This window comes from Thalassophryne amazonica, chromosome 7 (genome assembly GCF_902500255.1).
Source record: "Thalassophryne amazonica chromosome 7, fThaAma1.1, whole genome shotgun sequence".
Taxonomy (NCBI): Eukaryota; Metazoa; Chordata; class Actinopteri; order Batrachoidiformes; family Batrachoididae; genus Thalassophryne; species Thalassophryne amazonica.
In genome coordinates, this window is record NC_047109.1 from 111,726,439 (window position 1) to 111,870,617 (window position 144,179).

The 144,179-nt window shown below is 40.9% G+C and overlaps 3 protein-coding genes across 5 annotated transcripts; 2 read left to right on the forward strand and 1 right to left on the reverse strand.

Annotated features, from left to right (window-relative positions):
• The first annotated feature begins 1,111 nt into the window (after window positions 1-1,111).
• Window positions 1,112-15,467, forward strand: ebag9 (estrogen receptor binding site associated antigen 9). The gene is made up of 7 exons (XM_034175366.1): window positions 1,112-1,396; window positions 7,952-8,046; window positions 8,377-8,458; window positions 8,827-8,982; window positions 10,224-10,334; window positions 10,795-10,886; window positions 15,012-15,467. Exons 2-7 carry the CDS (start codon window positions 7,964-7,966, stop codon window positions 15,127-15,129), a joined length of 642 nt encoding a protein of 213 aa, XP_034031257.1. The 5' UTR covers window positions 1,112-1,396; window positions 7,952-7,963; the 3' UTR covers window positions 15,130-15,467.
• Window positions 15,468-19,804: 4,337 nt separating this feature from the next.
• On the reverse strand, window positions 19,805-41,874 carry sybu (syntabulin (syntaxin-interacting)). 3 transcript variants are annotated; one of them, XM_034175367.1, is made up of 8 exons: window positions 41,792-41,871; window positions 30,096-30,142; window positions 29,689-29,875; window positions 28,010-28,213; window positions 25,505-25,607; window positions 25,252-25,410; window positions 21,623-21,778; window positions 19,805-20,970 (listed from the first exon to the last, which is right to left on the reverse strand). In XM_034175367.1, exons 2-8 carry the CDS (start codon window positions 30,117-30,119, stop codon window positions 19,812-19,814), a joined length of 1,992 nt encoding a protein of 663 aa, XP_034031258.1. In that variant the 5' UTR covers window positions 30,120-30,142; window positions 41,792-41,871; the 3' UTR covers window positions 19,805-19,811. The 3 variants fall into 3 exon arrangements, with proteins under 3 accessions (XP_034031258.1, XP_034031259.1, XP_034031260.1); XM_034175368.1 differs by lacking the exon at window positions 41,792-41,871 and adding an exon at window positions 41,704-41,748; XM_034175369.1 differs by lacking the exon at window positions 28,010-28,213 and having other exon boundaries at window positions 41,792-41,874.
• Window positions 41,875-59,168: 17,294 nt separating this feature from the next.
• Window positions 59,169-64,867, forward strand: gdf6a (growth differentiation factor 6a). The gene is made up of 2 exons (XM_034175371.1): window positions 59,169-59,571; window positions 62,867-64,867. Exons 1-2 carry the CDS (start codon window positions 59,226-59,228, stop codon window positions 63,790-63,792), a joined length of 1,272 nt encoding a protein of 423 aa, XP_034031262.1. The 5' UTR covers window positions 59,169-59,225; the 3' UTR covers window positions 63,793-64,867.
• The last annotated feature ends 79,312 nt before the right edge of the window (window positions 64,868-144,179 follow it).

Below are 144,179 nucleotides of genomic sequence, written 5' to 3' on the forward strand. Positions count from 1 at the left end.
GGGGGCTTCGCATAAGTCAGCGGAGACTTCCTGCCCCTGTATTGACTGCCGTACGAGATGATAACTTCATAGATGAGGTGTAGTGTCGACGGTGGATTCAAGGTAAATTCAAGGTAAATCTTCCTTGTCAGCTGATGTCAGTCAAGTCTGTCTAAGAGATTTGGCGGTTTCAATTTAAAATTGATATCAGGCATGCACTGCATACTATCTGTCTTGCAAGAACAAATTGCATATATGTGTATTTATTTATACAAATGGTTCTGCCAGTGTGGCATTTACCATTACTATATATGCAGACGGGAGGAAAAAAAAATGATATCAGGTGGAGAACTTTGCTGCTGCTTGCATTTGTTTCTGTTTTGTTTTTTGTTTTTTTTTGCAGCGTTTGTCCTCTGCATGTCATTTATTTTTCTGCTGTTGTCCGAATGTTCATCTGGCTTTCTGATTGGTCGAAAGTCCAGTTTTGGACTCTTCTGCAGTGATGGAGCGCCTTGGGGCAACTGTTTGTCGTGATTTGGCGCTATATAAGAAAAAAGTTGATTGATTGATTGATTGATGTCACCTGCAGATGGCTCAAAAACATTTCAAAACTTTTAAAACACCAACGTTGTTCTGGCCTGGTTTGCCATTGTTGATGTTGCCACCACTTACTAAAATGCCAAGGCAAAGCAACATCAAAGTAAATGTAAATTTTCTGTGACTATTTCTTGATGTTACGGCTGCATGCGTGGAGAGAATTTCATGTGCTAAATTAAAATAAAAGTCTACAGGAAAGATTGTGGCGTTGCTATAAGGTATCAGTAGGGACATCGACACTGCCAAGCAGAGATCACATGGAAAAGGAACACATCCCTGCATTGCTGCCATCTGCTGGGCAATTCAGGAATGTACATCCATATCAAATTAGGAATTTCATATTGAAAGGCTGCAGTAGCACGAATGTTACTCTTTTGGTAAATAATTCAGTTACATTTTTACTGAGAAATCAGTGTTAATGTACGTTGCTTGTTTGATAAATAATTTATCAGATTTTCCCGAGAAATCAGCGTTTTATATATATACAAAACGATTTCAAATTTCCGACCGTACGTGAAGGCAGCAGGTTCACGCTGGTACTTCCTCCTTGCAGCTCAAAGATGGCAGCTGTGGCTCAGCGTTTAGCGACGACGCAAATTTATTTAGTTTTATTATGAGCCTGCGGTGCAGTGTGCAGTTGTTCCACACCACCTTTTCACATGACAGCGATCTAGTTCGATGCTGTCAATGTCACGTTTTACCGATATAATTACGTAATTCAAAAATATTGTTTGATCGTGGTCTAAGCTAGCAAGCTGCGATTAGCCAAATAAATGAATGTGTATACCGAAGCAGCCAAAAAGAACGCAGCTGCTTCGAGGTGAGTAGGATATAATTCATTTAGTGTTTTAACCTTATTTGTTGTATGCTGCATGCTGACAAGCTACAGTGCAGTAGAGGTGTAAATGACATTAAAAAACAACATATCTGATTCATTGGTCGTGATGAAAGCTGTCATATTTGAAATTTTGTTTAGATAATGTTCTGATTTTGTGATAGCCATGTCACTTTTCAGAGCATGGAATACATGGAGTGATTGACGAGGGTGGAAAACTCCCATAATGCACTGTGTGCCATAGCAACCAGTGCAAAGGGTAAAACAAAATATTCTTCAGTACGTCTCTGAAGGCAGGTTTGAGGTATTTCTGTAGTTTAATCATCGAGTGGCTTTGCATTTTGAAATATTGCAAATACTCAAGGTGCGAGATTTCGTCAGATCCGTGAGGTGCAATTTCCGTTTTGCTGGGAGAATTGTTGTAATCTTTGTATGGGAATTTGTAGTATGATCTCTTGATCCCAAGCACCTTATCCTTCCGAAATGAGTTGCTGCACAATGGAGCATCGCAAAAACTACCTGTACGAACCACTTTCCTTCTTTTTGGACCATTGTTTTGTGCAATCGCTCATTACTGGGCACTTCTGTGTCTGCTGTTGCTCTAGTCTTAAGTGGAAATTGACGTGCCGATTTTTATGGCACAAATCACAGTGCATTGTGGGGAAATTGCAGTACATTTCTGGAAATGAGAAGTCACTGGATGGCAATAACCGATTCTGTTGTTAGTTGCTTGAACTAAAGCTAAAATAGTAGATCTCTAATATATGTACTTTAATCCCAAGTGACACAACTGAGTCAGAAAGATGTGGGGAATGGCTTCTGGCAATAAAGAGAGGTATTGCCCAAGTGAGCACTAAATTATGGCAGTGCAAATTAGGGTGGACTCTTTAGGCACCTCACTATTTGATTCAGTTCAGATTCAGAGGGTTGCAGTTCAGTTATAGAATGCTTATCGTGAATCCTGATGCATCTTTTATACACAGGATTTCTTTTTCTTGCTGTGGGACTAATTGGTAGTTTTGAAATGACAGTATTTGTATGATCTAGAATGAATTAATTTCTAATATATCAGATATCAGACATTAAGCATTTCAGGGACTTGTCCTATAGGAAAAGTAGAATGAGAGAACTGCTTGTCCTATTGCTGTCCTGACTTATCGGCGGTTTGGCAACGAGGTGCAGCAAAGTCGACCGATTACCACTGGCGAGGAAAAAAAGACCAGTTTGTGTAGGATTTCCCCTCTCTATGCATCTTTAATTTATACCGTCATTTTTAAAATAATATACTACATACTTGAGGTATTTAGTGACTGAAGCACCTTGGTTTTAGGCAAAGTTTCTTAATTTTTAAATATTACAAATTAGTAAGTCAGTGTTGATAATAATAATGGCTGTTCTTATCAACTCAGCGCTATGAAACAGCAAGACATGTGATCTTGAATAGACTTATTGTGTATTTAAAGTGAAGCAATGCATTCATGTATTAAAAAAACATACGGCACTGTGTGTTTACACTCTAGAGTGAGAGGATGCACTCTTTTTTTTAAATGGTTAATCTTAAAACACCTTTATCGGACAGCTTCTTATCAGATTTGATCAGAGCTTTCATCTATTCATCAACAGGGTGGACAGTGGATGAATGAATGCGGCTTTTGTGGGAAGCTGCATTCTACACACACGCGAGGAAGTTTTTCACAGGCTGCGTTCACAACAGTATCATTCTGCCCCTTCACTGAATGCGATTTCACAGTGAATGCACCAAAATAAATTCAAGTAATCTGCGGTTCACCTGCATGCCAGTCAGTGGAAGGTGGTGCATACGGTGCATGGGTCAGCTAGGAAACCTCAGAAACTCATAATGACATGAAAATATAAATAATTTCACCACTTTAGAAAGAAAAATTGGACTTGTGTGAGTCAGGCAAAGTTATAGGGAATTTGTGTCTGATCTTTTTTTTTTTTTTTTTTTTTTTTAGTTGCTCCTGACAATTTAATGTCAAGGGCTTATATTCTTTCACACCTCACCCATTTTTGCACCTGATTCTAAACTCTAAAATACAGGAGGGCTCTTTCTGCCAGACCAGTACCACTGCAGTAGAAAAAGATCAGACTCACATCTGCAGCTTCTGTCGGCCTCTGTGTTCACCTCATTGTGATGTATGTGCACACAGACTGTGCTGCACTAATGCACTTTGTATCAGTATCATAGAAACAAAAAAGGGCACTGTGATAATGGTGAAAGTTTAGTGGTCTGTTGATTTACTGACACTCTGAACTGCAGAAAACAGCAGGCGGCATCTGCTCTCATCTTGTGCATGTGTGTTTTCCTCTTAATTGCACTTTAGTTTAAGAGGAACAAACTGTGCACACGTATCCACCACAATGCACCACACAGTGCATATTAAAATGAAAATACCAGCAGAGACAATTTTAGGTGTTTAGCCATGATACTAGACAAGTAATCAATTTGTCTAGTATCAAATTGGACTCTTTCTTAGCTCTTTATCAATGCTCACAATCAACGACCTTACAAAATTTGTTTTGATAAGCCGCCAGCCACCCTGTCAGACCTGCGGTCCATCTTTATTTCTGGAGTAAATATAGGTCTGCCATAGCATATGTTTTACCTGTATCTCCTTACAGTGGGGTAAAAAAGTATTTAGTCAGTCCCTGATTGTGCAAGTTCTCCTACTTAGAAAGATGAGAGAGGTCTATAGTTTTCAACATAGGTACACTTCAACTGTGAGAGACACAATGAGGAAATCACATTGTAGGATTTTTAAAGAATTTATTTGTAAATTATGGTGGAAAATAAGTATTTGGTCAATAACAAAAGTTCAGCTCAATACTTTGTAACATAATCCTTGTTGGCAATGACAGAGGTCAAACATTTCCTGTAAGTCTTCACCAGGTTTGTACACACTGTAGCTGGTATTTTGGCCCATTCCTCCATGCAGATCTCCTCTAGAGCAGTGATGTTTTGGGGCTGTCGCTGGACGACATGGACTTTCAACTCCCTCAACAAATTTTCTATGGGGTTGAGATCTGGAGACTGGCTTGGCCACTCCAGGACCTTGAAATGCTTTTTAATGGAGCCACTCCTTCATTGCCCGAGCGGTGTGTTTGGGATCATTGTCATGCTGGAAGACCCAGACACGTTGCATCTTCAATGCTCTCAACTGATGGAAAGAGGTTTTGGCTTAAAGTCTCACGATACATGGCCCCGTTCATTCTTCCCTTAACACAGATCAGTTGTCCTGTCCCCTTTGCAGAAAACCAGCCCCAAAGCATGATGTTTTCTCCCCCATGCTTCACAGTAGGTATGGTGTTCTTGGAATGCAACTCGGCATTCTTCTTCCTCCAAACATGACGAGTTGAGTTTTTACCAAAATGTTCTATTTTGGTTTCATCTGACCACATGATATTCTCCCAATTCTCTTCTGGATCATCCATATGCTCTCTGGCAAACTTCAGACGGGCCTGGACATGTACTGTCTTAAGCAGGGGGACATACCTGGCACTGTAGGATTTGAGTCCCTCTCTGCATAGTGTGTAGCCTTTGTTACTTTGGTCTCAGCTCTCTGCAGGTCATTCATCAGGTCCCTCTGTGTAGTTCTGGGATATTTGTTCACCGTTCTCATGATCATTTTGACCCCACGAGATGGCATCTTGCATGGAGCCCTAGATCGAGGGAGATTATCAATGATCTTGTATGTATTCCATTTTCTTTCAGTTGCTCCCACAGTTGATTTATTCACACCAACCTGCTTGACTATTGTAGATTCACTCTTCCTAGCCTGGTGCACATCTACAATTTTATTCCTGGTGTCCTTCGACAGCTCTTTGGCCATGGCCATGGTTGAGGTTGAGGTCTGACTGTTTGGGGCTGTGGACAGGTGTCTTTTATACAGATAACGAGTTCCAACAGGTGCCATTAATACAGGTAACAGGTGGAGGACAGAAGAGCTTCTTAAAGAAGTTACAGGTCTGTGAGAGCCGGAAATCTTGCTTGTTTGTGGGTTCCCAAATACTTATTTTCCCCAGTAATTTACAAATAAATTCTTTAAAAATCCTACAATGTGATTTTCTGGACTTTTTTCTCATTTTGTCTTTGTGTTTTGAAGTGTACCTATGATGAAAATTACAGACCTCTCTCATCTTTCTAAGTAGGAGAACTTGCACAATCAGGGGCTGACTAAATACTTTTTTACCCCAGTGTATGTGACTGCTCATTTTAATGCCTGGTTCACACGGCAAGATAATTAGGCCGATATCGCACCCAATCTTCCCCTTTCGACAATCTTAAGGACACCCCGATTATCATGATGACACTAAAGATAATCTTACTAGATATTCCTGCCGTGTGTGGTACGCTCTGAACTGCTCGGAAGGACATGAGTGCTACAATCGCAAATCGGGGATATCCAACATGTTGGATTGTCTTGGCCTGATATCGGAGCGTGTATGGTGTCCCCCCAGCACAAACAAGCACACAGCCTGCTGAATGTGACGTACAGCCAATCAGAAAGTGAGATGACAGATGCAGGCAGCGAAATGTAAAATCTGGTATGATTTACCAGAAAGTCTGTTGGTCGCGGTGTCTCCACTCTAAAGAACGCCTTTTTTTTTTGTATAGTTTTTTCTTCTTTGTTATAAATAGTCCACAAACTGTCTGTTAGTTTACTCTCAAGTCACGTTTAATCTCAAGAGATTTTGCGAGATTTCCTGTCTGACCTGGAAATGTTTGTGTGTGAAATCTGTTTGCGTGTGGTGGTGTTGTCCTTACCGTGTGGCTGCACACCACACACTGCACGACCAAACCTGTTAGATCTATGATTTTTTTTTTATCTCCAGGTGTATGGTCTCTCAGGTTTTGGAAACCTACAGATAATTTTAAAATCTTGCCGTGTGAACCAGGTTTAACATAGTCACTCCAGGAGACTTCCAATCATGTTGTTACTTCCGACACTTTATATACAAGTATTTGCTGTACCATTCTAGTCCTGTGCATGAGGTTAAACTGCACCCAGGAGTGCAGGTGGACCTCTATCCTGCTGACCTGTTTGGGGTTTGGTGGCAGGATTAGTGCTCTACTTATACAAAAACATTCACACAGCTCACAGCTAAAACAGAAGGTCTGCTTCCACCCCCTTTTTTTTTTTGACTAAATTAAGTTGTTAGGGAGGGCAAGAGTCACATCCTTTGACAGTAGCAGCTGGTGTGGTGCTTGAGTCCCAACCCAAGGAAGCACACGGGTTGAGCGCCTGGAACGTCTGTCAGATATTTGATATTGCCAGTGTTTTTGCCTTAGAGCGCTACACTAGTTTGCTGACTGCCAACTAAAAAAGTTAAATCCTCCTGTTTTATGAGGCACTGAACTGTTTTTTCTGGACTGCTTGTTGTTCCCAGAAGTAGTAGTACATCCTGTACCGTGCCCAAGGCCGATTGGTGCCAGTGGTTATGGTGCATTCCATTTACATCGGACACCATGAGTTGCAATTGGGAATGATGTCACACCTGAGATAAATGTGTTCCATTTTTGATACAGCTCCACAAGTCAAAAATTAAGCTGAACACTTTCAAGATTTTGGAGTGTAGAGTGCAACAAAATATACTTAGTCCACCAATGAGACAGTTAGTGTTTTAATTTACTCTTCAGGCGTTTGTCTTTAGCAACTTTTACCGGCTTAGCCAATATTGTTCGTACCACCTGACAAACAACACATTATGCAGTATTTTATGCATACAAAATATTGCAGCAACTTGCCCATGGACTGCAATAGAAGAGTATTATGTGCACAATTTATTAAATTAGATACAAAAAGACAGAAGTGAAAAAAAAAAAATTAAAATTAAACAACTGCATCTTTCACCACTGTTGGTGCAGTCATGTTGGCTTGTGAACTTTGAGTGTGTGAGGGGCCAAATGAGTTAGAATTTTGACTTCAGGGTTTGTTCCTGATGGGTATAACTGGAAAATTCCAACCTCCTGATATTATACCCAGATTCCATAGTGTGAAGTGAATGACAGTCTATGACCCCCTTGAATGGGATGCCAGTCCATCACCTGTTACTTGCCCAATCAAGGCTCACACCCATTTACAGCTGGGTGGGCTAGGACAATGCAGAGGACACGGACAGGTAGCATGACCAGGAATGGAACCAAGGATAAATATTGTTAATGCAGCTCCTATCCCACTGTTCTCAGTGCAGAGTAATAATTGCAGAAGCAGCCTTAAATTTCTCTGAGCCAGGTATTTGAAATAAATGTGTATAAAGCATAAGATTTGTTTCATCACTCGGCTCTAAGATTTTAGTTTATCAGTGCTGCTGCTGAATAAATGTCAAAATATATTTGTACATAACACTTTTATATTCACATTTTGCTGGATTTTTTTTTTCTTTTGTAACTAATATTTTGGGTTTTGTTTATTGTTCATTGTGTCTTTGTCTTTTATCTATTTGTAAAGCATTTTGAGTTACTTTTGTGTCTGAATGGTGCTATATTAATAAACTTTATCTCCCTCCCACCCCCAACAGCTTAGCTTCATTATGGCCATCAGTCAATTTCGTCTTTTCAAGATTTGCACGTGTCTAGCCAGCTTGCTTTCTTTCATTAAAAGGTTAATATGCAGGTAAGCACGGCTATACTGTCAGTCAGTAACATTCTTGTAACGGTGTGAAATGTTCTGGGCAGATATTGTTGTTATTAGAGCAAACACTGGTTGTTACAAACCTGACATTGCAAATTCAGAACTTTTGTAGCTTTATATAGTTGAATACAGCTCCATCTAGTGGTATAATCTGTGGCCATTTCCACTTCGAAAATGGTTTCCACAATTTGGAAAATAATGTAAACACCACTGTACTTCACAATAACCCAGACCAGGTTTTGTTCTAAAGGGCACATGCTCGAACCCTACTGAATTCTCATTTGTTTGTTTATTTATTTCCTGGTCTTACAGGAGTGGGAGGGGCCGAAAGCTCAGTGGTGATCAAATAACGCTCCCAACATCAGTGGATTTTTCATCTTCTGTACTAAAACAGGTCAGTCAACAACAGGGTGCCATGAGGACCTGTCTGTGTGTCTAGCTTTGGTGGACTCGATCATTATGAAAAGCAAATTCAGTATTTAATCATGTGATAATTGTTGGTGAAGGTTCTCAGTCATCCAGGTAAGCGATACCAAAACATTTCCACTCCACCAACTGGACAACTTGCTGAGTTTCAAGTTTTGGCTGCGTTCATCCAGTAAGCTATGTCAATGAGTGGTGAAAACCAGGTCTTAAAAACAAAGAAGAACCACAGTTGCTGGAGTGTAAATGTTTCAAAATTGCTTGATCAAAATTAGAAATAGCCTCCAATGCAAACTGCTGCAAAACAGTTTTCACATTTTTATTGCCTCATCCGCACAGGCAGAGATTGAAGAATGGAGCTCTTGGGATGAAGATGCCCCAACGAGTATTAAGATTGAAGGTGGAAATGGAAACGTTGCTTCGCCCCCAAATGATATAGATGAGGAGCCAGACTACTTCAGAGACATGGCTCCAACAATCAGGAAAATGCAGAAGGTAAACCTGCAGAAAAGGTAGTCCAGATCCAGGATCATCAACTGATGGTGACCAACTAAATGGTGTGAATGTTTTTGTTTTTTGCAGTCTGTGTTTACGTGCATGGCTTTTGTGTTGTAAGTGAAGTCAGATCATATAATTAATTTCAAAGAATGATCCAATGGCATATTTCCTTTAGATTTACTATTAATTATTTCCAACCCTCGGATACAGTAATTCATTTTTAAGAAACAATGCCAAAGTTTGACTAGATTCAGTGAGAGAAGGTTTACACTTTGGCCTCATTCTATAGATGAATCAAGTAAACACCCATTATTGAGCTTGGCCAGTACTAAACAAATCACAAGGTCCATTCTGAATGTCAGGTGTTTGATAACTCCTGTACCACGTAATTGCGTCATTAAAATAAAATATTGAATTTATTTATTCAATTTAAACAATCACTGCACTATTTGTGCAACCTTATAAAGCTTTCAGTTGTCTCCAGTTTCTCATAAATAGCACTATGTAACAAATTTTTATTTTTGTTTTGTTCCTGGGTACACAGTGTGTTTTCCTAACCTGTTATGCCTTAAATAAATAGAAAATAGCTGTTATTCCACAGAAACCTTGCTTCTGTGATCAGGACAATGATATTTTGAAATTTGTCTGTTTTCAAGAATATTCTCGATTCGCCTTCACTACTACCGAGGAGTCTTCTAGAATATTCTTAACTGCTAGAACTGTCCAGAATTTTCTACAAGTTTCCAGAATTATCTAGAAATTTCAAGAAACTTTTAGAACTTTCTAGAACGTAAAAAAAAAAATACAATCAAAGTTTGTGCTGAATGTAGTCATTTTTCCATAGACTTTAGACATAAGCAGTTGAAATATAACACTTAGAAGCCAGGAACAAAAATTGTGTTACATAGTGTAGTTTATAAGATTATAATGGTAAAGAAATGACAAAAACCTAAATATATACAGGGTGACTTTCTTGCAGATACTGTATTACAACTTATTTCTTTAAAACAACTTGAACAAATTCATACTTTTTAGAAACCAGTTATTTAAATTTGTACTTGCGTGACCTTTAATCTGATGAATATGCCTATAAAATGAGTAATTACTGCTAAATTGTTAACATAAATAATGAGGTTATTACAAAAAGCATTAAATCTTTGTATCCAAGCAGACCGTTATCTGTAAGACTTTCTCAAGTTTCAGTGTTGGCTCTGTTTTCTGTGGTTTCCGTGGTGCAGATAGTGCTGAAGAAGAGAGAGCCTTTAAACTTCCTGGTCCCTGATGGCTCAGCAGGTTTCTCCAGCAGACTGGCTGCCTCTCAAGATATGATATCATTCACTCCACCCTCAGTGAGTTTCAGTTTTGCTCTGATGTCTCATATGTGTACTTCCCCCCTCCGACAGCACACAGTATTGTTGGAATATCTGGAAAATGTTGATAACCATTCAGTCATGGTGAAACATGTTGGACTACACACAAATTATAGGATTGTTTAAAATGATGGCTCAGCTTGGTCTAAACTCAAAATAATGACACAATAATAATGTCAAAGGACAGATGGTATTTACTGGATTGTCACGACGTGTAACTTTGCTAATAAAACTCAGATTGATGTGTTTCACAAAATTTTCTCAATCTTCTCACGAAAGCCTCTGTGAAATTTCTTCAATTTATTGTTGTAAAATGCAGGAGAATGCATTTTAGAACATGTAGAACCCTTCAGCTAGGCGGGCCCTGGAACCCCCAGCCTCAGGTGTGGCTTCTCCTCAGATTTGTCTGTTGCTGATTCACATCCCTGCTTCTTGTCAGGCTGAGCTGGGAGAAATGGAAACCTGGCAGGAGGACACAAACGCGTGGGAGGATGAGTCTGATGCTGCTTGGGAGGCAGAAGAGGTGCTCAGGTAATTTACCAAGAATCTATTCATGTCTGAGCAATGCGTCGAAGGATCACTTTAATAGCAATTTGTCCAGGAAATTGTTGTTTTGTATGGAAAGGGAGTGCTGTCACACCAGTTAAAAAAAAAAAAAAAAATCTGCTTAAATATGAACAATATTTGTTGCAGCCTCTCTGTGTGCACACACAATTACGCACGCTAAGTAGGGCTGCCACAAACGGTTATTTTGCTAATTGACTAGTCACAGATTATTTTTGCAATTAGTTGACTAATCAGATTTTAAGTAAATTGCGGCTTATTGCACCAGCATGCAGCTGTTATTTGTCTTTGAATGTTGCTATTGTTTATTATATCATTTAATGAATTGTTTATTTTACTATGTGTCATTGTTGGCAATATGTTTGAGAGAGAGAGGGAGAGAGAGGGGGAGAGAGAGAGAGGGAGAGAGATTCTCAAGGGTTGTATGAAATTAATTTTTTTCTTTTGTTGAAGTGAGATCAGTCACCAACATGTTGAGGATTGCTTCAGTCAGAATATTTGCTTGCAGAGGTGTGCATGTTGTTGCCTTGGTAACAGTCATCCATTGAAGAGGAACACATTTTTTAGCGCTGTAACGTAGCATTATTAAACATTAGTGTTATCACATTTCCTATTCAAACATGACATCACTGTTATAACGTTACAGCAAACGTGTAACATATGTATGCTAAGGCTAATGAAATTGTCATCGCTAATGTTAACATTGACAGCTATCAATATAAGTAAGTAGCTGTGTGCTTGCTCTAGAGGTTGGTAAGGTTAGACCTTACTTATGTGAAGAACCTTGAGGGCAGCTTTGTTGTGATTCGGCGCTATATAAATGTAATTAATTAAAGGAGCTCACTATAGGCGTTAATGTTATCAAATCAATTTTATTTATATAATGCCAAATCACAACAAACAGTTGCCCCAAGGCGCTTTATATTGTAAGGCAAGGCCATACAATAATTACGGAAAAACCCCAACGGTCAAAACGACCCCCTTTGAGCAAGCACTTGGCAACAGTGGGAAGGAAAAATTCCCTTTTAACAGGAAGAAACCTCCAGCAGAACCAGGCTCAGGGAGGGGCAGTCTTCTGCTGGGACTGGTTGGGGCTGAGGGAGAGAACCAGGAAAAAGACATGCTGTGGAGGGGAGCAGAGATCAATCACTAATGATTAAATGTAGAGTGGTGCATACAGAGCAAAAAGAGAAAGAAACACTCAGTGCATCATGGGAACCCCCCAGCAGTCTAAGTGTATAGCAGCATAACTAAGGGATGGTTCAGGGTCACCTGATCCAGCCCTAACTATAAGCTTTAGCAAAAAGGAAAGTTTTAAGCCTAATCTTAAAAGTAGAGAGGGTGTCTGTCTCCCTGATCTGAATTGGGAGCTGGTTCCACAGGAGAGGAGCCTGAAAGCTGAAGGCTCTGCCTCCCATTCTACTCTTACAAACCCTAGGAACTACAAGTAAGCCTGCAGTCTGAGAGCGAAGCGCTCTATTGGGGTGATATGGTACTATGAGGTCCGTAAGATAAGATGGGACCTGATTATTCAAAACCTTATAAGTAAGAAGAAGAATTTTAAATTCTATTCTAGAATTAACAGGAAGTCAATGAAGAGAGGCCAATATGGGTGAGATATGCTCTCTCCTTCTAGTCCCCGTCAGCACTCTAGCTGCAGCATTTTGAATTAACTGAAGGCTTTTCAGGGAACTTTTAGGACAACCTGATAATAATGAATTACAATAGTCCAGCCTAGAGGAAATAAATGCATGAATTAGTTTTTCAGCATCACTCTGAGACAAGACCTTTCTGATTTTAGAGATATTGCGCAAATGCAAAAAAGCAGTCCTACATATTTGTTTAATATGCGCATTGAATGACATATCCTGATCAAAAATGACTCCAAGATTTCTCACAGTATTACTAGAGGTCAGGGTAATGCCATCCAGAGTAAGGATCTGGTTAGACACCATGTTTCTAAGATTTGTGGGGCCAAGTACAATAACTTCAGTTTTATCTGAGTTTAAAAGCAGGAAATTAGAGGTCATCCATGTCTTTATGTCTGTAAGACAATCCTGCAGTTTAGCTAAGTGGTGTGTGTCCTCTGGCTTCATGGATAGATAAAGCTGGGTATCATCTGCGTAACAATGAAAATTTAAGCAATGCCGTCTAATAATACTGCCTAAGGGAAACATGTATAAAGTGAATAAAATTGGTCCTAGCACAGAACCTTGTGGAACTCCATAATTAACCTTAGTCTGTGAAGAAGATTCCCCATTTACATGAACAAATTGTAATCTATTAGATAAATATGATTCAAACCATCGCAGTGCAGTGCCTTTAATACCTATGGCATGCTCTAATCTCTGATGCTGTTTCTGTACTATGATGAATACTAAAACCTGACTGAAACTCTTCAAATAGACCATTCCTCTGCAGATGATCAGTTAGCTGTTTTACAACTACCCTTTCAATAATTTTTGAGAGAAAAGGAAGGTTGGAGATTGGCCTATAATTAGCTAAGATAGCTGGGTCAAGTGATGGCTTTTTAAGTAATCGTTTAATTACTGCCACCTTAAAAGCCTGTGGTACATAGCCAACTAATAAAGATAGATTGATCATATTTAAGATCAAAGCATTAATTAATGGTAGGGCTTCCTTGAGCAGCCTGGTAGGAATGGGGTCTAATAGACATGTTGATGGTTTGGATGAAGTAACTAATGAAAATAACTCAGAACAATCGGAGAGAAAGAGTCTAACCAAATACTGGCATCACTGAAAGCAGCCAAAGATAACGATACGTCTTTGGGATGGTTATGAGTAATTTTTTCTCTAATAGATAAAATTTTATTAGCAGAGAAAGTCATGAAGTCATTACTAGTTAAAGTTAAAGGAATTCTCGGCTCAATAGAGCTCTGACTCTTTGTCAGCCTGGCTACAGTGCTGAAAAGAAAGCTGGGGTTGTTCTTATTTTCTTCAATTAGTGATGAGTAGTAAGATGTCCTAGCTTTACGGAGGGCTTTTTTATAGAGCCACAGACTCTTTTTCCAGGCTAAGTGAAGATCTTCTAAATTAGTGAGACGCCATTTCCTCTCCAACTTACGGGTTATCTGTTTTAAGCTGCGAGTTTGTGACTTTTGATGTTAGTGGCTCACAAGCCAATTAGCTGACAGAGACAACCGTTGTACTGCCGTGGAAGGCAAGTTCTGCCTTACAGAGTTTACATTGCACATTTTTCTCTTTAATTTAGTTAAAATGTTCCCAGACTTTTGAGTTCTGTTGCCGGCTAGCCATGATACTGTTTGGGCATAACTTTTCCAGTGACATCACGGCTGACCCCAGTTACCACGACTGCACATGTACCTCAAGGACAGAAAGGCAGCAGAAGGTACAGCAGCATCTTTGAGAGAAAAGCGAAGCTTAAAAAAATAAACAGTGATGTCGATTCTTAAATTAGTCACAGACAGTTTTGGTAATTGATGTAATCCTGACTGGTCGGCTAATGGTGGCAGCCCTAATGGTAAGCTTTTTTGACAAATTTATTCTTGCAGTTGCACATGATAATAGAGAAAGAAAATACAGATAGGTGTCTTTATTAATATTAACACAGCGCTCGTGTGTGTACACAAAAACTCCAAGCCGACTCATTTCATCATAACGTGATACTGATCTTTTTATCCCCCCGTTATGAAATATAGGGGCTATAGCGATCAGCATCCGTCCGTCCATTTTAGCTTGTTAGCGCGATATCTCAAGAACCAGTTGACCAGTTTCATTCATATTTAGCATAAGAGTGTACTTGGGTGATCCCCCGACACCAGTTGATTCTGGAGATCTTGGAGTCAATTTCAAGGTCATAGCGAGCTATTCAAGATATCATTGCCACGCCTGTGTACTTCAACTTCAGACCGCTCCTACTTATTTTGTCGCCTTTTGGGGGGGGAGTGGTTACATTGTATTAAATACATTTTCTATTTGATGTGTATGTTTTATTTTTTGACTGCTGTAAATCACTTCCTTGCCAGTAGGTGGCAGAACACACTGCAAGTGTTACAGCTCACAGGCATCTATGCACTGAACACATACACATTTTTGCTTTGCCTTTAACAGGCAACAGAAGCTGGTGGAGAGAGAAAAGCGGTCATTGGAGCAGCAGAGGAAGAAGATGGAGAAAGAGGTCCAGAGGATGATGAAGAAAGAGCAGAAGATCGCTGTCAAGCTTTCGTAACACTTTAGAAATGCTCGGTTTAGAGCAAAAGGGATGAGAGGAAAGACACTGAATCAGATGTTACTCTGTCTTCAACGACCTCAAACCAATCAGGATTACCTGCTGGGACATCATGTGTTCACACACTGTCCACGTCCTCTGCCACGTGTCCACCAGCAGCCATTTATTGTTTCCCACCTGCAGCAGTGTAAAGACGTCCGTCTTGTCAGGCTGGGTTTGTGTCCATGGTGTTTTTGATCTACAAAGAGAGTAGTATTTGTACAATCCACTTAATTTTAGTCTTGACCACAGATGAGATGAATATTTTAAAATCTGTAGTAAAATGTTCTGGTGCAGTTTTTTCTCTCTCACAAGTCACATTTGTAAATAAACTGGTATCTGTACTTCTTTTTGAAAGTCAGGCAGCTACTACAAAGTGTCTTCCTTGTCTTATTTACCATCAAAGGACAAAGGAGTGCAATTAATTTTAAGCCTCACTGTATACTAGTGACATTTTTTGGTGTCTATTTTTATGTTTGCCTCTTTTTTTTTTTTTTTTTTTTGACAAGATTTTTTCTTTGTTTGTAGCTTGATATTTCTCTTTGCTGTACAGCCATTATTACACTGGAATTGTGTGTTAATTAAAGTGATAAAGACTTAAATAAGTGGGACACACGACCCTCTAGCTGTGGGTTCCTATGGCAACCTTGTGGCTACTGATCTGCCATTCTCTTTTCCCACTGATTTTAGATTAATATTGCGCTGCTTTGTTGGGGGGCTTCTTAACATAGTTGGTGTTGACATGAGACAGAAGTCACACATCTGTTATTTTGGCCAATAAGCGGATGAATAAACTTTTATGTTTTCCAAGCTCATAAAACTGAAGGCTACTTGTTGAAGTAGAGTTTGTTGTTTTTTTTTAATGAGTCATTGTAATGCAGTCACAGAAATGCCAATCACCAAAACTCTTGTCATAATATCAGCTGAACTGAAATGTGGAGCTTTGGTGTGTAAATTTTGATTGATGCAATTTTCCATCTTAAATGTTACAAGTAGAAAAGCTTTGCAAGCTTGTACTTGAGTGTTCATGTGTCAGTAATAACTGATGCTTGGAGATGTGATGAGTTACGTAAAATAACAATGGTAATAACCTACAAGTGTACCATATAAGCAGATTTGATCATTAAGATTGGAGGGTTTTTTTTTGGAGGAATTGAGTGAACTTGATGGATTTACTCTTGTCACTTTGGGTGACTGCATGTTTTATTTTTGCCACTAAAAAAAAAAAATTGTTTTAAGATTGCACATTTAATTTTTCCAAAAATGGGTCATCAACGGATTATACTGCATCTCTGCTGTATTACCTCTTTGCAGGATTCTAATAAAAAGATTTAAAGTTCTGGAGGTTATGACTCTGCAACAGCCTAATGTGAAAAAAGTATCATTATGGATTCTTGTGTTTTGCATCTTTTTATTGGTATAAAAGAAAGTAGAAGGTACTGTTGTTTGGTTCATGTAAATTATTTTGTGGTTCCATATGTTTTATTATAAGAAGTGATCTGAAGTAGAAATTAATTTTTTTTTTCTTGTTTAAATTCATGCTATTGTAAACAGAATAAAATGTGTATTTTATGATATATTTAATTATACATGTTTAAGGTGCAGTTTAGATTTTATTTTTTCCTTAAAGCACTTTCTATCTTAAATTTGAACATTTAAAGTAGGGCATGACAGAAAGGTGATATAACTTCATACTATAGTGTTTAGTAGTAATCAGGTGTATCTGTGATTTTTAGATATCCCAAAATAGAATGGGACCTTACCCTTGAACAGATTTTTTTTCTCAAAATCAAATCACTTTGTCCTTGGATGGCCCTCGATTGTTCCACCCAGTTTGGTCCAATTCGGATAAAACTTTGCAAATAAGACCAAAAACATTACCACGTGCACTTATACCCATCTTTGCTAAAGGCAAATTTTGGTATTGACCTGGCTATGTATCCACTAGTTAATTTACTTTTATTTGTGAGGAGATGTACCAGTACTCAGTACTGCTCTGGTTACTTTATATTGGGCTCTGGTATTGTGGTAGTATCTGTTCATTAATATAAGCTCAAGGTCATACTGCTCTCTTCTTATGACATGTCACAAAGGACAATTTAACTGAGTTGACAAAGAAAAATAAAATTAAGCCAGGCTTTTTAAAATTGACTATGAAATGACTCCTAATGAGATATGTAGAAGCGATATGATGCATGGGTGAAGCTCAAGGTGCCACTGTAACCCTCCAAACAACTAATTATCTCCAGTATAATTCTGCATTCACAGAATGTGATCTTGTGACTAATGTGGCCTGTAGCTGAGCTGATTTATTCCCCCCCAGCCAATCTCACAGAGGACTCAGCCTTCCTGTCAAAATCTCCAAAAAGGACTCACTTTTAAAGACAAGTGATACAGCAGAATACCGAACCTTTGCCATGACCTCCACCCACTTCCAAAAATACTGTTATATAAAGTCATTAATGTCCACTTATTTTTAGGATGCCTTCCACAGACTAGCACAAGATGTCAGAGTCTGTGATGACTCAGTGTCCCAGAAGCATCGTGACACTAGACATCATGATGTTGCAACATGAGAGCCCATCTGGCAGACTTTGAGTCATTCTTAAAAAAAAAAAAAGTGGCATTTTTATACTTATGTAAAATTATGGTAAGTCAAGTAGCTCAGTGGCAAGAGCTAGAGCTGGACTGACACCTAAACAAAGGGTTTCTTTGCCTTTTGTCCTTTGAGGAGACACTTCAGGGAAAGGGTCAAGGAAGAGTATTGGGATTAGGCTTTCATCTGCACCCAACTGTAAATGGGTACTGGCTTTAGCTGGGGTCAGTAAGTAGCATGCAACGGACTAGTGGTTCATCTGTGGGGAGCCTTAGACTGTCATCTTCTTCATGCCATAGCACTGGGGATAAACACTGCCCCAATAAGGTTATATATTCAAATCAGTTTATTTGTATGAATGAACTGAAATTGAATATTTGTGTAGCTCCAAATCACAACATAGGTCTCCCCCCCCCAAAAAAATGCTTCATAAGGGTAAGGTCTAAGCTTACCCACCCTCATTTGAGCATGTATGGAGGCAACTGTGGTAAGGGAAAACATCAGATATTTGTAAGAAGAAACCTGAAGCAGCCCAGACTCAGAGGAGTGACCATCTGCTTTGGCCAGATTATTAAAAAATTTTTAAACATGCAAAACAGAGATGGAACTCACCATCCCGGTAATTATGGAGCACAGTGGACATCATGACCCACAGTCCATCACTGGTGAAGTTCATACAGGATGAATTTTAGTCAGACTATATCCAGACTGCAAGAGATAAACTTGTAATAGCCGCACAGCAGCTCTGGCAGTGACCTAGTTTGTATCTGTGCAGGCACCAGTCACTCCCTCATTCCAGCTTTGGAGAGGTTCCACTACCATGGAGCTAATGCATTGTTACCAGGCTTATAACGCAAGAGACATGTCAGTGCAGCTTGGGAAAGCTTTTGCAGAAAGTGTGCACTTAAAATGCAAGTTAGTTGCACTGGAGTTTATGCTTTAAAGCAAAGGTGGGAGGGGAAAAAAAAAAACTTGATGTTCCCTTCTTTAGCAGTTTCAGCTCCACATGTACTCTAAAAGTTACAATGTAGGATTTAGGGATGTTGCAGTAAAAATTGACTTGTATTCAATCACACTGTTGATTTCAGGCGTGAGGGAGACATCTTATTCTGGAGCCCACTGTAAGAGCTCCTGGGTTTTAAGCAAAACAAAACCATTTAAGCTTTATTTTGACAGTCAAGCAGACTCTAGAAAATTCTCACATTGGGTGTATAATTACTTGCAAGAACAAATCCGCTCCCTCTTGTGAGCATAGCACAAACTCTCCATAGATGAGTGGGTCACTTGAATGTTGCCATGTTGGAGTCACAAAATTTACTGTGTACTTGACACACTGACCAGATGAGTTGATATCAAAGAAGCAACTAGAAACAAAAATTGCAACTAATGCAATCTGCAACCTCACCTCTACATGACAAAAGACACTGCGGTTGCAGTTTAAAAAAAACCCCAGAAGTATGCTACTGAATTAAAACAGACCATGACGTTTCTCATGCTTTAATAACAGACAAAGACATTGATGGAAACCACCAGTATTGCACATAGCTCAGGCACGTAACAAGTCAACTGCATTGAAGCTTCAACTTCTATGAACAATACACAGGCTGCACCACATAAAGATCTATTCCCAGCAAAAAAAAAAAAAAAAAAAAGAAAAGGATGGGGGGGGGGGGGTAATTGCCATAAAACACTGAATTCACATTAAAGCTTTGGCTGAAGGTTTAAGGTTTCTTTTTGAACAGTAACCAAAAAAAAAACACCAAACTCAATCTTTTAACAGCATTCCAGTGGAACAGATTTCTCTAAACAGACTCCACAAGATAACAGGAACAACCATCTGCCAAGATGATCAGCTTATGCACAGAATAAATTAACTATAAATAACTTTCATGTCAACATTTAGTTTTTACTTAACTATACAGTGCAGAGTAACAATGGACAAGACAGCTGCTTTGATATCAAGTGCTTCAACAAATCCCAAATACTCTTGAAGTGAAACCAAGTGCTTTTATTTTGTTAGGCGCGTGCATGCAGGGGTCAGACACCATTACACATCTGGCCTGTGACTGATGTGGCGAAGTGAGTGCAATCCCATGATGCAACAGCCCCTGATGAGAGCAGCGATGTTGTAGACTGGAGCGCATCTGTCCACGCCATGCTGAGAGTACAACCAGGCCAATGTAGGCAGCACAGGTACCACGACTGCAACCAGGTCAATCAGGAAGCTGTTGCTCCAATAACTCTTGCTGACCACACCCAGTCCTGGTGGCAAAATAGGTTTCTCCTCACAACCACCGAAATCTAGTTCCTCCATGAACCGCTGTCTGTCCCCAGGCTCAGAACAGCAGATTCCAGAATCTAAGGTGGAGCTGTGGCTCTCTGGGAGAACAAGGTTGGGTGTGCTGGGTAGCGGGGGTGTTATGTTGTCCACAGTAGCAGGAACAGGTGGGTATGTGGGTTCCAGGAGAGCCCTGGAAACTGGTACAGCAGCGTCACCCACTGCTGCATTTTGGATCTTTAGAAGTTGGAGGAGCAGAACCTGTAGGTCTGGACACATGGCCATGTCAGTCTGAACCCCTTTATCTTCTGTGCTGCAGAAAACAGGGATGGTGTTAGTGATGACTTGTGGTAGAGCTTGTGCCAGTGTGTTTGGGTCATCATTCAGCCCCTCTTCTGTGAGAGTGGAGACCCCTGGCCCACACGCCGTCCCCATCCTCAACATAGAGTCTTGACTGAAATCCGTTGCAGTGGACATGAAAACCTGCTCTAAAATGTCTGCTCTGTTGGCCATTTCATCGTTGACCAGCAGCCCACTGTCTGCCAGTGCCTCCGCTCCTTGCTCCTCCAGCTCCAACCCTCCATCTTCCTCACCAATCACCTTTTTTCCACAGCTGTTGAGGTTGTCACATAGGAAGTCCAAGGAGTGCTCCTCTTGGAGGTTTATGCCACTTTGGGCCAGCTCCATGCTTTGCAGAAGAGACTCCAACTTTCTGTTTTGGATGTTTATGTCAATGAAGTACTTCTGGATTCCCTTGTCCTTCTCCATTAGGCTGCTCTTCATCGTTTCCACCACCTGCCGCAGCTGCTTGATCTCTTTGCGAGCCTCTTTTAGGGACAGCTGAGCCTCCACACGGTGACACTCTTCCTCGATCCAATCTTCCCTCATGCGGCTCAACTGGGCTTTGAGCTCTTCAATTTCAGACTCTCTAAAAACAAAGTAAAGTGTCCAGAGTGATTATGAAGGTCCACCTTATTTAGCATTTTAAAGAGTTACTGTAACAAACAAGATTACCTTGACAGTTTCTACCCAATTTACTATATGCATAGTAAAATACCACAACTCCAGTCCTCTTGTCATCACTTGCACATAATGATAACACTGGCTACATACACTGAAATAAAGGATACAGTCCTCAAAATGCTCCCTAGTTTGTGTGTAAAAAGTGAGGGTGGAGATCCCCGATGAGTTTTTTCCTTTCCCTTAATAAAGGCAAAGGACAGTTGTATTTCATGGTCTCTTCTGGGAGTCCAGTGGCTTAATGGTCAAAACAAGAATGTCCCACATTTGTGTCAGACCTAGTTGTTTGTGAGAGTTCCATCCAGGTACTCTGGCTTCTTCCCACTTCCAAAAATTTGCAGGTTACGCAAGTTGGTGACACCAAATTGGCTGTAGGTGTGAAATGTGTTTGTCACTACAATTCAGCCCCATGATAGACTGGTGGCCTGACCAGGGTGTACTTCGCAGCTTGCCCAGTGACTCTGGGCTAGGTTCCAGCCCCCCTGTGACCCTTAACTGGAATAAAGGGGTTTACAAGATAGATGTTCTCTTAAACCAGAAACTGGTAATGTTAAACTAACCTGTCACAAACTCTGTTCTCAGACTCCAGCAGTTTAGCTTTCAGGTGTCTGATGGAGACTTCCTTCTGCTGCAGAGGAGTGAGGTACTGCTCAGGGTTTGGGGGTCTGATACCATGGTTTTCTCCACAGGATAGGTAGCGACCCAAACTTGTTCCCCTGGTGGCCAGAAGAAAGATTTTAGTTGCTTGAAGCAAAGCTTCACCTTTTTAGAATGCATCAGTCCTCAGCTGGATGTTTTGAGGCAGCAGCAGAAAATGACCCATTCGGACTCTGCAGAATGCAATTCAAGCAAAGTGCACCATCAGGACAGACGCTCAAGCCTGGAATTACCATCTGACACTGGATTACTGGCAAAACTCCCAAAATGCTGGGTTATATAAAACAGGCAAAGTAAGCAGTTAGAAAATTAAGTGAAAATCAACTGCTTGAACATGTAAAAACACCGTCAGTTAACTCAGAATCTGTGTTTATTCTCACTGTGAGAGCGTCTGCCCTTTAAGTATTGGCAGGGGCATAGGTTTGGATAATATGCAAAACAGAAAGCATGAGAAGAGCTCTATCTCTGCCAGAAATAGAAACAACCCAGAAGGTAGCTGTGAAGACAGCAGTGTCACATGACAGCACAGCATATATGACTGTCCTCTTTGGTTACCATGGTGCACTGCTGAATACACCAATCTTCAAACAGAAAAGGAAAGAGTCCAAATCAGCAAATAGAGGGGTGGTGGGAATATTTTGTGGCAATTTAGCTGATGTGCTACAACCTTAACGGTCACGATGCCATTTGTAGAATTCCTTTTTATACATCATCATACCACAAATGCATGTTAACCCCAGACATTTGGAGCTTCAGGATCAGTTCATGCGTTTACTCCGCTCCTTTGAAATATTGATGACCTTGTCCTCCCCCTGCCTTGTGCACATGCACCGTCAGCTGTCTCTGGACAGCATATTCTGATACTTTCCTTATTAAAGCCCATTAATCCCCAACCAGACAAAGCATGACCTACAGTGCACCTGGGAAGTATTCAGTGCTTCACTTTTTGCTACATTTTGTTACAGCTTTATTCCAAAATGAGATTTTTGCAAATTTCTTAAAAATAAAAAGGATACATAAGTATTCACACCCTTTGCTCAATACTTTGTTGATGCACCTTTGGCAGCAATTACAGCTTCAAGTCTTCTTGAATATGATGCCGCAAACTTGGCACCACCATGCTTCCCTGTAGGGATAATGCCTGGCATTCATGCTAAAGAGTTCAATCTTTGTCTCAGACCAGAGAATTTTGTTTCTTATGGTCAGAGCCTTTTGACAAATTCCAGGTGGGCTGCCGTGTGCCTTTTACTAAAGAGTGGCTTCCATCTGGCCACTCTACCATACAAACCTGATTGGTGGATTGCTGCAGAGATGGTTGCCCTTCTGGAAGGTTCTCTCTCCACAGAGAAATGCTGGAGCGCTGACAGAGTGACCATCAGGTTCTTGGTCACTTCCCTGACTAAAGGTCCTTCTCCCTGGACTGCTAAGGTTAGACAGGTGGCCAGCTCTAGGAAGAGTCCTGGTGGATTTGAACTGCTTTTTACTGATGATGGAGGTCACTGTACTCATCGGGACCTTCAAAGCAGCAGAAATGTTTCTGTACCCTTCCCCAGATTTGTACCTCAAGACAGTCCTGTCTCAGACGTCTACAGACAATTCCTTTGACTTCATGCTTGGTCTGTGCTCTGACTGTTAACTGTGGGACCTTACATGTAGACAGGTGTGCGCCTTTCCAAATCATGTCCAATCTGCTGAGTTTACCCCAGGTGGACTCTAAGGTGTAGAAACATCAAGGATTATTGGTGGAAACAGGATGCACCTGAGCTCAATTTTGAGCTTCATGGTAAAGGCTGTAAATACTCATGTGCATTCTTTGTTTTTAAGAAGTTTGCAGATATCTGAAAAACACTTTTCATTAACATTATGGGGTATTGCATGTAGAATTGACAAAAAAAAAAAAAAAAAAAAATCCATTTTGGAATAAGACTAAAGATAAAATTTGGAAAAAGTGAAGTGCTGTGAATACCAGATGCATGATAGGAAGTGATAAAACTCTGAAGTTGATCCAAATCCAGCCACCCACTCATCTTTACAGTGAATGCTCCTTGAACCAGTGTCCAAATCAGCAAAAATGTGGCATCTTCTCACAGCACAGGAGGGCTGATTTGGAAGTGGGGGATTGTGGAAAATTATCAGTATAATCAGCAGGTAACTGGTTGCATTTACAAGATTTCAGGGCGTCATATTATCTATCTTTTCAGCAGAAGCCACTTGCAGCCTGCATCTTTAATATACTAGTTTGCAGTCAAAATATCTAAACTGAGCTACTGTGTCCTTGAAATCCAATTTGTAGGTCTCCATAGGGATCAGTCAGTTTGTTGGTTTAAAAGTACTGCTGCATGACACACCCACTTTCTTCAGTGAGGAGTGTGTCCTTTCCCCCACATATTGATTGAGCCAACGGATAACAGACTGGCTCAGTGGGTGTGTCCAAAAGCAAGCAGGAAATCTACATATGGTCTTCTGTTGCATATGTGGAAGGCCGCAGGTTCCAGAAGTGGACCTGCACCATAATCACAATTTCACCACAATACAAGACTTCCAGAAGTGCAGAAAGCTGTTAAGTGTTCTGGGAGAACTGGTCACACTTACAGGCTGTTTGTGCCTTTCAGAGGAATTAAAACTCATTCAAACCCATTTTTCTGGGACAAGAGTTTAGAGCCTCATTCCACTTCCAGAAGTGTGCAGCACCCTTACAGAAGGGACAGCCAATGTTAAAAAAGAAAACCCACACTGATTTGTTCTACTTTAACATATTGTGCAGAACATGTTGCAGATATCTGAAACCAGCCCGGTCAGGCCTGAGCTGTGCTTGTAGCAGGAAGACCTCTACATAGAATTAGAAATTCCAAGTAGTACCCAGTTATGCAAGGCAGATTGTCAGCAGTTTTGACATTTCAGTCCCTGTCAGATGAGCATTAGTAATATACATGTTCTGTACAATTTGCATATATTTCAGAATTGGCCCTGCACCATATGGAATGTTACCACTGTGCAAGTCACCTGGAAACAAAGTGGAAGTCAAAGTATTCTTAGAATTTCTAAAGTTTTTGTGCATTTTATTAACATTAAATCTTAATACTTAATTTAAGATGGAATTTTTAAGACTGCTAGGGAGCAGAGACAGGGTTAGAGTCTCATTCCGACACTGGCAATGTCCCAATTCAGAGGCTGTACCCTTCTAAGGCTGGGCTCTATGAAGCTCTGGCCTTCAGAGACAGCAGAGGCTGTCACCCACAGAGCATCATGATATTGCATCATTAGCTTTCATCACTCGTACCAACTACCAACTTTCAGAGCTGCGTACGACGGTGCATATGATACCCACTGTATCGGTGTTTGGGGGATAGGATTATACAAACCCTCAAAATGGGACATGCCTAGGCATGCTACTGCAGCCGCTGAACTGGGACACAACCTGTAAGAGCAGTGCCCTTCTAGAAATGGCAGTCAGATTTTGGAGTGCAAACTAAAGTAAATTTGTCCCAGTTAGACTACACAGAACACTTTCTGAAAAAGAGTTTTTGATAACCTGGAGGTGGGGCTGGAGCTGCAGCTGCCGTCTGGTGTTGTTGCTGCTGCAGCAGCTCTTGGAGGAGTCCTGTAGGAAGTGAAGGGCCCTGGAACGCGGCTGGTTGTTGGAATCCCAGCTGGTTTGAAGATTGGGAGAGGCCTGATGCGAGTGCTGGAACTTTATTAAAGAGAAGTCACCAGGAAGCATCATTTTGACACATGTTCAAGTTAAACAAATTAGGAACTTGAGAAGTGGACTTTTAAAGCGAAACCTGCGTGAAGGAGCCTTCATCTTTCCAACGGAGCTAGATCCCAGAGTCTCTCTGGTCTTCAGACTTCCTGTACTGCTGGAAGAACTGAAGTCTGTCTCACTACCTGCAGAGAAACATGGCCATATTTTAGTCTTGCCCATTTTTCTTTAGGCCCTTATAGCAGTCAGGATAAAAAAAAAAACAAAAACAATCATCTCCTACAAACTCAGCTACCACAAAGACCATCCATTTATCAGACAGATGCACTAAACTGCCTGTGCACCATCGTTCACAGCCTCTTTGTGATTTCTGCTCAGGATAGGCTTCATAAACAATCTGGCAACACAATTCTGGAGCTAAAAACATGATACAAACATTAAGCAGGTGAGTGACAGTTCATAAAACACTGTGGTGCACCTCACAACCACACCTGAGAAACATCTTCTGCCATTAAACAAAACCATATTACTTCATCCACTGATGTCCGTTAGGAGAAAAAAAACACTCTAAAACCTCATCAGTGCTCCACCACCATTTGATGAACCATCTAGGATTCACAAACACATTCAGCCTGCAAAGTAAAGTCCTGCTAATCAAGTCTAATTAGTGAGGCTCCTGCACTTCCCCCCCCTCAGAACCAATCAGGTGTCTTCCTGCTTTCAGACTCAGAGCAGATTTGGAAAGATTTAACTCTGGGATAAATACATAATTGTTTTAGTTTTACTTTTGTTTTATTTATTTGTAGTTTTGCAGGTAGAATGTCAATTGTGTCAAACCTGTTTCTCAAATCGCTGTTTGACAGTCAGTGTTTGCTTAAATCAGCATGTCCAAAAATCTACTTGATACTGATGTGTGACAAGTACACAGGATTACTAATTTGGTCTAAACCAAAGTACACACATGTTTGTGCACAATCAATGACACTAATAAAACAGACAATGTTTGCATGATGTAGGTTTGGATCATCATAATTAAGACCTAAAATACTTTTAATGACATTGAGGTGTTTCAAAGTACTTTTAAATAATAATAGTATTTCTTCTGTTCTTGTTACCTCAAGGTCACCACAGCGGATCTGGTAGAGACTTGCAACTTTTTTTGGCACGTTTTTTACCGGATGCTCTTCTGTTGCAACTCCAGATAAGTTTGTTTATGAACAAATAATGTATTTGTTCCCATATGTGTTCATCTGGTAACATCAATTCAGTAGCCTGTCCTTGTAGCTAATCATATTTGTGTATGATTAGCGACACACTGACAACAGACCATCTGCAGTGTCCACCTTCCAGCCCCTCCCATTTCAACAGACCAAGCCAATAAAATTTGCATTGCTATGATGTTAATCAAATACCAAAACACTGATGGAATGTTGCAGAAAATGAAGAAACCAAGAAAAAAAAAAAACACCTATATGGTTTAATAGATTTGCGGATGATCTCCAAATCTATCTGCCTGTGAGGACTAATGGGAGTGATGCTTTGTCATCAATATTTAATTGTATTCGTGATGTAAAGCAGTGGCTGTCCCAAAACTTCCTTTACCTGAATGATGGTAAAACTGAGATCATGCTGTTTGAGCGCTCTGGCATACCAAATGTGGTAACACCAAATTTTGGTGCCCTGGCTAATTATGTAAAAAAAGCTGTCAAGAATTTGGGAGTGATATTTGACAGCTGTTTGAGGTTCGATCAACAGATAAACTCTGCTGTCAAAGCAAGTGTTTTCCAGCTTCGTCTTTTGGCTAAAATAAAGCACTTCCTAAGTCGACGTGATCTTGAGACGGCCATTCATGCTTTCATTAGCTCCAGACTTGATTATTGTAATGCACTTTATTCGGGCATTAATCAGTCTTCTCTTGCGCATCTCCAGTTGGTGCAGAATGCTGCTGTTCATCTTTTAACAAACACTTTTAGACGTGAGCATATTACGCCCGTCCTGTACTCACTCCACTGGCTTCCAGTTCATTTTAGAATTGATTTTAAAATTTTAATGTTTGTTTTTAAAGCTATTTATGGCCTTGCACCTCCATAATTGTCTGAAATTTTAACTTTGCGCACTTACAGTAGGACATTAATGGCGTCTGGCCAGCTTTACTTAGATGTTCCGAGGTCAAGATATAAACGCTGGGGTGATCATGCTTTTGCGGTAGTCGCACTACTGCCAGTGCTTATCTCCAGATTCCATAACAACGAATGAGAGTCTATGACTCCCCTGGATGGTATGCCAGTTCATCACAGGTTACTTCTCCAGCCAAGAAAGCCCTTTACAGCTGGGTGGACAAGCAGTATGACAGGGAATCAAACCCAGGTCTACATATTGCTAGTGCAACTCCATGTCCTCACTGAGTGACCTGTGAAGTGCTGTGAATTCCAGCTGAAGATCCTTATGTGAACACTTTTACTGTAAAATGTCAATGTTTGTTGTCCTTTGGTGAAGTTGACTATGGCTCAATCCAAACTTGAACCATATTTGGTCACTAGAACTTTACAGGGTGAACTCAGTCATGTTTTTTTTTTGTTTTTTTTACCTCTAGGGTGTTTCATGGCCGACCTCACTTCCCTCTTGTGTCTTGGTGCAGTTTTTGGTGTGTCGCTCCGCTCTGCTATCACCCTCACTCTCTTCACTTTGGTCTTCCACTCAGGGAGGATTGGTGACCCATGAGCACTCTTACCTGAGCCTGATGGGATTTTGGACGGAGATGCTGACTGACTAGAGGGGCAGCCTGTGTCATCTATAGCAGACAAACACACAGATATCGTAGTAACCACCAAAAAGCACAGAGTAGCCAAAGGTTAAGATTTTAGTCTGTGGGCCAGATAGTTGGGTACCACTCAGGGGTGCAAAACGTTTGATACGGCATTTTTGAATACCTATCTAGAGAAACTTGAAAAAAGTAAAATACATCCCAAGGTGGCAGCTGTCGCCAGGTCAGGGTCAATGAAGGATTACACAAGGGTCATAATTTAGACATGCTCCATCATGGCAAAACGTACCACCCATGATTTACTAGGTATATATCAGTGGTCAATATTTTTGTATGATGGCCATCCCAGGGTGGTAAGATATATACTTCTCAATATGATTGGAGCATTATATATGTTCATCCCTATGTAATCTTTCACTGACCTCTGGATATATAGTAGCTACCATCCTTGGATGGCCAATGTACATAAATATTAACCAGGGATATATATATATATATATATATATATATATATATATATATATATATATATATATATATACCTAGAAATTATGGGTGGTACATTTTTGCCGTCCTTGGTGGTAGTGACCTACCCACTTTCAGGGGTCTGGCCCAAGATCTATTTTACAGTGTCTCTTTAATTTTAGAAGTAGTTGTGAAGCAGCTGATATGTTTGCACAGTTGATGCAGAGACATTTATTCCACTGATGTCTCTGCAGCCTCACACAGACAATACAGTTTGATAATTTTGCTTTGACACGATTTTGTTGATTGGTTAAAATGCTGCCGGGTGAGTTACACCATTTGCACTATTTTGTCACCCAACCTCTTTATATCTGTACTTTTATCTACTGTACGTAGACTGACGTGCACACAGAGGAACATAAAGTTCAGACCCAACATTATTTGGTGGGGTTGGTTAATCATGTTTCTCTCAAATCAGAATTCAAAGAGTATACTTAAAAGTAAAAGTGTGGCAGAAAGAGATGAAGGTAGGCAATTACATTTCTTACAAACAGTGAACGCCCTCATCCGCAGTACACATTCAATTTAGGTTAGCTTGATTTTAATAATCTGCAGTTTTCCATGGCAGCACAATGCCACAACGTCAATTTATTCATTCCCTGAGAGAAGCAGGGAGATTAACTAACGCAGTCATTCAGTGTCATTAATAGCAAAACACTCTAAAAAGGCCATAAGTGGCTGTCTTCCCTTAAAAGTCCAATTAATAGAACATCCACTTTTATATTTTGAGGATTTTATATTAATCTGGAGATTTGATGAGCAATTTTTGTCCCTATCTGCCGGTGCAAAGTAGCAGAATGTGCAAGTACCATTACTAGTTTCCACCTAGTGTGGGTTGACAGTAGAGTCCACTGACTCTGACAGCTAATGAACTTTGCTTCACAGAGATTGGAAAATATGCACATTTTCCCACAAGTATATGGTTTTAAAATCAGGTCCAATCCCAGATGTCTTTGGATGGCAGCTCAGCTTCTTACCAGAGCAAAAGCTGTTGGTGCTGATGGTCTGTTTGGAGTGATCTGAGCTGATGTCACACTCCTTCCCCTCCTCCTCCGATAAAGGTGAATCACACAGTGGTGCTCCTTTGATTTTGGGTTTGAAGGGGTGGAGGATCAAACGTGGGATGCGACTGCGGGTGCTTCCTTTCTCTGCCGACTTCTTTTCCTGTTCAGACTAACACCTGTCAGAGCTGAGACACGGTGCTGGAACAATCTGTCTAAACTGGTTTATTTACTGGGACTATTTGCTTTGTCACAATTTGCATAGTTTCTGTCTGTAGAATACTGTGACTGACATCCACCAGCAGGAAAAATATTTTATCCACTCAACTCGATTCAAAGCTTTTAAAACACAGCAATCTACCAGCAGTAATTGTAACACTCACCTCATATTCTTGGAACAGACCCATTGTGTTTCACTCAGCGTTTTCCTCTGGTGGATAAAAAAAGAAAAAGGGGAAAATCTGGTCATTTTTCTGTGGATTGTGAATCTTGCAGGATTTTATCATGTGCAGCTCTCAAACTCTAAAGAGACAATGTCCTTCTGTCTGAGCTCCGTTACATCACTAACACCCCGCCTGTGTATCTGCCTGGTACAGCTGGCACACACAAAAATAAATAAATAAATAAAACAGCCAACACACAATGAATTTACCACATTACAAATTCTGCATCATCACATCGAATAATATGAATTTCAGTATGTTTCTAAGTTAAAAAATTTTAAGGAAAAAAAAGAAGTAAACAAAAAATCATTTTCAAGGTCTGCAAAATATACTGACTTATTCTGAACATTTCCCCCGTTGTTTTTTGTTAGTTTTTTTCCCCCTTTGTGGCAGAGGCTGTAACTAGACGTTACAATGTGCAAGGAGTCCGTCAGTGAATCAGTCAGTCAGTCAGTAAGTCATTCACGTGACATTTCATTCTTGAGAGAAATTACTACTGATTGTCACCAAACTTGGTGTATGCATTATGCATATAGTATATTTTAGTGACCCCAAGAACCCTACTGGTTTGGGGTCAAAAGTTTAAAGGTTAAAATCACTGGAGCATACTTTTTAAAAATCTGACGAGGAGAGTAACTTCTTTTTTAATTGCCTGATTTTCACTCATCTCAGTATGGGTGTTAGGCAGTGTAACCCCAAGAAGACAAGTGATTTTTAGGATCAAAAGGCCAAAATTCAAAATCATTGAACTGCACTTTGTAAAAGCCTTCTGCAGAAAAGTGTCACTTCAGTGGTACACTTATCAATGTTTGCACAGAGCATCATGTGTTAGTTCAGACTATACACTTGTTTGTCAGTTATTGCTACAGTTAGCCATACAAACTCAGGTGATGACAAACAACAAACAAACAAACAACAAACAAACAAATATTAATTATTAACTATTTTGACCATTTTTTACCTATTTTGGCCTTGAACTTCAAAACTAAGAGTAGCATCCACCCACATTATTTTCTTCATTGTATTACTAAGTGATCTGGCATTGATGCCTAGTATTAACATTTAAACACTATCAAAAAATGTTTTAGCACATGTTGGCTGGTGCACTACTGAGGGAGAGAGGGTCAAAACAGATTAATTAGAGTTGCAACTGATCTGCAAAAGTGATGCATAATGAAACTGCATGGACGTTCATAAACACATCTCTGCACCAAGCTTCAAACCACTACTGCCACTGAGGTATAACACATAGAAAAATATTCTGAAATCTTTTTTCTTAAAACAAAACTTCAAACAGAGATCAAAGAGTGGGAATGAATTATGATTGCACACTGTACTTGAAACTCTATAGACATTTTAGCAGCAGAGATATTTTATTGATGCGAGTGGGTTAAATAATGCAGAATTTCTCTCACAGCTCACTGAACGTCACAGCGTGACTTCTCTCAGTTGTTCTGCCACGTCATGTCATCCTCAAAGGAGGGCAGTTGCATAAGCGATATGTGTGCTTTTTAATGAATTACACTGATGTAATTGACCACAAGGTCAGCTACCCCTCCATTATAATTTCACAATCTAATTACTGAAACAAACAGCAGATACCCTGGGTGGGCTGTCTACACTTCCACTATTGTCTTTTTTTTTCCAAACTGCTGAGGACCAGAGAGGATCGGCATAAATAGTGCAGAGAGTGCTGGGAATCAAACTCACTCTGACACTGTGCGGAAACCTGAAAATAGAACTGATGGTCTACAGACTCCACTGCACGGCCTTTTTCCTGTAATGTCATTATCTGAATTCCCTCCATGAATCAATACAGCAATGCAAAGCTGCTGGCACTCTGGCACAGCATAGTCAGATCAGGCAGAAGCAAGCAGGGTACAGCATCCACCAGCATGCCCTAGCAACAGTCTTAGCAACAGAGGAAAAACACTGCATGAACGGCTCCAGCTTGATGAGGCCAGTTATGTGTAAATCTGTGCACCTACACAAACTCAAAATCCTCCCAAGCATCTTTTTCTCATTTCTACTCAAAATGTCTCATCACATTTAATGTAAGACGTAATCACCTAAACAGTAACATTCAAGTGAGATATAGGAGCTAGTTTTTAGACAGTACATCTTTAATATCTTGTTACTGTGCATCTAGAAAGTATTCATGGCACTTCACTTTTTCCACATTTTGTTATGTTACAGCCTTATTACAAAATGGAGTAAATTGATTTTTCCATCAAAATACTACTCACAACACCCCATAATGACAATATGATTTTTTTTTATTTTTTATTTTGCAAATTTATAAAAACAAAAAACAAAACAAACAAGAAATCACGTTTACATAGGTATTCACACCCTATGCTCAATACAGTATGTCTATATACTGAAAACAGTCGCCCTTACTGAAAGAGCTTGTGGTAGACATCTGTGACATATGTCAGAGAGACATACCAGAGAGATACAGAAATTCCCTGTCTCAAAAGGTAAAGTGCACATAGCAACCTGTAGCTCTTTTCCATTTAAAGCAACAGGCACAGGAAAGGGTTTTACTAAAAGCTCTAAAAATAGGTATTATTGGCTACAAATTTTAATATCTATCTTTAAGGTGCATGATAACTGATATTAGCTGGCATAAAAAGTGCATAGATCTGCAAGGATTTTACTAGACTTTTTTTAAAACATTTTAATTTTCAATCAATCAATCAATTTTATTTATATAGCGCCAAATCACAACAAACAGTTGCTGGACGGATTGAATTTAATGAGCGCTACCAAATCTTGAGCAGTGTTAGTCAAAATAACATGAAATCCCTCTCCGATGTTGACGCACAGGGAGGCTGCCAGGGATTTTGGGCCCCATGAAAAGAAATCTGTCTGCCCCCCCACTCCATATTATTTTGTCAGTATTAAAATTACATTAGGGGCCTTTCTGGGCCCCTAGGATCCTTCTCCTTATTCTCCCCTTGTCAGCATCCCCGTTTATGGATGAAGCTGCTTGTTCACCCTCATCAGACCATATTATGCTAAATTTGAATTATGGGGACTTCCTGCCAAGTTGAGCTGCATTTTCTCGTTTTTGTCCGAAGCAGATTCCAGGATTATTCACCAGTTTGATCCCCCACCCCAAATCCTCTGCTTGACTCCAGACAGTGTTGTTTGGCTACCTGCTGGTTGAGATTCTCAGCATTATCTGAGCCCCAAACACAGGATCTTTGGTATAATGAAATCTCAAACTGCATGTGTGAGTCTCTGAAAGTGGAAAAAGCATAAACCCAGAGGGAGCGCACAGATTTAGAAAGAAGGTTGGATAATGAGAGGTGACCCTGTTATTGAAGATGGGTTAACAAAAAAAGCAGTGACGTGACAACCACTGAGAGAATGTGAACATGGCTGCTAAAAAAAGTCTTTAAATCTCCATTTTGAAGTTATTTCCCTTATCCAGATGGGCTACTTTCAAAGCAGCATGATGTCATCATGAGCGATAAATTCCCTTAATCGACAATATTCATATTCATCAAGGACTAATATAAAGCTGTTGATGTTAAATCCCAGGACTCACTCAGTCCATGTCCTCTACTAATGTGCTTGTCAATGACCTCTAATGTTACATAATTTCTCCGAGGACGCATGTGGCTTTTAAAGCCACAAACGGTTCTGAAGACTACAGAGCTTAAAGAGACATCCATATGTCCTCATATTTTAAAATCTGCCAAATTAAAAAAAACATCACAAGAGAAGTTTGCATAGATGCATTATATATCTATATCTATATCTACAACCCCTGGCAAAAATTATGGAATCACCGGCCTCGGAGGATGTTCATTCAGTTGTTTAATTTTGTAGAAAAAAAGCAGATCACAGACATGACACAAAACTAAAGTAATTTCAAATGGCAACTTTCTGGCTTTAAGAAACATTATAAGAAATGAAGAAAAAAAGATTGTGGCAGTCAGTAATGGTTACTTTTTTAGACCAAGCAGAGGAAAAAAATATGGACTCACTCAATTCTGAGGAATAAATTATGGAATCACCCTGTAAATTTTCATCCCCAAAACTAACACCTGCATCAAATCACATCTGCTTGTTAGTCTGCATCTAAAAAGGAGTGAACACACCTTGGAGAGCTGTTGCACCAAGTGGACTGACATGAATCATGGCTCCAACACGAGAGATGTCAGTTGAAACAAAGGAGAGGATTATCAAACTCTTAAAAGAGGGTAAATCATCATGCAATGTTGCAAAAGATGTTGGTTGTTCACAGTCAGCTGTGTCTAAACTCTGGACCAAATACAAACAACATGGGAAGGTTGTTAAAGGCAAACATACTGGTAGACCAAGGAAGACATCAAAGCGTCAAGACAGAAAACTTAAAGCAATATGTCTCAAAAATCGAAAATGCACAACAAAACAAATGAGGAACAAATGGGAGGAAACTGTAGTCAACGTCTGTGACCGAACTGTAAGAAACCGCCTAAAGGAAATGGGATTTACATACAGAAAAGCTAAACAAAAGCCATCATTAACACCTAAACAGAAAAAAACAAGGTTACAATGGGCTAAATACCCTCTCTACTTTTAAGATTAGGCTTAAAACTTTCCTTTTCGCTAAGGCTTATAGTTAGGGCTGGATCGGGTGACCCTGGACCATCCCTTGGTTATGTTGCTTTAGACGTAGACTGTGTTTCATAATTATTGTATGGCCTTGCCTTGCAATGTGGAGCGCCTTGGGGCAACTGTTTGTTGTGATTTGGCGCTATACAAGAAAAAAGTTGATTGATTGATTAAAGAAAAGCAATCGTGGACTGTGGATGACTGGATGAAAGTCATATTCAGTGATGAATCTCGAATCTGCATTGGGCAAGGTGATGATGCTGGAACTTTTGTTTGGTGCCGTTCCAATGAGATTTATAAAGATGACTGCCTGAAGACAACATGTAAATTTCCACAGTCATTGATGATATGGGGCTGCATGTCAGGTAAAGGCACTGGGGAGATGGCTGTCATTACATCATCAATAAATGCACAAGTTTACGTTGATATTTTGAACACTTTTCTGATGTTTAAGGATGATGAAATCATTTTTCAAGAAGATAATGCATCTTGCCATAGAGCAAAAACTGAAAACATTCCTAGCCAAAAGACACATAGGGTCAATGTCAATGAGCAGATGTGATTTGATGCAGGTGTTAGTTTTGGGGATGGAAATTTACAGGGTGGTTCCATAATTTATTCCTCAGAATTGAGTGAGTCCATATTTTTTTCCTCTGCTTGGTCTAAAAAAGTAACCGTTACTGACTGCCACAATCTTTTTTTCTTGATTTCTTATAGTGTTTCTTAAAGCCAGAAAGTTTCCATTTGAAATGACGTTTTGTGTCATGTCTGTGATCTGCTTTTTTTCTACAAAATTAAACAACTGAATGAACATCCTCTGAGGCCGGTGATTCCATAATTTTTGCCAGGGGTTGTATATAGTTCAGGTTAATGAGGGTTAAACAACAAATTTTACTCTGTAACCTCATACAATATGATCAAACCTAGACAATGTAATGTGATTATTTTTGTTAGCTTTTGGCAATGTCAGTGCAAAAAGCACATGAAGAAAAGCAAAATTAAGGACCAACAACATAATATTTTAAGGGTGTTCTGCAAAACAGAGCAATATAATAGAATACAATTATGAGATAACCTTATGAAATAAAATGAAAAGCTACAATGGTAGTTTTTTCTTGGCCAAACCAGTGCACTAAAAGCATGTTCCTCCTCACTGCTTTCCGCACAAGCCCCACTGACAGAAACAGATGTTCTGTTACTTTGCTTTCCATTATTTCTTCAATTTGAACAATTATTTTGTGTGTTATTATAGATGTTCATCCAGTGCAAACACTGTTGATTACTTGCATACATGTTTATTGTATTGGATTATGTCTCATTAGTAAAAATGTTTCCAAAGTTTCAATGCAGTCAAATCAAAATCAAATCAAATCAATTTTATTTATATAGCGCCAAATCACAACAAACAGTTGCCCCAAGGCTCTTTATATTGTAAGACAAGGCCATACAATAATTACGGAAAAACCCCAACGGTCAAAACGACCCCCTGTGAGCAAGCACTTGGCGACAGTGGGAAGGAAAAACTCCCTTTTAACAGGAAGAAACCTCCAGCAGAACCAGGCTCAGGGAGGGGCAGTCTTCTGCTGGGACTGTTTGGGGCTGAGGGAGAGAACCAGGAAAAAGACATGCTGTGGAAGAGAGCAGAGATCAATCACTAATGATTAAATGCAGAGTGGTGCATACAGAGCAAAAAGAGAAAGAAACACTCAGTGCATCATGGGAACCCCCCAGCAGTCTAAGTCTATAGCAGCATAACTAAGGGATGGTTCAGGGTCACCTGATCCAGCCCTAACTATAAGCTTTAGCAAAAAGGAAAGTTTTAAGCCTAATCTTAAAAGTAGAGAGGGTGTCTGTCTCCCTGATCTGAATTGGGAGCTGGTTCCAGAGGAGAGGAGCCTGAAAGCTGAAGGCTCTGCCTCCCATTCTACTCTTACAAACCCTAGGAACTACAAGTAAGCCTGCAGTCTGAGAGCGAAACGCTCTATTGGGGTGATATAGTACTATGAGGTCCGTAAGATAAGATGGGACCTGATTATTAAGAAGTAAGTAAGAAGAAGAATTTTAAATTCTATTCTAGAATTAACAGGAAGCCAATGAAGAGAGGCCAATATGGGTGAGATATGCTCTCTCCTTCTAGTCCCTGTTAGCACTCTAGCTGCAGCATTTTGAATTAACTGAAGGCTTTTCAGGGAACTTTTAGGACAACCTGATAATAATGAATTGCAATAGTCCAGCCTAGAGGAAATAAATGCATGAATTAGTTTTTCAGCATCACTCTGAGACAAGACCTTTCTAATTTTAGAGATATTGCGCAAATGCAAAAAAGCAGTCCTACATATTTGTTTAATATGCGCATTGAATGACATATCCTGATCAAAAATTACTCCAAGATTTCTCACAGTATTACTAGAGGTCAGGGTAATGCCATCCAGAGTAAGGATCTGACATAAGACATGTTGATGGTTTGGAGGAAGTAACTAATGAAAATAACTCAGACAGAACAATTGGAGAGAAAGAGTCTAACCAAATACCGGCATCACTGAAAGCAGCCAAAGATAATGATACGTCTTTGGGATGGTTATGAGTAATTTTTTCTCTAATAGTTAAAATTTTATTAGCAAAGAAAGTCATAAAGTCATTACTAGTTAAAGTTAAAGGAATACTCAGCTCAATAGAGCTCTGACTCTTTGTCAGCCTGGCTACAGTGCTGAAAAGAAACCTGGGGTTGTTCTTATTTTCTTCAATTAGTGATGAGTAGAAAGATGTCCTAGCTTTACGGAGGGCTTTTTTATAGAGCAACAGACTCTTTTTCCAGGCTAAGTGAAGATCTTCTAAATTAGTGAGACGCCATTTCCTCTCCAACTTACGGGTTATCTGCTTTAAGCTGCGAGTTTGTGAGTTATACCACGGAGTCAGGCACTTCTGATTTAAAGCTCTCTTTTTCAGAGGAGCTACAGCATCCAAAGTTGTCTTCAATGAGGATGTAAAACTATTGACGAGATACTCTAGCTCACTTACAGAGTTTAGGTAGCTACTCTGCACTGTGTTGGTATATGGCATTAGAGAACATAAAGAAGGAATCATATCCTTAAACCTAGTTACAACGCTTTCTGAAAGACTTCTAGTGTAATGAAACTTATTCCCCACTGCTGGGTAGTCCATCAGAGTAAATGTAAATGTTATTAAGAAATGATCAGACAGAAGGGAGTTTTCAGGGAATACTGTTAAGTCTTCAATTTCCATACCATAAGTCAGAACAAGATCTAAGATATGATTAAAGTGGTGGGTGGACTCATTTACATTTTGAGCAAAGCCAATTGAGTCTAATAATAGATTAAATGCAGTGTTGAGGCTGTCATTCTCAGCATCTGTGTGGATGTTAAAATCACCCACTATAATTATCTTATCTGAGCTAAGCACTAAGTCAGACAAAAGGTCTGAAAATTCACAGAGAAACTCACAGTAACGACCAGGTGGACGATAGATAATAACAAATAAAACTGTTTTTTGGGACTTCCAATTTGGATGGACAAGACTAAGAGTCAAGCTTTCAAATGAATTAAAGCTCTGTCTGGGTTTTTGATTAATTAATAAGCTGGAATGGAAGATTGCTGCTAATCCTCCGCCTCGGCCCGTGCTACGAGCATTCTGGCAGTTAGTGTGACTCGGGGTGTTGACTCATTTAAACTAACATATTCATCCTGCTGTAACCAGGTTTCTGTAAGGCAGAATAAATCAATATGTTGATCAATTATTATATCATTTACTAACAGGGACTTAGAAGAGAGAGACCTAATGTTTAATAGACCACATTTAACTGTTTTAGTCTGTGGTGCAGTTGAAGGTGCTATATTATTTTTTCTTTTTGAATTTTTATGCTTAAATAGATTTTTACTCGTTATTGGTGGTCTGGGAGCAGGCACCGTCTCTACGGGGATGGGGTAATGAGGGGATGGCAGGGGGAGAGAAGCTGCAGAGAGGTGTGTAAGACTACAACTCTGCTTCCTGGTCCCAACCCTGGATAGTCACAGTTTGGAGGATTTAAGAAAATTGGCCAGATTTCTAGAAATGAGAGCTGCTCCATCCAAAGTGGGATGGATGCTGTCTCTCCTAACAAGACCAGGTTTTCCCCAGAAGCTTTGCCAATTATCTATGAAGCCCACCTCATTTTTTGGACACCACTCAGACAGCCAGCAATTCAAGGAGAACATGCGGCTAAACATGTCACTCCCGGTCCGATTGGGGAGGGGCCCAGAGAAAACTACAGAGTCCGACATTGTTTTTGCAAAGTTACACATCGATTCAATGTTCATTTTAGTGACCTCTAATTGGCGTAACCGGGTGTCATTACTGCCGACGTGAATTACAATCTTACCAAATTTATGCTTAGCCTTAGCCAGCAGTTTCAAATTTCCTTCAGTGTCACCTGCTCTGGCCCCTGGAAGACAGTTGACTATGGTTGCTGGTGTCGCTAACTTCACATTTCTCAAAACAGAGTTGCCAATAACCAGAGTTTGATCCTCGGTGGGTGTGTCACAGAGTGGGGAAAAATGGTTAGAAATGTGAACGGGTTGGCGGTGTACATGGGGCTTCTGTTTAGGGCTACGCTTCCTCCTCACAGTCACCCAGTCGGCCTGCTTTCCCGGCTGCTCGGGATCTGCTGGAAGGGAACTAACGGCGGCTAAGCTACCTTGGTCCGCACCAACTACAGGGGCCTAGCTAGCTATAGAATTTTCCACGGTGCGGAGCCGAGTCTCCAATTCGCCCAGCCTGGCCTCCAAAGCTACGAATAAGCTACACTTATTACAAGTACCATTACTGCTAAAGGAGGCCGAGGAATAACTAAACATTTCACACCCAGAGCAGAAAAGTGCAGGAGAGACAGGAGAAGCCGCCATGCTAAATCGGCTAAGAGCTAGTAGCTGCACTAAGCTAGCGGATTCCTAAAAACACACAAAGTGAATAATGTGTAAATAATTTAGAGGTGATTCAGCAGAGGGAGTGCTTTAGTTAAGGCACGTGAAGATTACACTGTGAAAGAAATCGTTATCTAGTTAACTAGATCAATCTAACTGAGCAGATTAAACAGCTAACAGATACAGCAAAACACCGCTGTGCTCCGGAACAGGAAGTGATACAATACCGCAGTGAGAGCCAACCACCAGTAGCAATCAGCAGTCAGGTCCTGATGGTGCTCCATTTAGTGGCTATAACTTTGATCAGTGATTTCACGTCAACTTGACAGTTTAGCTGAAGGCACAGTACGTTATTGACCTGCATTTGTTTACTTTGTTGGAGGATAAGGCATTATTAAAGCACTTTGTCATGACTGGGGAGTTTGTTTTTACTTTATTTTGTCTCTACTGGTTTTCTGTCACTGTTATGTTTGCTGGATTTTGGTGGAGGGACTTTTCTTGTTTGCTGTCTAATGCTTGGTGATGGGCATTCCCTTCCTGTACTCTCTCCTGCTTGCCACACCCCTTTCCAGATCCTTCCACACACACCTGTCTTGCATTTCCTCCTAATTACTCTCTCTATTTAAGACACGCCTTCCACCCTACCTGTTTGTGAGATTGTTGAGTCTTGAGCCACTTTTGAGCAGTTTTTTCCTGAGCATTTTTTTCCCCCCCTTGTTGAGCCGACCTGTGTGTTTGAGTCTGTGTCTGCCTCATGCTTCAGATCCTGTTGTTTATCTCGACCTGCCTCTTGTTACATGATGTTCACAAAATTGCACCTGTCATGGTGATGTTGTTGACATTTTCTGTGTTTTTCAAGGTGATGATTATGGTGAAATGCCACACATCAGTGCATAACTACATGACCCCCTCATTACAAGGACAGCATACAATAAGTGGCGTCATTGTTCCTTATGATAGTTACGATGTTAAAAAAGGCACACGTCAAAGTGTGATGGACAGATTCATGGAATTCGTCAAACCATTAGGAAGGTTAAAGAGCTGAAGTGCCTTCAGAGAAGGAAGCGCTCCATTTTGGGATGCTCAAAGCCTGAAGGAACATATCTGCAACACCAGTATTTCACTGTAGTTCATTTGACAGCATTGTGATGAAAGATCAGCCTTGAACGCTGCGTAAAATAATGTGATCTATACCCCTCCCACCTCAACATGTATCTGTAATCACATTATATTTTTATATCTGGTACTTTGGGCTTGTTCTTGTGCTGTTTCCACTATTTTCTCCAAATGATAACTCTTTATTAGTTTTGTTTTCTTGATGTGGTTTCAGCAGCAATCACAAAATCTGAATGGAACACCATCATCACCACCAGCATCATCAGTGTATGATGTCCTTGCTGAGTAATACCACTTCAGCTATTCAGTGAATCACAACATGCATTGAATGTCACAGCAGGGATCTTAAAAAACATTTTTTCAGCCTTTCAGCTTTGTTGGGCATAAATCAGATTAATCAAATTATTTTCTGCACTGGACGAACCCTATAATTCCACATCTGGTGCGTTTCAGTTCCATGTTTTGAACAGGCACTGTCGTCATATTTCTGGGTTGTTTACATGCTTTTCTTTGTCTTCTCTTCAGAGAAATATTCTTTCTTCAGCTCCTGAAAATGTCTAAATCGTTTCCCTCCACACGGACCTCCGAAGGTTTATTATATTTTACATGTTGTCATGTTGTGTGTATCCACCACAATAATTTCGATGTTGTGGTGAACACAATCAGCTGTGAGGTTTGGTTTGGTTTTATTTGGCGCCCCCACAGTTTCTGAAAATGTTTACCTCTGCCTGCGGAGACGCCTCCAAAATAAATAAATAAATAAACAGGCGAAGTGCAGGATGTGACCAAAGGTGGTGAAAATATGAACTTCAATCATCTCATTTCAACGAAATATTCAAAAAAATCAGCATGAAGATGATCTCGGCAAAGACTCTGCTGAACTTGTAAACAGCTATTCCTCTGCGCACCTGCTGCCTTCCTGGAATTCCTGACCGCATTATTCTGGAACACAATTCCATTTCATTCCGGTGACAGTACAGTAGGTGAGTGTCTTGCCTGGATGTGTGATGGTGATTTCTCTCAGAAGGATGCACGTCACTCGGTGAAGCACAAAGGATGGTTCCGCTGTTTCCAGGCTCCGCTCCGACTGTTTGGATGTCGGCTGCAGGGAGAGCAGTGCGCACACGCAGCGCGCACACCATTGGTTAGGCAGCGAGCGAGAGCTCTGACCATGCGCGCACAATATGACCATCCCAAGAGTGTTACATAAGAGCCGTTACTTAACCACTCAGCCTACCACCCCGTGCACGGCGCACACGCACAACGCGTGGACACGCTTTGTTACTGTGTCCAGTTACTTCTGGCTCGTCAGAATAGAAGCTGTGCATAAAAATGTCTGTAATTCCTGGTCTTTGCGATGTTTTTATATCGACGTCAATCAGACCATGAATGCGTAATTGTAACTCCACTCACGCCATTTCGTGTTGGCAATCACGAAAAAATCCCTATTGGTTCATAGTAGAGAAGCTTGAATCTTCGACTGGACTGGGTTGCTTGATGCGAGGACGTTTTGCTTCAAATCGCAGAAGCTTCCTCAGCTAAAATTCTTGCTCTGGTGGTCTGACTTCTGTCTTGACTCTTGTAGAGAAGAATAATCAAGAAGTCACAAAAGCTGGAGTTTTAAATCTAACCAGACCCCTCCTACTGAGAGGCAGACTGCTATAGGCTGGTGACTAAACAATAGCTCTAATTTGCACCTATTGTGCTCTAGTTAGCACCCTCCTAATGACAGGGCAGCTGTCCCTCTCCTGATGGCTCCCTTGACGACTCTGCTGATGACGTGAATGACTCATTACCATGAACAAAAGACTGAAACTAGCGTTAGGGCAAGGGAGAAGGTTCGAAATAGTAAAACAACAACAATAATAATAATAATAAAAAAACTCGTCAAGAAAAGGCGACTCTTTTGTGACGGGAGCACAAAAAAACCCAAAACAAAACAAAACAAAAAAAAAAACTTCCAAATACTTGTGCACCCGACTGTGTATCGGGCGCACAAGTTGAACTAAATTACAATAAATGTTTTACCACAGTCCGATTGTCTCCATGACAAATACATGCGTGGGTAAAGTCTAATTGCTGCAATCAGTGTCTGCTGTCCATGGTGCTGAATTACTCAACAAAAATATAAATGCAACACTTTTGGTTTTGCTCCTATTTTGTATGAGATGAACTCAAAGATCTAAAACTTTTTCCACATACACAATATCACCATTTCCCTCAAATATTGTTCACAAACCAGTCTAAATCTGTGATAGTGAGCACTTCTCCTTTGCTGAGATAATCCATCCCACCTCACAGGTGTGCCATACCAAGATGCTGATTAGACACCATGATTAGTGCACAGGTGTGCCTTAGACTGTCCACAATAAAAGACCACTCTGAAAGGTGCAGTTTTGTTTTATGGGGGGGGGGGGGACCACCATTTGCCTCATGCAGTGCAACACATCTCCTTTGCATAGAGTTGATCAGGTTGTCAATTGTGGCCTGTGGAATGTTGGTCCACTCCTCTTCAATGGCTGTGCGAAGTTGCTGGATATTGGCAGGAACTGGTACACGCTGTCGTATACGCCAGTCCAGAGCATCCCAAACATGCTCAATGGGTGACATGTCCGGTGAGTATGTCGGCCATGCAAGAACTGGGACATTTTCAGCTTCCAAGAATTGTGTACAGATCCTTGCAACATGAGGCCGTGCATTATCCTGCTGCAACATGAGGTGATGTTCTTGGATGTATGGCACAACAATGGGCCTCAGGATCTCGTCACGGTATCTCTGTGTATTCAAAATGCCATCAATAAAATGCACCTGTGTTCTTCATCCATAACAGACGCCTGCCCATACCATAACCCCACCGCCACCATGGGCCACTCGATCCACAACACTGACATCAGAAAACCGCTCACCCACATGACGCCACACACGCTGTCTGCCATCTGCCCTGGACAGTGTGAACCGGGATTCATCCATGAAGAGAACACCTCTCCAACGTGCCAAATGCCAGCGAATGAGAGCATTTGCCCACTCAAGTCGGTTACAACGACGAACTGGAGTCAGGTCGAGACCCCGATGAGGACGACGAGCATGCAGATGAGCTTCCCTGAGACGGTTTCTGACAGTTTGTGCAGAAATTCTTTGGTTATGCAAACCGATTGTTTCAGCAGCTGTCCGAGTGGCTGGTCTCAGACGATCTTGGAGGTGAACATGCTGGATGTGGAGGTCCTGGGCTGGTGTGGTTACACGTGGTCTGCGGTTGTGAGGCTGGTTGGATGTACTGCCAAGTTCTCTGAAATGCCTTTGGAGACGGCTTATGGTAGAGAAATGAACATTCAATACACGAGCAACAGCTCTGGTTGACATTCCTGCTGTCAGCATGCCAATTGCACGCTCCCTCAAATCTTGCAACATCTGTGGCATTGTGCTGTGTGATAAAACTGCACCTTTCAGAGTGGCCTTTTATTGTGGACAGTCTAAGGCACACCTGTGCACGAATCATGGTGTCTCATCAGCATCTTGATATGGCACACCTGTGAGGTGGGATGGATTATCTCAGCAAAGGAGAAGTGCTCACTATCACAGATTTAGACTGGTTTGTGAACAATATTTGAGGGAGATGGTGATATTGTGTATGTGGAAAAAGTTTTAGATCTTTGAGTTCATCTCAAACAAAATGGGAGCAAAACCAAAAGTGTTGCGTTTATATTTTTGTTGAGTGTACATTCAATCATATATCGTCTACATATGATATACCTACAGCATATACCTTCAAAATAACACGTGTTTGTGTTAAATTTACCAGACTGACATGAACTGATACAATAAGGTCCACAAATATTTGGACATTCGTCGCAACGTTTTCAGCTCCAACATGCTGCACTTAGTGACAATACTTACTTTACTTTATTCATTCATGAACAAACATTTCCATGAAAAAGGAACACAACAAGCTAAATCTTGTAAACATTGTCGCTTATATCATAAATTCGTGAAAAAAATCCATAAACTTCCACAATTCCAAGCCCAACACCATTAATAACATTAACTTTTATAGTATGGATGTGATCCTGACGAAATCCGTGAGTAAAAATATCACAGTGGCTGTATTGCTGATTTATCAACTCATTGGCCACTTTATTAGACACACTTAAACTCTGTGCATTTAAGCAGCAAGTTGTGCAACATATGCTGTTTTGGCCTGAATATAAGACGCCCCGAGGTATATGATGATCTTGTATTTTTCAGATGTTTTTTTATGGGGGCGGGGGAAACGGGACTCTTGTCTTATTTTTATGTTAATATGGTGAGGGCATCCAGATCTTGGCAACAAAAAGCAAAAAAATCAATGAACAAATAATTAAATACATAAAATAACAATATATAATAAATAAATAAAAACACCAGAGAGCTAATGTACAAGTAAATAGTAGTATGTCTGTAATGGTATTTTTAAATCATGTATAACTTCATCATACTCCTATGTGACTTCATTTATACCAATCAACCACAAATATTTTGCCAATCAATGTACACTGTAGATCAGGGGTGGCCAAGTTCGGCCCTCGAGAGCCACCTTCCTGACACTCTTAGTTGTCTCCCTGCTCCAACACACCTGAATCCAATGAAAGGCTCATTAAAAGTCTGCTAATGAGTCGTTCAATGGATTCAGGTGTGTTGGAGCAGGGAGACAACTAAGAGTGTCAGGAGTGTGGCTCTCGAGGACCGAACTTGGCCACCCCTGCTGTAGATCATCCACCTCGGCTTCTTGGTACTTGAGATGTACAAAAAAGGTACTTTTTGGACCATATTTTCCTTGATCTTTGACCTAACTACTCAAAATTCTAATCACCTCTAAATATCTATTGAAGTACTGTAATATCCCATTTGATCCATCTAGTTTTCTTGGGTGTAAGATATACAAAAAGGTATTTTTCATGCCACATTTTCCTTCACTTCGACCTTTGACTTTGACCAAACTACTCTAAAATCTAATAATCTCTAGCTCTCCATCTGAGTCACATTCCCACCAAGTTTGAACAAAAGCTGTCCAGCTGTTTTTGAGTTAGAGCAGCATGGTGCTTTAGTGATTAGCACTGTTGGTTCACAGTAAGAAGGTCATGGGATCGATTCTCACCTGTGGGCTTTCTGTATGGAGTATGGAGTTTACATGTTCTCCCCGTGTTTGTGTGTGTTCTCTCTGCGTGCTCCGGCTTCCTCCCACATCCAAAGACACGCAGGTTAGGTGAATTGGAAACTTTAAATTGTCTGTAGGTGTGTGTGCGCGTGTGAATGTGTTTGTTTGTTCATATGTGGCCCTGTTACAGACTGGCATCCTGTCCAGGGTGTAACCTGCCTAACTCCCTATGACTGCTGGGATAGGCTTCAGCCAACCCCCCCCCCCCATGACCCTTAGTTGAAGTAAGCAGTTGATGATGAGTGAGAGTAATTTTGAATTCTCTCTCTCTCTCTCTCTCTCTCTCTCTCTCTCTCTCTCTCTCTCTCTCTCTCTCACACACACACACACACACTAGTGAAAAAATACTCTGCTATTGCTGCAAAGATTATTCAGAGCATAGATGTGACAGCTGTGCTCCCATCTGTCATCATCCCTCCAGCATCAACAGATTTGTTGCACAACCTCATAATGTTCTCGTGGAGTGTGTAAGAAACACAGTAACTAGTTTTATTTTGATTTTCATGACTGTAAAATAAAGTGCATGTGTTATGTTGCCATTATCTGCACAGATTCTCAGCACTGTGTCAGACTGAATTCTGATGAAGCACTCACTCTGCAGTGGGTGGTGCTGAAGCATGTGACCTAAGAGCAGGATCACTGGCGCCCTCTGCTGTAATAATAACGTAACACATTCATTTCATACTGGCCAAAGTTATTTTCATTGCATTCTTCTATCTCTGACGCTATCTAATACAGAATGTATTTTCTTTTTTGGTTATCAGCTCCCATGGTAACAACAATGACAATTTGGCATTTGTGCACCCTCAAGAAATGTTTCTTGCTATTTATTTGCATCTTTTTCCACAACCATGTGGTTTGATGTATCTGATAGTTCCACTAAGTCAGGTTCCTGTGCCTCTTTCCTAATCAGACACTTTTTCTTTAAGTCTTCCTTCCATCCATCCATCCATCCATCCATCCATCCATCCATCCATCCATCCATCCATCCATCCATCCATCCATCCATCCATCCATCCATCCATCCATCCATCCATCCATCCATCCATCATCCATCCATCCATCCCACTTTGGTCTTCTTTGGTGTTCTGAGCTTCAATCTGCTGGTTGTTTCAGTTTTTATATCTTTTTAAATTTTGTGTGTTTTAATGTTTGATGATGTAAAACATTTAGAACAATTGGATAATAATAGTACTACTACTACTACTACTAATAATAATATACAGTCAGTCAGACCATCATCCTCAATCACTTATTGGGGTCTAGCAGGGGAACCCAAACCAGCGTGGAAATATAATATCTCCACCTAGTCCTGGGTCTTCCCCAGGGTCTCCTCCCAGCTGGACATGCCTGGAACACTTCCCTAGGGAGGCGCCCAGGAGGCATCCTTACCAGATGCCTGAACCTCCTCAGCTGGCTCCTTTTAACCCAAAGGAGCAGCAGCTCTACTCCGAAATTCCCATGTATGACCGAGCTTCTCACCTTATCTCTAAGGGAGAGACCAGCCACCCTCCTAAGGAAGCCCATGTGTACCCACAATCTAGTTCTTTCGGTCATGACCCAACCCTCATGACCATAGGTGAGAATAGGAATAAAGACTGACCAGTAGACTGAGAGCTTCACCTTTCAGTTCAACTCCCTTTTTGTCACAACAGTACAGTAGAGCGAATGCAGTACTGTCCCTGCATTCTCAAGCCAATCTCACGCTCCATTGTCCCCTCAGTCATGAACAAGACCCAGAGGAATTTGAACTCCTTCACTTGGGACAAGACCTCATTCCCTATAGTAGGCAATCCATTAGTTTCCTGCTGAGAACCATGGTCTCAGATTTAGAGGTGCTGATCCTCATCCCAGCTGCTTCACACTCAGCTGCGAACCGATCCAGTGAGTGTTTGATGTCACCGGCTGATGCAGCCAACAGAACCACATCATCTGCAAAAAGCAGTGATGAGACCCTGAGCCAACCAAACTGAAGACCCTCCTCCCTTGACTACGCCTTGATATCCTCTCCATGAATATCACAAACAGGATTGGTGACAAGGTGTAGCCCTGGTGGAGGCCAACCCCCACCGGAAACGAGTCCGACTTACTGCAGAGCACCCGACCTGGGCAACTCCAGAGACGTACAAGGTCCAACCCCTACCAATTAGCTCGGCTCCATTGGCTGAGGCTGTGCATAGAGGCGAGGCCCACCAGATCTAACTGGTAGCGCTCCACCACCCCACAAGCTTCGGCTCCTTCCACCACAGCGAGGTGATGTTCTGTGCTCCCAGAGCTAGCTTCTGCCACCTGGGCCCTGTCCATTGAGGCCCTTGACTTTCACTGCCACCCATAGGACAGCGCACCAACCCCAGTGGCTCCCCCTGGAGGGGGTGAGCCCAAAGTGTGGAGATGGGAAGTTCACATTGCCTCTTTGGGCTGAGCCCAGCCAGAGTCTGTGGCAAGCCTGGCCATCAGATGCTCGCTGATGGGCCCTCCATCCAGACCTGGCTCCAGATGGGGCCCCCGGGTTTCCTCCTGGCCGGGGTCACATTCCTTCTGCCTCCTTTGTCTATAGAGTCTTTGTGAACCATTCTTAGTCTGGCCCCTGTGTTGGCTCCAGACAACACAGCTCTCAGGTTCACAGGGGCACACAAACCTCTCCATCACAATAAGGTGATGGTTCCTGTGGAGGTAAAATTATACAATTCAGAAAATTGGCATAATAATAATAATAATAATTATTATTATTATTATAAGCCTGAAGGCAAGACTCTCAATTTATCAGTCGATTTATGCTCATGTTCTCACCTATGGTCATGAACTTTGGGTAATGATGGAAAAAAAGATTGGGGATACAAGCAATGGAAATGAATTTCCTTTTTTGGGTATGTGGGCTGTCACTCCTGGACAGGGTGAGAAGACTGAATATCCATGAGGGACTTGGAGTAGAGCTGCTGCTTCTTTGCATTGAAAGGAGCTGACTGAGGTGGTTCGGGCATCTGGGGAGGATGCCCCCAGTCATTTCCGTAGGGAGGTCTTCCAGGAGCTTTCAACTGGGAGAAGGGCCCAGGGAAGACCCAGAATACTTTGGAGGGATTACATTTCCCATCTGGTTTGGGAATGCCCCAGGATGCCCCTGGGAAGAGTTACAGGACTTGTCTCAGGATAGGGAAGTGTGGAATGAGCTGCTTGGTCTGCTGCCACCATAATCCAGACCCGGATAAGTGGTACAAAATGAATGAATGAATGAATGAATGAATAATAATAATAATGATAAAAATAACATCCTTTTACTCTTTTCCTATGCTTCCACCCACACTGGTCTTTTACCAGTATATTCCTCATCACTTCCCATTGTGTCCAAACCACTTCAGCCTTCTTTCCAGGACTGTTTGAGAAATTTCTCATTTTACTGTTCCTCTGACTCTCTAATTTCTCATGCTGGCCATTTTTAGGCCTGCCACACTTGTCACAATTACTATATTTATAACATCAAGATCTTCTCCTGCACTCCCTTCACTGTCTGTCTGAGCCTCTGTCTGCCAAAACCATCTCCATTCTTCTAGCTCCAATCTACAGGCATGCTAGTATTTAGAGAATGAAGCAGTTTTGTCTCTGTGCACCATCATTATGGAGTAGAAATGAAAGAAGATGTGCTTGTAGTGTTCCCACTTTCATACAAGAAGAAGTAACTCATATAGGCCCAGGGGCCTCATGTACAAAGTGTGCGTATGCACAAAATGTGGCATCCATCCATCTCCATCCCAACGCTCAGATGTATCAAAAGTGAAACGACCGTGCAAATGTGCAGCGCATCACACAAAAATCATGGCTGGTGTATACACGTTTCTACAGCTATTGTTCCACTACCAACACACAGAGGTGATGCTGGGAACTGTGGCACTAACAGTGGCTGCATTAGCATTGTTAGAGAACCTTGCAAATGGTGCAATCCGACATAAGCGTGTATTCAGGGAGCGCGAGGATTTACTTGCAAATGAGGATAATTTGCTTATAAGCCCATTTCGATTACCAAGGCCACTGTTACTGGAGTTGCATGTGGAACTGCGGCCAGCCTAGAGTGCAATAGCAGGGGTTGTCTGTGCCCACACAGGTGCTGCCCACAGTGGGCATCCTGGCAACAGGGGCATTCCAGCGTGAGCTGGCTGATCAGTCAGGAGTGTGCCAGTCAATCTTGATCTGAGCTATGCCAGCTGTCCAACATTAAAGCACAATTTGCAGTGAGAGTCAGTTTCTCTAATGTAACCAGAGCTATTGACTGTACACATAAAGGTGCCATCACATGATGAATTTGTTTCTGTTAATAGGAAACAATTTCCATTCCATCAATGTTCACATCATATATTCATGTAATTGTTCTGAACGAAATCCGGCACAGCCAGATTTAGGCATGTGCGCATTTAAAATACGTTTGTTGTTTGTTATTTGTTATTATCAATGTGTTTTCTTTTTCTTAATGGTAAGACTGGAGCAGCAGAGCTTCTTAACTGATTGTCTCCCTGTGTTCAGTATTTGTCAATAAATGCATGTGTAAAGTTGTGACTGTCACACTGCCAGTGGTGGTGCACCTCATGTTTTTAACTTCAGTGTATGTGTGTTCTGAGCTGACAGCATTTACAGCCTCACACACACACACACACACACACACACACACACACACACACACACACACACACACACACACACACACACACACACACACACACACACACACACACACACACACACATGAACATTTTTCCAGTTTCATGAATATTCCATTTAACAGGGTACCAGATACTATCCCTGCATGCCTCCACATAATTTCCAGTCATCTAATAATAATAATATTAAATTTTATTTGTAATGCACTTTACATTTGACACCAAATCCCAAAGTGCTACAGTATAAAACAGAAGGACACAGAAAACTATAAATCAATATTAAAGCAATAAAACAGTAACAATAAAATCAAAATAAGAACGATAAAACAGCAGCAGTTATTTAGGTGAAGGCCAGAGTAAAAAGGTAGGTTTTGAGTCCTTTTTTAAAAGCATCCACGGTCTGTGGAGCCCTGAGGTGGTCTGGGAGGGTTTCCATAGATGGAGAGCAGCCACTGAGAAGGCCCTGTCACCCATGGTCTTGAGCCGTGTCCTGGGCACGGCTAGACAGTGCTGTTGGCCTGACCGGGTCCTAGTGGAAGTGTGTGGTGTGAGCAGTTCAGTGAGGTAAGTGGGGGCCACACCGTGAAGACAGTGATGAGTGTGCAGGAGGACTTTGTATTGAATACGGCAGTGAATGGGGAGCCAGTGGAGGGAGTAAAGAATGGGGTGATGTGCTCGTGCCTGCGCACCCTCATCAGGACCCTGGTAGCGCTGTTTTGGACATACTGGAGCTTTTGAATGCTCCTGCCAGAGATCCCGATGAGGATTGCATTACAGTAGTCCAGCCTGGAGCAGACAAAGGCATGGACGAGCTTCTCTGCAGCAGGGAGGGAAAGAGAAGAACGAAGGTTGGAGATATTACGGAGGTGAAAGAAGGCAATTTTACAGATGGAGGTGACATGATTGTCAAAGCAGAGGTGGGGGTCAAATTTGACCCCCAGGTTTATCACAGAGGGAGAGAGGGGAATGTTGTGTCCAAAAAATGAAACAGAGGTGACTGGGGAGGAGCGGAGTTGATGGGGGGGTACCATTTTGGATGGCTTCTGTTTTGGAGCCATTTAGCTGCAGGAAGTTTTGACTCATCCACGCCTCTATCTCCTCCAGGCAGGAGTTGAGGCAGGAGACTGTGACTGAGGGGGGACAAGAAGGGGAGATGGTGAGGTAGAGTTGTGTGTCGTCAGCATAGCAGTGAAAATTAATTCCATGCTTGCCGATGACACGACTGAGGGGAAGCATGTAAATGGTGAAGAGGGTTGGGCTGAGTACGGAGCCCTGGGGGACCCCACAGGTAACAGTGTGGGGTGTGGATCTTGCTTCCCCCAGAGCTATGTACTCGGTTCTGTCAGAGAAGTAGGAGTGAAACCACTGAAGGGCAGTGCCAGAGAGACCTGTATAGTGCTGGAGACGGTGTAGGATGACGTGATGGTCTACAGTGTCAAATGCAGCAGAGAGGTCGAGAAGAATGAGGAGGGATGTGGAACCGGAGTCAGAAGCCCTCATCAGGTCAGGTCTCATCTGTAGCACACACTCTGTAAAAAATCTTTTCTGCATTCATGTTGTCTGATGTGACGGCCTGGGGAATCTCAGCTCCAGGACCTATTTGCATGGATTTGCATATTTAAATAGCACGTGGCCAGGGTGGAGTTTAGTGCACGTGCAGCATGTGTGCTCAATTCCATGCTCAGTGGGATGTGCAAACGGAACTTGCTTGGATCCCTGCTTATGCACACTTTGACAGACCTGAATTTTTGTTGTGCTTACACCAGTTTCTAGTTTTTGGCATACACCATGTTTCAGTAAGAAATCCATGCAAGTCTTTGCACATAAGGCCCCAAGTTCTTAGCCAGTGAGCTACTGACTCTGCATAATGTGCAGGGTTTAACAAAAATAGCCATTTCAAAATTACAGCCATTTTTAGAAGCTGAGTGGATGAAAGGTACCAGTTTCAGAGTGTATAATTTTGCGTGATTTTAATACGAAGTACAAAATGAAAGGTACCAGATCAACCACTGAAAAACTTAACAATGTTTAATCTTACACAAATTATCACTGAACCCACTAGAGTGACCCCCACCTCTTCCACCACCATAGATCTTATCATAGTATAAGATCCCCATAAAATCTCCAATACTGGGGTGTCACATATTGTCAGTGATCATAATCTTGTACATTGTACAAGAAAGGTACAAAAAATTGTTGTTAATCACCATACTGCTAAATGCCTTAGGTCCATGAAAAACCATACCACAATTGTTGAAACATAAACTCCAAAATGTTGACTGGAATAATATGTTATATTGTGAATTGGTGGAAAATCTGGTTAATATTCAAGTGTAAGCATCTTTGTGTGATTGATGAGGTTGCCCTGGTGAGGACATTCTCCATTAAGTCCAGATTGGATCCATGGATTGAGGGCAAGATCGTCCACCTTGTAAATGAGCGGAACGGCAATCATAAATTTTTGGAAAACCAAAGATCCTGAGTGGTATAGTAAATTTATATATTAAAGAAATCAAGTACAATACAAATTGGCAAAAGTGAAATCAGAATATTATGCAAACAAGGTGGAAGAATGTAACTCACAGCCACGTAAACTATGGAAACTACTCAGTACATTAGGTACAGGTAAATTTTGTTTGACAAAACCTCAAAACTTCGGTCTGGATATTAATGGATTAATTGATTTTACTAAGTTGGGGTTGCTGACCATTTTACCAATTATTTCTGTAATGTAGCTTCAGCTTTAATTAGTAAGTTACGTTTGAGTCAAGGCAGGTTTGGAAAAAGGCGTACAGAAAGGTTTTAGAATGAAAAAGGTGGAATATCTGGTTCTTTTCTTTGCTTCAGGTGACCGAGGACAAGTTGCTTGAGCTCATAAAAACATTTAATTCAAACAAATCAACCGGTCTCAATAAAATCCCTTCTAAATTTGTAATTCATGGAGCCAACAGCCATATAACCCGCCCTTTAATTAATGCACATAATAAACCTCTCAATAACTAAAGGCACTATTCCAAAAGACCTAAAATATGCTTGAATAATTCCTCTTCACAAAAAGAACTCAAAAACAGATGCCGGACACTATAGACCTGTCTTGGTGTTGAGCATTACCCAAAATATTAGAAAAGGTTGTTTATGAACAAGTTGAGGGACAATATTTGGGACGATAAACTCCTGTAAGAGTTTCAGTCAGAATTTCACTCATCATACTCCACTAATGCCTGCTTAATTCACTTATTGGACTACATTAAACTCGAGCAAGACAAAGGGCATTACACAGGTATGGTTTTCCTTGATTTTCAAAAGACCTTTGATACAGTGGATCACACAGTCTTACTCAATAAATTAGAAGCCTTTGAATTATCAAAGCCAACTTTAACCTGGTTTGAGTCCTACCTTTATGGAAGGCTGCGGCGGGTTGAGATTGGAGGCATCCTGTCAACCCCTGCCAAAATTAAATGTGGGGTACCCCAAGGCTCTATTCTTGTCTCCTTGCTGTTCCTTATTTACTTGAATGATATGCCCTCAGCAGTGGCTTCTAAGATGCTGTTGTATGCTAATGATTCCACCTTAATTGTTGCTGGCAAAGGTATCACAGAAATTCAGCAAACCCTAAGCTCAGAACACCAAGTGGTTAATGCACTTGGTTTCAGTGCAGAAGGTTCCGGGTTCAAATCTCACCCCTGCCACATTTCTCCATGTAATGTGGAGTTGCGTCGGGATGGGCATCCGGCGTAAAACCTGTGCCAATTCAACATGCAGATCCACCTTGGATTTGCTGTGGCGACCCCGAGTGCAAAAACAAGGGAGCAGCCAAAGGGACTTACAAACTGTCTCTACACTTGGGGAAGACAGAATCAATCCTGTTTGGATCTAAAAGAAGACTTGCTATTAAGGTCACCATCAAGTTAGCATGTGATGGGGAAACCATTAATAGTAAATCCTGCATGAAATCCATTAATAGTAAATCCTGCATGAAATACATTGGTCTGGCCCTTGATCAGACAGTTAGAGGAGATCAGATAGCTGATAGTAATATATACAGTGGGGAAAATAACTATTTGATCCCTGTCATTTTTGCAGGTTTTCCCACCTACAAACAATGGAGAGCTCTGTAATTTTTATCATAGGTACACTTCAACTGTGAGAGACAGAATCTAAAAAAATTTCAGAAAATCACATTGTATGATTTTAAATAATTAATTTGCATTTTGTTACATAAAATAAGTATTTGATCCCCTACCAACCAACAAGAATTTTGGCTCTCACAGACCTGTTAATTTTTCTTTAAGAAGCCCTCTTATTCTGCACTCTTTACCTGTATTAATTGCACCTGTTTGAACTTGTTACCTGTATAAAAGACACCTGTTCACACACTCAATCAGTCACACTCCAACCTGTCCACCATAGCCAAGACCAAAGAGCTGTCTAAGGACACCAGGGACAAAACTGTAGACCTGCACAAGGCTGGGATGGACTACAGGACAACAGGCAAGCAGCTTGGTGAGAAGACAACAACTGTGATTATTTATTAGAAAGTGGAAGAAACACAAGATGACTGTCAGTCTCCCTCGGTCTGGGATTCCATGCAAGATCTCACTTTGTGGGGTAAGAATGATTCTGAGAAAGCTCAGAACTACACAGGAGGACCTGGTCAATGACCTGAAGAGAGCTGGGACCACAGTCAGTAAGATTACATTAGTAACACATGATGCTGTCATGGTTTAAAATCCTGCAGGGCAGCAAGGTCCCCTTGCTTAAGCCAGCACATGTCCAGGCCTGTTTGAAGTTCACCAGTGACCATCTGGATGATCCAGAGGAAGCATGGGAGAAGGTCAGGTGGACAGATGAGACCAGAATAGAGCTTTTTGGAGTCAACTCCACTTACCATGTTTAGAGGATGAGAACAACCCCAAGAAAACCATCCCAACCATGAAGCATGGAGGTTGAAACATCATACTCTGGGGTGCTCTTCTGCAAAGGGGACAGGACGACTGCACCGTATTGAAGGGAGGATGGATGGGGTCATGTATTGCGAGATTTTGGCAAACAATCTCCTTCCCTCAGTAAGAGCATTGAAGATGGGTCATGGCTGGGTCTTCCAGCATGACAATGACCCCAAACACACAGCCAGGGCAACTAAGGAGGGGCTCCGTAAGAAGCATTTCAAGGTCCTGGAGTGGCCTGGCCAGTCTCCAGACCTGAACTCAATAGAAAATCTTTGGAGGGAGCTGAAACTCCAAAGCTGAAAGATTTGGACAAGATCTGTATGGAGGAGTGGACCAAAATCCCTGCTGCAGTGTGTGAAAACTTGGTCAAGAACTACAGGAAACGTCTGACCTCTGTAATGGCAGACAAATGTTTCTGTACCAATTGTTAAGCTCTGTTTTTGTAGGGGGGTCAAATACTTATTTTATGCAACAAAATGTAAATTAATTATTTAAAAATCATACAATGTGATTTTCTGGATTTTTTTTTTTAGATTCTGTCTCTCACAGTTGAAGTGTACCTACGATAAAAATTACAGACCTCTCCATTCTTTGTAGGTGGGAAAACCTGCAAAACTGACAGGTGATCAAATACTCATTTTCCCCACTGTATATGATGCAGACATGAACAAGCGAAGCTCTTCAGCATCTCATTATGTAATTTAGGTCCTTCAGACTTTATTTTCAGTAAATGCTTCTGGGGAGCATTAGCATGGCTAAAAAACATCATGCAATTTACCCAATAAATAGTCACTGACTGACCTCATGTGCTGTCAAGGTACACACTGCCTCTCATGTTAGCGTTCCCGGATTCAATGCCGACTCAACATTTAGCATTTCCTGTTTCAGTGTTGACTGTGCACTGAATTCCCGTGAGATCTCCTCTATTCAGGCAAGATATCCTTGTTCTCTTTTTAAAATTTTATTTTATTTTGTAAATGGCGACAAACAGAAAGTTACACAAAAAACTCAGCAACAACATAATGAAAAACAGGTTAATATCCTCTGCTGTAGCTCCAGGAATTGTTCAATGTTTGTCATTTCCTGTTTCACTGTGGGCTCAAAATTTGGCACTTCCTGTTTCAGTGTCAACTTGCCACTGAATTCCTGTGAGATTCCATGAGATCTCCTCTATTGTCAATCCAGGAAGTGTCGATCCAGGAAGTGTTCAACAGCTGACATTTCCTGTTTCACCCTGGACTCAAAATTAGGCACTTCCTGTTTGGGACTCACTGTACCATGAGCAACCTTGCGCCACTTGCGCAATGCTTTGCTCACATTGTCTGTGAATCTAATGCAAAATTGAAATTCTTTTACAGACAGGCCAATTTGACATTAAAACAAAATGGCTACTGGTGCCAACAATTCATACAGTGTTATATGGACTATGCTAGTTCATCTGGATAATCTGGCCTGACCAAGAAATATCAGGGGAAGCTGCAGGTATTGCAAAACAAAATAATATGCTTCCTTCTTGATGCTCACCCCAGGACCCACGTCGGGCTTCCTCAATTTTGACGGGTTGGTATGCTTCCGGTGGAGTACAGGATTCAACAACTCAAATAAAATCACATTTTTTAAAATTGTAAACAGCTTGGCCACCAGCTGTCTATCCTCCTCCATTAAATTCATGTCGGCACTTCACAGCAGAAATACGAGATCCAGCGCCTCATCCTTAATCATACCATCAGTCAAATCCATTGGTGCTGCTTCAACATTCCTTTTTACAGGTGTTATTGTTGTGGAACAGTCTACCTTGTCAAATACAATTGTCAAATATTTTTTCTGGTTTTAGAAGAAGGGTAAAACAACACCAGTTTCAACAAATAGAAAACTTACAGCACAACCCATTTTGTGCTATTAGTTGTTTTATTTTAATACACAACTTTTTAACATTTGTGCAAAATGTGTAACTATCTCATTGTGCAAATAATTTCAATTTAATTTTTCAATTCATTTTCATTTATATAGCACCAAATCACAACAGCGTTGCCTCAAGGCGCTTCACACAAGTAAGGTCTAACCTTACCAACCCCCAGAGCAGCAGTGGTAAGGAAAAACTCCCTCTGAGGAAGAAACCTCAAGCAGAAGGGGTGACCCTCTGCTTGGGCCATGATACAGACACAAATTGCAGAACAATTCACAAAACAAATATACAGGAAATGCTGTTGGTGCACAGGACAGGAGGGTCTCAGCACAAATACACCTCCCATCTCTGGATGGAGCTGCACTTTAAACAGAGAGAAAAAACAGAATCAGGCATCAGAAAGACAAGAAATACAGTATAAACAACAAGAAAAACAGGAAATACTAAGGTGATCACCAGCCACTAGCCCTAAGCTTCACTAAAAGACCCAGAATTTAGGTAAAGTTGAGGCCGCGGTCCGCTCTGTTTCCTAATAAAATTAATTAAAATAGTAAAAAGTGTAAAACAAAACTATACCAGTATGCTAGCCATATGAAAGGGAAAATAAGTGCGTCTTAAGTCTGGACTTGCAAGTCTCCACAGAATCTGACTCATTCCACAGAACAGGGGCACGATAAGAGAAAGCTCTATGACCTGCAGACTTCTTTTTCACCCTAGGGACACAAAGTAGTCCTGCACCCTGAGAGCACAAAGCCCGGGCCGGTACGTAAGGTTTAATTAGGTCAGCTCGGTAGGGAGGTGCCAGTCCGCGAACAATTTTTTAATCAAATTTTTATATTAACCTTAAATGTATGCTCCATCTCTCTTGCTATTTGGGTCTGTAACATCTCTGGGCCACAATGGAAACAAGTGAATTTCGCTTTATTGTGTTACCCTGTATTTACATGTGTCGTATATGTTTATACGAATAAATTCAATCAATCAACCAATCAATGCAGCATTTATTCAGCTGTGGTTCTTTACGTGCAATACACACTCTTTACCACAAGAGGTCACTACAGTACTCGAAATGATGCCATTCAGTTCAGCATATTTTTCTCATGATGCTTATATCTCAGTGGGTGTATTTAAGCAAACCTTCGTATTTAATCATATCTGTATTTGCATTTGTCTTTTTCTTATTCTGCTAAAATCAGTCTTACGCCTACAACAGATTGACACTCTAAAATAATTCTGAATTGTTATCAAAATGCTATTTTAAGACGAATGAGGATATATTTAAAAGAAAGATGTAAATTTTTGTCATGTTTCCTTAAAATGCTAACTTTATGACCACGTTGTGCACGCGCTGCGATCTGCTTCGCCGCGCGCAAAATCTGGAATAGTTCCATTTCACTTTTCTAATTATTGTCTGCCGTCCCAGAATTAGCAGCCAAAGGCAGCCCCCAAACAAAAGCCTTCCGACGTGGGTTCCTGGGTCATGGTGGTTTGTTGGGTCTAGAGAGTCTGTGACATGAAGCGCCGCACTGAGCGGCCATGTGGGCGTGTTTGTCTCGGCCCAACAGCCTGCGCTGAAGTCCAGAGCGTAAAAAAACGCACTTCTTCTGGTGCGACCTGGGAGCGCAAAAGCAGCAGCTCTCCGATCCTGACACGCACATCATCTCCAGCCCAGAATCCAATTTCACCGTGTGTGCTGGGGAGAAAAAGTTTGCTCACATCTCCCGGTGACTCTCCAGCCATGGACGCATCTCGAGCTGTGACGTTATATTTGAGCCTACTCCTTGTTTTCCTTTGGAATATACCGTGTTTCCACTCAGCTGCTGTCATCTCTCCCTCTACGCCGAGGAGAAACAGAGGAACCAGGATCCATCATCGGGACGGACAAAGGTCAACCAAACTCTTAAAGGACATCTTTGCGTCTTCGCATCACAGAGAAGCCCTGAAGAACACCGTGGTACCGCACGAGTACATGCTTTCTGTGTATAGGACGTACTCGGCTGCGGAGAAACTGGGACTAAACGCCAGCTTTTTCCGCTCTTCCAAATCTGCCAACACCATAACAAGTTTTGTGGACAGAGGAACAGGTTGGTTTTAGTCCTGTTTTGGCTTCATCAACGCGATGTTGCATGCACCTTTGCATGTTTATGCAGTAAATGTTCAGCTCTCCACATTATGTCTTAAAAAGCACAGAATTGGAACTTTTACGCACGGTTTAAGCAGGCTTTTACGCACACTAAAAGCCTTAAACAACAATGCATCGAGGCTGCAGACGCGTATGCTGTTCATGAGCAATACATCTTCTGTGCGCTTTCGGGTTATTTTGATTTCAATTAAACAAACAAACAACACAACTCAAAAATATTGCCGCACAACTCGTTCTGCAATATATCACGTTGTGTATTCTGAAATTAACCCTAATATGAAAGCTCCTATGATGAAAACAGTATTTTTATTGTTAGGTCTCAAAACGCACAGCCTGAAACGAGCGGGGACATTTTTACGCAAAACTCAAATTACTTAAAGCTGTTTCCACCGCGGAGCTCAGGATAGACTCCAAAAAAGTGGAAGAAAAAAGAAAAAGTGAGATGGGGCCATGCAGAATAGAGCGGGTCGGTGAGAGAAGCAGGTGTTTGGGTCACATGTGCAACCAAGTGATATGACTGGACAAATACAATCCGACGAACAGGAGGCAGAAGCAGAGTTCACATTTCTTTGCAAAAGGAACAAAAGTTTGTTTAAAATGCGGCGCAAATACATCGACAAATTATTCAACGTTCAGTCTGCAATGAAAATGTACTTTTTTTTCTCCAAACCAGCCTTATAGAATTTCTTACAAAAGCAAAAATGCATTATTTTACTTATTGTAAAAAGGCTTTTCTCGTGTGTCACCCTCGCCCCAAATGCACACAAACGAAAAAAAAATATGCAGATTTGAAAGGCTTTATTTTCCCAGAGTGAGCTGATTTGACGCCTCAGACTCTGTTCTGTGATATTGATGTGAAGTGTCACCAGCTCTGACCCCTGGCTGGACCCTCTGAGAGCCTGTTGGCTTCAAAACCGCTGTTCTAAGTATTTGAACTCGATGATCTATTTGAAAGTTCATAACATATCAAACAGTGTCTGCTCTCCCATAATGACCCAGCATGGGCCGTGGTGGCACATCACCAAATAAATGCGACGATGAAAAGGGTAAAAAAATAAAATAAAATAAAAATAATAAAACGCGCTTCCTCTCTTGTGAAGTGGTTCCTATTTCACTGCGCAGCTTCCCTCTGCAGCCACCAATTTAATTACTGAAAATAATTTTTTTCCAGAGCTTTTCAGCTTTGACCTTTTGGGATTACTCCAAGCGTCCAAAACGCGCTGCTGCTGCTGCACAACCTCAGCCAAGAGTTTGTGTTACAGTTCGAAGAAAAAAAAAAAAAACACGGGTTTTGCCCGCAAAAGCTCAGTTTTTGGAGCTTTTACGCACGAATCGTTCATGCGTAAAAGACGCGTTTTCAGGTTTTACCGGGATGAACCTCCTGTCTTCCTCCAGGATTCTTTGGGTTTCACGCGTTTGTAGCGAAATGAACTTTTTTTCACAAGAGTAGACAGAGTGTTTCCTGAAGGTCAGAAAAGGCAAGATCAGAAAAAACAACCCGAATCTGAAAATTACTTTTGGCACTTGGGGTAGCTCATTAAAGCGCAGATGGTGCAGTCTCTCTTTCTCTCTCTCTCTCTCTCTCTCTCTCTCTGAGAGAAAACATGTTTTGCATCTGTGCAAACCCCTAACTGCGCGGTCACTGACTCAAAAATCTATTGAATCATGCCACATATTTTGACTTAAAAATACAGTAAAATAAAGTTGATGTTTTTATTTTCCTCTGTCAGCACAAGTGTTTCTTAGTAATTTTTGGCGCTTTTAAAACCGAGTCTTCTTGTTATTGGCAACACTTCATGGAATCTCAAGCAGCAAATCCTTTAGTGAGGAAGACGGATTTTTTTTTTTTTAAGCGGCGTTATGTTCGATTTCTTTGAATTCTTGTATAAAATAAATTCGAATGCAAATGACATTCTCCTATTACTGTTTCCTTCTGCAGAGTTTAATGAAATAATCTATCAGATTTAATTAACGAATATATCACGTTAATTATTTGTTTTAACATGCATCTTCTTTTAAAATCATTTTTTTGGGTGACATAGCGACAATCAAATGTGCTGAAATCGCACTTATTGAATAAACAATCCAAACATATGCATTGGCAGGCTATTTAATTCAGGTTTGAGTTTAAAATCATATTATTTTTAAAACATATTTTAAAACCATAAAGTCCTATTGGATCATTATACTCGTTTCAACACGAATCAACTTATGTCAAAATAATTCCTTGAATTTGTGATTCCTTTTTTCCTTGTTTCACCCTTGAAAATGAGCCAAAAAAGAGAGACATGAAAACAGATAAATCACTCAGAATCCTTCTGTTTTGTACATAAAGATTTAAAAAGTGCTATAGCAGACGTGTGTTGCAGCTTTTTAATGAAATACTGCATCCATAAATCACTCTAATTGAAAAGTTCCTCTGGAGAAGCTGCACTCCCTCAGATATTTAATAACTGCTGACCTCCTTTCATGCTTTGTTTCATGCAGTTTTCTTCCAGCGCCGTTCTGGCTTTGGTGGAATATTTGAAGGCCTCCTGGGTGTGCAGCCTGGGAATAATGCATTAATTGTGTATTGTTCCTCTGAGTGTACTGTGCGCTGTGTTTGCTCCATAGGGCCCTCCATCACTGTGGCTGTGCGTTTTTCTCTCTCTCTTATTTACGTGTCTCCTGCTCAAAGATTAAATCAAATAAATCTGTCGTTGGCTGAAATGAAAGTACGGATGTTTTCACTTAAAATAGGAAGTCTTTATATCGCGTTTGTATTATTATTATTATTATTATTATTATTATTATTATTATTATTGCGTTTTTGCTGCGGCACTGATTTACAGAAAAAAAATGTGAACACGTGGAGAAGAAACATCATTAGATTTCTTCTCGCACGCCACCGTGCGCACTGCGCTCTGACACAATTTCCAAACATTGGCAAAGAAAATAAAATTAACATTTTTTGCGGGATGTTCTGAAACACATATTTCTTTTAATTTGTATGTAGCGGGTGTACTGATGAAGATAATTGCAACATATTTTAACAAATAAACCTAATTTGAGAACAATAACATTGAAGATCAGAATAAATCCTGGTTTGGACTTAAAGTTGGCTTACAGCGAGTAATTAAAATAAATTAAAACTGAGGACTTGAGAGAGAGAGAGAGCCCCCCTCCTTTCTTCCCACTGAAAACTGTACGCACTAAGTGAATCTGACTGCAATTATTTTCTTCTTTTATCCCCACAGACGATCTTTTGCACTCTCCTCTGCGAAGACAAAAGTATCTGTTTGATGTCTCAACCCTTTCAGACAAAGAGGAGCTGGTCGGGGCCGAATTAAGGATATTTAGGAGAGCGTCGGGGGATTTGGAGACGGCAGGCCTCTACGACATCCAGCTGTACCCCTGCAGGTCGGACAGGCTACTGGACTCCAGGTCCCTGGACCCACTGGACTCCCAAAAATCCGAGTGGGAGGTTCTGGACGTGTGGGAAATGTTTAAAACGCACCACCACAACCATCAGCTCTGCTTTCAGCTCCGGGTCACCCTCGGTAAATCAGAGACCGAGGTGGACCTGAGACAGCTGGGACTGGACAGGAACGGCCGATCCCAGCAGGAGAAGGCCATCCTGGTCGTTTACACCCGCTCCAAGAAGAGGGAGAACTTGTTCAACGAAATGAAGGAGCAGATCAAATCAAGGAGGTCGGTCGGGCAGGAAGCGGCGGAGCAGGAGGATGAGCATGAGGAAGAAGCGTTGAAGGCTGCAAGGAAGGAGGGAGCGAAAGGAGAGGGGCCTCGGAGGCGACGGAGGACTGCGCTGAGTAACCGTCACGGGAAGAGACACGGAAAGAAGTCCAAATCCAGGTGCAGCAAAAAGGCACTGCATGTGAATTTTAAAGAACTGGGTTGGGACGACTGGATCATTGCACCCCTGGACTACGAGGCGTACCACTGTGAAGGCGTGTGCGACTTCCCGCTGAGGTCTCACCTAGAACCCACCAACCACGCCATCATACAGACGCTCATGAATTCCATGGACCCCAACAGCACCCCACCCAGCTGCTGTGTCCCCACCAAACTGAGTCCCATCAGCATCCTGTACATAGACTCGGGCAATAACGTCGTGTACAAACAGTATGAGGACATGGTGGTGGAGCAGTGCGGGTGCAGGTAGCGGATGTTTTCCACTGAATGATAGCAATAATAATATAAAAAAGACAACAGTCCACATGGGTTGAAGTTTGGTGCGTAAAAACGCATGACGCGCCTTCAAAAGGGATGCGCACGGAGGCGACTTTTGCCAGTAGAATAATTTAAACTCTCGCTCTTCTTTCCCAAAGAGAAATCAGTCATTAAAAAAATACTTGTGCACGCAGTGAGACCACAAGGAACGCACGATTCTTGCGCACCGGTGCACCTGCTCGCAGCTCTGCGATGCGACACTGACAGGCGGACCGTTTCGGGCTCCTGCGCCCAAGTGGTGTCGTTACTGGACGGAACACGCGCTTGTTTCTTCCCAAACAAGCGTGAATGTCGAATCCACAACAAAACACAGACACGTCGGTGCCGCCAAGACAATTTGCGCGAGTGGAGACCGAAGGAATTACACACGAAACCAGACTGCGCCTCCAGAAGTGGACTCACTGGAGCCCTGTTGTTTAAAAAGCACATGCTGACGCGAACTTTTTGCTCAAAGTCTGCATCATTACGAAATGCACTTCCAGGACTGACTGCGCGAATTCAACGCGGCCAGCAAAAGAGTTTTTCTTCTCTGACGAATTAAAAAAAGACTCGCAAAAGAGACGATATTTAAATGCACATTAGCTTTGAATGCACTGCTGTTCGTTATTAAATTCTGTAAATATTTGTACAGCCAAAAACTTTACAAAGTGCAACTAATGAAGAAATGAGAAAAGGCATTTCTTTGTAAATACACAAATGCACTCAAATCGGTATAATTTCTATTCTATAATTATTTTATTATTTGTGATGTACAGAGTTTCACGATAATCATATATTTCTTACATTGATAAGAGTAATTTAAAGTGTATTCAATATTTTTGCAGAGGGTGAAAATACCGTTATTAATGTCTACCTCATAATTACATATATAGGATCTGAGTTTTGAGGTGCATTCAGTTAGTGTAAAGATCTTTTACATTGATATATAAGATCATTTATATACTTATATTACTGGATAATATTCCACACGATTACTGTACAAATAAAATAAATCTACCAGTTTTCTACTTGGTCCACCCTCATTTTTTGGCTTTGATGAAGACGACCTGAAAATGCAGCAAGAATGCTGGAGGGGTTTATTTTTTGTCTGAAATTAGAGTTACCACATTTTTTTCCCTGTTAATCCAGATTAATTGCAAAACAAAGGAGTAATTATATTTTCGGGAATTTTTATTAAATTATACTGCGCAGTGAGACACACACACACACACACACACACACACACACACACACACACACACACACACACACACACACACACACACACACACACACACACACACACACACACACACACACACACACACACACACACACACACAAATCCTTATCATGGATTTTATTACAAAGATCATAAAGTCATCATTGTTACCATTTAATGAATGAGATTTAGAAATTAAATATAGAGTTTCAAGTTGGTGCACTTATGCAAATGAAACATGAGAAGCAATTAATTGTCTGATAAGATAAAAGGACATTCAGAGAACATACCAACAAGGCCAAGCCTGTTTGTAGCTCCTGTGCTGCAGCTTCATTAACATCATCCCAGTTCAAATGTTCAGGTCAGGGTAAGTGATCTGGATCCTGATCCACATCTGCTTGAAATGGATCACACTGATGGTACTGAATGTCACGAGACATGTGTGACTGACAAGTTAAAAAAGTAAAAAAAAAACAAAAAAACAAACCTCTTCCATCTGGCTAAACTGTCTGTAAAAAACAGGGTCCAAAATCTATTTAAATGTGAAGGAACTTTCCTCAGTAATTATTTACAAGTGTTTCATTTTGGGTTATTCCATTTTAGGGTTGAAGGAAATGGCAGTAAATTATGGGGAAAAGAAGTTTTCTGCTGGGACATTATCCAATTTTTTACAGATTTTTTTTTTCTCTTCTTAATGTGTATGTAACACAAAAAAGAAAAAAAAATTCAGAGTCCATAACTGGATCCTGATCAACCCCGCAGTGTATAATGGGTTTTTGTGTAACGATTCCAATTGTGTGGCGATCACTTCAAAGGTTTTTAAAGAAATGTTTAAGGAAATTCATTCAGATCCTGATGAACTCCATAGTGTATTTTTGATTTTTACTTTCTAATATTACCCATTCGAACAAGTTCTGTGGAGATCAAAGGGTTTTAAGGAAATGATAGAAATAGAACAGAGATCAAGAATCCAGATATGGATCCGGATCAACTTCATAATATTATTCATTAATATTTATAAAATTTGTGCACCACTAAATGATTTTGGATCACAAATACTGACTTAATGCTCAAAATCTGTCAAACGATTAAACCCCTGAGACTCCGTAGTCCTCGTGCTCATCCCCAGACACTTGTCCATTCTAGATTATTTCCCCACCCAAGGTTGGTACCATTTACAACCAGGTGAACTGAGACAATGCAGATGAAGTGTCTTGTCTAAGTCCAACACCTATTCCACTGAGCTGCTCACCCCGCTCTGCAACTGGCCTCAAATCACGCTGTCAAACGGAGATAGTAAGCGAAAGGTACAAAACAGCAAATCCCAACATCTATCACGTTCATATAATTGAAGACTGAACATGAGGTACACTGAAAAAAGAACCAACTTAAAAAAGGCATTACAGTTGGTAATACCTGAATGAATTAAGTTGTTTGAACTTAAATGTTATCAAACTTACAAACTTAAGTTCATACAACTTAATTCATTCAGGTTTTTACTGATTGTAACACTTTTTTTAAGATGGTTGAAATAGTCTCTTTTTTTCAGTTTGGGGTGACCTCAAAGTTCACTCCTGCATCAGAATCATCCCCATCCAAGTTACCTTTCATGCATAATTCTTAAAGACATAAAAGACATCTGTAGTTCCATCCGAATAGTATTCCATTCAAAATGGGATGTCAAATCTCAATTCCAGCTTAATGCTTCTTTTTCCATTTGGCTGCTGCTGTTTTTTACTTGAGGTCACCACATGTTGGTTTACACAGCAGATTCACAATCATGGATTCATGTTCAGAAGGAATACAAATCCATATGTACATGTTCATCCCCAAATCAGAAGAAGTTGGGATGATACGGAAGATGTATTTGATTGCAGATGGTATAAATATAAGATATTTCATGTTTTGTTTGGTCAAATTAATTTCATTTCCCAAGGCCAAAATATGGCCATCGGGTATTGCGAAGACTTTGCATCCATCTGTCTGTCTGTCTGTCTGTGCTCAGCATCACTCTATTCCTATTACTGAAAGGGTCTTCAAATTCACAGGGAGCATTCTTGGGACACAGACCTTGGACAAGTTCAAAGATGGGTGACCTTGACCTATATTAAAGGGTCAAAAGGTCATATTCTTTCTGCATGCTCTTTCAGTGATTACATGCTCATACAGCCGAGGGTACTTTAGCATTGCAATCTATATCTTGTTAGAATACATCGATTCCTGCATTTAAAGTCTGCAATGCATTCCAAAGAAATTGTGACACAACAATTTATTATAAATATAATAATTAAATTACTATTTTTTACAGCCGGTTTTATTGAGACAAGTCAGGGGATGGACACATGAACATTTCCAAGTCACTAAATATGTCTTAGACTTCATGTATGTTCTATACCACTTACTCAAATAAAGGGCTACCGCAAAGGGGAAGGGGTGGGGATGGGTTAAGAATACACCCTGGACAGGACCCCAGTCTAGCCCAGGGCCACATTCACACACCTACAGTCATTTAGATTCACCATTTCACTGAACCTGTATGTCTTTGGAAGTGGGAGGATGCCGGAGCACCCGGAGGGAACCCACACAAACACAAGGAGAACATGCAAACTCCACACGTGGGAAGTGACCCCACAACCTTCTTGCTGTGTGGCAACAATGCTAACCACTAAGCCACCTTGCCACCTGATTCCCATCAATCATTAAGAAATACAAACACTGTGGTACAGATAGGCAGTTCTCAAAAACTGAGTGACTATGCTGGAAGGAGGGCGGCATGGTGGCTTAGTGGTTAGCACAATTGCCTCATAGTGAGAAGATCCTTGCTTTGCTTCCCACCTGGTCCCTTCTGTGTGGAGATGGTCTACCCAAGTTTTCGTGGGCTCCCTCTGGCTTCCTCTAAAGACACACACATTGGGTGAATTGGAAACTCTAAACTGACCGTAGGTATGAATGAGTTTGTCTACATGTGGCCCTGCAATAGTTTGGCATCCTGTCCAGGGTGACCTCACTTGGAATGAATGCTGGGATAGGCTCAGCTCCCTCATGACCATTAATTGGAATAAGCAGGTATAGAAAATGAATAAAGGAATGCTGGAGACAAGTGAAGGAAGGCATCAAGACACTCAAACAACCCTGACTTCTGTGGCTGTGGATAGAGAAACAGCCTAGTGTAACCTTTGTCTGATGCATCATCAGTTAAACATCTTCATGATGACTTGGTATAGAGAAGGATTTTCTTGAAAAGAACATACAAAATTTTAACTGCAGTTTGCCAAAAGGCACATGGGAAACCCGAGCTGAGATTTGATCTACTTTCCTTATTTACAATCTTTCTTTACTTCACTCCAACATAAAGCTGCAGATGGGGAGGCAACAGACCAAAGTTGCATCATTCCCAGTTTCTCCACTGACATCCAGAGAAGTATCTAATTCTTTCAGAGCTGTCAGAGTGTCTTGGTGGCTTCCCTCACTAGTTTCCCTCCAGCATGGACACTCAGTTTTTGAGAACTGCCTACTTGCCACAGATGTACATGTAGGAATGTATGTAAACGAATTAACAAATTAATTGTAGTTGAACACCCAAAAGACAAATTATCTTGGGTTTATACTGTTTGCAATGAAGTAGAAATCAAAGTAAGAATCACAGCATTTTTTTCTTTTATTTGCATTTTCCATATGGCTTCATCTCTTTGGATGGATGCACAGGCTGCTTGGAATTCTGAGTTGAGGGTCCAGACTGAGAGGCATCTGATGAAATCCAATTAGAATCACATTTTAAACCACCTCCAAATGAATCAAATTAAAGGATTATTAACCGAGCAAGTGAGGTTAATAATTTGTTTATTATATGGCTGTTTGAAGCTGTGTTTTCATCTTGTTGGTCTTCATTTTGAATGTCCACTTCGAGCTTGTTTGCTGTTAATTACTCCAATTCAAATTTCTCAGTGTAATAAAATTCACTCAGAGAATGGTCCTCTTTGTCGCTTATAATTTCTTTGTTCACTTTTTGTTTTGTTTTATTTTACACCTTGAAAATTGTAAATAAAGTAACAAATCTGATACATGATCCAGACTGATTGTCATGGCAACGGTCTGATAGGACCTGTTTAAAATGAGGGACTCCAGTTATAATTTGCGAAAAACATTATTATTTGAGAAATCAAAGATTCAAACTACTGTGGTGAATAAAAACTCTTCTCTTATCGTGTTCCTGTTCTGTGGAATGATCTCCCTTCATCAATAAAACAGTCAGATTCTGTAAAGACTTTCAAGTCCAGACTTGATGCATTTATTTTCCCTTTTGTATGGCTACCATATTGACATAGTATGTTATTATGCTTTTTATTCTTTTAAATTTATTTTATTAGGAAACAGAACGTGCCGCGGCTTCAACTTTATCTAAATTCTGGGTCTTTTAGTGAAGCTTAGGGCTCGTGGCCGGCGATCACCTTAGTATTTCTTTTGTTTTTCTTGTTGCTTAATGCTGACAATTTATACTGTATTTGTTGTTTTTCTGATGCCTGATTCTGTTTTTTTTTTCCTCTCTGTTTGAGGTGCAGCTCCATCCAGTGATGGGACTGGTGTCTTCTTCCGCAACCCTCTTGTCATGTGGACCAACATGGACGCCCAAAATTTCCTGTATATTCATTTTATCAATTGTGTCAGTAGCATAGCCCAAGCAGAGGGTCACCCCTTTGAGTTTGGTCTGCTTGAGGTTTCTTCCTCAAATCATCAGAGGGAGTTTTTCCTTACCACTGTCACCTGTGTGCTTGCTCTATGGGTTGATAAGGTTAGACCTTACTTGTGTGAGGAGCCTTGAGGAAACTTGGTTGTGATTTGGCTCTGTAATTTAATTCTGTAATTTATGTTTGTATCATGACTCAAGCAGAGGGTCACCCCTTTGAGTCTGGTCTGCTTGAGGTTTCTTCTTCAGAGGGAGTTTTTCCTTACCACTGTTGCTCTGGGGGTTGGTAAGGTTAGACCTTACTTGTGTGAAGCACCTTGAGGCAACTCTGTTGTGATTTGGTGCTATGTAAATGAAAATAAATTGAAACTGACATTTGGCGTGATACAACCCCTGGCAAAAATTATGGAATCACCGGCCTCAGAGGATGTTCATTCAGTTGTTTAATTTTGTAGAAAAAAAGCAGATCACAGACATGACACAAAACTAAAGTCATTTCAAATGGCAACTTTCTGGCTTTAAGAAACACTATAAGAAATCAGGAAAAAAAATTGTGGCAGTCAGTAACGGTTACTTTTTAGAACAAGTAGAGGGAAAAAAATATGGAATCACTCAATTCTGAGGAAAAAATTATGGAATCATGAAAAACAATAGAACGCTCCAACACATCACTAGTATTTTGTTGCACCACCTCTGGCTTTTATAACAGCTTGCAGGCTCTGAGGCATGGACTTAATGAGTGACAAACAGTACTCTTCATCAATTTGGCTCCAACTTTCTCTGATTGCTGTTGCCATATCAGCTTTGCAGGTTGGAGCCTTGTCATGGACTATTTTCTTCAACTTCCACCAAAGATTTTCAATTGGATTGATATCCGGACTATTTGCAGGCCATGACATTGACCCTATGTGTCTTTTTGCAAGGAATGTTTTCACAGTTTTTGCTCTATGGCAAGATGCATTATCATCTTGAAAAATGATTTCATCATCCCCAAACATCCTTTCAATTGATGGGGTAAGAAAAGTGTCCAAAATATCAACGTAAACTTGTGCATTTATTGATGATGTAATGACAGCCATCTCCCCAGTGCTTTTACCTGACATGCAGCCCCATATCATCAATGACTGTGGAAATTTACATGTTCTCTTCAGGCAGTCATCTTTATAAATCTCATTGGAACGGCACCAAACAAAACTTCCAGCATCATCACCTTGCCCAATGCAGATTCGAGATTCATCACTGAATATGACTTTCATCCAGTCATCCACAGTCCACGATTGCTTTTCCTTAGCCCATTGTAACCTTGTTTTTTTCTGTTTAGGTGTTAATGATGGCTTTCGTTTAGCTTTTCTGTATGTAAATCCCATTTCCTTTAGGCGGTTTCTTACAGTTCGGTCACAGACATTGACTCCAGTTTCCTCCCATTCGTTCCTCATTTGTTTTGTTGTGCATTTTCAATTTTTGAGACATATTGCTTTAAGTTTTCTGTCTTGACGCTTTGATGTCTTCCTTGGTCTACCAGTATGTTTGCCTTTAACAACCTTCCCATGTTGTTTGTATTTGGTCCAGAGTTTAGACACAGCTGACTGTGAACAACCAACATCTTTTGCAACATTGTGTGATGATTTACCCTCTTTTAAGAGTTTGATAATCCTCTCCTTTGTTTCAATTGACATCTCTCGTGTTGGAGCCATGATTCATGTCAGTCCACTTGGTACAACAGCTCTCCAAGGTGTGATCACTCCTTTTTAGATGCAGACTAACAAGCAGATCTGATTTGATGCAGGTGTTAGTTTTGGGGATGAAAATTTACAGGGTGATTCCATAATTTATTCCTCAGAATTGAGTGATTCCATATTTTTTTTTTCCCTCTGCTTGGTCTAAAAAAGTAACCATTACTGACTGCCACAATTTTTTTTCCTGATTTCTTATAGTGTTTCTTAAAGCCAGAAAGTTTAGTTTTGTGTCATGTCTGTGATCTGCTTTTTTTCTACAAAATTAAACAACTGAATGAACATCCTCTGAGGCCGGTGATTCCATAATTATTGCCAGGGGTTGTATAAATGAAATACATTGAATTTAATTACATTGACTGTAAAAAGTCATTGTGTTTCTGTTAAAGGTGTCAATATTTGGAATAAGTGCCCTGATAATATTAAATCATTTGGTAGCTTGGTTGGCTTTAAAAGGTTCTATAAAAATTATTTAATTACTTGTTATAGCATGATGAATTAAGTTTATCAATTTGGTTTCTTTTTGGGTTTGTTCATGGTGCACTGCTATTTGCATTTGTGCTTTGAAATTTTAGTTGAGTGATTAATTTATATTTTGTATTTGTTATCGTGGGTATATGTATATTTTTTTATACATATATAGTCATTTTATTGTTTTGATTAAAGGGGTTGGCGTTTATAAGCTTTTGCTTCTGCCTACACCCTTTCGGGCACATAGGTACATTGTTAAATTTTTTTTTAAATGAGTTTTCCTTGCTATTTTGAGTCAGTTTTGTGTGTGCCGAATAAATTCATTCATTCACTCAAATATGGAAAAATATCAGACCGGAAATCAGCCAATCAGAGCATGCGTAGTGTCATAGCCATATAATAATAATAGTAATAATAGCAATTATTATTATTATTGCTGTTCAGAATTTCAAAAATCAACCAGGATACAATATGGATATGCAATAAATAAATAAACAAAAACTAAAACTGGATTTTGACTGACGGTCTGAACATACAGCTGTGGAAATTTTTCCACAAAATCAGACGTTACCATGGTTACACTGAAGACCCCCAGATTTCCAGATTGTAGATGTTTTAAAAACGATTCTTTAGCAGTGATTTTGCTGTTCTTGATATTCTTAATCCCAAATGCAAACACTTCTTCCCAAAGTTCAGCCATTCTGAACATAAACCATCCCATCGAGTGATTTATTGAGATGTGGAGTCCAGAATCACGTTTCTGTAGATCTTAGAGTGTTACAGGCGCTCAGCAGGTTTGCTGGCGCGGTGAGCGCCGGCCTGAAGGTACGACTGAATGTAAGGGAACAGTTAAACGGTGATGAAAAGGGAAGGAATGCGTTGTTTACTCGCTTCGGTCCCTCACTCTTAAGTTAAATGTTCCTGTAAAGTTCTTCATCACTACCCCCTTATTGTTTTGCCACACTGTGTTTATTTGAAACTTGCTCCTCATATATTAGTTTAAGCAAACCACAATTGGCAACCAGAACGGTCCTTTTCATCAAAAATGTGGAGAATGTATAACACAAATAGTCTTGACACCCCACATCTGTGCACCACTTAGAGATCTGTGAGGCACTCAGACGCTCCACAAGTGAAGATCTACAAGGTGTTGCTGCTGGTTGGAAAGCCCTGGAATTTCTCCAAGATGTGGGAAACATCTTGACTCATATGGAGACGTAAATGTTCCTCATATTTAACCTCTGCGTTATCAGTGATGTCCTCAGAAAAAGCATCAATCACGCTGATCTTCCAGACGGCGCGGATGTCTAAACAAGCAAACGTATGTTAAATGGGAATTTAAGTGGATCAGAGAATTTATTTTCAGGAGTTAGAATTTAGATTAGGTGAGTCAAAGTAGGAAAGAAAGAGGTGCTTGGATGCTCCTGAGGTATTTTTTTTTGTTTGTTTAAGGACCATGGTGTTAATAACATCAAGCAACAAGTTATTACCTCTACATAAGGAAGGAGGGCCGGTTGGAAGGACTTTGTGTCAAACGAATGGTGACAGATGAGGAGTATCACTAACACTGTGAGGAGCATCAGCTACGACATGTGGCGTGTTTCTCTGTGCATGAGCCAGGTGCCTCAGTGTTGAGGACCCTGGTGGCTGGAGAAGTCCAAGGGGAAGATCACGTTTCACCTGGCTGCAGCAGTTAGATAGCTACTTTTGAGAGATGGTGATGGGCTGGTTGTCTGCCTGAGTGGTTGCCTTCCCAGACTCAAGGCTGTTCTGTGGCGCGGTGGATGTGGTGTTATGTGACAATCACACATGCTACCAGACTTGACAAGGTTTTGTGATCAGTGATCTCATGTGGTTGAGGTTTGACAAAATTTTCAGCCACCTCCTTCTACCTTCATTTATCTGGGCTTGGGACTGGAACTCAGAATGTACTGGCTGCACACCCCATGCGGCTGAGTTCCAATAATAAATAATCATAATATTAGTAATAATAATAAAAGCCAGGCCACCGCGGTGGCTAAGTGGTTAGCACTGGTGCCTCACAGCAAGAAGGTTATGGGATCGCTTCCCACCTGGGCATTTCTGTGTGGAGTTAGTATGTTCTCCCCATGTTTGTGTGGGTTTCCTCCGGATGCTCCGGCTCCCTCCCACATCCAAAGACATGCAGGTTAGGTGGACTGGACACGTGGAATTGACGGTGAATGTGTCTGTTTGTCTGTCTATATGTGGGCCTCTGATACGCCGGCGTCCTCTCCAGGGTGAACCCCGCCTCACACCCTGTGACTGCTGGGACCCTTGACAGGAGAAAGCAGGGTAGAAAATGAATGAATGAATGAATAATAAACAGTAACTGACAACAATAAAAAGTAAACATCAGCAATAATAAAAGTTCACTTCAAAAATCCCAAATTAAAGAGCAGATAATGAACAAAAAAGGCGTTAATTATACTCTGCTGTGACTTTTTTCTCTGGATCAGGCATTTTTTGACAGTTGGAACTTGTACTCCATTGTGACTTAAAGTATACTCTAGAAAATATGGCACTCAAAAGGTTTTCAGGTATTGAAAGATGGTGGGATGATTAATTTTTCTTTGAGAATGAACCTGTTAAATTGTTGATGTTGATCTGGATCAACATGTATTCTTGATCACTTTGTGGCTTTAATTCCCCCAGTGAAATAAGATATTTCTGACATTTGGATGAATCTCTCCAGACAAAGAAGAAGAAGAAGAAGAAGAAGATATTAAAGATATTGATGATGATCACTTGGTACTGCAAGTATCGAGCAACCACTAACGGGTAGTTTTGACCCCCAGTTTGAACTGCGTCCAGAAATGTCCATGAACAAGACACCAAACTCCCAAACCTCTCAACCTCAGGGGAACTTTGGCCTCACAAGAATGTAGGGAAAAGATGTAAAAACTCAAAAAGGTTTCAGCTGATCTTCTTGAAAGTAGAATTATTAATTTCAGCAACAGGAAGAACCCAATCAGGATCACTTTGGGGCTTTTTTTGTACACTGTGAAAAGATTTTTCTTTTTCTTTTTTTTTTTTTTGAGATTTTGCCAAATATGTAAAAAAAAAAAGGTGAGGTGAGGTCGGTTTAAAAAACTGCTTGGTCCTGCAGACACCAAGTAAACACTAAGTGATAATTTCGACAAGGCGTTGGTTGAGGTTTGAACATGGCCTTGCATCTCTAAACGTCTCCACCAACATCAGCCTGACATGAAAGTGGGAAAAACATACAAAGAAGGTTTCTGAAATTGTTTTCACCCAATTTCTATGAAAATTGTCTGAATGATCAATCACACAAGAAAGAACTCAATAAACTTTTGTGCTCATCCTGGATTTTTCTTTTCTTTTTGCCTTTCAAATATATAGAGATACAGGATTTTTAACCTTTTGATCCCCTCCAATCCAAACCAATTAATCAACAAGTACAGCCATCATCCATTACCCAGTAAGTGGTGGGTTGGACTGCTGTTTTTTTGTCAAAATGCACAGCAGTGACCTGCAAAACTGGATTCTGGATCATTTCTTTATATCACCTTCACACTGCATATTTTGTGAAAACCTCAAACTCTTATTTTTGAACCCTGAAACCTGTCAGTTCTAAAATAGAATATGAAAATCAAAAGATCTGCACGAAACCCGAGAAGATGTGATGTTGATGAAGTTGCATGATGTTATTCTCAGCACAAAAATCCAGGATTGGTTTACTTGTTTCTGTGCAGATTTCCATCTTTCTCACTGTTCTTTCTCCGGTTTGCTCGAATGTTCGGATGCTGTATTTCCCCCCCGTCAAAAAGTGCACCATCACATTCTCTCCACCCAGCACCACAGGTCAACACAAACAGAAGCTCTGCTCGTCTTTGTGTTTGTGCAGTAGGGGACAGAAAAGCAGCAGTGGACACAGATGGACAGATGAGCGCAGCAGAAGAGCAGCAGATGCCTGCAGTGACCCCTACTGTCGCCTTTCATCGAACTATTGGTTTCAGCACAAAGACAGGGGCGGACCCAAACATTAAATACACTTTCTTTTGCCTTAATGCCAGAGGTCACCCCCCTCACCCACCCCCACCAACCCATCTCACCACAATTCCTTTTTTAAACATCTTTTTTGGAAAAACAGAACTGTGCATTGTCGCCACAGCAGGAAACAGAGTTGGGGTTTGAACCGCAGCTTTTAAGAGTTGTCTTTTAAGCCAATGGAGGTTGCATTTAGCAGCTGCTGTTTAAGCAGAAACAGATAATAAACTCAAGTGGAACAAAAGACGCGGGTGTTTCCTCCAACAGGGCATCTGTCTGTCTCTTCCTTTATGTCTTCCTCTGTGCTCCTAAAAAAACCCCTGTTGTCCACCCTCCCCTCAGACCATACGGTAACAGGAAGACAGCAGACACCGCCACTCCGCCACAGATAACCTACTAATTGACTTAAATTCACTTCTAACCGGCCCTTGAAATGTGAGGCAGCACCTTATCTGAGAGCAGTCCAAACATTTGGCTCGTTTCCACACAGCTGGGATACCCCAGCGGTAACGTAATGCAAAGATCTGTGAGCGCAACTCGGCTGAATGGTCTTTTTTTTTCCCACAACAGATTAGGGTGATCTCCGTCTTGAACAGGTAATATATATATTTATATATTTAGATTTACCTTTTGCAAATTGGCTCTTACTTCTACTTCTGATACTCTTTGTGCTTCTTACCCTGTGTGCTTCTATACAATGCTGCTGGAACCTCAGTTTCCCTGAGGGAGTCTTCCCAAGGGGTCAGTAAAGTTCTGTCTAATCTAATCCAATCTAATCTAATAAATGAGGCGTAATCTGTACTGCTGTCGTCTCATTAGGACATTGGAGTTTGATCCCCGACTGGTCAGACAAGCAGCAGTGACCCTGGATAAAAGACCTCAGGTTTGGAAATTAAGGAAACTCATTTAAAGTGATGTGAAACTTTAACATGACACTTATTGTTGAGAGAGTAGGATGAAATCCTTTCTGGAGAGCTGTGTGGACTTGTGACTTTGTTATTTGAATTTTAGAATGCAACCACTTAGAAAATAACAGTTTATTTCTCAGATTTTTGTAAATTTCCTTGCAGAAACAGTGCCTCTCTCAATGACCAACTCCCTCACTCTCTTTTTCTTGTATGGCTAAAATGATAGGAAATCCTTTTTGCTGGCACATATTTGAAATTTAGAATCTCTGTTAAACAGTCAGAAAATATCATTTTACTTCCCTGACTGAGATTTCACTCACTGAGAGCCACACCTGCTCCTAATCCATCATCAAGCCAGCATCCATTAACCATCCAGCAGGGGGCAGGCACATATATAGGACATTACATGGGCAAAACATGGTTGCTTTTAAGATTAATCTGGTGCATCAAAATTTACAAAATTTTCACAGTCATGCTATCAGTTTGTGCCCTTGGACACAATTATAAATGGGTACTGACCTTGGCTGGGGAAGTAATCTGTACTGGGCTAGCATCCTGTTCTGAGGGGGGATGTAGACTCTCATTCATCCTATGGAATCTGGAGATAAGTACACAGTAAAATCACCAGTGTAAATTAACACTGCCAGTGTTAATTTCACACTGGTGATTTTATTGTGTACGAATGCCTCAATGTCTATATGGGACTTATTTCTTCTTCTTAGTTCCACACTTGTTTCATCCTCACGATCGCCACAAAAGTGCTCTTAATCGAGGTCCATAATCTTCACATTACTCCTGGTGCACCAGGTGTAATGGAGGTATATATTATATTTTGACATGAAGGAGAGATGCACACCCTTCAGTTCAAATGATTTTCCATTTTGATATTTTAGTTATCGAGTAATGGTGTGTGTGTGTGTGTGTGGGTGTGTGTCTGATATTGCCCATTTATTCAGCATGGAGCTCGTCAGATTTTCAAACATCTGAAAACTTCACCAAGTGAGGAAATGAAGCGTAGTGCAGGTTCTTCCAGGTAGAATGTGTTTCAAGCTTTCATTCACATTTGCTAATCAATAACATCCATATCTCTAATCAGAAACAGCTCGGCAACAATTTAGTCATGAACTGCAACCAATAATGAAAAAATCAAAGTCATTTAATAATATCAATCCTGGCTCAGCTCTCTGGTGCTTGCAGTCGCTGTCCATGCCTCTCCCTCCTCCACCTGACCCCCTCAGCTTGCCTGTTTAACGCCTTGGTTGCTGACTGGTACAGCACCTTCCTCCACTCCATTGTCACCAGTTGGCCCCTGCCTGATGCGGGGGGTTGGCTCTGCTCCTGCCTTCTTCCAGTTGGAGGATTCAAGTTTGACATACCCTGATGCTGTCAGGAGTGGGACCAGCCCCAGTGACTGTCTATCATTTGTAAAAATTTATATCTATGGAATAATGTTTAACCCTAACCCCATGTTTAACAGTCTCTAGTGCAGAGGTCTCAAATCGATTCCAGAAAGGGCCAAGAGGGTGAAGGTTTTCTTTGCAACCACCCACTTCACCAGGTGATTTCACTGATTAACATTACTTTGAACAGATGGTATCAGTTAATCAGTGAAATCACCTGGTGGAGTTAGTGGTTGCAAAGAAAACCTGCACCCTCTTGGCCCTTTCTGGAATCAGTTTGAGACCTCTGCTCTTTTGTCCTGAGTCTTAATGGTAGAACTGTGGGGAACAACTGTCATCATGTTGCTTGCTGTTTTACCCTCAAAAGGGTCGTGATTTTGGGTCATGCTTTGAGAAATCAGTGAAAATCCATATGACCCCCCCAGTATGGAATCAAATCAGCCAAACTATGCGATGTGCACTCAGTGGAAAAGCAGAACTTGTGTAAGAAGACATAGCTTGAAATTACTGAAGTGATTTCTCCTTTCTCAAATCTGACAAATAGATGCCGCATTCATTGTGCCAGAAGCTGAGGAAACAGCAAAAATGAGCCTGTTTTTTTGTGCTGTTTATTTTCTGAAGGAATGTCTGAGGGTGGCCTTTCACCCCTCCTCATCCATTTACTGCCCCTGGTCTATGTTACAGATGGTGACCTGGGTCCAAGCCAGTACACCACCACCAGAAACTCTCTGTAGAATAGACGACTGTCTTTGTGTATACTTGTATTCCATTTTTTTCCTTATACGCACGGGTGCCCGTGTGTGTTTTTGAGAAAATCTGAATGAGCTTCAACCCAAAGTAAATTTACTCAGTTAATGCTAACAAAGCTTATGTTTGGAAGCAGAGTAAGGACACGACCTCTCCACCAATTTGAATCCACAGAGGCTTGTGGAGAAGATGTGAGAGGATAAATCACATTTTGACCTACAAAGTCAAGGATTAAGATAGAAATTGCAATATTTTATGGATCTTAATGTTGGTAAATTCTGAAATCTGCACCACCAGTGTTCTTTTCACATCTAACAGGCGCTGTCTGGAAGCTGGAGCTGTGCAGGTTCTGCATTGTAAAATGAGACATAGAAGCAAACAAACATGGGTCAGGGCCAATGAGAGGAGCAAGACAAGGCTCTAACTTTGGAAGGGGGATTGACGGTGGGGTGGAGGTTACTGTTGGGGGTGAAGGAGGACTTGATGGACAACTGCACAACTCAGCAGAGGCAGAGCTTTCACTTAAAAATGGTGCCTGGCCTATCTCAAAAGGTCAGAGCCCAGAACGCTAACACACTACATTAATCATGAAAGGCTGCAGCTTACCTGTCTAATGTTTCAACCACACTGTACAGTTAACCTCAATTATGCTTGATTATGAAGTGTGGAAGACGCAAGGCTTGGGATCAGACACCCAAAAGATTAATTATCAATAATGCAGTTTCAGATTAGATGCGCTGTTCCCTGTACAGGAAAGGGTTTGGCAAAAAAATAGTAGTTTGGTATCATATGGCAAGAAGTTGTTCACATTGAAGCCTTTTTTTTAACATACAAAAGATTTCATATAGGTGTGTAACAATTAATTGGCTATGAAAAAAAAATCATTTTTAAACGAATACATATTACGATAGGGAGGGGTGTTATTTAAAAAAATTTGGAAATCTATAAATGTTTGCACGGAATATGGAAATATACGTGGAATAAACCATAGCAGGATGAATTTTGGGTCATTTGGTTCCAAAAACCCATATGGATGGAGCCAGTGAAGATATTGGGTTCAAAAATCACCAAAAATATCGACGAACATGTCATATCTTGAGAACCGCTGCACCTAGAGACTTGAAATTTGTCTCCAAATGTTGCTTAACCCCAAGTTTATATTCAACTTCTATAGTAACAATAAGCCCATCTGGTGTTAAGAGTAATTGACAAAAAAACTTAATTTCAGTACATATGTTAGGATCAATTGTAACAAACAAAATCTATGTAGTTTTTATTTCAGGAACATCAGTTGAGTATAATCATCACATGTAAAGAATGACATGGCCACAATGAACTAATTATAAGCAACAGAGTGGTTTTCTACGTCAACAGCACATATACGACACACGAGTTACTTGAAATTTTCAAATGCTCCGTCCATATGGGTTTTTGGAACCAAATTACCCAAAATGTATCCTGCTATGGTTTATTCCAGGTACATTTCCATATTCCATGCAAGCATTTATAGATTCCCAAATTTTTTGAAACAACACCCCTCCCTAATTATGACTACTTGGACCCCTGAATCAATGTAAGTGTACTGCAAATGGATCAATAGATCGATGTTAACCTTGTTTCCCTGCTGCCTCTACATATTCGAAGTTCAAAGGTCAGCGCAATACCTCATGGGACTGGTCACAGGAACATTCATAGCCCGACACCGGCCTGGCTATGAATTGGGCCAGATACTGGTCTCCATGTTGGAGTGAGATTTCCTACTCCTAAATGACAAAGAGGAGAGCACACGCTGGAATTCCGTCTCCTAAACTACCAAAAGGGGAGCAGCGCTCATGCCACATCAACATGAGGCTGACGCACAGGCTGATGTTAGCATCTCGGCCGCCAAGCAATCACAGGCTAGGAGAGAGAGGCCAGTATCTGGCCCAATTCAGGGCTGGTTATCGGGCTAGAATATTCATGAGGGTAAAAACAAAAATAAAAACATGTCTGATAGTGGTTACCAGTATAACGGATAAACGTATCCGTTTGAAATTTATGTTCAGTTCACAATTTGTTAATACTGTCATACCGGTTCAGAATGGGAAAGTTATGCTATTTATGCTATGCTAACAATAATGGGCTTCTTCTTCTGGGCTTCTTCTATGCTGCACATTCTGCACCTGTATGTAGTGCTGCCCCCAGTGGTTAAGAAAAGGTGAGCAGAACTATAGTAAAAATGTGAAGAAGGTCCCTGGTTTTTCATAAAATATGTATCTGAAGGTGGGTGATTGATTTATCATGGAAAATGAATGTCTCCATTCAACCTACAATAATATCAGATTCTGCTGTATGACACTGAATGGAATTGTTCAACAATAAAAAGTATCATTCCTGAATTAAATCGTAGCTCAGCCATGTACCTACATATCGTATTTTGACACGAAGGACAGGTGCACACCCTTCAACTCAAATGATTTTCCATTTTGATATTTTAGTTATCGATAAATACATTATTACTAATGGTGAATACAGCATGGTTAGTGGTGACTGGCCATAAGGGGGCGACAGAGCACAGTCCAATCCATCCCTGTTTATACATGACATTTTGTTCAACTCGGTTTTACACGATTAAAACAATAATGACTGGAATTTGAAATAACATTTTCAACGACATCTTCCTCCAGGTTGAATTGTTGCTTTTCTTTGGACAACAAATTCTTGTCAACCGACATGTATTGGCCTCTCTTCATTGGCTTCCTGTTTATTCTAGAATAGAATTTAAAATTCTTCTTCTTACTTATAACGTTTTGAATAATCAGGTCCCATCTTATCTTAGGGACCTCATAGTACCATATCACCCCAATAGAGCACTTCACTGTCAGACTGCAGGCTTACTTGTAGTTCCTAGGGTTTGTAAGAGTAGAATGGGAGGCAGAGCCTTCAGGTTTCAGGCTCCTCTCCTGTGGAACCAGCTCCCAATTCAGATCAGGGAGACAGACACCCTCTCTACTTTTAAGATTAGGCTTAAAACTTTCCTTTTTGCTAAAGCTTATAGTTAGGGCTGGATCAGGTGACCCTGAACCATCCCTTAGTTTTGTTGCTATAGACTTAGACTGCTGGGGGGTTCCCATGATGCACTGAGTGTTTCTTTCTCTTTTTGCTCTGTATGCACCACTCTGCATTTAATCATTAGTGATTGATCTCTGCTCCCCTCCACAGCATGTCTTTTTCCTGATTCTCTTCCTCAGCCCCAACCAGTAACAGCAGAAGACTGCCCCTCCCTGAGCCTGGTTCTGCTGGAGGTTTCGTCCTGTTAAAAGGGAGTTTTTCCTTCCCACTGTCGTCAAGTGCTTGCTCACAGGGGGTCGTTTTGACCGTTGGGGTTTTTACGTAATTATTGTATGGCCTTGCCTTACAATATAAAGCGCCTTGGGGCAACTGTTTGTTGTGATTTGGCGCTATATAAATAAAATTGATTTGATTTGATTTATTCTAGTTCAGTGAAGTGAAGAAACAGAAGAGTGAAAATACGAAAGGGCGACATTGCTTAACATTTTAGTAATTTAAGAATAATCAAGTAAAGATTTTAGTGTTTTTTCAGTTGTGTTTGGTAAATTATACACGACACATTTTATATATCATATGAAAAGAAAAGTGGTATATTTCATGCTTATTCTTATGAATTTTCATGCACATGTGCAATAAGTGTTTAACATTTAGCATTCAAATCAAATCAAATCAAATCAATTTTATTTATATAACGCCAAATCACAACAAACAGTTGCCCCAAGGCACTTTATATTGTAAGGCAAGGCCATACAATAATTACGGAAAAACCCCAACGGTCAAAACGACCCCCTGTGAGCAAGCAAAAAGGAAAGTTTTAAGCCTAATCTTAAAAGTAGAGAGGGTGTCTGTCTCCCTGATCTGAATTGGGAGCTGGTTCCACAGGATAGGAGCCTGAAAGCTGAAGGCTCTGCCTCCCATTCTACTCTTACAAACCCTAGGAACTACAAGTAAGCCTGCAGTCTGAGAGCGAAGCGCTCTATTGGGGTGATATGGTACTATGAGGTCCCTAAGATAAGATGGGACCTGATTATTCAAAACCTTATAAGTAAGAAGAAGAATTTCAAATTCTATTCTAGAATTAACAGGAAGCCAATGAAGAGAGGCCAATATGGGTGAGATATGCTCTCCCCTTCTAGTCCCTGTTAGCACTCTAGCTGCAGCATTTTGAATTAACTGAAGGCTTTTCAGGGAACTTTTAGGACAACCTGATAATAATGAATTACAATAGTCCAGCCTAGAGGAAATAAATGCATGAATTAGTTTTTCAGCATCACTCTGAGACAAGACCTTTCTGATTTTAGAGATATTGCGCAAATGCAAAAAAGCAGTCCTACATATTTGTTTAATATGCGCATTGAATGGCATATCCTGATCAAAAATTACTCTAAGATTTCTCACAGTATTACTAGAGGTCAGGGTAATGCCATCCAGCGTAAGGATCTGGTTAGACACCATGTTTCTAAGATTTGTGGGGCCAAGTACAATAACTTCAGTTTTATCTGAGTTTAAAAGCAGGAAATTAGAGGTCATCCATGTCTTTATGTCTGTAAGACAATCCTGCAGTTTAGCTAATTGGTGTGTGTCCTCTGGCTTCATGGATAGATAAAGCTGGGTATCATCTGCGTAACAATGAAAATTTAAGCAATGCCGTCTAATAATACTGCCTAAGGGAAACATGTATAAAGTGAATAAAATTGGTCCTAGCACAGAACCTTGTGGAACTCCATAATTAACCTTAGTCTGTGAAGAAGATTTCCCATTTACATGAACAAATTGTAATCTATTAGATAAATATGATTCAAACCACCGCAGCGCAGTGCCTTTAATACCTATGGCATGCTCTAATCTCTGTAATAACATTTTATGGTCAACAGTATCAAAAGCAGCACTGAGGTCTAACAGAACAAGGACAGAGATGAGTCCACTGTCTGAGGCCATAAGAAGATCATTTGTAACCTTCACTAATGCTGTTTCTATACTATGATGAATTCTAAACCCTGACTGAAACTCTTCAAATAGACCATTTTTCTGCAGATGATCAGTTAGCTGTTTTACAACTACCCTTTCAAGAATTTTTGAGAGAAAAGGAAGGTTGGAGATTGGCCTATAATTAGCTAAGATAGCTGTGTCAAGTGATGGCTTTTTAAGTAATGGTTTAATTACTGCCACCTTAAAAGCCTGTGGTACATAGCCAACTAATAAAGATAGATTGATCATATTTAAGATCGAAGCATTAATTAATGGTAGGGCTTCCTTGAGCAGCCTGGTAGGAATGGGGTCTAATAGACATGTTGATGGTTTGGAGGAGTAACTAATGAAAATAACTCAGACAGAACAATCGGAGAGAAAGAGTCTAACCAAATACCGGCATCACTGAAAGCAGCCAAAGATAACGATACGTCTTTGGGATGGTTATGAGTAATTTTTTCTCTCATAGTTAAAATTTTATTAGCAAAGAAAGTCATGAAGTCATTACTAGTTAAAGTTAAAGGAATACTCGGCTCAATAGAGCTCTGACTCTTTGTCAGCCTGGCTACAGTGCTGAAAAGAAACCTGGGGTTGTTCTTATTTTCTTCAATTAGTGATGAGTAATAAGATGTCCTAGCTTTACGGAGGGCTTTTTTTTTATAGAGCAACAGACTCTTTTTCCAGGCTAAGTGAAGATCTTCTAAATTAGTGAGACGCCATTTCCTCTCCAACTTACGAGTTATCTGCTTTAAGCTGCGAGTCAGGAGTCAGGCACTTCTGATTTAAAGCTCTCTTTTTCAGAGGAGCTACAGCATCCAAAGTTGTCTTCAATGAGGATGTAAAACTATTGACGAGATACTCTATCTCACTTACAGAGTTTAGGTAGCTACTCTGCACTGTGTTGGTATATGGCATTAGAGAACATAAAGAAGGAATCATATCCTTAAACCTAGTTACAGCGCTTTCTGAAAGACTTCTAGTGTAATGAAACTTATTCCCCACTGCTGGGTAGACCATCAGAGTAAATGTAAATGTTATTAAGAAATGATCAGACAGAAGGGAGTTTTCAGGGAATACTGTTAAGTCTTCAATTTCCATACCATAAGTCAGAACAAGATCTAAGATATGATTAAAGTGGTGGGTGGACTCATTTACATTTTGAGCAAAGCCAATTGAGTCTAATAATAGATTAAATGCAGTGCTGAGGCTGTCATTCTCAGCATCTGTGTGGATGTTAAAATTGCCCACTATAATTATCTTATCTGAGCTAAGCACTAAGTCAGACAAAAGGTCTGAAAATTCACAGAGAAACTCACAGTAACGACCAGGTGGACGATAGATAATAACAAATAAAACTGTTTTTTGGGACTTCCAATTTGGATGCACAAGACTAAGAGTCAAGCTTTCAAATGAATTAAAGCTCTGTCTGGGTTTTTGATTAATTAATAAGCTGGAATGGAAGATTGCTGCTAATCCTCCGCCTCGGCCCGTGCTACGAGCATTCTGGCAGTTAGTGTGACTCGGGGGTGTTGACTCATTTAAACTAACATATTCATCCTGCTGTAACCAGGTTTCTGTAAGGCAGAATAAATCAATATGTTGATCAATTATTATATCATTTACTAACAGGGACTTAGAAGAGAGAGACCTAATGTTTAATAGACCACATTTAACTGTTTTAGTCTGTGGTGCAGTTGAAGGTGCTATATTATTTTTTCTTTTTGAATTTTTATGCTTAAATAGATTTTTACTGGTTATTGGTGGTCTGGGAGCAGGCACCGTCTCTACAGGGATGGGGTAATGAGGGGATGGCAGAGGGAGAGAAGCAGAGAGGTGTGTAAGACTACAACTCTGCTTCCTGGTCCCAACCCTGGATAGTCACGGTTTGGAGGATTTAAGAAAATTGGTCAGATTTCTAGAAATGAGAGCTGCTCCATCCAAAGTGGGATGGATGCCATCTCTCCATATTCAGAAATGTACAAGAGGATTCGAGTAATAATAAGACAAATCTTTGCCTTTTTTGTATCATAAAATCCACTACCTTGTTTTCAGTGATGTGTCAGCCTACTGATTGAAGAATCCATCATATATATACAAATTTTTGTTATACTAAGTATTTTTCATGAGTATAACCTTTATAATGCTACAAAAGGCATGTATTCTTAAAATAATTCAATTAAATTTGATTCATTTATGTAGCACCAAATCACAGCAAAGCTGCCTCAAGGCTCTTCACACAAGTAAGGTCTAACGTTACCAACCCCTAGAACAACACACAGGTGACAGTGGTAAGGAAAACTCCCTCTAATGATTTGAGGAAGAAACCTCAAGCAGACCAGACTCAAAGGGGTGACCCTGTACTTCTATTCTGAAAATAATCTTTAAAAGTACTAATTTGCATCCATGATTAGCCAACATCAGCTACATCATGAAGTTATGGGAAAGAGTAGTAGAAGCTAGGCTTAGAAAACAGGTGAAGATTTGTGAGCAGCAATATGGTTTCATGCTGAGAAAGCACACTACAGATGCAAGGTTTGCTCTAAGAGTATTCATCGAGAAGTATAGAGAAGGTCAGAAGGAGTTACATTGTGTGTGGATTTAGAGAAAGCTTATGACAGGGTGCCAAGAGAAGAGTTGTGGTATTGTATGAGGAAGTCTGGAGTGGCAGAGAAGTATGTTAGGGTAGTGCAGGACATGTACAGGGATAGTGTGACAACGGTGAGATGTGCAGTAGGAATGACAGTCATTTAAGGTGGAGGTGGGATTACACCAAGGATCAGCTCTGAGTCCTTTGTTTGCAATGGTGATGGACAGGTTGACAGATGAGATTAGACAGGAGTCTCCATGGACTATGATGCTTGCAGATGACATTGTGATCTGTAGTGAGTGTAGACAACAGGTTGAGTCTGGCCTGGAGAGATATGCTCTGGAGAGAAGGGGAATGAAAGTCAGTAGGAGCAAGACTGAGTATTTGTGAATGAGAGGCAGCCCGGTGGAATAGTGCGGTTACAAGGAGTAGAAGTGTTGAAAGTAGATGAGTTAAAATATTTGGGGTTCAATTGTCCAAAGTAATGGAGAGTGTGGTAGAGAGGTGAAGAAGAGAGTGTAGGCAGGGTGGAGTGGGTGGAGAAAGGTGGCAGGTGTGATTTGTCAATGAAGAATAACTGCAAGAGTGAAGGGGAAAGTCTACAAGATAGTAGTGAGACCAGCTATATTGGGTGGCTTAAAGATGGTGGCACTAACAAAAAGACAGGAGTCAGAGCTGAAGATGTTGTGATTTTCTTTGGGAGTGACAGGAATGGACAGGATTTGGGATGAACATATCAGAGGGACAGCTTTGGAGACAAAGTCAGGGAGGTGAGATTGAGATGGTTTGGACATGTGCAGAGGAGGGACCAAGGGTATATAGGGAGAAGGATGCTGAGGATGGAGCCACCAGGCAGGAGAAGAAGAGGGAGACCAAAGAGGAGGTTTATGGATGTGCTGAGGGAGGACATTTCGTATGGCTAGCATATTGGCATAGTATGTTACTATGCTTTTTATTCTTTTAACTCATTTTATTAGTAAACAGAGCGGGCCGCGGCCTCAACTTTATCTAAATTCTGGGTCTTTTAGTGAAGCTTAGGAGTTTGGACTGATATGGGTGGAGACAGCTTAATGCTGACAAATTATACTGTATTTGTTGTCTTTCTGATGCCTGATTCTGTTTTTTTTTCTCTCTGTTTAAGATGCGGCTCCATCCAGAGATGGGGCTGGTGTCTGTTTTCTATATCTGTACCCTCCTCCTTTGAGTCTGGTCTGCTTGAGGTTTCTTCCTCAGAGGGAGTTTTTTCTTACCACTGTCACCTGTGTGAAGCGCCTTGAGGCAACTTTGTTGTGATTTGGCACTATATAAATGAAAATAACTTGAAAATTGAAATTGAGGACATGCAGGTGGTTGGTGTGACAGAGAAAGATACAGAGGACAGGGTGAGATGGAAAAGATTGATCTGCTGTGGTGCCCCCTAACGGGAGCAGCCGAAAGAAGAAGATTAACCGACGTCACCTGGGGAATGATGTAAAATGTGGAAGGCGGGGTTGGGAAACCTTTCCTGAGTCTTGATCCAGCAGGAATTCAACTTATGATCGTGTTTCTATTGATGTGTTGAGTTGGAGACTTGACATTCCGAGTACCCAGTTTCCCATGAGTGCAGCATTGTGGCACAGGCGCCAACCCGTCTACTTTCATACATTGATCAACACGTATTCAAGTTAACATAACCGGCAAACACAACACCTTTTGTGGTTTTCAGCTACAGTTGTAGTTTTATTTTTCATGAAGACGTACAAAATCCCATACTGCTGAAAATAAATTGTTTAAAGCAACTGTAGGACCAGATCCGTAATAAAATGGTGGTGATGGTGAAAAACTGAGGCTGAAAACAAGAGTTTTGAAAAACACGTTGATTTTCTGGTGGGGTTGTGGTGGGGTGACAACAGCTCCATCCAGAGCTGATTATGAGTAATAATGAACATTCTGTCTACAACAGGAATCCAGCTGACATGTTTAAAGTGGCTTGCAACAGATGCATCGTCAACCTGTGACTCTCACAGTGGTGTCATGGTGGTGATTAGATGTGACACACACACACACACACACACACACACACACACACACACACACACACACACACACACACACACACACACACACACACACACACACACACACACGAGACACAGACATGCTCCAATGCATCATGTGCTCTGTCAAAGAGAGGAAAGGACATCACTCTGTCCTCGCCCCCTTTGTAGTAATTGTCCCATTATCTGTTGGTGCTGCACAGAGTCATTACAGATGTTTTATGACGGGGCCATTTCATTTTGTCTTCCCAGAGAGGGACAGATTTATGGCTCAAGTCCGTCTGCTGTTCAGAGGTACAACTCACATACACAACATACACACGTGCACACAGACATGCAAATGCTGTACACTGGGTAGGTTTGAGCCTGAGTTTGAAGTGACTGGGATGAGAATCAGCATCTCCAATTCTGAGATCATGGTCTTCTCTCAATAGAGGATACATTGTCCCCTCTGGGTCAGGGGAGAGTTGTTGCCCCAAGTGTTGGAGTTTAAGTATCTCAGGGCCTTGTTCACAACTGGGGGTAGGATAGAGTGCGAGATCGATAGATGGATTGGGACAGCATCTGATGTTTTACAGGTGCTATACTGGACCATCGTGATAAAGAAGGAGGTGAACCAGACAGTGAGGCTCTCAATTTACCAGTTGATACAAGTTTCTATCCTCACCTATAGTCATGAACTTTGGGTAATGACTGAAACAATAAGGTTACGGAAACAAGTGGCGGAAATGAGATTCCTCCATCAGGTATCTGGGGTACACACTGGAACAGGGTGAGAAGCTCGACTATCTGGGAGAGATGCTGAGTAGAGCTGTTACTTCTTTACATCAAAAGGAGCCAGCTGAGGTGCTTCCTGTATCTTGTGAGGATAGCCCTTGGTCGTCTCCCTCGGGAGGACTTCCAGGCATGTCCAACTGGGATGAGGCCCCAAGGAAGACTTAGGACACGCTGGAGGAATTATATCTCCCAGCTGGCTTGGGAACATCTCGGCATCCTCAGAGAAAAGTTCGAGAACTTGGCAGTGGACTTGGAATAGTTCAAATGACTATACAAGGATGAAACTCAGCATAAGCAATCACACTGAGGGACTCTTCAAAATTTTCTGCTGAGTCAACTCAAAATCCAAGATGGCCACCATTTTTCAAGATGGCTACCAAATTTCTAGCCAAAATTAATTTTTCCTCTTATCTCTGAAGATTATTGATGGATTTGAATGAATGTTCTTGCCAAGGTTCCTGCTTGTATCATCTTTTGAATTATTCTCTTCAGAATCAGCACTTAGCTGCTCTGCTATCACCTGAAGTCCCTGCACACTACCTGATCAATGCCCTAGACGTAATATGTCCAGCCTACAAGATCAGACTTTGTTTGCAGGAGTTTGGACTCATATGGGTGGAGAACATTCAAGGATGGACACAACAATTGACCTGAAGGAGTTCTTTTGCAAAAGCGCCATGAAAGGGATTGTGTTGGTGTTGCCAATGTTCAAAGGAGCACATATTTTATTTCAGAAGGAACACTGAACACTTTCTCGACAGGTGCCTCTGCGGTACTGCCTCATTAGGCAGCTACTTTGGACAGATTAAGCCTGGTGCTCCTGCCATAATGTTGGACATCTCCAGTGAGTTTGAGTGGCTCATCCTCTACTCAGGTGCAAACTACCAAATTTCAGTGAACTTTTTCACCACCTTGGAAAACACACCTAAGATTCATTAACATACAACCTCATTGAGACCTGCCCTGTCTGACATTTTTCAATCAGGTTACACACCATGTATAGCAAAGTGGAGTTGGGCATGCCCAAATGTGTCACCATTCCTGTTTTTGTCACTTCCTGTGGTGCTTTTATTCTGACACGTCTATTCCTTGTGCATTTCTCTGGCTTTGCTTCCTGTTCACAGGCACTTGGGCTTTTGGCTCATGTGCACGCTCGCTTTTGTATCTATTGAGTCACACACTATTTAGCCGCTCATAGCCCTGACACCATTGGCAGAAAGTCAAGGTTTTATGTAGTTTTCTCACATTTATTCTCCATGTTTAATTGCCTGTTGGTGACCTGCAATGGCGTTAGGTCTTCTACCATTCAGAAGATTCAGACAGCTTTCGGTGGCTTTTTAGTCGAGTGAGTATCCGAGAAATTGTGGAGAGCTGGGCATGTCACAACATGTCCCATGAGACTTGTTCTCCGCCATTGCGGCTTCCTCCCGACGCGCGAATGCCTCTGCACGTCTTTCATTACAAAATCTCCTGTAACAGTGGAATCTGACGAAAAATGGCTGATGTCCACCTTTTCTGCCATTTCTCTGGTAGTCACACGACGTCCCGGATCAACACAGCCTTCACTTTGGAAATGATCTGGTCATTTCAGCCTGTCGATGGCCGCTTGAAGCGCGGTGCACCCTTAGCCGCTGTGGGCCGTCTTTAATCCAGTTGTAATGCTCCTTAATCAGTGTGATGCCCATAGGATTGTCACCGAAAGCCATCTGAATTTTCCAAATGGTTTCCACCTGGCTGTCTCACACAGTTTCTTGAAAAATTTGATGCAGCGCTACTTCAGCCGTTCAGACATTTTCCTGACAATGAAAATCCGACGAGAGGGGTGGACCAGTGCTCACTCAAAGCCTGCCCACAGGTGAATGACGCAACCGACAGGCGTGAAAAAACTCACGCATGCGCACGAAGGTTCAAGCTTGGCCGATGCAAGCGCACATGATTCAAATCCATATAGTTTTCGCAAAAAATAAAAAGGTCCGATACTTTTCTAACAGACCTCGTATGTTTACCACTGTGTTACATCACCTTTCCTTCTAACAACACTCAATAAGTGTTTGGGAACTGAGGACACTAATTCTTTCCCATTCTTGCTTGATGTATGACTTCAGTTGTTCAACAGTCCGGGGTCTCCGTTGTCGTATTTTGTGCTTCATAATGTGCCACACATTTTCAATGGGCGACAGGTCTGGACTGCAGGCAGGCCAGTCTAGTACCTGCACTCTTTTACTACGAAGCCACACTGTTGTAACACGTGCAGAATGTGGCTTGGCATTGTCTTCTTGAAATAAACAGGGATGTCCCCGAAAAAGATGTTGCTTGGATGGCAGCATGTGTTGCTCCAAAACCTGGATATATCTTTCAGCAGTGAGGGTGCCATCACAGATGTGTAAGTTGCCCATGCCATGGGCACTGACACACCCCCATACCATCATAGATGCTTGAATTGACACGACGTCCATGATTTCCAAAAACAATTTGAAATGTGGACTCATCAGACCACAGCACACTTTTCCACTTTACGTCTGTCCATTTCACATGAGCTCAGGCCCAGAGAAGGTGGCGGTGTTTCTGGATGTTGTTGATGTATGGCTTTTGTTTTGCATGGTAGAGTTTTAACTTGCACTTGTAGTTGTAGCGATGAACTGTGTTAACTGACAATGGTTTTCTGAAGTGTTCCTGAGCCCACGGGGTAAAATCCTTTACACGATGATGTCGGTTTTTAATGCAGTGCCGCCTGAGGGATCGAAGGTCACGGGCATTCAGTGTTGGTTTTCAGCCTTGCCGCTTGTGCACAGAAAGTTCTCCAGATTCTCTGAATCTTCTGATTATATTAAAGACTGTAGATGATGGAATCCCTAAATTCCTTGCAATTGAACATTGAGAAACATTGTTCTTAAACTGTTGGACTGTTTTTTTCACACAGTTGTTCACAAAGTGGTGATCCACACCCCATCTTTGCTTGTGAATGGCTGAGCCTTTTGGGGATGCACCTTTTATACCCAATCATGACACTCACCTGTTTCAAATGAGGTGTTCTTGAGCATTCATCAGCTTTCCCAGTCTTTTGTTGCCCCGTCCCAACTTTTTTGAAACGTGCTGCAGGCATCCATTTGAAAACGAGCAAATATTTGCACAAAAACAACAAAGTCTATCAGTTTGAACATTAAATATCTTGTCTTTGTGGTGTATTCAATTGAATATAGGTTGGATATGATTTCGAAATCATTGTATTCTGTTTTTATTTAGATTTTACACAACGTCCCACTTTCATTGGAATCGGGGTTGTATTTGCCAAAAGTTTACTTCTCAAATGAATAAACAGTCGACACTTTGGTACACATTTGAACAGCTTTTGCTACCATCTAGTGGGGAACGTGAGCATTTCAGATCTTCTGGTACATGTCCTATTTGTGAACCCAAAAATTCAGTAAAAAAAGCCATTTAAAAGTGTCAGAAATACATGATTTTTTTTTTTTTGGCACTCAGAGGTTTGACCTCCCAGGATTAATGTATAACAATATAGATTTAGAGAGTTTTACGGTTCTTGAGTTTTAAGATATGAACGTCAGCTGGAAGGACCTACGGAAGGACTGAGTTTCTCCTGGCAAGCACAACTTACAGTTGTGAACAAGCCAACAGACAAATGCGATGAGAAATATTACCTCCTCGGGGGAGGTAATAAACAGGGAGCTTGACAAACAAAAAAATTAGTCCTTGGAGAATTCAATCAGTCATGAGTGATACATCACTGACACAGATGTTCTCATCGCTTGTCCTCCAACATGGTAAACAGTAAATGCACATCCTTTTGTGGAATACATCAGTGTATTATAGATGTAACTGATGTTCAGAAAATTGCCACATGCTGGAGGGTTATGGTTTGAAGTATCGTCGCCCAGCACCTGTCTGCACATGCAGCCCACAGTCGTACACGATGTAACGCTTGTTGGCAGCAGCTAATGAAATGTTTGAAGGTTTGATGCTGTGATGGAAGAAGATGTATTTCCAGGCTGCCTGCAGGACTGAGACTAATACCCAGTCCTGACACTTTCTCACCGAATGTTATCCTACAAAAAATAACCACCAAAAAAAGGATGAAATAAATTACACTTAGCTTTTCAGAATTGATCTCAGTTAGCTTGTTGTGAAGTGTTTGAAGTGCTGAAGACCGTTTGGCCGTGCGGTTTCTTTCCAGAGGTTGTTTTGGTGTGGTTCCCCAAAGTTCCTGTTGGAAACCAACTCTTTAGTTCAAGAGCTTTTTCTGCCAAGAAAAATATTTGGTCATAAATTGGTGCCTGGCTATGCAGCGTAATTACAGGGCTGCCTCGAAAATCAATCCTGGCATCTCATGGTTACGATGATTAAGTTTAACAATAGGGACGCTGAGGTAGAGATTGTAAAGCTTCAAAGAGCTCAAGCTATTTTATGGGTTCTTGAAGCGGCGCTCTGAGGGCTGTGTGAAAGAGAAGAAGGTCCTGAGGTCTGTGGCAGAACAGTTTTGCTTCAGAAAGTTGTCAGGTACAAGTCTTTTAACAAACAAGGTCAGCAGAGGATCAGCTATTATTATCATTTACCAGAGCGGCACAAAGAGAGCAGAGAGACAGATAGCCCGAGGACTTGAGGCTTTGTGACCAAACATGCCTCATCGTGTTACACGCTGACACCTCGCTGCTATCAGCCCAACCTGTCCTGCGCTGATTGATTCTCTCATTGTGAGGGTCACTTTAAAGGGACCGCCTGTTTTTCTCATCCTGAATTTGTACTATTGACCTACGCAGGAAATACCGTCGCCCCAGCCACAAACTGCAAGTTTCAGTGATTGAGCCGCAGCAGGAAATCCAAACTGGGCTCGAAAAGTCGGTGCGAAGACGCGGACGCGGAGCTGAGTGAATGATGACGGCTAACCATGTCCGAGGTTAGCTTCTGTCAGGTCTCTCAAATACCGCTCTTATTCGTTACAACATAAATCTTCGGGCTGTTGGCGTCGTGAGGAATGGAGTGAGGTTTGTTTGACCAGATGTAACTTTATCAGCGACTCTCTTTCGCCTGGACTATTCTTGTGTCTCTCACATCTATGAGCTCAGGCACAAAAAAGTAAGCTCTCACCCAAATATTTCTGTTTGCCGAAGTCTGACCTCTCTGTGAACTGCGGTAAAGTGAAAGGCACTTCAGCGGGGGAATCGGATGGCAGTAAACCATATGCCTTTCAACTGATACAAAGTGGGACAGAGGGAGGCCAGGGGTGTGTGTATGTGTGAGCCTTTTGGTGGGGGCATTGCATGGTAGGGTGAAAAGGAAAGTGCCGTGCTGCATCTTTTTGTGTTGGTAAAGTCGTGGCGATTTTAGGGTCGGGGGTTTTAGGGAGGGGTGGCTGGTGTCGGCTGGATGTGACGCTGAACCTCAAGGACAACCGTCCGGCTGACTGAGTGTTCACATGGAGCCCTCTATGGATGAGTGCAACAAGTAAACAACATTCCTTTCTCTCTGTCTGACCCTTATAACTCCTTATTCTGTCTCCTTTTCACTTATCACAGAAACGAGACAGGGGAAAAAGTGGATTTTGAATAAATAAATAATTAGAGAAATCTCAATTTTCCCATCAAAATTACATTCAAAATTCAAGTTTACATTTTTTAAGATAAACCAACAGAATTGGACTTTATAGGCCAATAACCGATAGAAAATATTCCAACAAAAATATTAAAATAAAAATGTACAATTATATCTAAATCATGTTATAAGAAACAACTTTCACTTGATACTTGAAAAATTCAACAATTATTTTTTAAATCAACAATCATTTGAATTAAACAGTTATCATATAATTCAAAAACCCTCAATGTGAAAATCTTTCACTTTTTAAACTAAAAATTATGAAATAAAAAAATAACGCTTTTGCCTTGTACACCAGTATCATGATATAAGAAGACACAATGTTAAAATTCAAACATTCCTTGTACAAACAAAATGATAATCACTTACCTTTTAAAGTGTAAGTAAGTAGTAAGTCCCTTCGGCTGCTCCCTGTTTTTTGTACTCAGGGTCGCCACAGCAAATCCAAGTGGACTTGCATGTTGAATTGGCACAAGTTTTTACGCCGGATGCCTTCTGACGCAAGTCCCATTACATGGAGAAATGTGGCAGGGTGGGATTCAAACCGGGAACCTTCCGCACTGAAACCAAGTGCATTAACCACCTTGCCACTACCCTACTAATTTACTTTTCACATAATATCATGATATAAAAATCCAAATGTTGACTTTCCTTAAGTTTAGAAAATACTTCAAACAAAAAGAAAAATATCAAAATTATGTCATAAGAAGTCAACATTTTGACATTATGAATTAAAAAATATCAACATTAATAATTTTGGGTGTTTTAAATCAAAATTACAATGGCTAAATGGTCTTCACGGTTGTCTCACAGTGAAAAGATCTCAGATTTGCTTTCTTTCTGGTTCTTTCATCGTGACTTTTGAATGTTCTCCTTGTGTAGGTTCTTTCTGGGTGCCTCCGGCTTTGACACGCATCCAAAAACATTCAGGTTTGGTGAATGGACACTTTAAATTGCCATAGCTGTGAATGTCTTTGCCTGTCTTTATAATTTGACCTGGGATAGACTGGTGGCCTGTCCAGAGCATACCTCACCTCTTACCCGATGACCACTGGAATAGGCTCCAGCCCTCAGACCCTTAACTAGAAAAGGTTTCTAAAATGAATGGATGAGTAATGTGAAGTATTATTTACTTTTTAAATGGAAATTATTAAATAATATGTCAGATTTGGTGTTTCAAAGTGTGTAAGTATGTTAAAATTCAATTTTGGTTTTAACAAGGCCAAAATTTTGACTTTGAATTCAAAATCAAAATATTGACTTTTTTAAATAAAAATTTGGTGACCCGAGATGCCAGCTTTGGAAACTGACAAACAAGCTGATTTTAAGCTACGTGTAACTTCTGCTATGTAGATGAATAAATTAGACCCAAAATGCAGACAACCACACACTCAGAGAAATAAGTGATTTTATTTACCAAAACAGGAGAGCCTGAGTCCAAAAGCTTGGGATCTGTCCAAACAGTCCAAAGTATATCAGGTCTGGGCGGAGAGTCAGCAGGTCTGAATGCTCGACATGGGCAAAGCAAGTGGTGAAAAGGGCCCTGGCCAGCACGGAGGTAAGTCGATGAACTATCTAGGAGTGAATGAATGAGCCAGTCTTTTAAACTGCACTGGATTAGATGATTGATTGCAGGTGTAAGTTGCAAGCAGGTCAACCACACCCAGCCTAAGACTCACAGGCATGCAGGGGGAGGGGACGCACAGTAGCAAGCAGACAAAGGTAAAATCCTAACACTTCACACGACAAGGCTATTCACTTCAACAAGTCAAAAAAATGTCCAGCAGATGGCAGTGTTCTGCAGGTGGCAGAGAATTTTATAGTATAACACATAACCAAAACAAAGTTGCTTTTTGTATGGATGTAAAAGATAACATAACATTTATTCAATTTATCTCCATTATGTGCCCTTTTAACTTTGTCAGTTATAGGATGATCACATTTACTGTGTTTGATTTATTGTGTTCGCAGTCTGGAGTTGACAGGCTCATTCAAACAGCCAACAGATTTTAGTGATTTTATTGGATACTAGCCTGGTCTTTGGACAAAATTTCAGAACAAAATCTGGGCAGTTTGTTTGACAAAAATCCAATTGTTTTAAAAAAAAATAACTGCGGTATCTCTGGCAAAATTATGGATTGCACTTAGTTTAATTATAAATTTAGAAGCCACCAACATACCAAACCAAACCAAACAACAACAAAACACCCCCCTCACCGCCTAAACCGCAAGTCTTAGAAAACAATTTGAAAGTCTTATGTGATTTGCTCTAGATTTATCCAAATTTAGGCACATGCCTGGACACCAATGGGCCTCAAGGCCTATATAGGACTTACCATGATTAAAGTTACACCTTGGGGTCATTAAGTTGTGATTAGGTTACAAATAATTGAATGGAATTAATTACTTCTTGTTCTTGTTGTATTTATAATGAATATACAACACTTTTTTTTAAATAACCAATGCAGGGATTACTATTTGAAAAGGAACTATGTGTTTGTATGCCACTGGAATCAGAGACACTTTCTACAGGACAAGGGACTATTTTATTTTGTAACATCAAGGTGCAACATTTGGTGGTCCAGGGGGTGGCGCTGGCTACACCAAAAGGCAACGATTGGACAAGAAATTAGTGATGGTCAAACTATTGTTTTTTTTTTTTTTTTTTTTTTTACAGCGCTAAAATTATTTCTGGCAGCATCACCAATGTGGAGTAAGTTCCTGTGTCTCCGGCTGGAACTAGAACCTGGAACATGGCTAATTTGTTGGAACGGAACATGGTCACATTCATCTCTTCACGTACTACATTCATTCATACAGATTATTAAATCTCTTTGATGATCACATATTGTATGTGTTCATGTGCATTTTCTATTTAGACAGTAAAAGAATCACATGAAGACATAAAAGACTATTTTACACCTGTTCAAAAAATGTGAATTGCTTTATAGTTTCAAATCAACACAGCAATGATGCACAAACATCTCAAATGACTTGTTGAATTTTTACCGCAGTCTGTAATCCTGTGCGCACGATTACAGTAGGTATTAAAAGACAGCATGTTTAGCTGGAAAGGAGGACAGACAGGAAGAAGGTTTGTTACAGGAGTAACATTAATCTGTTCCTCTCGGCGCTCTTTGAAGAGCAGCAGCAGCTATGACAGGCTAAATGCTTCCAGAGATGTCACATTTCCACAAAATCTAAAAGGCTCTTGCGAGCACTCATCCTTTCATGTTTGATTGTGTGTTGGAGATCCTATGATAAACAGACGTGGGCCGTGGTTGGAGGGGAAACGGGGTCCTGTGGAGGGGGGGGGGGGGTTTGGGATGGGAACACAGCCCGCTCTAAGCATCCAGATGCTTTTCCAAATGACCTCTGTTTGGGGCGGGGTTGATATGTAGGTCTGAGTTAAGGTCCCGGGTTTCTACTCGGTACCTTGTGTTCATCTGTTTTTTGGATTCAGAACGTTTTATTTTGTTGATATATGTCAACACCAGTTTCTAAAAAAGAAAGTACAAAATGCAAAGTTTTGCAAGTTTCTTTCTTAGAGATGCACATGCAATATTTGATGATGACTGCTTGCTTCCAGTTGTTTAAAGTCTGGATATATACAGAGCAATTTAGTTTTCCACTGTTTCCTTGACAACAAAAAGAACAACAAATGCATTTCTACAACACTTTTCCATCTAACAGATGCTCAAAGTGCTTTACAGTGATACTTCACATTTACTTCCCTCGCTAAGTCTGGTATTCTGTTGAGCTATGCACCCAATCAAGATGTGCTACTTTGTGGATCTGCACAAGTTGTTGTTGTCCATTTGGCTGCTCCCGTTTTTTGTTCGGGGTCACCACAGCAGATACAGCCAGATCCGCAGTGGTATTTGGCATATGTATTATGCCAGATGCCCTTCCTGACGCAACTCCAGAGAAACACACACAGCTGCTGGTGTTCCAAAGAGGTCTCCCATCTAAGTACTAATCAGATCCTGCACTGCTTAGCTTCTGAGATCTGACAGGATCAGGCTTAACAAACATTTTTCTATGTATTTTAAATAAATTATGCACATAATACATGTCAGTTTAAAACCTGAACAGGTCTCGACCTCGACTTTATCTAAATTTTGGGTCTGTTAGTGAAGCTTAGGGCTAGTGGCCAGTGTCGCAGACCAAACAGTTTCCCCTAAAATCAGTCTGCCCCACTTTCACTGTGCATGCGTCATTTCAGAGCATTGGCAGTATTTCACTGATTATCGCCTCGTTTCTGCTTAAAAATGCACTGCAGTCATCATCTATCTTAGCGACAGATATCTGAAGCTTGTGTACAACAATCATTTCCACATAAATTCAGCATTATTTCATAATAAAGGACAGAGGAAGTGATCAGAGCACAGCAGCCATGATGAACTGCTGCTGCGTTCACTGCACCTCCGTCATGTCAAAGCGTTACCGATTATCGCCTCATTGCTGCTTAAAATGGCCTCGTTTCTGCTTAAAACTGACTTTAGAATGATTTAACAGGTTTTACCTTTATTATTTGATGGTTAATAATCCAATTATTCCCTTTGATCACTTTGGGTGAAGAGAGTCCGTCTCAGAGAAGCTGCTGTGGTCTGAAATAAAGCATACACAGTGGAGGCAGGGCAGACCAATTTTAGTGGGGGATGTTTGGTCGGCGACACCGGCCATCACTTGAATATTTTCTCTGCTTTCCTGTCAGTTTACTGCTGATGAGTTATACTTTAGGTGTAGTTTTTCCGGGAGACCAATTCTGCTCTTTTTCTCTCTGTCCGAGGTACGGACAGTGGGACAACTACTGAACGGATGCCGGACTGACAGATTGCACACTGCAGTCTACATTTTAAATGGACATTGCCGCGGCAACAGGCCCACTGTCGGCATGAGGACTGCTGTATGATCCCTGCCTGTGGCATAACCACCTGCATGGACTTCTCTCAAATACATATTCTTTTGTCATTATGTTTCCTGTATCTTCAGCTTTGTAAAACTTTGTAAAAACCTTGTAACTGTTAGAATGGCCTAAGCAGTGGGTCACCCCTTTGAATCTGGTCTGCTTGATGTTTCTTCCTCAATATCATCAGAGGGCGTTTTTCTTACCACTGTCGCCTGTTTGCTTGCTCTAGGGGTTGGTAAGGTTAGACCTTACTTGTGTGAAGCACCTTGAGGCAGCTTTGTTGTGATTTGGCTCTATATAAAATAAATACATTGAAATAAACTGAAATTGAATGTACAAATCTATTAACTCCACCACTGATTGGTGTTTAGTAGCATTTTTTGACAAATCAGCACAAATCATCAGAACACCATGACCCATCTTCACAGCTGGATGGAGTGAGACAATGTAGATCAAGTGTCTGGTCCAAAGACACACACAGGTAGCACAAGCAGGATTCAGACCCAGGTTTACATACTGGTAGATCGCTTCTCACCCACTCATCCACCTGCTCTGCGAGTATAATTAATGGGTGTTTCATTGCATTTTGGGAAGGTGAGTCCTTACTTAAGAGAACTTCCTATTCTGTCAGAATCATTTGCACCAAAAACTTCACAAATAAATTTTTGTATTGCAAGTTAGATTTTGTGCAGGAGTACTTTTTTGGCTAGTTTTGTCGATATTAGGAAGCAGACAGTGTCTGATTAAAGGACAAATTAAATTCGTTTTTTCTTTATTTGGGGGAGGAGAAGGGGGAGTGGCGTAAGATGGCAGCTTTTTCCCATCACAAACAACATTGACTGACTTCACAACCTCATATCACAGACTCAGATACACACAGTGAGGTGCAACACATTTTTCCATAACTTCATATAAATATTGTCACATTATTTGCCGTAGGTTTTACCTGATGCATATATATATATATATATATATATATATATATATATATATAATATATATATATATATATATATATATATATATATATATATATATATATATACAGAGAGAGAGAGAGAGAGAGAGAGAGAGAGATGGCTCTTTTGTATTTTTTATCAGGGGATATGTGCAGGCAAACAGTGTGTGCATGCTTTGTGAACCCACTCATGTAAGACACATCTGAGTATTCCACTCTTAAGTTAGGGTCAGACTTTTGATGTTGTTTTTGTTGGTCTATGGGCAGTCTCCCATTGCAGATTGTTGGCTCCGATCTCTGGTTGGGCCCAGTTTTATAAAATTATAGGAAAACACGTATTACCTACTTTTTTTTATATCCACTTACGTATGAGTGTCACTGATTATTGCCAGATACACTCAATTATGTATGATTCCATTACATGATTTTTTGAAGAAAGTTGGTTAAATGCCTATGTAAAATAAATTAAGTTTGTGACCCCAGCACGTTGTAAAAAGCAAAAAGCATTTTCATGATAATTTGCACTTCTCTTCCGCGTCTTACCTGTGATGACACCATCAATGTGCGCCTGTAGTGGAATCAAGGTTTATGTTAACATGTGCTCTTATGCAGGAAAACAGGAAATGTTCCAGGACAATGACTTAAGGTGGAATTTTGCTGTGATGGTTTTTATGCTGCCAATGTGAGAAAGCAGCTTAAAGTCAACTGGCCAGACATCAGCTGACTTCAGCTGACAAGGAACACATTTAATGAATGAGAAATGGACAAAAAACAGCCACCAACAGATGAGCAATTTGTGACTGCTTTTTTTTATTTGGAATGAAATCATACATTTTATTAAAATGGGCATTCCGACGAACATGCTTGTGCATCGGCCCACCCTCTCTTCAGGCAGAATTTTGCTTGGACCGATGGGTGATTGCAGTACTCACAATGTTCTACAATGCTGCTTTTACTGCTGATTACATTCGATTTCAGACCCTGATTGGGTATCCGAGGGGCCCCCCCACCCTCATCCACAAAAAACATAGACAGTCTGGTATCAAATATTGACAACATGAGACAGCCCTAAGAAGCCAATACTTTCTGGTGACATATTATAGCTACGTACTGGTTTTAAAAGCTTACTGAAGCTTTATCTACACATTAGCTTTACCACATAAAAATGATGTTAGCAGACAGTTTTGTCAATATAATGTTAAAAAGCCTCAGAATCTTTGCCATGTACAACTGCAGCATTTTGATCTTTGGCACTTTATTTAGTTTTTTTTTTTTTATAAAAGTAATCTTGTAAAGAAATGCATATGTTCCAAAAGTACTTTGACATACATTTTTCCCCTTGTGGCGGCAGCGAAGCAAGTTTTAAAATCAGTTTCAGAAGTGGAAATCGGAAGGTGCACGCTCCCTCTTCAGACTTCTTGGATTGCAGGGTTACTGAACTGGGTCTGATTATTCTGGGGCAACTGTTCCATCCAGCGCTGTCACTCGTGCACTTATTGGCTATAAAAATGCATATCCATCCTCTCAGACAGACACTGAACAGATGCTACAGAGCTGCAGCTCATTGATTGGAGGAACCTAGAGAACTGGGCTGAGCAGGTACATTGAACACCAAATATATAATTCCTGAGAGATTTGGAAATGTTTTGTGAAAAAGCAAGTGGGAAAAGAAAAGCTCGCCATTGCAATATGTTGGTCCGTCTCCATCGCTCTCCTCCGCCTCCCTCTGAGGCTTTGTGTCCGTGTTTGCCGGGTCCCGTCCTGTTGCATTTTCCAGCATCGCTTAAGTGTTTTGTGTCTCAACACTCTGTTAGAGAGTAATAAAACTCTTGCAGGGAAACCAGAGCACTTCCAGCTGAACTCCAGAGAAGAGGCAGTAAAGTGAATGTAAACTGAGGCAAGAAACGAAATGGAGAAAAATAACATTCTCATAACAATACAACAATTGTAAAAATACCAGAGCAGTAGTGAAATGAAGTGAGAGACACAGAAGGGATAAATGGTCCCAATAATCGATAGTTTATCTAGAGACGACTAGACTTTGGAGTAGTTTGGTCAAAGGTCAAAAGTCAAAGAAAAACATGTTTAAAACCTTTTTTGCATATCATCAAGAAGCCTATATGGATCAAACATGGGTGGTGGGGGGTGGTGGTGGTGGGGTGGTATATTATTGGATAGATATATAGAGATGATTAGACTTTGGAGTAGTTTGGTCAAAGGTCAAATGTCAATGTCAAGGAAAACATGGCATGAAAATCAAACTTTCTTTGGTATATCTCAACAACCAAGAAGCCTGGATGGATTATTTAAAGCATATATCGATCAGCAAATTATTTGTGATTGGTTGCCATGAATGACATCATGGCACACAGTCAAAAACACCTTTCCAGACACTTGTATATTGTGGTGAGTAGAGCACCCAGGGTAAGCACCAGCCCTCCAAAGTCTTTCACTACTGACTTGTTTTGTCCACTGTAGCTTTTGCAGCTTTGCAGTTAGGTTATGCAGAAATGGCGTGCTGGCATGCACAGATGTTTAGTGCACTAATGCAAAGTTTTGTGCTCTTAATCCTCCGCCTCTAGGAAACTTGGTGGTCAACTTCTCATGGTCTGATGAAGAGCTTTTGACAGCTCTTGCTTGCCTCTACTGGTGGTTGGCTCTCACTGCGGTATTGTATCACTTCCTGTTCCGGAGCACAGCGGTGTTTTGCTGTATCTGTTAGCTGTTTAATCTGCGCAGTTAGATTGATCTAGTTAACTAGATAACGATTTGTTTCCCAGTGTAATCTTCACGTGCCTTAACTAAAGCACTCCCTCTGCTGAATCACCTCTAAATTATTTACACATTATTCACTTTGTGTGTTTTTAGGAATCCGCTAGTTTAGCGCAGCTACTAGCTCTTAGCCGGTTTAGCATGGCGACTTATCCTGTCTCTCCCGCACTTTTCTGCTCTGGGTGTGAAATGTTCAGTTATTCCTCGGCCTCCTTTAGCAGTAATGGTACTTGTAATAAGTGTAGCTTATTCGTAGCTTTGGAGGCCAGGCTGGGCGAATTGGAGACTCGGCTCCACACCTTGGAAAATTCTACAGCTAGCCAGGCCCCTGTAGTCGGTGCTGACCAAGGTAGCTTAGCCGCAGTTAGTTTCCCTCTGGCAGATCCCGAGCAGCCGGGAAAGCAGGCCGACTGGGTGACTGTGAGGAGGAAGCGTAGTTCTAAACAGAAGCCCCGTGTACACCGCCAACCCGTTCACATTTCTAACCGTTTTTCCCCACTCGACGACACACCCGCCGAGGCTCAAACTCTGGTTATTGGCGACTCTGTTTTGAGAAATGTGAAGTTAGCGACACCAGCAACCATAGTCAATTGTCTTCCGGGGGCCAGAGCAGGCGACATTGAAGGAAATTTGAAACTGCTGGCTAAGGCTAAGCTTAAATTTGGTAAGATTGTAATTCACGTCGGCAGTAATGACACCCGGTTACGCCAATCAGAGGTCACTGAAATTAACATTGAATCGGTGTGTAACTTTGCAAAAACAATGTCGGACTCTGTAGTTTTCTGTGGGCCCTACCATTAATTAATGCTTTGATCTTAAATATGACCAATCTATCTTTATTAGTTGGCTATGTACCACAGGCTTTTAAGGTGGCAGTAATTAAACCATTACTTAAAAAGCCATCACTTGACCCAGCTATCTTAGCTAATTATAGGCCAATCTCCAACCTTCCTTTTCTCTCAAAAATTCTTGAAAGGGTAGTTGTAAAACAGCTAACTGATCATCTGCAGAGGAATGGTCTATTTGAAGAGTTTCAGTCAGGGTTTAGAATTCATCATAGTACAGAAACAGCATTAGTGAAGGTTATAAATGATCTTCTTATGGCCTCAGACAGTGGACTCATCTCTGTGCTTGTTCTGTTAGACCTCAGTGCTGCTTTTGATACTGTTGACCATAAAATTTTATTACAGAGATTAGAGCATGCCATAGGTATTAAAAGCACTGCGCTGCGGTGGTTTGAATCATATTTATCTAATAGATTACATTTTGTTCATGTAAATGGGAAATCTTCTTCACAGACTAAGGTTAATTACGGAGTTCCACAAGGTTCTGTGCTAGGACCAATTTTATTCACTTTTTACATGTTTCCCTTAGGCAGTATTATTAGACGGCATTGCTTAAATTTTCATTGTTACGCAGATGATACCCAGCTTTATCTATCCATGAAGCCAGAGGACACACACCAATTAGCTAAACTGCAGGATTGTCTTACAGACATAAAGACATGGATGACCTCTAATTTCCTGCTTTTAAACTCAGATAAAACTGAAGTTATTGTACTTGGCCCCACAAATCTTAGAAACATGGTGTCTAACCAGATCCTTACTCTGCATGGCATTACCCTGACCTCTAGTAATACTGTGAGAAATCTTGGAGTCATTTTTGATCAGGATATGTCATTCAAAGCGCATATTAAACAAATATGTAAGACTGCTTTTTTGCATTTACGCAATATCTCTAAAATTAAAAAGGTCTTGTCTCAGAGTGATGCTGAAAAACTAATTCATGCATTTATTTCCTCTAGGCTGGACTATTGTAATTCATTATTATCAGGTTGTCCTAAAAGTTCCCTGAAAAGCCTTCAGTTAATTCAATATGCTGCAGCTAGAGTACTGACGGGGACTAGAAGGAGAGAGCATATCTCACCCATATTGGCCTCTCTTCATTGGCTTCCTGTTAATTCTAGAATAGAATTTAAAATTCTTCTTCTTACTTATAAGCAGTGATGCGCGTTACTCTAATCTGACCACTTTTTTTAGTAACGAGTAATCTAACGCGTTAATCTTTCCAAATCAGTAATCAGATTAAAGTTACATCTCCATGTCACTGTGCGTTACTATTATTTTTCATTGTGGGTCGACAGCAGCATTAAACTTGGTCCGTGGGCAGGAGGTCGGGGTTCGACTGAACTGCTCACTTTAAGCGAGCTGTGAGCTTTTAATCCGCGGTTTTTTGCAGCTGCTCGACTCGTCCTCACCTCTTAAAGCGCGGTGATCAGCACACCTCACTGAACTTTACGAAGACATTTTTATACTTTTTTTCCTCCTTTATTTAGAATTCTGATCTGAGCCGCTCTGTAACTGGTCGTTAAAACAGCTGATCCTCCGCGACGCGTCAACAACTAACACTATTTTCCACTCAAATGCACCTAAACTCTCTTTCTGAGGACCACATGATGTGAAAACGCAATAGAACTTTCTTACCTGTAAATCTGGTCATGTTTTCTGCATAAATAAATGTTATCCATTCTTTGTGCTCAAACGCCAAAGCAGGGGCGAAACCAGATGGAATGGGGGCGTGGGGCAGGGATGTGCCCCCCCCACAACACCCCTAGATTAAAGGTGCAATTTTGAAGCCGTTTTTTACTACAACTAATATTGCTTAAAATAATAATAATTTCGACAAGTAAAATGTTTAGAGAGAATTTAAATGTTAGAAAAATGTTAGAATTTAATAGTTACCTTTATAAACAATGTAGGCTCGAAATTGCAAGTTTTACTGTTACAGTGCTGTCAACAGTTAAATATGAGGTCAAGAAAGACGTCTTTATTTTACTTTTTATAAAACAAGTATTTATTTTCATTGAAGTCAAGAAAGGGTGACTATAAAGTGAGTTTTGGCAAAACAGGTATCATTGTCATGTTGAGGTGGCAGAGGGTTGTTGTCGGCAGCTGGGAAAAGTAACTAAAAAAGTAACTAGTAATCTAACTTAGTTACTTTTACAATTGAGTAATCAGTAAAGTAACTAAGTTACTTTTTCAAAGTAACTGTGGCAACACTGCTTATAAGGTTTTGAATAATCAGGTCCCATCTTATCTTAGGGACCTCATAGTACCATATCACCCCAATAGAGCGCTTCGCTCTCAGACTGCAGGCTTACTTGTAGTTCCTAGGGTTTGTAAGAGTAGAATGGGAGGCAGAGCCTTTAGCTTTCAGGCTCCTCTCCTGTGGAACCAGCTCCCAATTCAGATCAGGGAGACAGACACCCTCTCTACTTTTAAGATTAGGCTTAAAACTTTCCTTTTTGCTAAAGCTTATAGTTAGGGCTGGATCAGGTGACCCTGAACCATCCCTTAGTTATGCTGCTATAGACTTAGACTGCTGGGGGGTTCCCATGATGCACTGAGTGTTTCTTTCTCTTTTTGCTCTGTATGCACCACTCTGCATTTAATCATTAGTGATTGATCTCTGCTCCCCTCCACAGCATGTCTTTTTCCTGGTTCTCTCCCTCAGCCCCAACCAGTCCCAGCAGAAGACTGCCCCTCCCTGAGCCTGGTTCTGCTGGAGGTTTCTTCCTGTTAAAAGGGAGTTTTTCCTTCCCACTGTCGCCAAGTGCTTGCTCACAGGGGGTCGTTTTGACCGTTGGGGTTTTTACGTAATTATTGTATGGCCTTGCCTTACAATATAAAGCGCCTTGGGGCAACTGTTTGTTGTGATTTGGCACTATATAAATAAAATTGATTGAAATTGATTGATTGATTGATGGTGCCGTCATAGATCTCCTGAGGAATTCTGCATGAGCTATTAGCACCTATAGGAGGTGGTGGTGGTGGCAGCAGATAAGGAGAAGGAGGAGGCAGGGGCATTCCTGATTTCTATGGAGGCTGATTGGCTGAATCCTGCTCCTCATGTGTCCCACAGAGGCAATGCTCTGTGCAGCCAGCAGGGTGCCCCGTGACTGGCACATCTCATTAGTGTGGCTGAAGAGGAGGAGGGTGAAACTGAGCAAATGAGATTATGAGAGTGGGGATAGGTTGCTGTGGTTTGAAAAATTGCTTTAATTTGGAATGGGTTGAGCGTCGTCAGACAAATGCACCATTTCAGTTTGGCAATATTTCCAAAGAATTATAATTCATCACCAAAAAGCCATTTTGAGACATGAAAGGAGTCCTCTGTGGTAAAACCTTAAATTATAATTCCCAACAGGTTTAAACCATACTGCACAATGTTTCCTGTATCTGGGTGGGATGACATTCTGCCTCCAGACAAAGCTCCAGTCTGAGTTCTGAGATGACCCAGTAAACTAGATTCTGAACAAGATCTTGGTACAGTTCTGTTTCTTATAGTGCTAAATGAAGAAACATAAAAATGTTAAACACAGTCAGTGCATTCTGTTCTTGATGGTTTGTTTCTTTACGAATCAGGTTTTCAATTCTAAATGTGCTTTAGAGATTTCGACGGGTGAGAACCGCTGCACATTCAGGCATTGAATGCTACGCTGCAAAACCAAAAACAAAACAAAACAAAATGATTGAAGCTCATAATCCCATTGGAGTACTTTACATAATGATATAAAGATATTAGAAATCCACAGCTGGAGGATCCAGACATTTGTGGTAGTTAAACTTTCCTGATGCATCTGCTGAATTTATCACTTAAATTCTGTGGAGTGTTAAAAATATAAAAAATTTGGATACATATTTGAATTAGATTGAAATTCTGCATTGGCAACAGTGTGTTATTTGCATAGTAAAAATGTCTAACTTGATAAGTTAGTCCAGTGGAACGGGAAAGTGTCTCCAAACATTTGACTAGTAAAATGTACAAGTAAATATACATCTGTATGTAATTTTTTTTTTTTTGCATGCAACTTTTCCTATTTGATTGATTAAAATGATGTTGATTCACATTCTATTATATTGTATTATAATTTATTTTATTAGCTGTTTATTGTATTTATTAGGGCCCGAGTAGGCAACGTCCTATGAGGACCCTATTGTAATTGCGCTGTTTATTATTATTATTATTATTTATTATTATTATTATTATTAGGGCCCGAGTAGGCAACGTCCTACGAGGACCCTATTGTAATTGTGCTGTTTATTATTATTATTATTATTATTTATTATTATTATTATTAGGGTCCGATTAGGCAACGTCCTATGAGGACCCTATTATAATTGCGCTGTTTATTATTATTAGGGCCCGAGTAGGCAACGTCCTACGAGGACCCTATTGTAATTGCGCTGTTTATTATTATTATTATTATTATTATTATTATTATTATTTATTATTTATTATTATTATTATTATTATTATTTGCACTTTTGAAATCGAAATTTCGGCCTCTTCCCATGCTCAAAACTCACCAAACTTTCCAAAGTTGTCCGACCGGATCCAAAATTCCATATTTTGGGGGCGTCGCACATGGTCGCAGAAAAATCGCGAAATAGCGCCTCCTAGAAATTTTCAAAAACCCCTCCGCTTTGGGCTTTTTTCGTCGTAGCCTCACAAAATTCGGTACACATATTTACCATGCCAGGACTCACAAAAAAGTCTCTTACTGACATGGTGAAATATCTACATGAAGTCAGCCATTTTGATTTTAAGTTTCGATTTTGAGCAAATTTTTGCCGTTTTTGGCCATTTCCACTACTTACATTTGAACGAACTCGTCCTAGGGATTTCATCCGATCGTCTTCAAATTTGGTCAAAATCATCACAACACAATGGTGATCAACAGTTATCAAAAGATTCTAATTAAGTCAAAAGGCGTGGCTGCTAGGGGTCGTCAAACTTTGGCGAGCTTTTCAGAGCACGCCATTTCACTTCGAACGGCTGTCACGCCCACATACTTCATCGTAGATCCTTCAAACTTGCTGAACATGATGAGGGCTCCGCCCTGAATGTCTACATATCTTAAGTTCCCACCTCCGCCATAGCGCCCCCCGGTGGTGGCGATAAATGCCCTATTTTTACTTTAAGAGGTCCTGATGTCACATACTTAACCCAGTCAACTTCATTCCACTTCTAAAACATGCAGAACAAATTGGTGAACGTAGGCGATGAACGCCGTGAAGTTACAAGTAACGGCGTCCGTGCGGCGGCGTGCCGAATATTGCCCATTCGCCATGAAATTACGTTCATCCTTTTGACGGCTTTAATTTTGTCACATCATCATGAAAATTGATACACAGGTCGAGCACAACAATCTCTTACAATTCATAGGGGCGCCGCCCATGGGCGGGGCAAAATGCCTCAATAGCGCCCCCTTGAAACATTCAAAAACCCCTCCATATAGGGGTTTTTTTGGAGTAGGGAGATGAAAATTGGTACACATGTGTGACTTGCATAGACGTACAAAAAAGTCTCTTGCACCATGGGTCTACTCCAAACAGGAAGTCAGCCATTTTAAATTTTGTTCTCATTTTGGCGTGATTTCCACATGTTGTATTTGAACAAACTCCTCCTAGGGATTTTATCCAATGCACTTCAAATTTCTTCCACAGCATCCACAGATGATACTAGCCAAATGTTATCGAAAGCTTTTCTCTATGTTGAAGGGTGTGGCCGCTGTGGTGCCGCCATTTTGACCCTTCGCCATGGAACATTATACTTAAACAGGTACTGATGTCACATACTTAACACCATCAACTTCCTTCCACTTCTAAAACATGCAGAACAAGTTGGTGAACATAGGCGATGATCACCGTGAACTTACGAGTAATGGCTTCTGTGTGGTGAAGTACCGAATATCTCCCTGTCGCCATGAAATTACGTTCTTCCTTTTGATGGCTTTAATTTTGTCATATCATCATGAAAATTGATACACAGGTCAAGCATGACAACCTCCTACAATTCATGGGGGCCTCGCCCATGGGCGGGGCAAAGTGCCTCAATAGTGCCCCCTTGAAAATTTCAAAAACCCCTCCCCTTAGGGGTTTTTTTGTACGAGGGACATGAAAATTGGTACACATGTGTGACTTGCATAGACGTACAAAAAAGTCTCTTGCACCATGAGTCTACTCCAAACAGGAAGTCGGCCATTTTGAATTATCTTCTCATTTTGAAATGATTTCCACATGTTGTATTTGAACGAACTCCTCCTAGGGATTTTGTCCAGTGCACTTCAAATTTCTTTGACAGCATCCAAAGATGATACTGACCAAAAGTTATCGAAAGCTTTTCTCTTTGGTGAAGGGTGTGGCCGCTATGGTGCCGCCATTTTGACCCTTTTCTATGGAACATCAAGTCATGATAACTCCTTCATGCTTTGCCTGATTGACTTGAAACTTCACATGTATGATGACGGTTGACCCCTGAACACACCCAGCCCCTCTGTTTGTACAGTGACCGCCCCCTAGTGGATGAACAATCAACATGTCACAACTCCTTGATGCATTGTGTGATTTGTTTAAAATTTTAACTGTGTGATGAGTGGTTGCCCCTGCATGCACATGCCCACATGTGGTCACAAGGGCACCCACTGGCCTGGGTTGGCGGTCGCGTGGAACTATGGCCCGTATATGACTGCTTGCAGTTCTAGTTATGTTTTATTTTTTCCCTAAAGATCACACTAATCAAATAAGTAATGACATTTTGTGAGGAAAAAATACAAGATTTTGTGGTTGATTTGGTGGCCATCTTGATATTAGACACCATCCTGGATTTCACTGATGCTGTAAAACAGATACATTGTGAAAGGAGCATTTTTATGTAAAAATACATTTTCCATAGGTCATTTTGGTGCCCATCTTGGAAAATGGCCTCTGTCTTGGATTTTGAGGTGGCCAGTTGACCAAATGTGCTAAGTACAACCTTGAGAATGAATCATCATGCCAAATTTGGTGTTTGCATCAGCATTTGCACAATTTGATGTAAAATCTGCTCCACTAAAGATCACAACATCATCCATGAAGTTAAGCTCAGTAAATATTACCTCGCTAGCAAAGGTGTCAAGGCTGCTGGTTTCTACACCTCTACCCAACACACCCAGCCCCATCACACATGGGACTATCAAGGCTTTGGACTGTGAGTAATTTTGATTTGGTCATCTAGCTCAGTGGTGTCCAAAGAAATTCCAGAAAGCAGAAGGGAAGAGTTCGTTAGAAATCACCTGCTGGAGTCAGTGGCTGCAAAGACAACCTGCACCCTCTTGGCTTTTTCTGAAATATCTTTGGACACCACTGATCTAGCTAAAGGTTACTTCAACACACAGGTGCATATAATAAAACCTACCTGCTAAATGGGCAACATGCATTACCACCAGAGCCACAGTGGTGCACATCCTAAAATCTGCCGATTTCACCTTACACAAGGTGCTTTTGTCTTTGCAGTGATGCACACAAAATGAAACCCATGAAAACAGATGCAGATTCCACACAAGAAGAATTAGGACTCGATTTCTAACCATTCCCCTCAAAATATCCGGTCCACTGCATAATGTAATGGTTTGTCCTTGTCTGAAGACATGAGCCCCCCGACAGCCATAACACGCAGTTAGCCACGTCTCTTTGGCCGGAATTCCTGGACTCGGACTGAACTTGAGTGCATCTGTGCAGAGTAAACTTTTCTGTTTAGTCTGGCTGCAACATACTACTAATAGATTTAGAAACTTGCCTCCTATTAGAAAAAAGCACATCCCTCAGAGCGGGAACATGATCCAGAAACTGTCCAGCTTGCTGAGAAAAAGCGGAGAGTGAAACAGCAGCGAAAAGCATTGCATCTATTCATTTGGGTCAATAAATGCATGAATTTAAAGAGATGTCACTTTTACAGCCGTCCTGTTCAGAGTGCCAACATTATCCACCAACAGCCAGTTGGCCAAATAAAACGGCTTATGATTGACTGCGCTCGGTGGAACAACCGTTAAAGTTTGGCTTGCTGCGTTTTTACCCACCTAAGACAGCTTTTATAGCGTGTGCACATGCGCTCATTTGTGCACACTGGAAAGCTGTTTTGAACATCTGCTTGCAAATTTCTTCATTTTGAGAAAGTAAAGTAAATCAGGTGCTAGGGAGCTTGTGCACCTTCAGAATAAAAGTACTTATTGTTAAACATTCTTATCTGCAGTTGTGAAGAAAATTATGTGAACTGTTTCAAATTGTTAACAGCTCTCCCACCCGTGCCCCCCTCCACCGCCACCCTCCCCAGTGCAAAATCGAGGGACTGTTGTGGTTGGCTGTTTGCTGATTTATTGTGTTTTTATACTACTGTGTGTACTTAGGTTGCCTTAGAAAATGTGTGTGGACGCAACAGCCTTTATTCCTTTCTCTCACACAGAGCGCTTTGTGCTCTTTACCCATCATACCATGGGCGCTGCAATTTCATCTGAGGTGGGAACCCTCGTAGGAGGATCCGAGGGGTGAGTGGGCTCTGTGGGTGGGGAGTTAGCTCTTAGCCAGACGCTAGGCTGAATAAATAAACTCGGAAACATTAAAAGCCCTTTTCCCCTTCACCTTTGAACCCGTGCATTAGATTGTGTAAACATACACTGAGACATTTAGCTTCAGCTTGTCCTGACGCTGTGCTACACACACCCTGACGGTTCTGCCTCCTCTGCGTTTGTAGCCTGACCCCCATTTTCCCCTGCGTGGGAAAAGCGCAGAACGTCGGGAATAAAAGCAGCGTCGGGTATTTATGGGAGGAAGGTGCAAACGAGAACGCCCAGAGCACATGCAGGTGCACGCACACGCTGGAGCGAGATGTAAAATTCGAGCTTCTCTGACATGCATTGACGTCGCCTTTGGGCTTCCTTTAGGTTGCGATTGAATGCAGGCACTTTGAGCGGTGCCATGTTTAAGTAGGCAGAGGATGAAGTTACCACTGTGCATGTTTGAAGAGCAACCTGGGTGGGCAACATGCACGCACACACACACACACACACACACACACACACACACACACACACACACACACACACACACACACACACACACACACACACATACATATACGGTTTAAAGAGCAAAATGGGAGCAGAGTGGGAATGCAGATCTGAGGTAATGATGTAAGTGTTTCAGTATTACAAACCAGCAGGAACACACACACACACACACACACACACACACACACACACACACACACACACACACACACACACACACACACACACACACACACACACACTAAGGATCATTCACAGAGTTTTGCAAAATTAACAGATTTCTTAAAATAACTTTAAGGGTTGATTCCCTTTCAAAATTTACTTAATATGGACATCTACTCATTATCAATTGAGGCAGGTTCACCGTAGACAGGACATCAGTCTGTCACAGGGCCACATACAGACAGACAAACAAACACATTCACACCTACGGACAACTTAAAGTTTCCAGTTCTCCGAACCTGCATGTCTCTGGATGTGGGAAGAAGCCGGAACACCCAAAGGGAACCTACACAAACACGGGGAGAACATGCAAACTCCACACAGAAAGGCTACAGATAGGAATCGATCCCATGGCCTTCTTGCTGTGAGGCAACAGTGCTGACCACTAAGCCACCGTGCTACCCTATATATACATATTGCTAAAAAAATAAATAAATAAAATAAAGAAACAAGTCAGTTCAACTTCTGGGATATTGATCTGGTCTGGTAAGTAGCTGACGGGCCTGTGAATCAGTTTCACCTGATTTGGTGTCAATAAAATTAACAACAGGTGCACTAGAGGGGCAACAATGAAATGACCCCAAAAACAGGAATGGATTTACAGGTGGAGGCCACCAACATTTTTTGCCTCATCTTTTCTAACTGATTTTTCACTAGTTTTGCATTTGTCTAGGATCAGTGTCACTACTGGTAGCATGGTGCGGTACCTGAACCCTACAGAGGTTGCACAGATAGTCCAACTCCTCCAGGATGGCACATCAATATGTACCATTGCCAGAAGGTTTGCTGTGTCTCCCAGCACAGTCTAAAGAGCATATAGGAGATTCCAGGAGACAGGCAGTTACTCTAGGAGGGCTGTAGAAGGTCCTTAACCTATCAGAAGGACCAGTATCTGCTCTTTTATGCAAGGAGGAACAGGATGAGCACTGCCAGAGCCTTACAATAGGACCTCCAGCAGGCCACTGGTGTGAATGTCTCTGCCAAACAATCAGAAATAGACTTCGTGAGGATGGCCTGAGGGCCTGACGTCCTGTAGTGGGCCCTGTGCTCACTGGCTGGCACCACGGAGCTTAATTAACATTTGCGCTTTCCTGTGATTTTCACAGATGAGAGCAGGTTCAACCTGAGCACATGTGACAGATGTGAAAGGGTCTAGAGATGAAGTGGAGAACATTATGCTGCCTGCAACTTCATTCAGCACGACTGGTTTGGTGGTGGGTCAGTGATGAGCTGGGGTCCAGTGATTCCTGGAAGGACGCACAGACCTCTACAGGCTAGACAATGGAACCCTGACTGCTATCAGATGTTGGAATGAAATCCTTGGACCCACTGTCAGACCCTACACGGGTGTAGTAGGTCCTAGGTTCCGCATGGTGCACGACAATACCTGACCTCATGTGCTGAGTGTATACAGGCAGTTCCTAGAGGATGAAGGAATTGATACCATTGAATGGTCCCCACAGTCATCTGATCTAAATCCAATAGAACACCTTTTGGACATTATGTTTTGGTCCATCCAATGCCACCAGGTTGCACCTCAGACTGTCCACGAGCTAAGTGATGCCCTGGTACAGATTTGGGAGGAGATCTCCCAGGACACTGTCTGTCATCTCATTAGGAGCATCAACATTGTCGGACATGCATACAAGCACATGGAGGCCATACAAGCTACTGACGACCATTATGAGTTGCTAGGATGAAATTTGGCAAAATGGGTAAGCCTGCCATATCACTTTATCACTTAGATTTTCAGAGTATCTTTGAATTCATCCTTCTGTAGATTGACAACTTTCATTTCTATCAAATTATGTGGCATCCATTCATTCCTAACAGGTTACCCGTATCAAGCTCGATAGGCAGGACAGGCTGGACGCAAATGCAAAACTCAGGGACACAGCTCAGTAGAGACAAAACATTCACTGGGTAAACAGGCTGGGGTCGGTATACAAAAAAGCAGTCCAAAAAGAGCAACAGTATCAAAAGCATCAGGCAACAATGTGTGGTCAGAGTACACAGGCAGGTAGTCAAAAAACCAATGAGGCAAACAAGCAAGGCAAGAGAACAAGAACTGAGCTGGAAGGAAGGCACAAGGCACATTGATCTGGCAAAGAGCAAAGGCAAACAGTGAGGCTTATAAGCACCCAGGTGGTTACTACAAATCAAGAACAGGTGTGCAGAGAAGCTCCCAGAACTGGGGTGTGGCCAGACAGAGAGAAAGAGAGAGAGAGAGACACGCACCACCAAGAGCCAAGAGAGGAAGACAAGAAGAAACAGGACAGAGAAAACCCTAGCAGAAAGACAAAGCAGGAGACAGAACATGAAAACAACCCAACAACCCCAGAATCTGACAGTACCAACCCCCCCCCCCCCCCCCCCCCCCCCCCCCCCAAAAGGGGCGACCCCAATGGCCCAGGAGCAGAAGGGTGAGAAGCATGAAACTCACGTACAAGACCGGGGTCTAAAATAAACTGGCAGGGAATCCAGGACCACTCCTCGGGGCCATACCCCTCCCAGTCCACCAAGTACTGGAAGCCACGACCCCGCCACCAGGAAGCCAGGAGATGCCGCACAGGCCCCCCCCCACTCACAAACCGGGCGGGCGGCGGGGGATCGGCCGGTGGACACAGAGGGCTGGAACGGACTGGTTTGAGATGGCTGATGTGGAAAGTGGGATGAACTCTCAGGGACCTAGGAAAATGAAGATGGATGGAGACTGGGCTAATGACCTTAGCTACTGGGAATGGGCCAATGAACCTGGGAGCCAGTTTCCAAGGAACACCACGAAGCGGCAGGTGTCGGGTGGACAACCAGACCTGTTGTTCCGGAACGTATGAGGGTGCCACCGATCGTTTATGATCCACCGCTGCCTTGTAACCTTTGGAGGACTGTAACAGGGCCCTCCAGGCCCGCTCCCAGATCTGTCAGCACCGCATAATGAGTACAAGAGCAAAAGGCACAGATGAGCACAGATCTGTGGAAGTGAACAGAGAAGGTGGATGACCAAAAACAACGTGGAATGGAGAAAAACCAGAGGAAGCAGTAGGCAGGCAATTATATGCTAGTTCAATCCAGGGCAAGTGGGTGGACCAGGAGGCGGGAAACTGAGACGACAGAATACGCAGGCCTTTCTCCAATTCCTGATTAAGACGTTCACTCTGCCCGTTAGCTTGAGGGTGGTAACCCGAGGTAAGACTAGATGTGACCCCAAGACGTTGGCAGAACTCCCTTCAGAACTGGGAAACAAACTGGGGACCCCGGTCTGAGACTATGTCCGGAGGTAACCCGTGTATCTTAAAAACATGTACCAACAGGGCCTCAGCACTTTCTTTAGCAGATGTGAGCTTAGGTAAAGGTACAAAATGGACCATTTTGGAAAATCGATCAACTACAGTCATAATTACAGTGTTGCCCCTAGAGAGCGGCAAACCAGTCACAAAATCCACTGAAATGTGAGTCCAAGGCTGAACAGGAATGGGAAGAGGTAACAGAGTACCCTGGGGGGACGTGTAGAGGACTTCTGCCTGTCCGGGATAAACTCCCAAACTATAATATGTAGCCCTAAAAACTATATATATTCTGAATCCTCATGACATGGGGAACAAACTGGTACCATTTTTTAAAAAAGTTGAACTGAAAATTACCCCCAAAATAGCCATTTATGTAAGACCATACAGTGTTGTACCATTTATGTAAGACCATACAGTGTTGTACCATGTGTGATAAACTAACAAACTATAATATATAGCCCTAAAAACTATATATATTCTGAATCCTCATGACATGAGGAACAAAGTGGTACCATTCTTTTTAAAAGTTGAACTGAAAATTACCCCCAAAATAGCCATTGATGTAAGACCATACAGTGTTGTACCATATGCTTTTCATGCCGCCACTTTTGTCTGTCTGGGATAAACTCCAAAACTATAATATGTAGCCCTAAAAAACTATATATTCTGAATCCTCATGACATGGGGAACAAACTGGTATCATTTTTTAAAAAACTGAACTGAAAATTACCCCCAAAATAGCCGGCTGTGGGTATGACCAGGCAGATTAAAATTTCCAACCCTGTATATGTGTTGGCCATCTCTATTTAATCCTTTTCTACAGAATACTCAGCACAGCACAGCCACAGCACACTCAGCAAAACAACAACATGCTTAGGCTGAGGCTGTGGGTATCACCAGGCAGATTCAAATTTCCAGCCCTGTATATGTGTTGGCCATCTCTGTTTATTTAATCCCTTTCTTCAGCTACTTTATGTTCTCAAATATTAAGCACCTGACTGTCCTGTACAACCCAGTTTGCCTTCCTGTCTGAATACATTCATTTTATGTTTGCAAAATTGCAATGTAAAACCAGTGAAATACACCACTACCTCAGTTTTGATTCACTGATATTTGTATTTAATGTTACCTACCTTTTGTGTGTAATTTTGTTATAAATTTGATTGCAAAACAAAGTCTGCATGAAAGACTTCAAATGTGTTTGTCTTTTAACCAAGTATTTCCATTAGTTTGGGGAGTCAAAATCAAAATCAAATCAGTTTTATTTATATAGCGCCAAATCACAACAAACAGTTGCCCCAAGGTGCCTTATATTGTAAGGCAAGGCCATACAATAATTACGGAAAAACCCCAACGGTCAAAACGACCCCCTGTGAGCAAGCACTTGGCAACAGTGGGAAGGAAAAACTCCCTTTTAACAGGAAGAAACCTCCAGCAGAACCAGGCTCAGGGAGGGGCAGTCTTCTGCTGGGACTGGTTGGGGCTGAGGGAGAGAACCAGGAAAAAAGACATGCTGTGGAGGGGAGCAGAGATCAATCACTAATGATTAAATGCAGAGTGGTGCATACAGAGCAAAAAGAGAAAGAAACACTCAGTGCATCATGGGAACCCCCCAGCAGTCTAAGTCTATAGCAGCATAACTAAGGGATGGTTCAGGGTCACCTGATCCAGCCCTAACTATAAGCTTTAGCAAAAAGGAAAGTTTTAAGCCTAATCTTAAAAGTAGAGAGGGTGTCTGTCTCCCTGATCTGAATTGGGAGCTGGTTCCACAGGAGAGGAGCCTGAAAGCTGAAGGCTCTGCCTCCCATTCTACTCTTACAAACCCTAGGAACTACAAGTAAGCCTGCAGTCTGAGAGCGAAGCGCTCTATTGGGGTGATATGGTACTATGAGGTCCCTAAGATAAGATGGGACCTGATTATTCAAAACCTTATAAGTAAGAAGAAGAATTTTAAATTCTATTCTAGAATTAACAGGAAGCCAATGAAGAGAGGCCAATATGGGTGAGATATGCTCTCTCCTTCTATCAATCAATCAATCAATTTTATTTATATAGCGCCAAATCAGAACAAACAGTTGCCCCAATGCACTTTATATTGTAAGGCAAGGCCATACAATAATTACGTAAAATCCCCAATGGTCAAAACGACCCCCTGTGAGCAAGCACTTGGCGACAGTGGGAAGGAAAAACTCCCTTTTAACAGGAAGAAAACTCCAGCAGAACCAGGCTCAGGGAGGGGCAGTCTTCTGCTGGGACTGGTTGGGGCTGAGGGAGAGAACCAGGAAAAAGACATGCTGTGGAGGGGAGCAGAGATCAATCACTAATGATTAAATGCAGAGTGGTGCATACAGAGCAAAAAGAGAAAGAAACACTCAGTGCATCATGGGAACCCCACAGCAGTCTAAGTCTATAGCAGCATAACCAAGGGATGGTTTAGGGTCACCTGATCCAGCCCTAACTATAAGCTTTAGCAAAAAGGAAAGTTTTAAGCCTAATCTTAAAAGTAGAGAGGGTGTCTGTCTCCCTGATCTGAATTGGGAGCTGGTTCCACAGGAGAGGAGCCTGAAAGCTGAAGGCTCTGCCTCCCATTCTACTCTTACAAACCCTAGGAACTACAAATAAGTTTGCAGTCTGAGAGCGAAGTGCTCTATTGGGGTGATATGGTACAATGAGGTCCCTAAGATAAGATGGGACCTGATTATTCAAAACCTTATAAGTAAGAATAAGAATTTTAAATTCTATTCTAAAATTAACAGGAAGCCAATGAAGAGAGGCCAAAATGGGTGAGATATGCTCTCTCGTTCTAGTCCCCGCTAGTACTGAAGGCTTTTCAGGGAACTTTTAGGACAACCTGATAATAATGAATTACAATAGTCCAGCCTAGAGGAAATAAATGCATGAATTAGTTTTTCAGCATCACTCTGAGACAAGACCTTTCTAATTTTAGAGATATTGCGTAAATGCAAAAAAGCAGTCCTACATATTTGTTTAATATGCGCATTGAATGACATATCCTGATCAAAAATGACTCCAAGATTTCTCACAGTATTACTAGAGGTCAGGGTAATGCCATCCAGAGTAAGGATCTGGTTAGACACCATGTTTCTAAGATTTGTGGGGCTAAGTACAATAACTTCAGTTTTATCTGAGTTTAAAAGCAGGAAATTAGAGGTCATCCATGTCTTTATGTCTGTAACACAATCCTGCAGTTTAGCTAATTGGTGTGTGTCCTCTGGCTTCATGGATAGATAAAGCTGGGTATCATCTGCGTAACAATGAATATTTAAGCAATGCCGTCTAATAATACTGCCTAAGGGAAGCATGTATAAAGTGAATAAAATTGGTCCTAGCACAGAACCTTGTGGAACTCCATAATTAACCTTAGTCTGTGAAGAAGATTCCCCATTTACATGAACAAATTGTAATCTATTAGATAAATATGATTCAAACCACCGCAGCGCAGTGCCTTTAATACCTATGGCATGCTTTAATCTCTGTAATAAAATTTTATGGTCAACAGTATCAAAAGCAGCACTGAGGTCTAACAGAACAAGCATAGAGATGAGTCCACTGTCTGAGGCCATAAGAAGATCATTTGTAACCTTCACTAATGCTGTTTCTGTACTATGATGAATTCTAAAACCTGACTGAAACTCTTCAAATAGACCATTCCTCTGCAGATGATCAGTTAGCTGTTTTACAACTACCCTTTCAAGAATTTTTGAGAGAAAAGGAAGGTTGGAGATTGGCCTATAATTAGCTAAGATAGCTGGGTCAAGTGATGGCTTTTTAAGTAATGGTTTAATTACTGCCACCTTAAAGCCTGTGGTACATAGCCAACTAATAAAGATAGATTGATCATATTTAAGATCGAAGCATTAAATAATGGTAGGGCTTCCTTGAGCAGCCTTGTAGGAATGGGGTCTAATAGACATGTTGATGGTTTGGATGAAGTAACTAATGAAAATAACTCAGAACAATCGGAGTGAAAGAGTCTAACCAAATACCGGCATCACTGAAAGCAGCCAAAGATAACGATACGTCTTTGGGATGGTTATGAGTAATTTTTTCTCTAATAGTTAAAATTTTATTAGTAAAGAAAGTCATGAAGTCATTACTAGTTAAAGTTAAAGGAATACTCGGCTCAATAGAGCTCTGACTCTTTGTCAGCCTGGCTACAGTGCTGAAAAGAAAAAGAAACCTGGGGTTGTTCTTATTTTCTTCAATTAGTGATGAGTAGTAAGATGTCCTAGCTTTACGGAGGGCTTTTTTATAGAGCAACAGACTTTTTTCCAGGCTAAGTGAAGATCTTCTAAATTAGTGAGACGCCATTTCCTCTCCAACTTACGGGTTATCTGCTTTAAGCTGCGAGTTTGTGAGTTATACCACGGAGTCAGGCACTTCTGATTTAAAGCTCTCTTTTTCAGAGGAGCTACAGCATCCAAAGTTGTCTTCAATGAGGATGTAAAACTACTGACGAGATACTCTATCTCACTTACAGAGTTTAGGTAGCTACTCTGCACTGTGTTGGTATATGGCATTAGAGAACATAAAGAAGGAATCATATCCTTAAACCTAGTTACAGTGCTTTCTGAAAGACTTCTAGTGTAATGAAACTTATTCCCCACTGCTGGGTAGTCCATCAGAGTAAATGTAAATGTTATTAAGAAATGATCAGACAGAAGGGAGTTTTCAGGGAATACTGTTAAGTCTTCAATTTCTATACCATAAGTCAGAACAAGATCTAAGATATGATTAAAGTGGTGGGTGGACTCATTTACATTTTGAGCAAAGCCAGTTGAGTCTAATAATAGATTAAATGCAGTGTTGAGGCTGTCATTCTCAGCATCTGTGTGGATGTTAAAATCGCCCACTATAATTATCTTATCTGAGCTAAGCACTAAGTCAGACAAAAGGTCTGAAAATTCACAGAGAAACTCACAGTAACGACCAGGTGGACGATAGATAATAACAAATAAAACTGGTTTTTGGGACTTCCAATTTGGATGGACCAGACTAAGAGTCAAGCTTTCAAATGAATTAAAGCTCTGTCTGGGTTTTTGATTAATTAATAAGCTGGAATGGAAGATTGCTGCTAATCCTCCGCCTCGGCCCGTGCTACGAGCATTCTGGCAGTTAGTGTGACTCGGGGGTGTTGACTCATTTAAACTAACTTCTAGTCCCTGTTAGCACTCTAGCTGCAGCATTTTGAATTAACTGAAGGCTTTTCAGGGAACTTTTAGGACAACCTGATAATAATGAATTACAATAGTCCTGCCTAGAGGAAATAAATGCATGAATTAGTTTTTCAGCATCACTCTGAGACAAGACCTTTCTAATTTTAGAGATATTGCGCAAATGCAAAAAAACAGTCCTACATATTTGTTTAATATGCGCATTGAATGACATATTCTGATCAAAAATGACTCCAAGATTTCTCACAGTATTACTAGAGGTCAGGGTAATGCCATCCAGAGTAAGGATCTGGTTAGACACCATGTTTCTAAGATTTGTGGGGCCAAGTACAATAACTTCAGTTTTATCTGAGTTTAAAAGCAGGAAATTAGAGGTCATCCATGTCTTTATGTCTGTAAGACAATCCTGCAGTTTATCTAATTGGTGTGTGTCCTCTGGCTTCATGGATAGATAAAGCTGGGTATCATCTGCGTAACAATGAAAATTTAAGCAATGCCGTCTAATAATACTGTCTAAGGGAAACATGTATAAAGTGAATAAAACTGGTCCTAGCACAGAACTTTGTGGAACTCCATAATTAACCACCTCTTCTAATTCTGCTGGGCAGACTTTACCCCATTAACTATTATATTTATAAGACATCAGCATTACAAAAACAAATGTTGGGCAATTGTTTTGATTAAAATGATTGGCATTTGGCTTAGGCAGCGCCGGGTACCCCACTTACTATATATATATATATATATATATATATATATATATATATATATATATATATATATATATATATATATATATATATATATGTGTGTGTTTCTATGTGATTTCTTGCCCATCCATGTCTTTTGGGGCATATGATGCATTATGCTGCTTTACTTTGGTTTCAGGAGACCTCTAGCTTTTTTTTTTTTTTTTTGACTCAGCAGTAATACCCTGAGGCGGACAGCAGGGGTTCCATACTTAGTTTCCTGTAAAAAAGACCTCTGCACTCAACATCCTAATTAATGCGAAGGGCATGCCCAAGATCCCTTTAAAATCATACAAGACTATACCAATTTCCTGGTAGCTTGCTCGCTCCATGTGCTTCTTGTTCTTTAGAGTAAGAGTTTCCTTCCCTGTGAACCCCATGAAGATTTATGCACCATCACTGCACCTCTTCTACCCAACTTTCATTCTCTATTTTTTTCTGTCATTTTCCCTCAGTGTAATTTGGCCTTTATAACATGATATGCAGAGATTATGCTTTCTGTTTGCTTTCGTCTGAAATGAAACATGAAGATCTCATGAAAAGGAGCTGTCAGGACCACATGAGAAACACATGGCGTCTCCTGCTTGAAAGAGGAACTGGCTTCAATTTTTTTGGCTTGGGAATTATTAGAAATGCTCTTTGTGAATTTGGTGGTGTGTGTTGGATGAGACAAGGAGCTAGTGAATAAATAAAGAAATAAAAATTTTCAATAAAAATTTTGCTTGCACAACAACACACAATCAGTAACAAAGTAATCTGTCTGAAACAGAACAGACGCTCACAAAGCTTCCATGCAAACCTCTGTATCACTGCTAGCATGCTTTTAATTAACACTCCCCCGTAACTTCATGACATAAACATTGCTGGTACTGGGCTGGATGCCCTTTTGCCTTCGCTGCTTTAATTGTTCGTGATTCAACAAACACACCTCAGAGATTTCCGTCCATATTGACCAGATAGCATCATGCATACAAAGCAGGATGGATCCATAACTTCATGTTGTTCATCCAAAATGTTCATCCTACCAACTGAAAGTTGCAGCAGAATTCAACACTCATCAGACCAATAACTGACAAGAGCATGACATCTGGTCCATCTACTTCATGGTTCGATATGTTGTGAGTTCTGACATGCTCTTCTGCAAACCTTGATTGTAACAAGCTGACATTTGGGTTTCTGGTGCCTTTCTGGGGCTCTAAGCTCTGCCATCAACAGGGCTTTTTCACCCAGAATGACAGCTCACTGGGTATTTCTTCTTCTTCTTTGGACCATTCCCTGCAGACCCTAGAGATGGTTCTCTATGTATAGCCAAGTAGATTGACTCTCTGAAATACTCAAACCAGTCCTTCTGGCTCTGTCAACACTGACATGTTCAAACTCACTTAAATCATGTTTCTTGTGATGCTTGGTTGCAACTTCAACAGATCATCTTGCACATCTAATATGCCTTTGACTTCGACTGATATACCCAATGACATTTCTAAAGAAGAGGTTGCTCTTTGGTATCGGAGTCTGACTCCAAACCTATGGACTGGGATTCCAGGTATGTCCCCTTTAGTCTACCTAAGACACTTCATCTGCCCCAGAACAGTATCTTGTCCCAGTACACCCACTAAATGGGTGCTGGCCTTGGCTGGGGGAATAACCTGTCATGGACTCGTGTCCCATCTAGAGGGAGTTGTGAACTCTCATCCACTTGATGCTACAATCTCTGGGGATAAGTACCAGGTCGATGGTGGACCTGTATCATACTTACTCCACTGTTGGTAATGAGGGTGTGTCATGTATTGTTCTGTTGGCTGGATGACCCAATTGTTTAGATCTGACCTTCATAAAACTTGTCAGAATTGTCAGTCAAATCAAGAAGAAACAGGCATGAAAATTTGGTGCTCATCAGGATCCTAGTTTTATTTTAACATAGTGAGATTGGACTTTTTAAATTCACAGTAATCACTTTCTCTAAACACTTCCAACATTTCAGCTGATGTGGAAAAAAATATGCCGTGATATGACCATGAAGAAGAAATGATTGAAAGTTCATGTTGATCAGGATCTGCATATGAGTCCGTTTTAACTTTATTTTACATAGTAAGGTGATGCATTTTCAACATTCCACCATTTTGTAAAGCTGATCACTCGTACACATGTAGCATTATGTAGATCCAGATCTTGATCTAAGGTCAGGGAACATGCACAGCATCCACCACTGCACAAATCCACCTCAGGCCCTCGACAGAAACCATCCAGGCAGAGGACCTGACCTGGCCATTTGTTTTCCTTTTCTGTTTGTAATCTTCAAAAGAAAAACTATGATTGGATCACTTTTCATTTTATATTTCTCAATATGACAATGGGAGTTGGGAAACAGCTTATTTGACGATTTTGCTTTTGTAATTTCAAAAATAAAACCCAGTATTCTTTGGTAAATCCCTCTTCCAGTATCTTTAGCATCACCGGGATGCTACTGCACACTAGCAGTAGTATCAGGTATTGTAATTGCTCATTCGTGTATCAACTTGATTCAGTTTATTTATACAGTATCAACATATCAAGGTGTTATACCAGCAAGATTCACACCTTACCTAACCCATGAGGAAGCACATGGGAGATCGTGGTAAGAACTCCCTCAGGTGTTTTTTGATTATAGGAAGAAACCTGCTGCAGACCAGATTCAGTGGGGCGCCCATCTGCTTTGACCATAAGAACACAAATAAAACAAAAGCACAAGGCGTCAGAACATATGTCAGACCATATAGTGAATCAAATCAAATCAAATCAAATCAAATCAATTTCATTTATATAGCGCCAAATCACAACAAACAGTTGCCCCAAGGCGCTTCATATTGCAAGGCAAAGCCATACAATAATTACAGAAAAACCCCAACTGTCAAAACGACCCCCTGTGAGCAAGCACTTGGCGACAGTGGGTAGGAAAAACTCCCTTTTAACAGGAAGAAACCTCCAGAAGAACCAGGCTCAGGGAGGGGCAGTCTTCTGCTGGGACTGGTTGGGGCTGAGGGAGAGAACCAGGAAAAAGACATGCTGTGGAGGGGAGCAGAGATCAATCACTAATGATTAAATGCAGAGGAGAGGAGCCTGAAAGCTGAAGGCTCTGCCTCCCATTCTACTCTTACAAACCCTAGGAAGTACAAGTAAGCCTGCAGTCTGAGAGCGAAGCGCTCTATTGGGGTGATATGGTACTATGAGGTCCCTAAGATAAGATGGGACCTGATTATTCAAAACCTTATAAGTAAGAAGAAGAATTTTAAATTCTATTCTAGAATTAACAGGAAGCCAATGAAGAGAGGCCAATATGGGTGAGATATGCTCTCTCCTTCTAGTCCCCGTCAGTACTCTAGCTGCAGCATTTTGAATTAACTGAAGGCTTTTCAGGGAACTTTGAGGACAACCTGATAATAATGAATTACAATAGTCCAGCCTAGAGGAAATAAATGCATGAATTAGTTTTTCAGCATCACTCTGAGACAAGACCTTTCTAATTTTAGAGATATTGCACAAATGCAAAAAAGCAGTCCTACATATTTGTTTAATATGCGCATTGAATGACATATCCTGATCAAAAATGACTCCAAGATTTCTCACAGTAATACTAGAGGTCAGGGTAATGCCATCCAGAGCAAGGATCTGGTTAGACACCATGTTTCTAAGATTTGTGGGGCCAAGTACAATAACTTCAGTTTTATCTGAGTTTAAAAGCAGGAAATTAGAGGTCATCCATGTCTTTATGTCTGTAAGACAATCCTGCAGTTTAGCTAATTGGTGTGTGTCCTCTGGCTTCATGGATAGATAAAGCTGAGTATCATCTGCGTAACAATGAAAATTTAAGCAATGCTGTCTAATAATACTGCCTAAGGGAAGCATGTATAAAGTGAATAAAATTGGTCCTAGCACAGAACCTTGTGGAACTCCATAATTAACCTTAGTCTGTGAAGAGGAAGTGACAGAAACATTGTCACAAATCTACCTGTTTTCAAAATGACTCAGGTCGGTGGCTTTTCACCCAACTTGGAGCAGATCATATAAGGTCAAATTTATCAAACATATAGTAGTATTATTTCTATGTGCAGGGTTTCAATGCTCCTCTCATGCCTTTCATGACCCTGTACACCAGCTAGTATGTCTGTATGTGTGTGTGTGCATGTGGACAAGATAACTCAAACATAGCTGGATGGATTTCCTTCAAATTGCGGGGGTGTTAACTGGATAGATATCTAGAGGTGATTAGATTTTGGTGTAGTTGGTCAAACATCAAGGTAAACACAGTCCAAATAATCACCTTTTTTTTATCGCCCAAAAATCAAGATGAACCCCAGATGAATCAAATATGGTGGGAATATTGCTTGGCTAGATATGTAGGAGTTATTACATTTTGAAGTAGTCTAATCAAAGGTCAATAGTCAAGGCCTAGGAAAACATGGTCCACAAACATTTTTTTTATATCTTAAAAACCAAGAAGCCCAGATGGATGATTTAAAGGATATATTGATCCAGAAAATATTTGTGCTTGATAGGGATGAATGACTTCATAATGAAGGTACATATAGGTTAGATGATGTCACACATTGTAAAAAAACACCACTACAGACATGTATATTTAGTTATACATTTGTGGTGTGTGTGTGTGTGTGTGTGTGTGCGTGCGTGTGCGTGCACAGCATCTGATCAGCCATCTGATGTTTTTCATTTTATGCTTATGTTTACGTGCTGTGACTTTGGACAGCACCTCAAAGCTAATGTAAAGTGATTTGAAAAGCTTAGATGTAGCACAAGGCACTGTGTGTGTGTTTGTTGGGGGCGGGGGGTACACACGACACACGAACATACAATAAAAACAAATGTTGTGAACGCACTGTCTGGATATTTTCAAGTTCCTCATCAAGACTTGAGTCCAGTAGTGGCCAACAGTTCTTCATGGCGTTTGCTTTTATGGCAGCGCCGAATGAATCGTCTCCTCGCACCGGGGTCCTTTACACAGACCAGGTCTTACTTCAAGGAATGTGTATGTGTGTGTGTGTCACTGTCGGCTATAGGACAACTCGCCTGCGGCTTCTCTTCATGATCACTCTCAGGAGAGCCATTCAATCAATCCCCCATATATTTTGTAATTAACTTAAACTGATGACTTTATGCAATAGTTGTGTTTTATTGTCTCCTTTAAATGTCATCTATCATCCTCCACATTTGGATGAGAACCCCCCCCCAATTCTGCCGAGCCAGCCGGGTCCGACAGGCTGCGTTCTGAGCCCTTGACCCTGCACCCCGCCGGCCCCGCCTCCTCTCTGTCTCTTTCTCAGGGTGTATTATGACTGACCAAGACAGTTTTATTAGCCTCTGACCAATCCCGCAGGAAACTGTTGCAGTCTCAGAAAACACACTGGAAGTCAAGGAAACAACAACCGGGCAAAAACATGGTTTTCCCAGAGAGATTGATGGTGGCGCTGAGGGTGGATTGATAAGTTAAGTGCTGGGTGGAGGTGAAGAAGCTGTGGGGTCACAGGACATAAGGAAGCAGTGGCTCGACTGAATGAGAGGAAAAGGCGGAGATGTGCACAATAAAGTTGTTTTCACTGTTGTTGTTGTTGTTTTTCCACAGCCTAGTCAGCCAAGAGTCCGCTTTAAATATCCAAAATGGTTCTGATGATCTTTCTTTTCTGCAACTTCCTGCCATATATTTTTAACTTGTGCATTGATTAACATGTGCATACTCTTCATTTACTTCCAAAAAAAATCAGTGATTTGAGTGTGTTATTACATTCAAATCACTGATCCATTCAAAAACTTACACACAATTTAAAGTTTCCACTTCTCCGAACCTGCATGTCTTTAGGTGTGGGAGGAAACCGGAGCACGCGGAGGAAACCCACGCAAACACGGGGAGAACATGCAGACTCCACACAGAAAGGCCACAGGTGGGAATCGATCCCATGACCTTTTTGCTTTGAGGCAACAGTGCTAACCACTAAGCCACTGTGCTGCCCAACTGAAACACAGTAACTGGGATTTTTTTTCTTTTTAAATTTTCCTAAAAATTAACCTTGACTTTGATTTTCAAGAATATTGGTCTCTCTTTAAAAAGGTATCAAGGACATTTGTTGGATATTCCAGTTTTTATTTATTCTAGTTTTTCTTTGCATGATTTGCCTCAATTAGGGATTATTGTATTACTGCAGTAAATAAATAAATGAATAAATAAATAATACTAAGATGGAAAATCAGAAAGCACATGGCTTTGCCAGGATTCAACACTTCTCTATTTAGTACATCGTGTTGACATTTCCCTTTTATTGTTTTTGTTTTTTTTACTTTCACTGTGAGAGGATTATTACTTGTTTGTCTTCTCTAATACTTGTAGATCCTGATTTGTGACCTTTAATCCAGATATTTAATTTTGACTGTTGTCCTGTAATGCTGGTCTTTGATCCCCATTTGTGACCTTTAATCCTAACCTTTGATCATGGCTGTTGACCTGTGACTTTAATCTTTGATCCTAATTTGTGACCACTGATCCTGATCTTTATCTTGTCAGATGTCCTGTGATGCTGGTCTTTGATCCCCATTTGTGACCTTTAATCCTAACCTTTGATCATGGCTGTTGACCTGTGACTTTAATCTTTGATCCTAATTTGTGACCACTGATCATGATCTTTATCTTGTTAGATGTCCTGTGATGTTGATCTTTGATGCCTGTTTGTGACCGTTGATTCTGGTCTTTGATCCTGACCACTCATTTATGATCATGAACACTGTATTTGAAACTTGCAAAGGAGGCTTTTGTCAGAGGTTTTGTTTTTGTCTCTGTATTGTATTGTTATCATAATCAAAGGAATCAGGCTCAATGGACAAATGAAGCCTTTGGTGTTTGATCCTTACTGCAGAATGTCAGTGGTTGCTTTGACCCCATAAAATAAGTATAGTTGGCGATTTTAACATCCACATTGATGCTGAGAATGACAGCCTGCATTTAATCTATTATCAGACTCAATTGGCTTCGCTCAAAATGTAAATGAGTCCACCCACCACTTTAACCATACTTTAGATCTTGTTCTGACTTATGGTATGGAAATTGAAGACTTAATAGTATTCCCTGAAAACCCCCTTCTGTCTGATCATTTCTTAATAACATTTACATTTACTTTAATGTTCTACCCAGCAGTGGGGAATAAGTTTCATTACAACAGAAGTCTTTCGGAAAGCGCTGTAACTAGGTTTAAGGATGTGATTCCTTCTTTGTTATGTTCTCCAATGCCATATACCAACACAGTGCAGAGTAGCTACCTAAACTCTGTAAGTGAGATAGATTATCTCGTCAATAGTTTTATATCCTCATTGAGCACAACTTTGGGTGCTGTAGACCTCTGAAAAAGAGAGCCTTAAATCAGAAGTGCCTGTCTCTGTGGTATAACTCACAAACTCGTAGCTTAAAGCAGATAACCCGTAGGTTGGAGAGGAAATGGTGTCTCACTAATTTAGAAGATCTTCACTTAGCCTGGAAAAAGAGTCTGTTGCTCTATAAAACAGCCCTTTGTAAAGCAGGACATCTTACTACTCATCACTAATTGAAGAAAATAAGAACAACCCCAGGTTTCTTTTAAGCACTGTAGCCAGGCTGACAAAGAGTCAGAGCTCTATTGAGCTGAGTATTCCTTTAACTTTAACTAGTAATGACTTCATGGCTTTCTTTGTGAATAAAATTTTAACTATTAGAGAAAAAATTACTCATAACCATCCCCGTATCGTTATCTTTGGCTGCTTTCAGTAATGCTGGTATTTGGTTAGACTCTTTCTCTCTGATTGTTCTGTCTGAGTTATTTTCATTAGTTACTTCCTCCAAACCATCAACATGTCTATTAGACTCCATTCCTACCAGGCTGCTCAAGGAAGCCCTACCATTAATTAATGCTTCGATCTTAAATATGATCAATCTATCTTTATTAGTTGGCTATGTACCACAGGCTTTTAAGGTGGCAGTAATTAAACCATTACTTAAAAAGCCATCACTTGACCCAGCTATCTTAGCTAATTATAGGCCAATCTCCAACCTTCCTTTTCTCTCAAAAATTCTTGAAAGGGTAGTTGTAAAACAGCTAACTGATCATCTGCAGAGGAATGGTCTATTTGAAGAGTTTCAGTCAGGTTTTAGAATTCATCATAGTACAGAAACAGCATTAGTGAAGGTTACAAATGATCTTCTTATGGCCTCAGACAGTGGACTCATCTTTGTGTTTGTCTTGTTAGACCTCAGTGCTGCTTTTGATACTGTTGACCATAACATTTTATTACAGAGATTAGAGCATGCCATAGGTATTAAAGGCACTGCCTGGCGGTGGTTGAATCATATTTATCTATTAGATTACAATTTGTTCATGTAAATGGGGAGTCTTCTTCACAGACTAAAGTTAATTATGGAGTTCCACAAGGTTCTGTGCTAGGACCAATTTTATTCACTTTATACATGCTTCCGTTAGGCAGTATTATTAGACGGTATTGCTTAAATTTTCATTGTTACGCAGATGATACCCAGCTTTATCTATCCATGAAGCCAGAGGACACACACCAATTAGCTAAACTGCAGGACTGTCTTACAGACATAAAGACGTGGATGACCTCTAATTTCCTGCTTTTAAACTCAGATAAAACTGAAGTTATTGTACTTGGCCCCACAAATCTTAGAAACATGGTGTCTAACCAGATCCTTACTCTGGATGGCATTACCCTGACCTCTAGTAATACTGTGAGAAATCTTGGAGTCATTTTTGATCAGGATATGTCCTTCAATGCGCATATTAAACAAATATGTAGGACTGCTTTTTTGCATTTGCGCAATATCTCTAAAATTAGAAAGGTCTTGTCTCAGAGTGATGCTGAAAAACTAATTCATGCATTTATTTCCTCTAGGCTGGACTATTGTAATTCATTATTATCAGGTTGTCCTAAAAGTTCCCTGAAAAGCCTTCAGTTAATTCAAAATGCTGCAGCTAGAGTGCTAACAGGGACTAGAAGGAGAGAGCATATCTCACCCATATTGGCCTCTCTTCATTGGCTTCCTGTTAATTCTAGAATAGAATTTAAAATTCTTCTTCTTACTTATAAGGTTTTGAATAATCAGGTCCCATCTTATCTTAGGGACCTCGTAGTACCATATCACCCCAATAGAGCGCTTCACTCTCAGACTGCAGGCTTACTTGTAGTTCCTAGGGTTTGTAAGAGTAGAATGGGAGGCAGAGCCTTCAGCTTTCAGGCTCCTCTCCTGTGGAACCAGCTCCCAATTCAGATCAGGGAGACAGACACCCTCTCTACTTTTAAGATTAGGCTTAAAACTTTCCTTTTTGCTAAAGCTTATAGTTAGGGCTGGATCAGGTGACCCTGAACCATCCCTTAGTTATGGTGCTATAGACTTAGACTGCTGGGGGGTTCCCATGATGCACTGAGTGTTTCTTTCTCTTTTTGCTCTGTATGCACCACTCTGCATTTAATCATTAGTGATCGATCTCTGCTCCCCTCCACAGCATGTCTTTTTCCTGGTTCTCTCCCTCAGCCCCAACCAGTAACAGCAGAAGACTGCCCCTCCCTGAGCCTGCTTCTGCTGGAGGTTTCTTCCTGTTAAAAGGGAGTTTTTCCTTCCCACTGTCGCCAAGTGCTTGCTCACAGGGGGTCGTTTTGACCGTTGGGGTTTTTCTGTAATTATTGTATGGCTTTGCCTTACAATATAAAGCGCCTTGGGGCAACTGTTTGTTGTGATTTGGCGCTATATAAATAAAATTGATTTGATTTGATTTGATAATTAGCATCAATGAAATCAGAATCTAGGATTATGAGAATCAAAGACCAGATCAGATCAAGAGCCTTTTAAGAGACTGTCATATCCACATACAGGTAGTTAGTTACTCTCACGTTATTCAGTTACACTGAGTTACAGTTGGTTTCAAATTACATCTTACTTTTAGTGAGTTATCTTTACCCAATCACTAAATTATACTTAGAGTGTTACTTCTACTGTTAGTACCTGAAGTCATTCAGTTATTCTTATCTGTACGTTTCTTGCCTGTCCACTGATCCCGTTCTGCACTAAAATTTAATCCGGTCTTCCTTGGCCAAAGATCGATTTCACCACTACATTTCATTGAAATTGGTTTATGTCTTTTTCAGGTATCCTGCTGAAAAATCAATCCACAAACAAACAAATAAACAAACAAGCAAGAACACAGACAGAGAGACAGACAGACAGATGAATGGTAGCTCAGCAATGATAATAAAATGATCTTTAAATGTGGCATAATACCCTTTTTAAATGATTTCAAATTCACTGGCTACTTCAATGATTTTTCAGATATTATGGTGAAAAACTAAAATATCTTGGTCTTGCTAACTAATATCTGACAGAGTTGCACCAGATGAGGAGGTGCTGCTGCCAAGCCGACCAGCTGCTCTGACCACTTTGTGTCTCAGCTCTGTGATGTCGGAGTGACTGAATATCCTCCTTTAGTCCTCTTTTCTAGTCATACCGGGTGCCTCTAATACACAGAAATGACCCAAACCAGGCAGCACATGTAGTTAGGTCACCGAATAGCCTGTGAGCAGTCAAAGGTTAGACGTTCCAGAGGTCTTTAATCATGAAACATTCTCAGTTTCCTCCCTCTGTGCTCCTCTTCGTGACCTCTGGTCCGCCTCGTGAAGCTAGACGTGTACTGTAACACCAAAGACAATGCAAGTCTTTAATCTTTTGGTCCTCATTAGAATTACTAATATGCCTGTGACTGACAAAAGGTGCGTGACTCGCCTGCAACGTGTGCGCGTGTGTGCATACGAATGCATGCGTGAGCGTCAGTGTTTGGCCAAGTAGGGAAGGAATACTTGAATAAAAGCCTAATAAATATCAGGGGTAGGTTCACTGGGTTTGAAGCATATTTGCCGTTTGTTGGGAAACACTATACGGCAGAAGGTTCCTGGCAAAGTGGCAGGGTGGTGCTCTTTTCTGGGTCAGAGAGAAGGTGGAGGAAATCTACTCTGACATTAACTGGCTGCTATAGGAAGTGTTTTTGGATTAAATTAGCATGGCATGAGAGGTGTAGCAGGTCTGAGCCAGGGGTGAAGGCACAAGTGGGACCGGAGTTGGAACTGAGGTGTCGAGGGAGGAACTGTGCCATTTTGATGGGTGAAAATGATACAGGCGGAGGGGATCAGGTGGTGAAGGTACAGCTGCGATCTCCGAAAGAGATTTAATTATGACCAGAAGCAAGCAGAGTGGCTCACCAGGCACAGATGACAGAAGTGGGAGATGAATCATGGGATGGATGGATGCCGAGACTTGCTGGTAGTGAGATGGGGAAATACGGAGAAGGTTTGGGTGGAGTAAGACTTCTTGTTCCCTTAAAGGCTCTTTAAACTCTTAGGTTCTGGCAACATATTGGAGTTTGCTCAATGGAGAATGTAAGGGCTTGGTCTCCATTTCCAGCTCCAAACCCAGCAGATGGGTTTTCTTTCATGTTGCTGGACTGTACATTCAGGAAGCATGGATTCTTCACTCACGTGCAACATTATGACAAGGATAACTACCATGCAGATCTCAGTTAAGCCTCAGTCACAACCCATCTTAGGAGTTTTTAATCCTGCAATCACCTGGTTGCTGTAGGTCCTACATCTCGTATAAGATTTATTTATTATCTTTGTAGTCTTACTACGATGGTACAGACATTGTAAGGCTTTTGTACAAGTGGCAACATGATTGTGCATTTGTCTTGAGATAAACGGGTGGACTTGATGCTACCTGTTGTACAGACATTGTACTATGATCTTGAGATTGTAGTAGGACTGTTGTAGGAACCGCCCAATTGCCTTTTATGTCTTACATTTATTGTAGCTATCTCAAGTTGCCTGTACTTACATAGTACAAAGACCATACATGTCTTACAACCTTTGTACTGCCATCCTGCAATAAGACTGACATATTGTCGATGGTATATATATATGGGAAGAACATCAGATAAAAACATCAACACAAGCCTAGTTGTCGACATCTTCATCATCGGTTGGTGATCTCAACACAAGCCTAGTTGTCATCATCTTCTTCATTGGCAACTATAGTTGCTGACAATGGATCAAGCAGCCAACCCTTTATACCTGGATCATTCTCACATGATGCTCTTATGCCTCTTACAATCATTGTAGGAGGATCCTACTACCAGTACAGTTATTGTACAATGATCCTACTAGTAGTACAATTATTGTACAATAATCTTACAAATCCTAAGAATAACATTGAGGATTAATTTTTAGGGTTTAATTGTACATACGTCTTACAATAGTCTTACAACTCTTACAATGGTCCCACAATGATTGTACCATCATCTTGCAAGAAATTTAATCTTTACAGCTCTTAGAAAATGTTGAGCATGATCAACAGTGGCCCTAGATGCTCTTAGGATGGGTTGTGACTGGAACTTTACTTTGGCATTGAGATGCTCTGGTTACTCTGACAACACTGAGATGCTCATTAACTGTAAATTCCCTGTAATTAATGTTACTGTTGATGGTTTTCCAAAGCCAACCAAAAGTTCACGATTAACATCATACATTTTAACTAGGTACTTGTTACTCCTGTCAGTGTGGCATGAAAGTCAAACTAAGTACAGTACAATTTCATTTTAATTAAATTTAATCAGCTTATAATTGCGCCAAATCACAACAAAAGTTCCCTCAAGGCGCCCCACACAGAACACTTCAAAATCAAATTTAAAATAAGTGAGTAAATAAAAAAAAAAAAATCAAATACATAATTAAAACACAAGTAAAAGAATAATGCAGATAAAAAAATAAAAGCTGTTCATAAGATAGACAATAAAAATTTGTTTTAAGTCTTGACTTAAAAATGTCCATGGACTCTGACTGCCTCATGGCTGCAGGAAGACTGCTCCACAGAGCAGGTGCATGATAAGAAAAAGCTCTTTGACCCGCTGACTTTTCTTCACCCTGGGAACACACAATAGTCCCACATCCTGCCACTGCAAAACCCAGGCCGGCACATAGGGTTTCACCAAATCGGCCAAATAAGTAGGCACCAGTCCATGAACAGCTTTATAGGTTAATAACAAGACCTTAAAATCTACTCTTACATAGACAGGAAGCCAGTGCAAAGATGCCAGAATGGGTGTGATATGTTCAAACCTTCTGCTTTGTGTCAAAAGTCTGGCAGCAGCATTCTGAATCAGCTGAAGACCCCTAATGCTGGACTGTGGTAACCCTGAAAATAGGACATTACAATAATCCAATCTAGAAGAAACAAAAGCATGAATCAGGGTCTCAGCATCAGCCATAGACAGGATGGGGCAGATCCCCGCTATATTTTGCAGATGGTGTTCTGGTTAGTGCTGGCACATTAAACCCAGAAGGTTCACAGTTGAAACCTGCCCTAACATCTCTAAGGAGGATTTTGTTAGTAGAGTAAATCAAAAACAGTTGAATCAATACAGCAAAAATTATATAGTAAATAGACTCTGCTGTAAGTGCATATGGTTTCACTGCAAAGAGTGTTAAATCAGCTCTCCCTGGAGTTAAATCAACTTTTCCAGTTTTAACAGGCTTTATCTGGAGATAAATCAACTTGGTCAAAGGGCTAAACTAACACTGCTACAGCATAAATTAACTCTATTAGATTTCTCAAATTGATTTAACACTATGATCCCACTACAATTAGTGTTAAACCAGCTCTGTCATAATAGAACTGATCTCCTTGATTTAATACTATTATCTCACTCCAGATAGTGTTAAACCAACTATACCATAGTATAAAAAAAATCTATTATGGCTGATCAGCTTGACTTAATACTGCACAATATTTTGGGTGGCATGGTGGGTTAGTGGTTAGCACTGATGTCTCACAGCAAAAAGGTTGTGGGAACACTTCCCGCCCTTTCTGAGTGGAGTTCTGTTTGTATCTGCATGGGTTTCCTCCTGGCACTCCAGTTTCCTCCCACAATCAAAAGCTTGCTGTGGAACATCTACCAAGGACAACAGATGGAAACTAGGCAATGGCTATGTCCCTTCATAAATTAATAAATAAAATATACACTATGATTGAACTCCAAATAATGTTCAACTAGCTCCATCATAGTGTTAAACCAACTCTATCATATTACAAATAAACATTGTTAGAACTGATCTCCTAGATGTAATACTGTTATCTAACTACAAATAGTGTTAAATTAACTGTATCATAGTATGAATGAGTTCAGTTAGAGATGATCACTTGATTTAACACTATGATCACACTCCAAACAGTGTTAAAACAACTCTATCATAGTGTTAAATCAACTATATCATAGTATGATTGAATTCTATTATAGCTGGTCACTTGATTTAACACTGTAACTGCACTCCAAATAGTGTTAAATCAATATCATAGCATTAAATCAACTGTATCATAGTATGACTGAATTCTATTATAGCTGATCACTTGATTTAACACTATAACTACACTCCAAATAGTTTTATATCAATATCATAGCATTAAATCAACTGCATCATAGTATGATTGAATTCTTTTATAGCTGATCACTTGATTTAACACTATAACTACACTTCAAATAGTTTTATATCAATATCATAGCGTTAAATCAACTGTATCATAGTATGATTGAATTCTATAGCTGATCACTTGATTTAACACTATGATCACACTACAAATAATGTTAAATCAACTCCATCATAGTGTTAAACCAACTGTATCATATTACAAATAAACATTATTAGAACTGATCTCCTAGATGCAATACAATTATCTAACTCTAAATAGTTAGTTAATAGTTAATAGATAGTATGAATTAGTTCTATTATAGCTGATCATTTGATTTAACACTATAATCACACTCCAAATAGTGTTAAATCAACTCTGTCATAGCATTAAATCAACGGTACCATTGTATGAATAAATTCTATTGTAGCAGATCACTTGATTTAACACTATGCTTGCCTCCCAAATAGTGTTAAATCAAGTCTATCATCGTGTTAAACCCATTATATCATAGTATAAATTAACTCTGTTATGGATGATAAACATGATGAAACACTGTGACACTCAAAGTAGTGTTAAATCAAATCTATCATAGTGTTAAACCCACTATTTCATAGTATAAATTAACTCTGTTATTGATTATAAACATGATGCAACACTGTGACACTCCAAGTAGTGTTAAATCAAGTCTATCATGGTGTTAAACTAACTACATCATCGTATAAATGAAATCTGTTAGAGCTGATCACGTTTTTTAATTTCATGGTACCACTCCAAATGGTGTTAAATCAACACCATTGTTTAACCAACTATATCATAGTATAACTGAACTCCATTAGAGTTAATGCACCTCATTTAACACTGTGATACAACTGATTTATCACAGTGACAGAGTTACATTAACACTATTTGAAGTGGGACCATGTATTCACTGCAGAGTCTATTTTACTCTGCGAAATTTTCTGTGAATTATCACAAAGCTCCAAAAAAACGTTTTGGAATGTTTTAAGATAACTGAGCACTTACATAACGTAGTTTTGTGTATTTTACTGATTTACCTCATTCTAATTATTTATCTATTTATTTGTATTTTTTGTAAGAAAGTTACAAAGAATTTAAAAATGTTATTACAGATTTTTCTCTCAAAGTCACAACAGATGTGAGCAGCATTCTGTGGTGGAACACTCTGGAGATCTTTGTTTTAATCTCATAAATACACTGATCCTAGATTAGAAAATGTTGGTGATCACTGTTGGTGAGATTTGGCTCATCAAATGTAAAAATGAATAACTAAATGATATATATATATATATATATATATATATATATATATATATATATATATATATATATATATATATATATATATATATATAAATAAAATTTTATTGCTGTCATTGTCCTTGTCCTATAAACAGTTCAAGAAGCCCATGTGAGTCCTCTGATATTTTATGTCCCACTGTTGTGTACATTTTATGGACATTCCTCATCCAGATGTTTGTACCTGCATAATGCTGAGTCGTTCCCTTTGTCCAGGTGACTTCCTGACCTCCATAATTTATTATCTTTTACATCCTGCAGCTTGGACAGAAACTTTCATTTTTTCGGCCCCTTTCCTCTGAATTTTCAGAAGAAGGAGCTGTGGAGGGTGGAGGGGGTGGGGGTGGGGGGGCTGCGTGGGGGAGCGCAAGTGGACCTTGGCTCTTTGTCCTTGAAGGAGGGTCACAAAACCTGGAATGCGCAGGAAGTAAGTCACACAAGCAAGGCTATCTGTACTCACCCGCTCCCTCCTCCTTTCAGCCGGTTCCCTCTCCTCTTTCTGATAAAGGGCAGCAGGGATGACGGGGCGACGAATTAGTATAAGTCCCTCTGAGTGCACATGTATGTTATGGGAGGGTTAAGCGCCTCCCCTCCCTCGCTGTCTCTCATCACGCTGTTGACCCCCCAGGAAGCTTTAGATGTCCGCCTGGCTTCATAATTCTCTTATCGAGGTAATCTGGCAGATAAGAAGGGGGAGCTGAAAGTGTAAACCGGGCGTCTTGGCCCTGGAATCCAGTTGCAGTGGGCTCTTTCTTTACTTACCTGCCTCGGAGACTTGTTAACTTCGCTGTGCCGTCTGTGCGTGGAGATGTGTATACCAGAGCTTTTGTTTGTGGCCTGTGTACACGCCCCACACGGATGTGTTTGCCCCCCACATGCAGGTCTGCTGGAGTATGATTGATCCAGGCAGAGGTAGTGGTTACATCCTGAACTGGAGTTGATTTACTCTCCTGCTGAAATACAGACCTACTGGTGTTTATAATCGACTCGGTGTCGTGTTTGTATGTTTTCCTCTACTGGTGGTTGGCTCTCACTGCGGTATTGTATCACTTCCTGTTCCGGAGCACAGCGGTGTTTTGCTGTATCTGTTAGCTGTTTAATCTGCGCAGTTAGATTGATCTAGTTACCTAGATAACGATTTGTTTCACAATGTAATCTTCACGTGCCTTAACTAAAGCACTCCCTCTGGTGAATCACCTCTAAATTATTTACACATTATTCACTTTGTGTGTTTTTAGGAATCCGCTAGCTTCGCACAGCTACTAGCTCTTAGCCAGTTTAGCATGGTGGCTTCTCCTGTCTCTCCCGTACTTTTCTGCTCTGGGTGTGAAATGTTTAGTTATTCCTCGGCCTCCTTTAGCAGTAATGGTACTTGTAATAAGTGTAGTTTATTCGTAGCTTTGGAGGCCAGGCTGGGTGAATTGGAGACTCGGCTCCGCACCGTGGAAAATTCTACAGCTAGCCAGGCCCCTGTAGTCGGTGCGGACCAAGGTAGCTTAGCCGCCGTTAGTTTCCCTCAGGCAGATCCCGAGCAGCCGGGAAAGCAGGCAGACTGGGTGACTGTGAGGAGGAAGCGTAGTTCTAATCAGAAGCCCCGGGTACACCGCCAACCCGTTCACATTTCTAACCGTTTTTCCCCACTCGACGACACACCAGCCGAGGATCAAACTCTGGTTATTGGCGACTCTGTTTTGAGAAATGTGAAGTTAGCGACACCAGAAACCATAGTCAATTGTCTTCCAGGGGCCAGAGCAGGTGACGTTGAAGGAAATTTGAAACTGCTAGCTAAGGCTAAGCGTAAATTTGGTAAGATTGTAATTCACGTTGGCAGTAATGACACCCGGTTACACCAATCGGAGGTCACTAAAATTAACATTAAATCAGTGTGTAACTTTGCAAAAACAATGTCGGACTGTGTAGTTTTCTCTGGGCCCCTCCCCAATCAGACCGGGAGTGACATGTTTAGCCGCATGTTCTCCTTGAATTGCTGGCTGTCTGAGTGGTGTCCAAAAAATGAGGTGGGCTTCATAGGTAATTGGCAAAGCTTCTGGGGAAAACCTGGTCTTGTTAGGAGAGACGGCATCCATCCCACTTTGGATGGAGCAGCTCTCATTTCTAGAAATCTGGCCAATTTTCTTAAATCCTCCAAACCGTGACTATCCAGGGTTGGGACCAGGAAGCAGAGTTGTAGTCTTACACACCTCTCTGCAGCTGCTCTCCCCCTGCCATCCCCTCATTACCCCATCCCCGTAGAGACGGTGCCTGCTCCCAGACCACCAATAACCAGCAAAAATCTATTTAAGCATAAAAATTCAAAAATAAAAAATAATATAGCACCTTCAACTGCACCACAGACTAAAACAGTTAAATGTGGTCTATTAAACATTAGGTCTCTCTCTTCTAAGTCCCTGTTAGTAAATAATATAATAATTGATCAACATATTGATTTATTCTGCCTTACAGAAACCTGATTACAGCAGGATGAATATGTTAGTTTAAATGAGTCAACACCCCCGAGTCACACTAACTGCCAGAATGCTTGTAGCATGGGCCGAGGCGGAGGATTAGTGCAGAGTAGCTACCTAAACTCTGTAAGTGAGATAGAGTATCTTGTCAATAGTTTTACATCCTCATTGAAGACAACTTTGGATGCTGTAGCTCCTCTGAAAAAGAGAGCTTTAAATCAGAAGTGCCTGACTCCGTGGTATAACTCACAAACTCGCAGCTTAAAGCAGATAACCCGTACGTTGGAGAGGAAATGGCGTCTCACTAATTTAGAAGATCTTCACTTAGCCTGGAAAAAGAGTCTGTTGCTCTATAAAAAAGCCCTCCGTAAAACTAGGACATCTTACTACTCATCAGTAATTGAAGAAAATAAGAACAACCCCAGGTTTCTTTTCAGCACTGTAGCCAGGCTGACAAAGAGTCAGAGCTCTATTGAGCCGAGTATTCCTTTAACTTTAACTAGTAACGACTTCATGACTTTCTTTGCTAATAAAATTTTAACTATTAGAGAAAAAATTACTCATAACTATCCCAAAGACGTATCGTTATCTTTGGCTGCTTTCAGTGATGCCGGTATTTGGTTAGACTCTTTCTCTCCGATTGTTCTGTCTGAATTATTTTCATTAGTTACTTCATCCAAACCATCAACATGTCTATTAGACCCCATTCCTACCAGGCTGCTCAAGGAAGCCCTACCATTAATTAATGCTTCGATCTTAAATATGATCAATCTATCTTTATTAGTTGGCTATGCCCAACAGGCTTTTAAGGTGGCAGTAATTAAACCATTACTTAAAAAGCCATCACTTGACCCAGCTATCTTAGCTAATTATAGGCCAATCTCCAACCTTCCTTTTCTCTCAAAAATTCTTGAAAGGGTAGTTGTAAAACAGCTAACTGATCATCTGCAGAGGAATGGTCTATTTGAAGAGTTTCAGTCAGGTTTTAGAATTCATCATAGTACAGAAACAGCATTAGTGAAGGTTACAAATGATCTTCTTATGGCCTCAGACAGTGGACTCATCTCTGTGATTGTTCTGTTAGACCTCAGTGCTCCTTTTGATACTGTTGACCATAAAATCTTATTACAGAGATTAGAGCATGCCATAGGTATTAAAGGCACTGCGCTGCGGTGGTTTGAATCATATTTATCTAATAGATTACAATTTGTTCATGTAAATGGGGAATCTTCTTCACAGACTAAGGTTAATTATGGAGTTCCACAAGGTTAGTGATTGATCTCTGCTCCCCTCCACAGCATGTCTTTTTCGTGGTTCTCTCCCTCAGCCCCAACCAGTCCCAGCAGAAGACTGCCCCTCCCTGAGCCTGGTTCTGCTGGAGGTTTCTTCTTGTTAAAAGGGAGTTTTTTCTTCCCACTGTTGCCAAGTGCTTGCTCACAGGGGGTCGTTTTGACCGTTGGGGTTTTTACGTAATTATTGTATGGCCTTGCCTTACAATATAAAGCGCCTTGGGGCAACTGTTTGTTGTGATTTGGCACTATATAAATAAAATTTATTGAATTGATTGATTGATTTTCATAGATCAGCGTGGTTATGGAGGGTCCGGGACGCGGGACTGTGTCTAAGAAGAAAGCACAGGCTGAAATCAGAGAGCGCTGCGGTGCTCTGTCTTTCTTTCACTCAGCCATAAATCTCTGGGCAGATGCAGAAGATGGAGCTACTTGGGGAAAGTCCTAATTGATTTGTCGAATTTGGAATGTGCCAGTGTTGTTAAAAACCTGCAGACCTGCCACTTAATTTTTGTTTTCTGTGTTTCACATGGAAACACACAAATGTGATATCAGTTTCATTTCTATCAGACTAAATTTCAGGAGGACAAAGGTCAAAGTCTTTAGGGTCCCGGTACTTCCTACTGAACTCATTCAGACCCCAGATCAAAACCCACTGATTCAGATCTGCCCTCAATCTTCATTGATTATTTTAAATGTGTCTTATGTTTTAATATACTTATCTAAAGTGTCCTTGAGTATTTTAAAAGCCCCATGTGAATATGATACAATACGATACACTTTATTGTCCCCTCAAGGAAATTTGTCTTGGACTTGGAGCTGCAGAGATAAAACCGCCAAGGCATAATTACATAACTCATGCACATTGCACATAACTTAATACACACACCAATATTGCACACCCCCCTTTTGCACAGCAGTCTCACACAAATGGTTCATGCATAAAGTGTGTTGTTATTATTATTTAACTGTATAAGCGTGCGAGTCGGGCACTTTGGTACTCAGGTTACTTTTGAAGGTCCCTCAGAACCGCTGGAATGACACTGTGTCAAACTAATGGTTACTTAAGCTATGGTCACACCAACTCATACCACTATTTGATCGTACATTTGACCCACAGTGTGGTAGTGGCATGTCCATTCTCCACAAGTTTACTGGTGGCACGCTTGGTTGTACATTCAACCAGGACTGGTTGTGCAATACGTATGTGGTGATCATTACTGATTATGGGACCAGTGTTAGTGATCAGTAGTTCAGATGGTGAAGAGACCAATAGTTAAGTTGCATGAGCAGTTTCATGACGAATGCATACATGTCAACCCCTTTGAGGGTCCACCTGTGAGAAAACCCATAAAATAAGCACAAAATCCTTATAACCTCCAAATCGCACCAAAATCAGTTTTATTACAGTACACACAACCGCATAGCGGTATCACATAACTGGGTTTTTGTCCACATATTACGAGTTGCCACAATGACATTAAAGTCAGGATCATTAGTATTTCCTCCACAGTTGAATTTCAAACAATAGAGAT

Coding starts and splice junctions, on each gene's coding strand:
- ebag9 (XM_034175366.1), top strand. CDS start 7,964: ATGGCCATCAGTCAATTTCGTCTTTTCAAGATTTGCACGTGTCTAGCC. Junction 8,983..10,223: donor CAATCAGGAAAATGCAGAAG/GTAAACCTGCAG, acceptor TCCGTGGTGCAG/ATAGTGCTGAAGAAGAGAGA. Junction 10,335..10,794: donor TATCATTCACTCCACCCTCA/GTGAGTTTCAGT, acceptor GCTTCTTGTCAG/GCTGAGCTGGGAGAAATGGA.
- sybu (XM_034175367.1), bottom strand. CDS start 30,119: ATGGGTCTGTTCCAAGAATATGAG. Junction 28,214..29,688: donor CACCAACAGCTTTTGCTCTG/GTAAGAAGCTGA, acceptor TGTCTGCTATAG/ATGACACAGGCTGCCCCTCT. Junction 21,779..25,251: donor AGCTCCAGCCCCACCTCCAG/GTTATCAAAAAC, acceptor TCTGGCCACCAG/GGGAACAAGTTTGGGTCGCT.
- gdf6a (XM_034175371.1), top strand. CDS start 59,226: ATGGACGCATCTCGAGCTGTGACGTTATATTTGAGCCTACTCCTTGTT. Junction 59,572..62,866: donor TTTTGTGGACAGAGGAACAG/GTTGGTTTTAGT, acceptor TTATCCCCACAG/ACGATCTTTTGCACTCTCCT.